This window comes from Felis catus, chromosome A3 (genome assembly GCF_018350175.1).
Source record: "Felis catus isolate Fca126 chromosome A3, F.catus_Fca126_mat1.0, whole genome shotgun sequence".
Classification (NCBI taxonomy): domain Eukaryota; kingdom Metazoa; phylum Chordata; class Mammalia; order Carnivora; family Felidae; genus Felis; species Felis catus.
In genome coordinates this window covers 109,368,248-109,512,426 of record NC_058370.1, presented here as the reverse complement: position 1 = coordinate 109,512,426, position 144,179 = coordinate 109,368,248, and the positions used below count along the sequence as shown (strand labels likewise).

The 144,179-nt window shown below is 41.8% G+C and overlaps 1 protein-coding gene, 2 long non-coding RNA genes and 2 pseudogenes across 10 annotated transcripts; 4 read left to right on the top strand and 1 right to left on the bottom strand.

The window, feature by feature from the left end:
• The first annotated feature begins 43,600 nt into the window (after window positions 1-43,600).
• Window positions 43,601-127,066, top strand: RMDN2 (regulator of microtubule dynamics 2). Of its 8 annotated transcripts, none has more exons than XM_023251952.2 (11): window positions 43,601-43,750; window positions 52,498-52,965; window positions 77,594-77,768; window positions 78,898-79,000; window positions 82,947-83,007; window positions 94,750-94,825; window positions 96,239-96,316; window positions 107,434-107,532; window positions 115,864-115,917; window positions 116,006-116,086; window positions 126,697-127,066. In XM_023251952.2, the coding sequence occupies exons 2-11, from the start codon at window positions 52,514-52,516 to the stop codon at window positions 126,748-126,750; spliced, it is 1,233 nt and encodes a 410-aa protein (XP_023107720.1). In that variant the 5' UTR covers window positions 43,601-43,750; window positions 52,498-52,513; the 3' UTR covers window positions 126,751-127,066. The 8 variants fall into 8 exon arrangements, 7 of the variants coding, with proteins under 7 accessions (XP_023107720.1, XP_044910620.1, XP_023107719.1 ...); XM_045054685.1 differs by lacking the exon at window positions 43,601-43,750 and adding an exon at window positions 44,869-45,012; XM_023251951.2 differs by lacking the exon at window positions 43,601-43,750 and adding an exon at window positions 45,746-45,879.
• On the bottom strand, window positions 58,757-60,076 carry LOC109498298. Its single transcript, XR_002155053.3, has 2 exons — window positions 59,941-60,076; window positions 58,757-59,415 (listed from the first exon to the last, which is right to left on the bottom strand). It is a non-coding gene; the product is annotated as an uncharacterized LOC109498298 (long non-coding RNA).
• Window positions 68,115-72,041, top strand: LOC123384549. The gene is made up of 2 exons (XR_006595812.1): window positions 68,115-71,312; window positions 71,547-72,041. It is a non-coding gene; the product is annotated as an uncharacterized LOC123384549 (long non-coding RNA).
• On the top strand, window positions 97,370-99,371 carry LOC102899384 (annotated as a pseudogene).
• Window positions 127,067-135,355: 8,289 nt separating the features above from the next.
• Window positions 135,356-140,034, top strand: LOC101099464 (annotated as a pseudogene).
• The last annotated feature ends 4,145 nt before the right edge of the window (window positions 140,035-144,179 follow it).

Sequence of the window (144,179 nt, the reverse complement as noted above, 5' to 3'; positions counted from 1 at the left end):
GTGTGGGGCTCGAACCCACAAAACCGTGAGATCATGACCTGAGCCGAAACCGAGAGTCGGACGCTGGACCGACTGAGCCACATTGGTGCCCCTCAAAGCTTCACTTTAAATTCTACCACAGATGATAATCGTTGGCCAGTATTGCCTGAGCCTGAATCCCCGACACCAGACGAAAGTTTTAATTTGCTCATTGGCACTGATAAGTTAAAAGAAACTCATCTTCTAGCACAGACTATGAGATGGAATTAGAATTCATGAAGCCACACGTGTTCTTGCCTGATGCTTTCGATAAAGACAAATACACTCCTTGTCGGAAGTTAAACAAAACGAGTTTTAGGGACTACAGGTTCCCTCTGCCTTTGAGGAGGGGGTGATCAGAGTGCTGCCAGAGAGAGAGAGCCTGTGGCCCTTCCTTTGCAGGCTATGGGGCAAGATTAGCTCAGCCCCTCTTTGGGACATGCCTCTTTCTCCTCCTGCATTCCCGGATTTCCAGGCTAGTTGGGCTTCCTAATTTGGAAGTCACCACAGAGCAAAGGCTGACAGCACTTGAGTGTCCTGCTGTGAACTCCCTGAGAGGCAGTGGCCCTGGTTACATAACACGCACCTCGGTTAACCCCTCCAAATGCCTCTCAAGGTTCCCAAGCGGAGTGGAGATGAGGCTCCAGACCCCCACGCACTGAAGCTGTGACATCCGCACGCAGCCTTTCAGTTGCATAGACGTTCCTCCCAGTCCTGCTCTCTTCCTGCTCTTTCCACTTTCCCCACCCCCTCACCCAGAGGTGGGCCTAGAATCTCACTCCGGGCCAGCCCTCGAAGGCAAGGACCTCATGGTCTTTGCATCCACGCTAATACTCAACACGCTGTTGGGCTCATCAAGGTCGACACGCAGGCGCTGAGTGAAGACAGAGGGTGAGCAAAAGAGAGACAGGGAGGTGGAGGAGAGCTGAAGAAAGGAACTGTGTCACTCATCCCGTGTTCATTTTGAACCTTTCTGGGGGTTCTTGCAGGTGAGCCCAGGTGGATAAGTGTCCACGGAGGGGTGACGAGTAATGTCCCCAGCGCCTGCGTGGGGGTCTGACCCCATCAATCAAATGCCTCCCCCAGACACGGCAGGTGAGTGGTGGGGTTGCTGGTCACAGCAGACATTATCCAAAATTTACTTTTTTATTTACTTATAAATACAGTCTTAACATTAATGTGAATTTTAAATAAGAATATAAATCATTCCTGATCCCCCAAACACAACAGATTTTACTCTAGCCTATTCCTTCTGGTTGGCTTTAAGTGTTTTATTTTGGGATTGGACCGAGGGCAGCAAATTCCTATGTGGCCAGTATATGCTTGTGCGTTATAATTTTCTACCCCTTCCAGCTGGAGAGCTCCTTGGGGGCGGGGACGTGACTTTCACTTTGGTGTCTTAGCATTTAGTCCAGTGCTCCATACTTAGTAGGTGCTCACTAAACACTTGTTAGATGAATGAACGCACTGCCTCGACACCAGGACCTTGCCAGAAGTGTACATTTAAACCGGGAGGGGAGCAACTTATCATTATTTTCATCGTGAATAAATTCAATATTCTCTGAAAACAGGAAGCACGGCCAGCGTGGAGAGTCAGAATGTCACTCAGAGGCACCAAGGTCAAAGTTACAAGGGAACACGGTGTCTCGAATCTTCTGGGAGGAAGGACAGGAATGGGAAAATGAAGCTGATGACCTGAACACTCAAAAGCAGGACAGAGACAGGGGGAAAGAATGGGCTGGGGCAGGGGGTTGAGAACTGGGTCTGTGAGCTGACCGGGTCTGCCAGGCACTTTGTAGCATTGGTACCCCGCATCCATTGTGGGGGATGAGTGTGCAGGTTTCTAGGAAGCACACCAGGCTGAAGAGTACCTGATGCTCACACATCTTAAGCTGCTTAGGTAGAAATTCTGCTTTTGAGGGTCTAGTCAGAGTGACTGGTAGGGAAGTTATTCTCGAGGTAAGAGTGGCAGTGACCGTGTGATCATCGCATTATTACTTCCGTATTACGCAGAAGAAAATTTTTCGACCAAGGTAATGGAATTTCTGTCCCTTTCCATAGATTGGATCAACTATGGTTCTCTCCTATTATCACTTATATTGTCTGTTTTCAAGTACATCCTTACGTTTATACACACCGTATGGTGTGTTTAATTCACACTTGAAATCTAAATGTCTTGGCTGAACTTTCGGAAAATGCTAAGAAGGGCTCTATTTAACACCCAGTATTATGCACAGAATAACCGTTTCTTTAGTGATAGGATGGTCTTCTTTTCTGGTAGATGTGACCCTCCTCCACAAGGCCAGGGCCACTTGCATGGCATGGGAGTGGTTCCTGGATAAGGCACCTGGGCTTTGAGCTGTCACGTGGCCTGAGCTGGCCTGTAGAGCGGTGCTATCTGTCCCACAGTTGGGTAAACAGAGTTAATGCTTAGCTTCCAGTTCTGAGTTTCTCTAGTAATCCTTGACCAAGTCTGGATTTGGGAGTTCTGGGATTCTGTTAAGTCTTGTTTTTTTTTTTTTTTTTTTTTAAATAACTACCTGTTATCATGCTATAAAAACTTCTTTACAGGGTCAGGTAATCTATCTGCGAAGACATACAGAGTAGGAGTCAGTCCCACATGATGGATAAAGTGGATGTGAATTTCCAGATTGTAAATGAGTTAGGTAATGACACTCAAGAAGCCATAAATATCTGTGGGTTCATAACAAAGTGCACATTTTGGAAGTGCTTCCAACAAACCAACCTCGCTCGAATCTCATCCATCTCCTAGAACCCTCCTATCCCATCAGCCTAATCCTATGGAATACTTGTTCCTAATATTTCTCATGTCCTTCACTTGCTTGGCCTCCTGCCGTTATTCCAGCTCAAGTCCTTACCACAACACCCCTGGATTATTGCAATGGCTTCCTCATCGCTCTACCTGTCCCCAGTTTCTGATCCATTCTCCACACAGCCACCGGGCTCAGGGCTTGACTCTCCTCCACGTAACCACTTTCGACACGCTCCAGCTCGACTCAGAAATTTCTGACTATTTCCTATTGCCTTCTGAGTGAAGGCGAGATCCATAGTTTGGTAGTCAAGGTCCTATAGGTTCCAGCAGACCTATCTAAACTTCTCTCTTTCTTGAGGTGCCTGGGTGGCTCAGTCGGTTAGGCAACTGACTTCAGCCCAGGTCATGATCTCCCAGATCGGGAGTTCAAGCCCCGCGTTGGGCTCTGTGCTGACAGCTCGGAGCCTGGAGCCTGCTTCAGATTCTGTGCCTCCCCCTTCTCTCTACCCCTCCCCTGCTCATGCTCTGTGTCTGTCTCTCAATAATAAATAAATGTTTAAAAAAATTTTTTTAACTTTTCTCTTTCTCTATGGCTGAAAGCACCAGCCAGGAGGAGGTGCTCACTGTCTCCCCCTAGTAAACCTGTGCCTTTCTGCACTTTGTTCCCCGGGCCACCCTCCACCCAGATTGTCCCTAGAAGGCCTTCTCCCTTCCCCTCTGCCTGTACAAACCCAAACTTCCTACAAGGGCTCCATCTCCTAAAGTTTTCTGCCATCTCTCTAGTCCATCTTGGTCTAACTGAGTGGCTTTCTTGTATTATCCTATTTAAATATAAGCTTCCTGGAGACGCAGAGTAACTTGAGTCAAAGGGGGAAAAAAAGAGGAATTTCAGCTACCAAGACCTATGGTGGCAGAACTACTTTGGGTCAGAGGGCCTTACAGATGACCACACACACTCACCCCTGACTCTGTGTCTCCACGGCCCCATCTCAGAAAGGTGGCAAGGAAGCTTGTGTTGGTTCTTGCAATCAACCCAGGGCCGGGATGGCCACCTAGGCCCTACGCAGTGAAGACTGTGTGCACACTTGCACTCTCCTTGGCCACACTCCACTCGACAATTTAAAAACTACATGTTGTTCCTCGCTTGTTTTGAGGCAAAAGAGGAAGAAGGGGATGGGAGCAGATCAAAAAGGAGGTGTCGGTTTTGACTCCTTTCTATCTGTGAAAGTCACTTAGGAAGACAGAACCCACTCTACATATTTCAACCAGGGAATTGGTTCACGGGTCACAGAGATATTCACGGTTGCAATAACCCATGACCGGCGCTGGGACTGGAGAATCAGCAGGAGAGGGGGCATAACGAGGCCAGAAACCAGGGCCCCTTCCCCCTGGGCAGGGGCTGCTTGCTGGGAGCTGGGACCATGGAGGGAGGGGCTTCCCTGTAGGGCCTGGAGCCCAAGAGGAAACACACCTGACGCCAGTGATGCCACAGGGAGGGGAAGAAGGTGAGAAATAGCCTCGAGTCGCCCTTCCTTCCACCCCCAGTACTCTGCCAGTGCCTCCACCAGCTGGCGGGCTGGGAAGCCTGGGAAGAATCCGGATGGATCTGACAGGACGCTGGCCCCTCCCAGATCTCACCCCTCCTTGCACCTGTCAGACCCGCCTCCCTTCCCCGCATTGGGGCCAGATGATCACCAGACATCTCTTTGATGCCCTCATGCCCTGTCCTCTGCCGCCCCAGCCCTGACCATGCCACCCTGGTCCCGTCTGCACTCCCTCGGGAGCTGCTGAGCCCTGATGGAAGACACCACAGAGCAGAGCTCCCCGAAGCCACCAGACACGGATCAGATCGTTGAAACTCTATGTGAACCTCAAGGCTGTGGGAAGATCCTTTGCACCGCTTTGGCTGATTTCTGGCTTCTCTGGTCTTGGCTCTAAAGCCCCTGAGCGAACCTGACTCCTGCAGGCTTTCTTCACACTTTCCTGAGACACCCGATGCCTTTAGGTGGGACCTTTCTCAATGTCTGTCCCATGGACTTAACCTTCATCCGGCTTTCCCTTGTACCCATGCCGGTCTCTGAGAAAGGAGCACTGGTCTTTCTTGGCCCGTGCTCTTGACCCTGTTTCCTCCCGTCTCCTCTGTCACTTGACTGAAGTCCTCGTCCCTTCTATTTTTCTGCTTTACAGCTTCCCTCTCCCTTGGCTTCCTTCTCTCTGCCTGTAAGTGAGCATAGGTAACAGCCATGAAAAGTCCTTTTACCCCTTTTATCCCTTTAGGCCAGTTTTCCAACTTTCTCTTTACCTTCAAATTTATTGAAAGAGCAAGGTTAACCCATGATCTGTTTTCCACGACTTGCTGAATGTCCGTTCCCGTGGCTTGTAACCGTCTTTCTCCTCTGACTGTCCCAGCAGCACTGGACTCCACCGACAATCCCCCGGAGCCCCACCCCTTTCCAGAATCCCTTCCCCCTGATTTCTCTGAAGCTGCTCCCCCTTTGCAGTCTTCTCACAAGTTTCCCTCACTCCTCCTGTACAAATGTGTGGGTGCTTCCCTGGTCTCTGCCCTCAGTTCCCATCACACTCCTCCAGCGGCCAGGGTTAGGGTTAGGGTCAGTCTGTAGGTGGTCTCCAAATCGGTCTCTTGGGTCCAGATCTCTGGAATGTAAGCTTGTACCAATTATTCAACTGTCTCTGGCAATCTGAATATCTTCTGCTGCCATAAACTCACTACGTCGCAAACTACATTTGTTTCTTCCTATAATCCCTCAATCAGCTCCTACCACCGACTTTATGCTTTTCTCAACATCCTGCCTCAACACTCTAATGAAGCCTTGACTTTCCCCTCCCCACATCCAATCCATCACCAAGCCAAGGGAATCCCATGTCTCCATCCACCTCAGCTTTGAACAAGCCCTTATATATTAAATATTAATATTTTATATCAATCTATATAATTAATCTATATCTATATCTAGGGACATTTCATACCCATGAGCATATCTGAAGATAGATTGTGTGCTGAGCCATCCAGAAGACCACAGTGAAATCATAGGAGCACCACTGGGTATTTTAAACGTCCAAGAGACAGCACATAATCTACTACTTTGAAGTTATGTGGACCCAACCACTGAAAAACAAAACTATTAGGTATTTGGTTTTGTCTCAGGACACTGAAAACTTCACTGAGACGCTGAGAGCGCTCTGAGCTGGGAGAACTTCTAAAACTCCAGCACACAGGGTTTCAAAGGAGAACGTATTGACCACCCATGTGCCTGCAAAACAGCACAAGGCAGGGAGAATGTAACTAACCACTGTTGGAATGAGGCAAGGAGAGGAATCAAGATGGCGACACAGGAGACTTTACAACCTCTGTCTGAGGTTCCGGTTTCTAATCTGCGGGCATCTAGGGGCTAGCTACGATCCTCAGTGGAACCCAGGGATGCCAGGGGGCATTTCTACCACCTTCTCCCTCTGTTCATCCCAGCTATAACAACCAGATCATCACCATCTCTCTGGGAAGAGCTTGTACACACGCCTGGTGCCCCAGCTTCTGTGGCTGCTATTCGGGGATACTATACTGTATAAGTATAATTTGCTGAGAGTGTTGAACTTAAGGGTTCTCACCAAAAAAGAAAAAAAAAAAAAAAAGGAGAGGCGCATGGGTGGCTCAGTCGGTTAAGCGTCCGACTTCGGCTCAGGTCATGATCTCGCGGTTTGTGAGTTCAAGCCCCGCATCGGGCTCTATGCTGCCAGCTCAGAGCCTGGAGCCTGCTTCGTATTCTGTGTCTCACTCTCTCTTTCTGCCACTCCCCTGCTCGTGCTCTGTCTCTGTCTCAAAAATAAATAAAACATTTTAAAAAATTAAAAACAAAGAAAAAGGAAATACATGAGGTGACTGGTCTGTTAATTAACCTGATGGTGGGAAACCTTTTGTGATGTGTATGTATATCAAATATCAGATTGTGTATTTTTTTAAGTTTATTTATTTTTGAGAGAGAGAGTGAGTGCAGGTGCATGTGTGATGGGGGGGGGGGGCGGGGAGCAGGTAGAGAGAGAGGGAGACAGAGAAGCCCAAGCAGGCTCCATGCTGTCAATGTAGAGTTCTACCCGAGGCTCAAACTCACACACAGCAAGATCATGACCAGAGCAGAAATCAAGAGTCAGACGCTTAACCGACTGAGCCACCCAGGTGCCCTGCAGATTGTATATTTTAAAAGATTACAGCTTTACTTATTAATTATACCTCAATAAAGTTGAAAAATAAAATAAAATAAATAAAACAAAAATAAATGCAGTTTAAGCCCACTGAAACTTCGACCCTCATTATATCCTCCCTCCTTTTTCTGTTCCCCCTTCCCAGAAGTAACTATTAGCCTGAATTTTTGCATTTGCAATTTCCTGGCTTTTCTTTGTAGTTTTTATTGCAGATGATCGTGTTTTTATTTTTTTTCATTTATTTTTATTTTTTTTTTTTAATTTTTTTTTTTAATGTTTATTTATTTTTGAGACAGAGAAAGACAGAGCATGAATGGGGGAGGGGCAGAGAGAGAGGGAGACACAGAATCCGAAGCAGGCTCCAGGCTCTGAGCCATCAACCCAGAGCCTGATGCGGGGCTCGAACTCATGAACCGTGAGATCATGACCTGAGCTGAGTCGGACGCTCAACCGACTGAGCCACCCAGGCGCCCCTGATCGTGTTTTTAAAGCAGATGTGTGTGTTGTTTAGATTTGTATGTCAATCTTTAGCACATTTTCCACCAAATGCTAACTGACCCCTGGCTAATTTCCCACCTCTTGATTTCTCCTATTGCCATTCTACACACTTCTTTTCTTTAGTCTCTGATCAGGTCATGTCCCTGCCCAACCACCTTCAAGGACTCCCCCATCCGCCACTGAATCAATTCCCTTCCCAGCCTTGATATTTTGAGCTTTGCCAAGTCATGTAATTTCTCTGAGCCTCAGTTTCTTAATCTGTGAAACGGGAATGAAGATCCTCACCTTGCAGGGCTGTTCCAAAGATTGCATGAGACAATTAAGGGCAAACATGGGGACTGACACACAGTAGGTGTGTGATACCCTGGAGCTAATCTTTTTACTATTTATTTATTTTTATTTTTTAACGTTTATTTATTTATTTATTTTGAGAAAGACAGAGCCAGCATGAGTGGGGGAGGGGCAGAAAGAGAGAGGGAAAGAGAGAATCCCAAGCAGCCTCCCCACTGCCATTGCAGAGTCTAATGTGAGATTCAAACGCATGAAGCCGCAAGATCATGACCCGAATCAAAACCAAGAGCCAGAAGCTTCACCAACTGAGCCATCCAGGCCACCCTCTGATCTTTTTATTTCTATTACACCGCCCTGAGCAGTTCTTTTTTTTAATGAGTATTATTACTCCTCTCTGAACTTTCCCCCAAGCCGTGGCGCAGAGCCCTACACGTAGGGAGAGCTCAGGAAACGCTTGCTGAACGTGAAATAAACCAGTCTCCGGCAACTCACACACAAGCTGATAACGCCCAGGGTGGGGACTCCTATTACTTGGTCGAACTCCAAAGGGAGGTTGATACTGCCCTACTCTGCAAGGAGGGAGGAGAACACGGACAGCTGCTCTTGCTAAGTGGAGTACGTAAGATGTTATGAATCTTTAAAACATTTTCAGTAGCAGCGTGCGGGTATGGGCTTGGGCTGGGCTGCTCCCCGAGCTGGCTCTTGTCAAGCATCCGATGGCCACCCTTAGAGCACAGCTGCCGTCCTGGGGAGACCGCAGGATTAGCGCCTGCCCCAGCCGAAGGGAGGGAACCCATTCCTCTGATGTGCACAGTTGCCCCTCTGCCTGGAACCCATCCTTTGCTCCGTTGCCAAAGGACTATTTTAGATCCTGTCGAGTTGGCAGGAGTCCCTCATGTGCCCGTGTCTCTGTGTGAGAGCTGCTGTCACTTGCCTCTTCCCCTCGGGATTTTCAAAGAGGATAGAAGAGATTAATGGCTGTAAAGGACCGAGGCCCTCTAGTTACGATTTACTTCTGCGTAATTTTGACAGGTTGTCTACTTATTGAGAAATGGCATGTTTCCTATCTTTTAGAAAAGGTGTTCTCATGGATCTGAGAAGGGGTACATTCTATGTTGCTGGAGTAGAGCAACATGTGATCAGTCTTAGCAAAAATACTCCCCAAGAGGTCCGTGATTGGGCCTCTTCGTCTTTAATTGGGTTTGTTTCCCCAGTAGGTCCTCAGCCGGGCCTCTCCGTTACTTCTGCCCGATCTCCAGGCTTGCAGAGGAAATTCAGAATTAGGCACACACTGGAAAACAGAAAAATTTGCACCCAGGTGCAACTATTCGAACTTAACTGTATAGAAATGTATTTCTACACAGCATAGCGACAAAACAGAATAGGGTTCTGTGATAGGAAATGTATATTAACTACTCAAAAAAAAAATGATAAAAGTTTATCTGTCTCCTATCCTGAGTAGCACAGAATAACTTACCAAATGTCAACAGTTATGCTAACATTTACTTTAGCAAAGAGATAATTACAAAGGTTGAAAAAAGCCTATTGAACCCATCAGATTGTCCACACATCAGCTGGGTTTCATCCAAACCAGTTTATAATCTAAAACAGAGAAGTCTTTACTTTAGAGGCAACCAAGGTCATGACCTTTTGGGTTTTTTTGTTCTTACAAAGGTTCCATGGCCTGAGTGACCCCAACCATGTTTCTCTTGTCTCTGAATTTCTGAATGCAACTCTGTTCCTAATGTCAGCAGGCCGAGGGTAAGAGCGGACCAGTGGTTCTAAGTGTAATTCCCACTTGACAGAAAAGGTTTCTGTGGAGGCAGACGGGGCCTCTCGTGGGTCACAGCCCAATTGAGTTGTAAACTACATTTGTTTCACCAATTCATAGGGCCCTGAAGGAGTAATCGCCGTTTTTTGTGTGTGTGATCTCCATTTTCGTGTATTTTGTTTGAAAGTCCGAGTAACTTACAAAATAACCCTTTGCCCTTACAAAATAACCCTTTGCCCAGTAGTTGCAATTTGTGATTTCACATTGAAAATAAAGATACATTGGAGGGTTTGAAACTTCTTGCTGACTTCTGGGAAAAAAAAAAACAGTCAAATATCACTCAGATGCACTTGACTTTGCACAAACGTGTAAATAGTTGCACGCCCAGCAATGTCTTTTTCTCACTGGCACTCAGCTCTGAGGTGCTTTGTCTTAATTTCAGATAGAACCTCACTTGGCAGTGGCCTCTACCACTGGGGCTTTTTACCCTGCCTGCATTTGGAATTGTTAAGCAGATAATTGCTTATAGCAATGGGACGACTTCCTCTCTAGAGAAAACAATTCTTTTGTGCACCTAAAAATCCTCTGTAAAATAATTGCTCATATGCACCCATTATGTAATTTACACTTTCTTTTGTTAAAAAAATGTTTATTTATTTTGAGAGAGAATGCAAGCATAAGCAGGGGAGGGGCAGGGAGAGAGAGGGAGAGAGAGAATCCTAAGCAGGCTCCATGCTGTCAGCACAGAGCCCGATGTGGGGCTCAAACTCACGACCGTGAGATCATGACCTGAGCTGAAATCAAGCTGGACACTTAACCAACCGAGCCACCTGTAATCCTCAACTTTCTCAAAGTTGTTTTCCTTTAAACCCACCTAGAACACCTCCATAGGTTTGCTATGCAATCATGTGAAGTTTCAGGTTTGAACTTTTCACGCTCCCAGCCAAACCTTACTTTCCGGAAAGGGCAGGTGGCAGTTCCAACCTTCCCCTCTCCATCATTGCGTCATTCTGGGAATGTTCACCTGACATTTTTCGAGAGGCTCCTGTTTGCTGGAGAGGTCACGCTGGGCTTTATCTACCTCAAAAGGAAAAAGACTCTCAATGGCAGAAGTGCCTTTGTAAGCAAGCCATGGCAACAGAATCAGATGAGGCATTCAGGGTGGGGACTTGCTTGAAGGAGTCAAAGAGAAGGTTCCACAAGGAGATAATATTTGAGCTCGATCTTGGAATAGTTTTGCCAGGCAAAAGAAAAGGCCGGAAGGACTCTGAAGTTACAAGAAATGTCAGCATGAAAATGCAGGGGTGATAGGGGAGTACTGGCGGAACAGGTGGGGAGTGACACATGTATAATCACATGCCTATTACGCCAAGCACTGAGCCAAGTGCATCTTTATACATTGTCTCATTTCATTCATTACATGGCAATGCTATGAGCTAGGAGTTCTTAAAGCACCATTTTACCCAGGAAGAAGGTGTTGTGGTTGTTACTTTACAGAGGAGGCCCCACACAGTGAAGGACTTACCAAGTCAGGTGTCACTAACACCAGAGCTTTTGCTCTTAGGGACCATGCACATGGGTTCAGGCAAGGGGATAAGTCCCCTTCGCTCCCTCAGCTTTCCTCATTACATCACCTTCTCGGACTCTGACCCTCCTGCCTCCCTCTTATGAGGACTCTACAGAGTACATCAGGTCCACCCAGATAATCCAGGATAGCTCCCCATCTCGAGATCCTAAGCTTGGTCACATCAGCCACATGAGTCCCAGATGCACATTCAGGTTCTAAAGATTCGGCCACGGGCATCCTTGGAAGGCCATTATTCTGCCTGCCACAGTAACTCATCTTCTAAATTCGGGGCTAAAGCCTCTACTAAAGGATCTCACAAGCCTTGTCTGTGAAATTTTGAATGTCACCATGTCTACCCTTACCAGAATGGCTTCAGTGCAATCCTTCTTCATAGCCATAGCTCCCAAATCACCATCTCTGTGGTCGTATGTGATCAGAGGTGTCTGGATCACATACCCAAACCTTAGCTGCAGAGGAAGCTTGGAAAGCAAGTTCTGGGGCACCTGAGTGGCTCAGTTGGTTAAGTGACTTCGGCTCAGGTTATGATCTTAAGGTTTGTGAGTTCGAGCCCGGCATTGGGCTGTGTGTTGACAGCTCAGAGCCTGGAGCCTGCATTGGATTCTGTGTTTCCCTCTCTCTCTGCCCCTGCCCTGCTGGTGCTCTCTCTCTCTCTCTCTCTCTCTCAAAATAATAAATAAACATTAAAAAAATTTTAAAAACTAAAAAAAAAAAAAAAAAGCAAGTTCTGACTTCTTTCTTAAGGATAACCAGGCTCCTAAGAGGGGGTATTTAAAAGTTTCTGGGTGGTCAAAAATATGGCAGTTATCTACCAAACCTGGTCAGACCTCAGGCTGTGGGGTGGATTTGGTGGTCAGCGTCACACTGAAGAGGAGCGTTTGCAAACTGGAACCAAGACAGTCAGCATTGGAGCCTGGCACCATGGCTCAGGAGTATTTGTAGACTTGGGGCCATAAGGATCATCTTGAGCGGTGCCTGGGTGGTTCGGTCAGTTAAGCGTCTGACTTCAGCTCAGGTCATGATCTCAGAGTTCAGTTTGTGGTTTCGAGCCCCGCGTCGGGCTCTGTGCTGACAGCTCAGAGCCTGGAGCCCGCTTCAGATTCTGTGTCCCTCCCTCTCTCTCTCTCTCTGCCCCTCCCCCACTCACACTCGGTTTCTCTCTGCCTCTCAAAAATAAATAAATGTTATATATTTATTATATAAAGAAATATAAATAATATATATTATATAAATAAATAAAATATTTTATTATAATATAATATTAAATAATATAATACATAATAAATATTTATTATAAATTATAAATAAAATATTATATAGATAGATAGATAGTCTGGAAAGGCATATAACTGAAGTTTCCTAATGGCAAAGGAAGGGCTTGCGCAAGGAAGAGAGATTGGACTTGAGTGTCTCCAAAAGGCATCTCCAGCACTATGGGGAGATAGGGTAGCAGAGAGTTCTGCCTCTCAACCAGCAAGTTCCAGAGACAGATAGTTGCCCCAGGAGGCAACGGGCTTGCTGCCACTGAAAGTTTTGAGCCAGAAGCAAGATGGCAAGATGTTGGGGGCACAAAGAGGGATCCAAATATCAGGTGAGAATTGCTCTCGGTGACTTTTAACTTTTCGTCATTTGGTTCGTCCCCAATAACCCAGTTATTGGGGGGTAACCAAGGGTCAAGTAGCAATTTTACATAGAAGTAGTATTTGTAAGAAGGAAATGCTTAAGTTTTTAAATCTTGCCCTTATATTTAATTTTCTGACTCCTGATTACTTTTTTTTTTTTTTTTTTTTTTTTTTTTTTTTTAGCAGTAACATTTTAAAACAGTATAGCTTGTTCCCACTCTGACTCCAAAGTCTGGTTTTTATCTCAGGCCCACTGCCATGTTGGAGGACTTGACGTGCCTTTTGCGTTCTGTAATGTCTTCATCTGAACAACAGGCCTGGAAAGGTCGATCCCCAGGCGCTGATGCCAAATGTTGACTGGATAGAAGTTGATGAATGTACAGAGGAACTAAGTGATTCCAATCTGTTTTCTTTTTCTATGTATGCAATTCCCCGTCTGCATTCCAACCTTGGTAGAGAAGTCCTGGTCGGCTGCCCCAGTTTATCTGCTGGGTGCAGAGATCAGGCGGCGGGCACTGAGCTGAGAGTGGGGGCCGTGTTGACTTGCTTCTTTCCAAACTGCTCTAAGGGCTACACAGGTACACACGCCCACAAAATGTGTTTTGGAAAGTTACTTTGCAAAACTGAATCTAACGGAAGGAACTGCACACGTCTAAGCTAAAAGTCAAGATGCTTTTGCTTGCATTCAACTTAACCTTCTTTTGTCCGAATCCAAACCCTACATTGCTCCATATGTCACAGGTTTCCTGAGTGACCCAGGCACCATTAGTAGCCGGCACTTTTTTTTTTAATGGGAAAAGCAACTTCTGTCCATCTGCAAAACACCATAATGGATAGGTCTGCAGATTACATGCTTCAGTTTCTGAATCTGTCGTCGACTTAGTGTGCAAAGAGTTGTGTGTGTGTGTGTGTGTGTGTGTGTGTGTGTGCGTGTGCATGATATGGTGAGAATAGAGAATGGGGGACGTAAGAAGCTGCAAAAATAAAAAAAAATCTCAGTGCTTTGTTGACCTTCTTCTAGCAACCGCCACCCCAAATAACAAAAATTACGTGGCATATTTATAGGCATTTTTTTCTTCCTTTATTCTTGGAAAGCATTCCTTCTGGGTTGCTTTGTTTCAGCCCTGAACAGCTATGCTGCCCCAGAACAGAGGGAATCTTCATGAGCAGGTGTTGCAATCAAATAAAATTTACAACAAAAGACACTCTGGCAGATATTCACCATATAGATAATGCTTGCCTGCACAGTGATTAGCTAGAAATGCTAAGCAGCGATTCTCATAAATGACTGTAATTAGTAATCTTTTAACACAGCTAAACCGACTCACGCTGTCTCTTCTTACAAGGTCTCTAGAATCTATAAATAGAATATACGAAGCGTTCTTTCGATATTATGGGCAGCCTGATTCTCCCTTATAGAGCGCCCTTCCTTTTTTCTTTTTCTCCCTCTCCCCACTCCCTTTCTCTCTCCTTCCTCCGCCCATCCTTGTCCTGCAGGCAATCCATCCCCGACACTACTTTCACTATCATTTTCACTATCATTTTCTCTCTTTCTCATTAAAAGAGGAAAATTCTGCATCTCACTCTCCCCCCCTCCCCCCCTTCCACCATCATGGACATTCTGTATGTCTGTGTCCTTGTAAGGGAAAAAAAAACCCGTTTTCTCCTTCCGTGTAGGGAAAAACCCAGTTCTTCCCTTCTAGTGTTTCCTCCCTTTGTGTCTCCTTGACTTAAACACATGAGAGCACTTCATTTCTGGTCACCAAGCGTGTGAAGGTTTCTCCCCACACCAAGCAATTTGTGACATCAGCTGGATGTCTTACAATGCAACTCGATTCTGACAGTCTCTACCTAGAAATGTATTTCTAACCACGTCAGGCTAGACTGGCACGCTTTTGCTTTAGGAGTGAGGGGAGGGGGAGCGGGCCAGAAGAGGGGCCAGGAGCATCCATCACCAAAAGCAAGAGTGGTAACAACTGGACTATTTAATCTTTACGATTGCCAACACTTTCAATATAGTACGTGATACTCAACCAACACATATTAGTGGAAGGCCACCTCTGCGGAGTCACTGTGCTGGACTCCTGGGGCACGGGGGGAACGGGCAAAGTCCCCGACCTAGTGAAGCTTCTATTCTAGTAGAGGAGATAGGCAATAGACAAATAAACATACGGTAGCAAGCCAGCTAATGCAGTAGACATTTATCACCCTTTTGTTGGTGCCTAGAATCTGAAACTCCATTTCATACCTGGGGAGTCTGTACCTATGGGGATGCAGAGCCCATGGCCCACTACATAGAAATAGAAACCACGAGACAGTTTGATGAGCCTCTCTTGCAGAACGGGCCAAGACCTGTGGTCAAGTCTTGGCCGATCAGACATACGAGCACATACTTTGGGACAGGAACCGGTGATTCAAGGACACAGGACCTGCAGAAGATCCTCCCTGGTGGTGGTGGCATGTGCAGGGGGGATGAAGATTGCAGTGGGTACAGCAGGGCCAGCATCCGGGACAGTAGCACCGGTGACGCACCCTCTGGCAGAAGGACAGCAGAATTCTTACCCACTGGCATGATTTATGCATTGCTCTTGGCTAGGAACCGTTGAGCCTCCCCAACCATTCCTCCAGCTTCTGTCTCTTCTCAAATCCCTCTTCTACTTAAACTAGCCAGGGTTTCTCACGCTTTCGCCTAAGGATAGGTTACTCCTAGCACAGGTAGTCAGAAGTACAATGACAAAAAGACAGATGAGGGAATGGAGAGTGATGGGAAGCTATTTTACTTAAGTGGCCCAATGAGGCCGTCTCTGCACTTCTGAGAACACAACCATGCAAAGAACTGGGGACAGAGAACTCCAGAGAGAGAACACCGGTGCAAATGTGAGGCAGGAACAAGCTTGTGAGTCTGGGGAGTGCCAAGAAGTTCCGCGTGGCTGGAGCAGAGATACAGGCTGAAGTCAGAGGATACGCGGGGACCAGAGCCAGCGAAGCGGGCTAGACATTTGCACGGAGTTTGAATTTTATTCCGTGTGTGAGAGAAGCCCTGATAGTTTCGAGCAGGCACTTAAAAAAAAATCAGTCTGCGTGCCGTATAGAGAATTGCCTATAGCAGGGCAAGAGTGGGAAACAGAGAGACAGAGACTGCAGAGGTGGTCCGGGGGGGAGGTACTGTGGCTTGTTCTCCATCAAGCCTAGCGTGTCTCAGGGTGGTGGGAAGAGGTCAAACAAGGGATGCATTTTGAAGGTAGAGACTCCAGGCCCATGGATTAGATGCAGACTGGGAAGGAAAGAGAGAAGTCAAGGATGACTGCAAGGTTTTGGGACTGAGCCACTTACTGAGGTGGGGAAGGTTAAGACCAAGGGCAGCGGGAGCACCGGAAGGGTGGGAACAAGAGTTCAGCTTTATGGTCTCTTTAATTTTGAGGGACCCAGTTTATTTCACCAGTCCCCTATTGTTCATCATTTGGATTGTTGCCAGAATTTTCCCCTTAATCAAAATTCTGTTGTAGCAAAGGTTTTTATGATGAGTATGATTATATTCCTAGAAGTGAAATTTCTGGTCAAAGCATGCCTTAATGCTTTTGATACATATTACCGTGTTGCCCTCAGGAAAATCACAGCCAGTTATATGCCACCAGCAACATAGAAGTATGCCAGTTTCTTCACATCTTATCAAAGCTAACAATATTGTAGAAAAAGGTTATAATCTGACAAGGCTTGAATACCATTTCACGGTTTTAATTTGTACTTCTTTGGCTGCTAATGAGGCCAAACACTTTTAAAAGACTTACTATTTCCTCTTTTTGTCAATCACTTTCCCTTTGCAATTTTTAATTGGGATTCTATCTTTTTGTTCTTTATTTATAAGAACTATTTATATATTAGAGATAGGAAAATTTTGATTTGTCATTTACTGGGAAGTTGTTTTCCTGATTTGTCACTTGCTTTTAAATGTAGTTTATGTTTGGGGCACCTGGGTGGCTTAGTCAATTAAGCGTCTGACTTTGGCTCAGGTCATGCATGATCTTGCCGTTTGCGGGTTCAAGCCCCACTTCTGGCTCTGTGCTGACGGTTCAGAGCCTGGAGACTGCTTTGGATTCTGTGTCTTCTCTCTCTTCCCTCCCCCCCTCAAGCGCTCTCTCTCTCTCTCTCTCTCTCTCTTAAAACTAAATAAACATTAGGGGCACCTGGGTGGCTCAGTCGGTTAAGCCTCCAACTTTGGCTCAGGTCATGATCTCGTGGTTCATGAGTTCGAGTCCCACTTTGGGCTCTGTGCTGACAGCTCAGAGCCTGGATCCTGCTTTGGATTCTGTGTCTCCCTCTTTCTCTGACCCTCCCAGTTCACACTCTGTCTCTGTCTCTCTCAAAAATAAATAAGCATTAAAAAATTTAAAAAAAAACATGAAAAAAATTACATGTAGTTTACATTAAATTTTCCAAAATGGACATGTTACGCCTCTTTGAGAAGTTGGTTTTGAGATATTTTATATATTTTTTAAAAACTTCTGCCATATACAGCACCTTTTTCATTATATTTTGAATTTGTTAGAGCTAGTATAAAAGGTATTAATATATGCACATTTATTTTCTAACTGACTGCTACCTGATTGATCTCTCTTTTATATTATTTTCTTTTAGATTCTCTTTGGTTTGCAGTATTAACAATCATGTCATCTGCAAATAATAATTTTCATCCTCCTTTCTTCTATCCTCTCCCCTCATTTTATTTAATTGACTAGAAGCTCCTGATCATTGTTTAATTTTTTTAATTTTTTTTTTTTAACGTTCATTTATTTTTGAGACAGAGAGAGACAGAGCATGAACGAGGGAGGGTCAGAGAGAGGGAGACACAGAATCTGAAACAGGCTCCGGGCTCCGAGCTGTCTGCACAGAGCCCGATGTGGGGCTCGAACCCACGGACCGCTTGATCGTGACCTGAGCCGAAGTCAGCCACCTAACCGACTGAGCCACCCAGGCGCCCCTCCTGCTCATTGTTTAAATAGCATCAAGATGGCTACCTCTTTCCATTCTTCCTGACCTTTAACATGAAGGCCCCTATTTTTTCATTATTGCACCCGAGGCCAACTATTGGCTCTACATGGATGTCCTGTCGCTCGTTAAAAAGAATCTTCTAAAAAAGAGAGAGAGAGCGTTCAGCTTTAGATCTGGTTAGTGTGAAACACCCATTAGACCCCCCAGTGGGGGGGGGGGTGTAGAGTTCGCAGCTAGCTATAAAAGTCTGGAGTCAGGGACAAAGCAAGAGCTAGAACTAAGCATGACAGATTCCTCAGGGCACAGAGGGAATTTATGGCCATGAAACTCGGTGTGTTCATCCCAAAGTGAACGTGGCTAGGGGAGAGAGGCCTCAGGACAGAGGTCTGGGGCACCCACAGTGCAGAGGTTACAAAGCGGAAGCAGATCCGGCAAGGGGACTTCGAGAAAACAGGAGGAAAACCCAGATTGCTGTTATCCTGGAAGTCAAGGAAAGAAAAAGATTCACAAGGACCCTAGGGGATTCCGGGGGATGCTTGTAACCAACAGGTAAAGGGAGCTCAGAGAGCCTGGGCCACTGAGTGTTGGGGTTCGTTTCAGAGGCCCTGACTCCAGAATGTGCTTCAATCTGCACAGGGCAGACGGCAGTGTGGCCCACACACCATGCCCGCCCCCTTTCTCTCTGAAAAGAGCCCTTTGTAACTTCTTTAAGAAGGAAACACCTCCATCAGGGGAGGAACATTATTTGCTTCCTGTTAGAACAGACTCTTACTTAGGATCAGGTTCCATGCCAGCCCCATGCCCGCAGGGAGCAATGATGGAAAGAGGAGGAAGGGGCCCTCTGGGGGGTGAGTGGTTTAGCAGGAAAGGTTCTGGAGAGCTTAGAGCATGGGGGGCTGGATGTCTACAAATCCAGCCTTTTTCAACCAAAAACTCTCCCCTGTCTTCCACCAGTCTGTCCTCTTGAAATGCCTGAGAAGTGGCATAAAGGTGGTCAGTCTGGGCGCTTAGTGGTTGGGTCAGTTTGACCCTTAGATGCCTGCCAGCCTTTCCCAGGGTAGGTTAAAGTCAATCACTCTTTCACTCATTCAGTGGTCCTTCACCAAGCACCTACTTTCTGCTGGGCCCTGTGCCAGGCACGAGGACACAGCAAGACAAGAGACAGACTTGTGTCACATCCCCCGGAACGTAGAGTCTAGGGGGGAGGAGATAAACAACCATGGAAACAGCTCTCTAATCACAAATGTGGGAAGGCTGTAAGGGAATATTTCCTCCGGGGTGGGGAATACGATGGAGGCCAGGCAAGGAGTCCTGCCTGAGGAAGTGACCGAATCTGTTAAAGCAAGAAAAAGGGCAGGGTACAGGAATCTGACCCCCCCTCCTCACCCCCCGGATTTTAGAATCCAGCCAGACGCTGTTTGGCCTTGGCCTGGATGCTTTATGTCCCCAAAGCCCTGATTAAATAGCGGCGCATGGAGACGGGTCACTTATTTCTGGCAGGAATTGAGAAGCTGGAACTAGCAGCCTAAGGTCCCTGGTGTAGAAGGTACTCCCCTCTAGGGGACAGCAGCTTGAGGCCCAGGAACCAGTGCCATGAGACTCCCAGGATTCCTAAAGCAGAAATGACAATATATCTACCCTCACCCACAAATATTTGTGAATCTTTTGTTCAAAGAAGAACAGAGGGTACTATGGTAATTTTATTTTTAATGTTTTGAGGAACCTCCATGCTGTCTTCCATAACGGCTGCGCTAATTTACCTTCCTGCCAGCTGTGCACAAGGGTTCCCTTTTCTCCACATCCTTGACAACACTTGTTATCTTTTCTCTTTTTGATAATAGCTACCTTGACAGGTGTGAGAGGATATCTCCTTGTGGTTTTTATTTGCATGTCTCTGATGATTAAAGATGCTGAGAAGCTGTTAGCTATTTGAATTTCTTCTTTTGAGACATGTCTATTTTTTTTTTACATGTCAAAAATATTTCAATAAGCTATTAAAAAAGAAAAAAAAAAGGATGTCTATGCCTCTTGTAAAAATCAAGGGAGAAATTCCACGTAGGCTCCTGCAGACCTATGACTGTCGCTGCAGTGGAAATACGCTTAGGTAGCCCGCTTCACCTGCACCCCACAAACGCGTGCCCCATAGACACACACACAGCATCTCCACACGCGAGTACACACGCTCCTACAGAAGAAAAGACAGTTGAAAGTGAGAAGGAGAGCGCAGGCTACCTCAACAAGCTGATATCCTTTGGAGTCAAGGGTTCTTTTATTTAATTCTCTGGATAGCTGAATATTAACCTAAACGTTCCTTTTATGCTTGAAAACACCTTGGTCCCGGGTCTTCCATGAATCTAGTACACCAAAGGCCATTACACTGTTCATGTACAGATGAGCAAATTGAACACTCGAGTCTTTTATTCTGAATTTCAGTGTGCGTTAGAGGAGGTTGGGTTGAATGTGTGGAAAGGATAAAAGAAGGCTCATCTGGATGTAGGACATGATCGCTCTCAAGGCATTTATACTACGTTACTGCCTTTGATCTATGCAACCATCCTGTGAATTAGGCAAGAAACATTTCAGCTTTAAAGAGGAGGAAACTTATGTTCCAAGATGTTAACTTACCCAAAAGTCATATAATTAAGTTGTTTTGTTTTGTTTTTCATCTTGACCACTGTATTCTTCTGTACTGTCTTCAACACTCTGGAAGATATATATATGTAACTTAGACTATATATTTATAAATAAAACATATAATATATATTATATTCTCTATATTTTATATATTAGTATATATGTATATTATATATATTTTTAATTGCATTCTTAGTTGTCTTAATATTCATCTCTTCCTAAAATCATGGTGCAGAAAATAAAATCTGGCAAGTAACTCCAAATTTGTTGTTTGTCGGGATCATTACATTTTACTATATTTTGTTTTAATCCTGTTAATGAAATTTTGCAAGGAGCCCAGATCTTCCCTAGAGTCCTAAATTAAACACACATGGATCACATATGCATCCAGCTCAATTACACGGCAGTTCCAAATTCTTAATTTCAACCTTTCATTTGAATGAAAATCTTTACTTTCTTTTCACTGTTTTTTTTGTTTGTTTGTTTTTTATTTTGTTGTAATGGCCAAGGAAAGGAGTAGGAGGTGGGGTGTTTGGCCGCATCTTGTCTCTTTCGACAATCGTCAGCGCCATCTACTGTCAAGAAATAAAATCGCGAAGCATTGTAATAACTTGTCAATGAAATTAGGGGTTATGTAGTGCAGGAAAGAAATTTTGCATCCCCAGGGACTTAACTAATAAATTCGTGCACACATATTTTTTATCTTAGATCATGAATTCCTTAAGCAACTTGCAGAAAGAACCAGGTGAAATAAAAATAGAATTATCTTTGTTGAGGACTAACTTTGGAAGAGGAAAATACAGGCTCCCAGCTAAACCACTTAGTAGATATACGGCTACCTTTACCCTCAGATTTTCACCTGTAAAATATGAATAATTATAAGATCCTTCTGCTGATTAAATGATAGATGTAAATTTTACCCCAAAGCTAGCAGAACAAGGTATGACATTTACTGAGCACCTGTTAAGTATCAGATTGTGCTAGGAATTTTCTTCATAGCAATTCTGTGAGATGGTGAGCTTCTGAGATAGGAGAGACCACACCCAAGATTATACACAGCTAAGTGAGAACCAGGTTTAAACCCAATTTTTCTTTTCTTTTTTTTTTTTAATATTTCTCTCATTTTTTTTTTTTAACGTTTATTTATTTTTGAGACAGAGAGAGACAGAGCATGAACGGGGGAGGGTCAGAGAGAGGGAGACACAGAATCCGAAACAGGCTCCAGGCTCCGAGCTGTCAGCACAGAGCCCGATGCGGGGCTCAAACTCAGAGACTGCGAGATCGTGACCTGAGCCGAAGTCGGCCGCTCAACCAACTGAGCCACCCAGGCACCCCTAAACCCAATTTTTCAACTGATTCCAAAGTTGTTCTCATTCCTGACAACTCACAAAACATGGCTTTGCGTTCCCTTCTGATATCTTTCTGTGGATGTTCATTTTGGGGGCAATCTGGTATTGATACAGACCCCATCCTTTGTGGTCTGGTGCATATATCTCTTTGCATAGAAGAGCCAAGTTTGCCTAACCATGCTATGCATATGTATATTTAAGAAAGTAATTTCAGGAAGAAGTTTAGAGAGTTTGGCACGTAACCTTGACCGTAACCAAGAATGAAAAGGATGATAAGCGTTTAGGCCCACGTGTCCTCATAGCATTTTACACAGACCTCTCTTTTACTATTATCTCACTGTGTTATCAAAGTTTTTTACAAATGGATGAGTGAAAAATGGTTACATACTATAGAGATGGTATCTCTATAAGGTTTTTGAGGACAAAGACCTTAAATTCTACCCTGCCAGCAATGGTGGTCATCATTCATTTAAGATTTATTGGCTTGATTGCCAAGTAGTATTCCATTGTATACATAAACCACATATTCTTTGTCCATTCATCACTCGATGGACATTTGGGCTCCAAATTGTCCTTAGACACAAACCACTGTAAAATGCCATCCTTCCCCCTTTTGGATAACTAAATTTAGAGAGAATTTCTTTTAATTCGAATGTCTTCTATAGGGAATATGAAAGGATTTTACTAAGATCCAACCTCCCCCCCCCAACAATTGGAAACTGATAAAATGCTTATATGAATCACAAAATTGTATTGCTAAAGTTGCTATAACCTAAGGGTGTTCGGCCACCCAGCTGTCAAAGAAGAAACTTGTCATCTGGAAGGGCTCTGAGTACTGAGTGAAATAACGTATACAGAGCATCTGGTCCAGTGCTTACCAGCTTCATTCTTTCACCTACAAGCACATTTCCCAACACTTGAGCAAAGAGCTGATGAAGTGAGAGACTGCTCCATGACGATATCTGGGGTAAAGCATTTCAGACGGAGAGGACAGGAAAGATAAAAGGACGGGAGAGATAAGGGCTTCCTAAGATGCAAATATGCCTGGCTCAGCAAATGCCAGAAGGTGTTCCTTCACGCCTTTGCTCCCACAGCTCAGCAGAGGTTTTCCTGATGCGGCTCCCAAGATCACATTGATTTAAGGTGTGTAAGTACTGGCCGTGACTGTGTAGAGACACCATTGACAAAGTCCTGGCCCTTGCAGTGTGCCTCAAAGGTTATAAAGAAAAGGAGCCAAGGTGAAGTTCTCTGTGGCAAGACCATTCCCGCTTTATGACTATTTCATTTACCATGTTGTAAAGGATGACTGGGTTTCCAGGCTAGACCACAGGACCTTACTTAACATCTAAAGTAGGTGGAATGTGGGGCATTTATAATAGAACACACTGTAAAACAACTCTGTCGGCAATGTATAACACAATGGTCTAAGTTCCATTTCAGCCCTGACATTCTGTAATTCTATGATATATATAAAAGGAACAAAGGGAAAACTCATTACCTGTACTAGGGGTGGAATGAGTCTTTGTGGGTTGACCTGGAGACCCAACAAACACTTAAAACATCCTCTCTACAGAAAAATGAGTTCTGGGTTTCAAATGCTAGGCTTATAGACATGCCAAACAGACCATCCGTGAACCGGAGACTTCCCAGGGTGGGTGAGAGCGTCCCCAGTGGCAATGAGCAAGAAGAGATGAAAGAACAAAGCCCAGAGCTACTGAAGCTGGAATCTTACGGGGGAAACACTTATGACAGAGAACCCAAATATAGAGCCCTCGGAGAGCCTCAAGCTTCAGCATTACACGGCTGGTAGTGTCACAACACAAGGCCAGCAAACCACGATCTGTAGAGAAGACTGCAAAATGTCTGTGGCCAACTGATGGGGCTCTGTAAAGAACTCCAGAAATGTCAACATGCTTTTCTCTCTACGTTTTTTGGAGTACATGTCTTTTTCCCTTGGCAGCCTGAAATATCACCTGTCTCTAGGATTAAGATTGTTACAGCAGGAGCACAAACTGGATAAAAAAAAAAAAAAAAGTTCGATATTTTGGATCATAGCTTTAGTTATTCAAAACAGGATTTTGTAGTAAAACACCACGAGTAAAACTCAAGCTTAATTCAGAGAGAGAGAAAGTTCTTCCAACATTCTGTTATTTCCTTCTTTGACATGTGAAAACCCCTATTGACCATAAAAGTCCATATAGGAAATAAAAAAGAGGGGAGAGGATGGGGCGCCTGGGTGACTCAGTCGGTTGAGCGTCCGACTTCGGCTCAGGTCATGATCTCACAGCTCGCGAGTTCGAGCCCCGCAGCTGGCTCTGTGCTGACAGCTCAGAGCCTGGAGCCTGCTTCCCATTCTGTGTCTCCCTCTCTCTCTCTCTCTGCCCCTAACCCACATGCATTCTGTCTCTCTCAAAAATAAATAAAGGTTTAAAAAAAAATTTTTTTTTAAATTTTTTTTTTCAACATTTATTTATTTTGGGGACAGAGAGAGACAGAGCATGAACGGGGGAGGGGCAGAGAGAGAGGGAGACACAGAATCGGAAACAGGCTCCAGGCTCCGAGCCATCAGCCCAGAGCCCGACGTGGGGCTCGAACTCACGGACCGCGAGATCGTGACCTGGCTGAAGTCGGACGCTTAACCGACTGCGCCACCCAGGCGCCCCCCAAAAAAATTTTTTTTAAAAGAGGGGAGAGGAAAGTGTTGGTCTCTAGACCCAGGCACCGGTTAGGAAGGAGAAAGAAGCTGACTGCTTAGGTTAGACAAGCTTCCGCATACTGATTTGGTACCAAGAAGCTCACACCAGTGAATGTGAATCAACTCACTGCTTTATTCGGCAAGAAAATCTTATTAACCATCCTTTAAAAGTTGGCTGAACTATGCAATGTACTTACTGATACAGGAAAAAAAGTGGAATGACATCCTGGCTGATAAGTCCAACTCAAATCATTCTCTTTATTATGTGTTAATATGGATGCTGATCCATAAAAAAACAATAGTTTCTTGATGAGGCACGATGGCTATGGAGGGGCAAAGCTCGAGCGACTCAGGGATGTTTGAACTGTGAGATGAGCTCAAAGTGTTTCTGCAAGGTAAGAAACCACTTTAGTCCCAGCTTCTGTAGATGTGAACGAGACGGCCAGACTTGCGTATGCGTTTGACGTCTTTGGTGTTTTTACCAATCATGACGCTGCCATGCAAGGAAGGAAGGCACCATGGTCTTCAATGTGAGATAAGATCAATGGGCAAACACACAAGTTAGGAGCTTGGAGTCACGGTTTCTACATACGGTGGCAACAATAACTACATGTGAGGCAGATGATGATCTTGTTATGGAACACTGGAGAAAAGTTAACACACTTTATGTGTTTGGTAGAACGTCTTGAGTCTTTCCACCAAAGAAGATCCACACATAGGAAAACCATGGATATAGAATCCACTTCCATCATCAAAGATCATGTAAATATTCCACTGTTATGAAGAAAGAACGTTTGTAATTAAGTTTTGCTAATGTTTAATATTTAAAACATATCTGCTAATGTTTAATATTTAGTGTTTAATATTTGCTTAATGTTTAATATTTAAAATGTTGGTACAAGGTATATGTAATTCGTAAATAAATATACATACACCAGAGGCTCTTTGGTCCTCTGAAGGTCCTGTAAAATCTAGTCCATTCTACACAGTAGCTGCTTAATAAAGTTATGGTGATGTAAATTACTGATGAAGGAACCAGAGGAAGTGTTAGGAAATCAAATCAAAGGTGCCAGTAACAACAGTTTAATAGATTAAATAAAGGGTTGTGCCAGCAATGCGGCTGGTTTCTGGTTGCCATGGAAACCAGGCACCCTTCAGTCCTCCTATTTTGAAGCCCGGGTTACTGAGGACAATTGGCCGGAGAGAATGGGGCAAAGAGGCCATTGCTGGAAAAGTGACCTGGCCCAATTACTCAACTTCCTCATCGGTGAAGCCAGAGGGACAGACCGGATGACGTCTCAATCCTTGGGCTGGTATTTGGCCTGTGTGTTCCTACAAGAACATTCCAGGTCTTAATGTGTTGAAACACTTTCCTACTGGTGGCTACGAGGCTGCTGGCACATTTCCCTTAAGGGCTCCCCTACGACCTCCCTACCCTCACTATGCAAGCCCTTCTGTCCTTTCTCATTCCCCCTGGATCTCCCCCCGATCTGGCAACAAAGGGCTAAAGCCTCGGCTCAACAGCGGACTTCCAGACCCAACCCAGCGTTGTCACCTTGGTAAGTCACTGTCACGCCCTCCCTGGTCAGGCCCCTGCCATATGTCACAATCCAGCCTCCTCGAGTGTGCGATGGAATATGGGGGTGGCCCTCCTCGGAGGGTTTGGCTGGATGAGGAGGTGAAGATGTGCCCAGGATTGAGTTACCCTGCTCGGCTGCCCAGACTGTGTCTCAGTCTCTGCACTGGTGTCCTGCTCAGACAAGGCCCAGGAAAGCAGGAAACGCACAATCCACAGGGATGGACTTGGCGTCTCCAGCCATGGAGAGGTGAGCAAATCAGTGCCGGACCGTCCATGGCTCAGTGGCACGCTTCTTCGTGAGGGCTAAGTTTAAGTTGCTTGTTTAGACGTTTTCAGTCGCCAAGCTGTGGCCGATGCATCATGCACTCAAGGCTACTACTGAAGGTAAAGAAAAAGTTTGTACAAACACTTGAGCTGCGGGAAGGGATTTGAAGCTCAGGTCCTCAGAAACGTACCTGAAGACTCCGAGAATTAACTGATTCCTTCCTCCGACATCCTATTTGGTGCTTATGTTGGTGGCTAAACTCCGGCTTGATTTCTCAATATTGTAAAACGTTTTGTGGGCTGCACAGGACTCTAACATGCACGATTGTATCTGCTTCTCACAACAACCCCATGCTGGGCAGTAATTATTATTACTCATTTTACAAACAAGCAAACCAAAGAATCTCAGAGAGGTTCGATAACCTGCCTGCGCTGTTTCTGAAGTCAGGCCCTCAGGCTTTAAATCCAATGTTTCCCATTACGTCATGTTGTTTCTTAAAGTCCTGTGAATAAAAACAGGGCCCTCTTTTGTTTGACTTAGCAGGAAGCAGCCCAGTGAAGCTTAGTGATGTATGTTCATTTCTGAAGCAAGTAGGTGGCAGCTAGATTAGGTGGAGTTTGAAAAGAAGTACAAGACAGGGTCCCAGGAACTTGCTGCCCTGTCAGTAAAACAATACACGTACCCCTGGGACTCATCATGAAAAATATAAGAACCCACTCTTTTTCGGTCGTAAGAACTTAACTGATTTCTCTACCGCTAAGTACAGTTCATTGCCACGTTGCCTTTTCAGCAAGTGAAATAAACAGAAAACTTAGCAGTAGGAAGTTGACTTCTTGGATGCGTACCCATAACCAAGGAGGTAGAATAGGATGACAGATTCAATGAATGGGGAAGATTTCCCCAGGATTTGGAAAGAATGCAGAAGAAAGAAGAACAGCCTGCTCTGATTGTAGCATTGGGAGAGGGGGAAAACTTCAGGCAATGCATGTTTTCTGAACCTGCTAATGGAAGGAGTTCTAGAGAGAAGCCTGTAGACATTCTGTCACTTGTCCTCACCTGTCTGAGTTTTTTGTGTGGATTTTCTTCTGGGGAGGAAGAGACTGAATAACTCTTCATGTCGTTTCATGGTTTTATGATTGTTTTGCCTGCCATATATGTAAGGAGATGAAGACATTTTTGTTCCTCCAGCAGCTGGTAGGTGAATTCCTCTTCACAGGAGTCCCATTCTTGTTGGGGAAATACTCAATAGGCCCACTCAGAGGAGATTCATCTGGGGAGTGGGAGGAGGGTGGGGACTGGTGACAAGGCCATGTGGGAAGGGCAGACAGTGCAAGGAGATGGAATTGTCTGCTTTCTATGGAGGGAGGGAGGTGGTGTTAGGAAGAGGAAGAGGAAGAAGAGAAGAAGGGAAGACATGGGAGATGTCAGAATGTGGGGTGTGGCATCAGACGACCCCTCTGACTCCTCTCTTACACCATCAACTTCTAGAGATGATTGAGTAGAATGACCAGGTACATAAGTTTCCAAGGCTCTGAGTTTCCAGGTTGAGGGAGAGACAAAACAGAAAAACATTTGTGAATGTAGGAGCTCAGCCCAAGTTCCATTAGAAAGTTTCCTAAATTCCCAATGGGCAAGGTGGTCTTAGATGAATTCTAGGTTCCGTACTTAATCCCTTTAAGACATTTTGTACAATATGGAAACCAGGGCAAGTTGCGTGCTTTGCCAGTTTTCAAATTTGGGGTGAGCTTGCTTGTACCAGGTACCTTTTTGGTCCTCCTCAACTCAAGGCACCATGATTCTTTTTTTGTTCTAAATTGTAGTTTCTGGAAATCTGGTCTTTGAAGGCCCTCCAGGTGGTCTGCGGTTGCCCAAATGCAATGAGTAGGTTTTGTTCGAAGAGTGTTTTTTGCTAGAGATTTGAATTCTCCATAAAAAGGGTACAAAAATAGATATTTGACAATTGTAACCACAAAGATGGTCACACACTAGGCAGACACTTCAAATGGTGTGGTTGTGGTGGGGTGTGTGTGTGTGTCTCTGTGTGTTCCATGGTTGCAAGCAGAAGCTTTGAGGTAGGTGGTCCAAGGGATTCTTTCAATGTGGTTCATAGTCTAAAATCTCACTTGGGATGAAGTGAAGCCAAGCACTTACAGGACACTAGGAAATCAAACCGCTTTGTTTGAGAATCTTGAAAATAGGTATTTGAAACTGATACTTCAACTGAGAAAATATCCTGACCCCAAACCTTCGCAATTCCATTTCTGACCATAATGGGAGGATATCTTAGCCACATAACTCTCTATCTAATTTTATTTCTAGTAGTGTAAGTAGCTACCCAGCTTTGAAGTTTAGTGCTGAGTCATATTTTAGGGGATGGTTTGGGAAGAGATTGGCTAGGAAATCCATTCTCAGAAAAGGTCTTTTGAAAACCTTCATTAATCTTTATCATGATACCTATTTTCTAACTTCACTTAAAAAAATAATACCTGTCCGTGACTTCAAAACCATGGCAAGAGTGCAGACCATTCAGATAGCAAGGACTTGTGGCAACAGAGTTTTATTTAAACTCCCCAAATCCTAAAAAACAGACATAGCTACAAGGGTGATTAAAAGGAAAACACTAAGGACACCTTCTACACAACTAGGTGAAAAAGAATTCTCATAGCTTCAGAGTATGGGAGGGTGTGGCAAAACGTGAGACAGAAGCAAAGCCTGAGAGAGAGAAGAAAGTCTAAAAAGAACTCAACAAGCCGGAGGATCCATAGATCATCAGCCAAACTCACCCCTGAAAAAAACGAGCCATACCCTGTGTGAGAACCTAGGTGAGCAAGTTGAAAGTCATCTAATAAAAAAGGCTCCAGTTGGTGGGAAGATGGCTGGGCTGTGTCACTGTGGTGGTCCGAATCACAAACCCCCAAACATGGTCACGTTCTAATCCCTGGAACCTGTGAATGTGTCTCCTTACATGGCAAGAGGGATTGGGGCACCTGGGTGGCTCGGTCGGTTAAGCGTCCGATGTCAGCTCAGGTCATGATCTCAGGGCTCATGAGTTCAAGCCCCATGTTGGACTGTGCTGAGCTCAGAGCCTGGAGCCTGCTTCAGATTCTGTGTCTCCCTCTCTCTCTGCCCCTCCCCCACTTATGCTCTGTCTCTCTCTCTAAAATAAATAAACATTGACAAAAAATTTTTGATAAAAAAAAAAAGAGGGATTTAGCAGATGTAATTAAGTTAAGGATATTGAGATGGGGAGCTTATCCTAGACTATCCAGGTGGGCACAATATAATCACAAGGGTCCTTATAGGAGGAAGTCAGGGGGATCACAATCAGAAAGGAGATGTGGCAACAGAAGCAGAGGCTGGAGTGACACGTTTTGAAGATGGAGGAAGGGGCCACAAGCCAAGAGTGCAGGTAGCTTCTGGAGGCTGGAGAAGGCAAGGAAGTGGACTCCCCCACAGAGTCTCCAGAGGGAGTGGGGCACCACCAATGCCTTGATTTTAAGTAAGTGGAACATGTTTTGGATTTCTGACCTCAAGAATTGCAAGCTAAGTTTGCATCGTGTTAGCCACTGAGGTTCTGGTGATTTGTTACAGCGGTAATAGGAAACAAATACCCTGGAAACCATGTCTCCCAGAATCCCCTTTCCTGTATGTCCTGGTTAGAGTTGGCCAAAAGACAAACTTGGACAAGATTTGGGAAGTGAGAATGAGTGAAGCAGGAGCTGTTTTTCTCAGACAGTCTTCGTGATTAGGTGCCCTGCAGAGGCCATCCAGGTTGGCCTCATTCTCCTTGGCTACATGTCTAGCTCTTCCAGACTATAGGCCCTGCTGAGCCATGGCAGCCCTGGGCCTCCCATCAGATGCTTGGCCATGAACCCACAGAGGCCACAGCTACACCAAGGCGAGAGCTTCCTATAGACCCTCTTATGAGTTCCCCTTCATAGCCCCACATCAGAGCTAGACACGTGGATTTTCAGATTCCATACATTCTCCAACTTATCCTAGAAGACCAGAGCTTTGAGAGGACTAGTTAGATAATGTTGGTGTTTCTCAAAGTGATTATACCATTTACTCTGCAGTGAGTGGATTTTTCTATTGTCCTGTAACCTCGACAACACTTAATATTGGCTGATTCATCTTGACCAATCCACAAGCTATGTGCTGATTTCTCTTTGTGGCTTCACTTCACAGTTCTCTGATAACTAATGATATTGGACATAATATTTTTTTAAAATTTTTTAATGTTTATTTATTTTTGAGAGAGACAGAGACAGAATGCGAGTGGGTTAGGGGCAGAGAGAGGGGGAGACACAGAATCCAAAGCAGGCTCCAGGCTCCGAGCTGTCAGCACAGAGCCCGACACGGGGCTTGAACTCACGAGCTGCGAGATCGTGACCTGAGCTGAAGTCAGATGCTCAACTGACTGAGCCACCTAGGGCCCCATGGACATAATATTTTTAATGGCCTTCTACATCTCCTTGTTTCTGAAGCATGTGTGACTTTTGCCCATTTTTCTTCTAGGTTGTCTCCCTTTTCCTTATGGATTCATGATTGTTCGTATACTCTGAATATTAGTCTTTTACCAATATTCTATTGCAAACATCTTATCCCAGGACATGGCTTGCCTTTCACTACCTTTAAATATTGATGTGATCAAATGTATCAGTCTCTTTTATGGATAGTGCTTATTATGCATACACTAAAACTCAGCAATTCTTCTTCTAGATGTATGCCTCAGAAAAACTCTTGAGAAATTCTCCAGCACAGGAATATTCACAGAAATGTGGAGGGAGAAACCCAGAAGCTCTGTAAATGTCCATTGAGAAAGGAGATGAGGGGTGCCTGGCTGACTCAGTCAGTAGAGTATATGACCCTTGATCTTGGGGTGATAAGTTCAAGCCCCACATTATGGGTAAAATTTACTTTAAAAGAGAGAGAGAGAGAGGGAGAGAGAGAGAGGAGATAAATCCATGTAGGCATGTACATGGTAGTGAACCACAAACACATGTGTCCATATGGATTTTTCTCAAAAGCCTACTGTTCATTGAAAAAAATAATTCCTTTTGTTAAAAATTCAAAATCAGCCCAAGTTAAATAATCTATTATTTAGGGACAAACAAACAAACAAAACAAAACAAAACAGAACAAAACCCAGAGGTGGTAAGCTCTAAAGACAAGGAAGGAGGTGATTTGTACAAACCTCAGGATTATGGTCACCTCCTGAGTGAGGGAAAAGTTGTGAGGTGAGAGACACACGGGGGCTTCGAAGGTGCAGACGACATTCTACTTTTCCACCTACCAGGTGTCGGCACAGTTCTTCCCCTTATTACTATACTTTGAAATGAGCATATGTTTTAGATATTCATTGTTGCATGATTTCTTTTCTCAATAAAACATTTTAACACATTACTCTCCTAACAATCGTTTTCGTCGTCCTGGGTTAAGGGAGCTCAAGATAATAGAAGATTCAGAGTACTTTAGGATACTGTGGATCTGTTGCCCAGTTAAGACTACAGACCTCCGGCCCCCACCCAGGCTACTGAGTCAGAATGTCCAGGGTGAGGCCACGGAATCAAATCAGTTTGCCCAGGTTTGGGGGCACCTAGTCCCCGACAGTACGCCACCTAAGGGTGTCAGTGGCTCCCTACCGCCCTCTCGTGGCCAGATCTTCCCATCCAAACTGAGCAGAGTAGCCAGCCAAGATGAGCGAGTGCAGACGGACTGTCTTGGGATCCGTGGTCTTGTCCAGGTTTGGTGGCAGCTCTGAAAACTTCTGCCATTGAACTTCTACCAGGACGCTAGGCTTGTCTAGCATTTCTGTTTGAAGTCTTAGGCGCTCTAGCCTGGCTTATTCGCCTGAAACTTTATCTGTGCTCCTCCTGACAGAGATGATCTCATGGAGCCGAAGACCTCTCTCACCTGCTCCAGACCCTCCTGCTGCTTGGTCCTCCCTCCCACAGAGATGCCCTGACTCTGTATCCTGCCCCCACCACCCCCCGGACTGGCCATCTGCACACAAGTGCCCTATATTACCTGGTCTCCTTTTCTGCCTGAACAAACAGCTGTCTGACTAGACCCCTGGTCCTGGCCTCTCTACAAGAGCCTATCCTGTCCTTTGGCTTCCAGAAGATGAGAGCTATTAAGAGGCCAAGAATCGGGGCACCCGGGTGGCTCAGTTGGTCCGGCGTCTGACTTTGGCTCAGGTCATGATCTCACGGTTTGTGAATTTGAGCCCGTGGGTCGGGCTCTGTGCTGACAGCTCGGAGCCAGGAACCTGCTTCAGATTCTGTGTCTCCCTCTCTCTGCTCCTCTCTCTCTCTCTCTTTCTCTCTCTCAAAAAATAAGTAAAGCTTAAAAAAAATTTTTTTAAGAGACTAAGAATCAAAAGCCACAGAGAAATGCAGGCCGGATGCACGCTCTGAGGCTCCATGAACACACTGCTTCTCCACCCCAATCCACCACTCTCCTCCTTTCTCTCTCTCTCTCTTTTTAAATGTTTATTTATTTTTGAGAGAGAGAGAGAGAGACAGACAGACAGACTGTGAGTGGGGGAGAGGCAGAGAGAGAAGGAGACACAGAATCTGAAGCAGGCTCCAGGCTCCGAGCTCCGAGCTGTCAGCACAGAGCCCGACGTGGGGCTCGAACCCAGGAGCTGTGAGATCAGGACCTGAGCCGAAGCTGGACGTTTAACCAACTGAGCCACCCAGGCGCCCCTCCTTTTTCTCTTTCTCTTCCTTAATCAGTCAGAGTTTCTGATTCCTGACGTGGAGCTTGGAATGGGCAGGTTAGGTCAGAAAAAAACAGAATTGGTATATCTCAAAGGAAGAGTCTGGACCAGACCCCAGGGGCAGAACCCAAGTGTGGAGAGTCTTCACTCACTTTGCCCCATCTCTGTCCCCCTATTGGACCCTGCTAGAGTCCTGAAGTTACTGTACATGCTCATTGATCCCTCTCGAGTGAATAAGCTCTTACTTCATCCCCAGGAGCCAATAACCTGCCCAGTGGAAGGTGGTGTGATGTAACGATTAAAAATGAATTTGGAGGGGCGCCTAGGTGGCTCAGTTGGACTTTGGCTCGGACTTTGGCTCAGGTCATGAACTCGCAGTTGATGAGTTTGAGCCCTGCGTCGGGCTCTGTGCTGACAGCTTGGAGCCTGGAGCCTGCTTCTGATTCTGTGTCTCCCTCTCTCTCTGCCCCTCCAGTGCTCATGTTCTCTCTGTCTCAAAAATAAAGACAAACATAAAAAAAAAATTTTTTTTTGTAAATAAAAAAAATGAATTTGAAGTAAGAGCTGGATTGGAATCTCTGCCCGCTTATATGCCGAGTAGTCTTGGGACGTTACTTTACATCTCACCTCAATTTCCTCCCCTGCAAAGTGAGGATAACAATGTTTAACTCGAAGTTTGTTGTGATTATTGAATGAGACAGAGCATGGAGAAATGCTTATCACATCTCATACAGGTGGAAGTACATAATGATGGGGTTTTTGGAGATGAGAGTGGGGTTCGCAGAGTCCAGAGCTGACAAGCAAGAAAGAATTCTTGGAGAAGCCTTTGGTGCAAAAAGGTGATTTTAGTGAAGCACGGGGACAGAGGACCCATGGGCAGGAAGAGCTGCCCGGGACCATGAGGAGAGACTGGTTGGTACTATGGGGTTGGGGGAGGTGAAGCCCAGGGGAAGTTTCCAGTGAGATTTTCATATGCTGAAGTCTTCTTTAGAGAGTGGAGGGCCAGCTATTGTCAAGCTAAGGAGGTGTTTCCCTCTAGCAAAGCATTAGCATTCAGACAGTAGAGAGTTCCTGGACAAACGTTTTACTCTGCCAGCCTCAAGTGTCCGTCAATGGGCTGCAGGTTGTAAGGAAAGTCAGTTCTCTCTGCCATTTCCTTCTGCCTTTGTTTCCCGTATCACTATGGAGGGGTGGTGGAGACTATGATCTCTATCACGCCATTTAAGTTAGGAAGAAGTTTTGCATGGATGTAAATCTACCAAGAATCTTTTCTGGTTACTCTGTCAGTTAACCATTTGTTTTTCCCCTTTCCTTTGTTCTTGGGCCGCCAGGAGTGTCCGAGGAATATCACACATATCCCACCTGGTTTTGGGGTGGGGGTGGGGGTGGGGGAGGGAGTGTTTGTGGCCTGTCAGCTTGCCTCATGCTCCCTCATGATTTAATACATATTGCTTATTATTTATTATCAAGTCCAGACCTTTTAGGGTTCCAAGGGCTGTATCTTAGAGGCGGAGTCGTTTGGAGCCCGATGGAAGCATCCATTGCCCAAAGGCTCCATTTGGAACAGCCAGCTACTCAGAGACTCTCTAGAAACTGCTCCAGTGTGACTCCATCCTGCCTGTTTCCTCCAAACCCTAGCAGGGCGCTGGCCCAGAAGCTGGCCTTGCACCCTCCAGCCCAGGGATCACCTACCCTTCCCGTCTGTCAGGTAGGCGACAGCCCTGCTCCATCAGAAGAGGGAGGACCCTTTCTGTCTGCTCTCTCCTCGGCTTGCTTCTCCCCTTTTTTCCCTCCCTTCCCTTCCCCTCCCCTCCCCTTCCCCCTGGCCAACATTTTCACCAGATACTGTTTTCCCTATATCTCTCGGCTGTCACTCGGAGTCTGGGCACCGAAGCTCCCAGTTCCAGAGAACACGGCTTCCTAATCAGGTATCACATCGTTACTCCCCGCTTCAGATCTAACGGTTGAATCCCTCAAAGCAACTCTTCAGAGCACCCCCAGGAAAACAAAACAAACACAAACACAAACAAAAAAGCAACACACACGGGATGCCTGGATAACCTCAGCTGTGAGGTGTTCTGTGCCCAAGGGCAGCCTACCTCTGCTCCTACCCTGCAGCCTGCCTTGCTTACTCAGTGCTTTCTTCCTCCTGCCTTCCCTAGTCAAATCTCTGGTGTGAGGAACACAAAGAAGTCCTTGGGCTGCTCCTCCTTGAAGGCAAAGCCTGAAAGATGGCCCATTGCTAGGGAGGCCAGCATGGACCAGAACGCATGCCCGAAGCACTGCCTGGCTCACTGGGGGTGTTTCCTCAAGGCATGTTCTCTAGGACACCGAGCCTGGCGTGTCCTTGAGAGCACCGTGAGCACACTCGCCCTGCTTCGAACCGTAAAATAAACTCTTTATTCCTGATAAGCATGGAAGACGCTGGGACCCCGACGGCAACCATGAAACCCGAGTTATGGATCGAGTCCCGCGTTCGTTGGCTACGTGACCCTGCTAAGTTATTTTCCCCTCTCTGGCTTCCTCATCTGTCAGTTGAGGGGGCTGGGCTGGGTGGCCTCAGAAGCCTCTTCCAGCTCTGATGGGTCCCCATCAGGTTCACCAGGGCACGAGAAAGTCACACCTCTTCATTCGGCGGCACTGCCCCTCCGAGAAGTTCCAGTCATTCAGACGGACAGGTCTGTCTGCTTTGGTCCTCAGTACAACTTCCAGTCTAGGTCCTTGACTCATCCGTGACAGAGATCCTTTCAGGTGGCTTGCCTGAAGTCACAAGGCAAATGGACTTCAGAGGTCAACACAGCATCCCAGCTCTCCCTCCCAGGTTTATTCCGCCAAAACAGCCCAAGACGAAACAACCCTGGTGACCACCGCCCCCAGAACGATTCTTGATAGATTTATATCCATGCAAAACTTCTTCCTAACTTAAATGTTAACCTTTTTTTTTTTTTTACGTTTATTTATTTTTGAGACAGAGAGAGACACAGCATGAATGGGGCAGGGGCAGAGAGAGAGGGAGACACAGAATCGGAAACAGGCTCCAGGCTCTGAGCCATCAGCCCAGAGCCCGACGTGGGGCTCGAACTCGCGGACCGCGAGATCGTGACCTGAGCCGAAGTCAGACGCTTCACCGACTGAGCCACCCAGGCGCCCCTTAAATGTTAACCTTTAACATGTATGTACTTAAACACACAGACCGTCATCATTCAAAACTCTTCCTGTAACTCGTATGAAAGAATATTTAGAAATTATGAAACTATATCCATCAGCTTTTTCTTTCCATGTTTTGTTTTTAATTTTTTTTCCTTAAGTCTATCCATTTATTTTGAGAGAGAGAGAGAGAGAGAGAGAGAGAGAGAGAGCACAAGCGGGGTAGGAGCAGAGAGAGAGGGAGAGAGAGAATTGCATCCCATGAACTGTGAGATCATGACCTGAGCTGAAATCAAGAGTCAGAAGCCCAACCGACAGAGTCACACAGGAGCCCCCTCTGTGTTTTATTGTTTAAAACACAAGAACTTTAGTTCCAGTACACAGGTCCCAGGGCACCCAGAGCCTGGTGGTGCTGATTCAATGTGGGGGTACTTAGTATTCGGCAGCTCTTCATTTCAGAATGCTGAGTGCTTTTTTTAAATTTATTTTGGGGGTGCCTGGGTGGCTCAGTCGGTTAAGCGGCCGGCTTCGGCTCAGGTCATGATCTCTCGGTCTGTGAGTTCGAGCCCCGCGTCAGGCTCTGTGCTGACAGCTCAGAGCCTGGAGCCTGTTTCCGATTCTGTGTCTCCCTCTCTCTCTGACCCTCCCCTGTTCATCCTCTGTCTCTCTCTGTCTCAAAAATAAATAAACGTTAACAAAAAAATTTAAATTTATTTTGAGAGAGAGAGAGAGCAAGGGGGGGAGGGGCAGAGAGTAAGGGAAACAGACAGAATCCCAAGCAGACTCCACATGGTCATTGCAAAGCCCAACGTGGGGCTTGAACCCACGAACAGTGAGATCATGACCTGAGCCAAACCAAGGCTCTGACGGTTAACCAACTGAGCCACCCAGGCGCCCCGAAACTGAATGCTTTAGGTGCACAGCTCACCGGCACAGAAACCCACACTGACTCAGCTCTGAGTATTGAATCCCCACAGACTAATCGGGCTCCCAGGAGGAAAACCACTGAAAGGAAACATTTTTTTCCCAAGGCAACATTATCTTATCTCTGACTTTGTTCCCTTATCTAAGAAGAGAGGATCAAATTTTCCTGCTTTTCCCAGACCCGTGCTTGTGGTGTCGGAAGCAAGGCTGATTTCTAATTTTCCTCTATGATAAATCTCCACGTGCACACAACTGTATAAAAGGAAAGTGAGGATTTGGAAAATCTCAAGGTCGGGAGTCTTTCATTAGATAGCTGTGCTTAATTGTGTCACCATTTTTTTTTTTAAAGAATGGGCCAGTTTGCCTCAGAAAGTTCTGTTACCCCACCCAGGTAAGAAAGCCGGGCAAGAGTTTCTAAGACCCCTAAGGATGGAGGGGGCAGGAGGCTGCGGAGTGCTGGGAGGGCCAGAGAGCAGAAAAAGCTTGCAGTTGTGATGCAAAAGAAAACAAAACGCTAGACCTTGAAACCAAAGGCTGCCATGGACTCCAGCTCCTGAAGCCAGAGCATGAGCCCAAGGACAGAGTGGAGGGAGGGCTTGGGGGGTGGGGGCAGAAACAAGTTCCCTGGCATGAGAAGTGAATGGGAACAGAGCATGGCCACACTAGTGAGGTGCCAGGTTGAATACATGAGCCTCCCTAGCTTAGCTCACCCTCAGGGAGAAGGAGAGAAGGTGAATTGGAGTGGAAGACTCCCAGATTTAAAATCTAGAAGCAACCGAGTTCCCCTGAATCGGTGATATTAATCTCTGCTGTTGTGTGGCTAGCCAGGATTAAAAGATCCAGCGTGGCGTTCAGGTACAGATTAATAAAGAAAGTGACATTTCTGCATATTTGAATCTTCTGACTGAAAGGCTTATCTACTCTACTAGCGATATTTTGTTTTACTGAAGATACTGTGGTAGATCTCTGTAAGGATCCACTAACTCCCTGACTCCCACACGGTGAAGGTAAAAGCCAGAATCCTTTTTTTTTTTTTTAAGCATCATTAGACATGGGGCGCCTCCACAAATCTTTCATGGCCAACTGGAAATTTGTTTGTATGTGTACAAAGGAAAAGCAGTGAAAGCTGTATTTGCATGAATACAAATGTGATCTCTACAAAACAAAACTCTTTCTTGACCTCCCATATTTTTGGACCTCTGTTCACTGTGTTTCTGGCAACCATAACATGTTGGAACACAGTCTCCTTTTTCACACAGACATTGCTCCTTCAAGTGCAAAAAAACGTGTTAGTGGGAGAGCGAGCTCATAACCAACACCCTGTTCTCTAAAGTGAGTTAATGGGCTAGAATTACTCTCAGGAGATAGGAAATATCTGGGCCTGAGCTATTCTAATATGAAGCCAGGTTTAGAAATCTGACTCCCTTGTATTGAAACACCTAAGCAGAAACACTATACCTGTTCATGAAACAATTTTGTTTGCTCACCCACAAGTTGCTCTGCCCAATATCCAGTCTCCTTCCTATTCTTCCTGTTTGACAAAGTCTGCCTCCTGCAACAGAGGTGCAAAGGACAGTTGTTTGTTGTTCTGAAACAGCTCCCTTGCGGTGATGGCGTGGGTATGATCAGTTACAACCACTGAGACATAAGGAACACCCGGGGAAATTGTCCTTAGTCATAAAAAAAAAAAAAAAAAAAAAAAAAAAGAGATGGCCTCCTTCTTCCCTCCTGCCCTTTGAAGCAATGGTGAAAGGGCCTGATTCTTGGAGCTGGGGCAGCCATTTTCCAACCATGAGGACGCGGGCCTAAGGCAAAAGTCAACACGCAGTGGGTTGCAGCTTGGAAATATGGTCAGTGTCTGGCTCCTAAAGATACTGTTGAGATGCTGAATCAATCTGATCTCCAGACTTTTTGAGATATGAGATGATAAAAACCTTAAGTGTTTAAGACATGTCAAGTTGGTTTTCTGTTACTTGCAGGCAAGCAATACATTAAAAGTCATAGGAAAGAGAACTAATTTCCATACGCTGTGAAAATGGAATAGAAATATTTTAGGTTGTGTTCTAACTGTCCTGGATTTAAAGGGAAGGAGTCCCCTTCCCTTTCACCTCCATTTTATTCTCCAGAGCTAAAGGCTTCATTCTCCCTGGAGGTCCACCCTACTCCCAGCCCCTCTGTCCTCTCAGGACCACCCCTCTCAGAGCTTTTCCTCCTAGTCTGGATCTGTTCCCCATAGGGGTTTCTCTGGCACCCCATGGTGCTTTTCAATGGCTCTTGCATAGTACCATGACAGACCAAATAGATGATTTCCTTATCATCCCGGGTATTCAGATATTGCAAACACACATGAGCACAGAGTGGAGAGCTTCTGTACTATTTTTTGTGACTGTGCATCTAGATTTTCATTCTTTACAGTTTTCTTCTTCCCACCACAACTCTTAAAGAAATCCCCTGTGCATTCCCTTCAACGATCTAATTGATGATCTCAGGAAGTGAGTCTAATAAGTGCCTAAGCCGTAGTGTACAAGATAAATGAAAAGTACCAAGAGTTGGAATCTTGAGAATGGATCCTCGTGGGCCTTTCTTACCCTTCCTTATCTTTGCACTTGTTCACCTGTTCGTCCCTGTGCACAGGAAAAATTGCAAGAAGGACCCCTGAAGAGGTACGCAGATTCCCAAACCTGAATTTCATTTGGTTTCTTTTTTCAACACGGTCTTTGAACCTCTGTTTTTGCACAAAACACCAAAAATGAATAAAGAACAGATTTAACAGTGGTTCCTCCAGTATAACACTGCCTTATCTCACTTTTACTTTAGAAATACTGTTACAGTGCAAAGTTTCTTCAAAGGGTGGCCCATGCGACATCAAGTCAGAATAATATTTTGCTTAATTGTTTTTTAATGTCTTATTTATTCTTTTTTTTTTCAACGTTTATTTATTTTTGGGACAGAGAGAGACAGAGCGTGAACGGGGGAGGGGCAGAGAGAGAGGGAGACACAGAATCGGAAACAGGCTCCAGGCTCCGAGCCATCAGCCCAGAGCCTGACGCGGGGCTCAAACTCACAGACCGCGAGATCGTGACCTGGCTGAAGTCGGACGCTTAACCGACTGCGCCACCCAGGCGCCCCAATGTCTTATTTATTCTTAAGAGAGACAGAGAGCAGGAGCAGATGAGCGGCAGAGCAAGAGAGGGACACAGAATCTGAAGCAGGCTCCAGGCTCTGAGCCATCAGCACAGAGCCCGACACGGGTCTTGAACTCATAGAGTGCGAGACCATGACCTGAGCCGAAGTTGGACGCTCAACCGACTGAGCCACTCAGGGGCCCCCAGAATAATATTTTGAAATGCAAGTTCCTGGGCCCCATCTCAAAGTTAAGAATCTGAGGGGCGCCTGGGTGGCTCAGTCAGTTAAGCGTCCGACTTCAGCTCAGGTCACGATCTCGCGGTCCCTGAGTTTGAGCCCCAGGTCGGGCTCTGGGCTGATGGCTCAGAGCCTGGAGCCTGCTTCCGATTCTGTGTCTGCCCCTCCCCTGTTCATGCTCCGTCTCTCTCTGTCTCAAAAATAAATTAAAAAAAAAAAACGTTAAAATAATTAAAAAAAAAGTATTTTAAAACAAAACAAACAAACAAAAAAGCTAAGAATCTGAAGTCTTGGTGGTCAGAGTCTACAAAATAAGCAAGCAGTCTAGTTGATGAATATGCACATAAATGTCCTAATCATTCACTTTGCTATTTTAGTTACAAATGCTACCTACAAGATTTAATGGGCCTTGCAAAGCAGAAACCAGTGACACTAAACCTTTCTGAAGTATACATATTTAGAAAGAATTCCAAACACAGGATAGTATAATCCTGATGAGAAAAAGTGGTTTGATAACCAGAGCTAGCTTCAGGCAAAATTTAGGTCTTTGAGGTGAAGTCAAAAATTCCATTTAATTTTGGATATTTGAGTTGTCCTTTCTCCGTTTCCCCACAAATTCCATATTCCATGACCAATGGTCCTTTCTCCTCCATAACGTACCTTACCTGGCATTAGCCGTTTACGAAAAAGCATTTTTTAAAGCAATCACGTAGGCTGGCTACGTATGTGCAAACTTGCCAAACTTCAGGTTGAGAATTCAGGTTAAAGAATATAGATGCTGAGGTATTTGAATTTATCCATCAGTCTATTTATTCATTCAAGATGTATATTAGTGAATGCCAAGTATTGAAGGTAGAAAAATGAATCAGACCTGGGCCCATGCTTTAAGAAAAATGATCTAACCTTAGAAATTCAGAACTCACATCACATTCTTTCAATGTTGCAGCATTGCTTAACAAGCTTGCCCAGGGGGTATTTAATTCTTTAGAAGATTGCACGGGTGTTTGGGCTATTCACTGTTAAGTAAGGGCTGAGATTCCATGAAGTTACATGTCAATTTATAGGTCTACCGGTTAACTAGAGGGTGGAGGCCACGGATGCTGTTAACCATCCCACAACAGGGAATTCTCCCTACAACGAACAATTCTCTAGTCCCCAAAGTCGGTAGGACTGCGGTTGAAAAACCCTGTTCCCAAGAGATCAAAAGCCACTAATTTGGGAAATCAGGAGACTGTCGCCTTAGTGAGAGTAGTGTTAGTGGTTTCCTGCACTGGGCTGATAAATGGTTGGGGGATCAAGAAGCGAAGTCTGTGAATGGAAAGTTTTCTCTCACAGATTTTGGTAGTTCCCCGTGTGAGATAAGGTATAAACACCAAAGGCAAAGCAGGGTTAAGAAGCTCTTTGTGGAACGATAATTGGTGGTAGCAAAGTATTTAAAAATATTTGGATCAACTAAAATTTTCATTTTTCCTTTAGATATTTGATGCTGTTGAAGCTCTAACCTGAGCCAGAGTGGCAATTGCATCATCTTTTTTTTTTTAATGTTTACTTATTTTTGAGAGAGACAGACACAGAATACGAGTGGGTTGGGGCAGAGAGAGAGGGAGGCACAGAATGCGAAGCAGGCCCCAGGCTCTGAGCTGTCAGCACAGAGCCTGACGCGGGGCTCGAACTCACGGACCACGAGATCGTGACCTGAACCGAAGTTGGACGCTCAACCCACTGAGCCACCCAGGCACCCTGGCAATTATATCATCTTGTTGAAAGATCTTTACAGCTTTTACCCCTTAAAAGGAGGAGAAAATACTACTACTTACTTTTGGTCGTGCCGTCACAGTCACAAGTATTTAGCAAACCATAGTGATAGAAGTGCCTTTATGTCGAAAGTTGGGTTCTCACAATTAAATATACTTTTTTAAACTACTGTCACTCTGGAAAGTTGCATTGCATTTTTCTATGTGAATATCTCAATGATTAAAATTAGTTTAAGAGTCTTTCATTTATTAAATACAGACACCCCTTGAGTTATACTTCTTGTACCATGAGTGACTACCCAGTGGCTGAATGGATAGTTCTTTTCTTGCTAGAAAACTCAGCAGATCCTGTGGTTGGAGGTAGGAAGAATTTTTTTTTTTTTTTTTTTTTAACTAGCAGGTAAGCAGATGCAATAGTTACAATATGGGGTCTCTCTTTTCATCGGACAGTTATTAGCTGCTGCAGCTGGCCGGGACAAGTCCCTTTTTTCTTTTTTTTTCCTAAGTGGAAACAGCGAAGGCCATAGCTACAGATTGGTGATAGCCTGACATCAGCAGTTCTGAGTGAGAATTCAACTGAAACCATATAGTATGTTATTGTGTAGATTACAAAGGATTTTATGGGGTTCCTTAGGAAACAAAGCACAATTATGGCATGATTTTTGTAAGATATGTTCTAAGTTCCAAACAAACCACAATTATTTTGGATCATAATGCCTATGGGTTAGTCACCTGCTTTATGAAGCAAGTTTTCTTCTAAAATCATTACGGGAATGAATTCCAATCTTCATCTGTTTTTAGATTCACTTTTCTGAATGAGAGTCTACACGTCTTAATTATAATGATGGGACTACAATCTTTATAAAATGGAAAAAGTTTTAACAATGGTTGGTTAATTAATGTGTCTCTCTTGCGGCATAGGATGAATTCTTCCTACAGATTTATTTGCATACCAAGAGGCTGTGTCTACTGAATAATTTTTTGAAAGAGATCTGCGTCTAAGGAGAAAATGACTTCTGTTTGTATAGTCTGAGGAGAGTGGGTCTGGGAAACTGCTAACCTAATTTTCCCCAGCAGAACCTCCTACAAAATTTGCCTATCACCCAGGTTCAAAATGAAATCTTTTGTTCTCCTGATGTATAATTAAAACTATCCAGTTATCTTAACTACTTTGTACATGCACGTATTGCAACAGTGTTTTGCCTAACTGATGAACATTTGACTTTGTTTTGAATCTGCCACAAAGAAACTGACCTTGCCCTGTGAAGTTGACATATAAATCAGCAAGAATGTCCCTGAACATTTTCTCTCAAGATGAAGAAAAAAGGCAGAGGGGAGGGGCAAAGTTACTCTATACTCTGAATATGTTGAGTTCCATTTTCAAGTGGATCCAAGGCTGTGCTTTGAACTTTGAACAGGCCGACCAAAAAAAAAAAAAAAAAAAAAAAAAAAAATTCAGTGTAAGAATGTGACTTAAAAAGCCTTCTGCAATTTCTGAAGAAATTTCATTCCTCTCTTCAAGTGTGTCGGAAAAACTGATCATCGTCGAACAAGGTTAGTATCAATCAGGCAAAGTATATGCCTTTCTGCAGATGACTTTCTTCACTGAACAAAAACTTAATTTTTCTAGCCAGACAGAAAGTTTTTAAAATGAACTCCATATTTCAATGAGGTAACCATATTTAATAAATTGTTTCAACATTGAATTGCTAACTAGTATTACATAAATATTGTTGCTAATTTTTCTTTCATACATACTTTTCTAAAATACCTGTTAAGATTTATTCAGCACAGGAATATTGGGTCAACTATTTTATTGTATTTAAGTGATGAATACGTAGTTTATTACACTAATTACTTAGGCTTGTGGAAACAGTTAATAAAATTATTCTTATGCCTTTTTCAAAAAAAAAGCATTTTTCCCTTGGAAGGTCCAATTTAGTCATAGGAATCTCATCACTTGGGGGGAATAACTTTCTTGTGTTTCTTGTGTCAGGGGTCCCCCAAAAGGAAAAATGCCCCCGAAACACCCTGCTTGCATTAGACACAGCATTATTTTTCCTCTTTTCCCCAAGTCTATTCCTAGCCTAACCTGAACACGATAGACCCACCATAATTCTGTATGCATCCTGTGGCTTAGAGATAATGGTAAACCCCTACCTAGAGAGAAGCTCTCCATAGGATAAAGTCCTCTGATCTGGAGATTCAGTCCCTCTTGTAAGAGGCAGGAGGGTTGAATCCCAAATAACTGGGGTGGGAGAGTCTGACAGGACAGTATCACCTAAGAACTGCTGTAATGTGCTTAGGAAAGCTGTTTTGTTGAGCCTCCTTGGTCAAGTGGTCCATCAGGCATGGAGGCCTGCAGCCCAGGTTGGGCTCACAGGGTGTGGTCAAGAGGAAAGGCTCTCAGACAAAGCTAGGTTTGATTTTTGCTGCTAAAGTTTATTTATTTATTTGGAGACAAAGAGAGAGAGAGAGAGAGAGAGAGAGAGAGAGAGAGAGAGAGAGAGAGACACGGCAAGGGGCAGAGAGAGGGAAAGAGACAGAATCCAAGCAGGCTCCAGGCTGACAGCACAGAGCCTGATGCAGGGCCCCAACTCAGGAACCATGAGACCACGACCCGAGCTGAGGTCGGGCACTTAACGGACTGAGCCACCCAAGGGCCCCTGATTATTGCCTCTAAAAGTGACTGTGTGGCCGGGGCCAAGTGTCTTCACCTCTCCCAAGCCTTGGTTACCTCACCTGCAATGTTGTTTATCTCACTGCATTGCTGGGAAGATGGAATAAGATAATTCGTATGATGAAGGAAGCAGGAAGTAAGTGTAACACGTATTTTTGCTGTGGCTGTTGGCTCTCCCTCGTTTCCAGGTCTGACTTGGGAAACTTGGAGCTTCAGTTATCCTCCACCGCGGCTCTTTGAACGTGTAGTTTTTATTTGGCAGTTTGTTTTCATTATACAAACCACAGAACGTGAAACTGGGTAAAATCTCGAAACTGGGTAAAATCTGAGAAGACAGTGGTTTTCACATAAAGGCAACTCAGGATGGGGAGGGGTACGAAGAGGATGGGGATTTTCTCCATTAAAATGGAACGTGAGCTAAAGTCAGGAAAACGTGGTTGCGGACACTATTATTAAGTAGTGTAAGACGTCTGAGCTACCCTGTATTGCAGATCAAAGTTCAAGGTTGTGCCCCGAAGGGGGAACTAAGAAGGGTATGGGGAAGGGGGCGGCGCCGGAAGGGGGCCAGCGGGGGCCAGCGGGTTCGGGGAGCTGCAGAGATGGGATGGAACGCGCTGAGCCAGGCGCGGGCGGCCCGGAGCCAGGGCAGGTGGCCCCGGGGGAGACGGGCCTGGAGGGGAGGCGACATCCCGGCAACCATGTGCGGTGCGGGCCGAGGCGCCCGGGAGCGCACTCTCCTTCTGGGAAAGGTGCGCTGGGCGCCCGCCCGGCTAAGTCAAACCCCCCGCGGGAAGAGGCGGGAGCCGTAGGGCTAGCGGCCGCGGGCTCCTCCCCCGGCGCCTCCGCTATCTGGGTCAGGACGCGGCGGCCGCGGGGCCGGACTCGGGGACCCGCGGGCTCTGGACTGCTGTTCGCCCGCCGCTCCTCTCCGCTCCCGTCCGCTCGGCCGCAGGTCCCCGGCCCCGGTTCTCCGACGGCGGAGAGGCCCGTCCGGCGAACTCAGGTGCGTGCCGAGGTGGGCAGCGGGCGGCTCGGCGGGCGGGGGCCGGACGCGGCCGGAGTGCCGAGGGCTGAGGCGGCACTTCCGGCGTCGGCCGCGGCACTTCCGGGTACTGCGGGAGTGCTCCGCGCCACCGGTTCTCTGCGAGGCGTCCTCCCGCTGGCCGGCGCCGCGGTGCGTCAGATTAGGCTTGGGGCGGCTTCCTCCCCGGCGCGGCCCCGCCGAGCCGGCGTTTGGAAGCTTCAGCCCTGGAACTCGCCGGTGTTTCCACGCAGGCCGCCCGTCGTGGGTGCGCGGAAAGCTGGCGGTGTGCTGCCGCGGCCCCGGCGGGTCCCTGTAGACCCGGGGAGTTTCAGCCTGAGACTCTGGGTCGCCTTTAGCCTTCGCCCCTGGGTCTGACCTTTCAGCCTCTGGCAAACATTTGTGTTGTGTTTTGCTGAGACTCCGATTCTTTGTTTTACACGAAAAGAAGGCCAGATTTTCAGTGCCACAAACATTTGCAAATAAGCCAACCGTCAGCGACCCCTAAATTTAAAAGAAATTACAGGAAAAACAGTGAAAACCTAGATAAAATAGGAGTATTAGAATTCATTTAGAAAGTATCAGGTTATCCAGGTCGCTGTGGGGAATCTGATTGCCAAGTCAAGGTCTCGGAGACAATCCCTTGGGAAATAAACCTCAGGCCTGCGTGTACATGATGTTCCTGTATCCTTGCAAAATTTTTCATACATCTCATGTACCAGAATTACATATTTTATGTATTTCCCCCTGAGATTCCGCTGATGAGTTAAACGAAGATATGTGTTGGATATTGCTGAAAACATTCTAAGTAACTGGGTAAAGCATGATTTACATATCTAAAAATTTTACATGTCTAAAATTTTTTTAGTGTTAACATTTTGATGATTTATTACTTCAGTAAGACTCTTGGTTCTCATCTGCAGATAATTATGTATTGCCCATTAATTTTAGATGCCAATAATTTTTATTAAAATAATGCCTATCATTTTCCACCATTATTACTAGCACCTTACAAATCGAAATTCGTAACAGGAATAATGATAAGCATTTGATTATCTAGTCAATAGATTTTTTTTAATTAATGTGTTTTTATACTAAAGTGTGAGTGTGTGCTAATTTGATAATTAAACATAAAAGTTGCGTAAATAACATAACCTTTGAAATCATACTGCAGGCAAGCAAGTATTCTGATTTATTACTTTGCTAGTTACTGTTTTTAACGTGTGGCATTTTTCAAGTTGGTGGCTTAGAAGCACATTTATTTTATGCTGATAAAAAACTCCAACATAACGTGCACTGTTAGGCTCTAATTGTGGTTATTTAAAAGCAATACCTGCTCCATTGATTCTAGTTTCCCCTCCCCCCCCCCCCCCCCAGTTGATTTTAATAGTTCTGAAGTCATATTTCCGCTCTGGACATCTCTGCCCAGCCAGCATTCTCCTTCATGTCCTTACTGATGCTTTTGGAATCTTCCTCATGCCCCAGTACATCCAGGAATTACCCGGGTGACAGTTTTCCTGTCCTAGTTGGATGGGCCCTGGGTAAATGACTTGACAGCTGTATGCCTCAGTTTGCTTGTCTGCAAAATAGAGGTGATAGTAGGACCTGCCTCAAAGAGGTAATTTGGAATTGGTGTAATCCCTAAAGAAAAGCTCAAACAAAATTGATACTCTTTGCCATCTCCTTAAACTGGTACAATCTCAGGGAAAAGATCGCCTTCCTGGGTAGATTTTGACTTCCGTTTATTTACTTATTAAATGAAAAAAATTTTCAAAGTAGGCTACGTTTTTTCACGTAAAAGTCAAGGAAGGCCGGACAGGAATGAGCCAAGAAACAATCGGAATAGGAAGATTTCTTTTAATAGACTTCAAGATCAGCATATGAACATTCTGCATTAATCTTTTTATTGACAAAAAGCCAAGATGTCCAAGCTCTACGCATGGTCATTAGATAACGATGCAAATGGAAGCCATGAGCATGTAGGGCCTTTTCTTGTATCTGTTGCCTTTTTGCAATAGTCTTTCAAAATAATTTAGTTTGGTGGTACATTATTTTGTGGAAATAAAAGAGTACGGCTAATAATAATTACCTACAACTTCAGCTGAAGTTACAATTGATCCCAATCTATTGCTGGCATGTCTCCTGGATGGGGTGGGTGTGGGCAAATGGTTAGACTTACAGTTCAGTTTCTACCAACTAGGTAAAAATGCTTTTTGCTTAAAAAAATCAATTCTAGGCAAACTACGCCGAGGTCAGGCAGGCCAGATTAAGCATACGGGCTTTCTACTGGAATCCTTGGCTTTAAGAGAAGGGATTCTTAATTCCCTTGGGTATAATATTCACCAACATCTGAGGTAATTTCTGGAAAATTATTATTTAAAGTTTTTGTAACGTTTTATTTTTTTAAGAGACACAGAGGGACGGAGTGTGAGCAGGGGAGGGGCAGAGAGAGAGGGAGACACAGAATCCAAAGCAGGCTCCAGGCTCTGAGCTGTCAGCACAGAGCCCGATGCGGGGCTTGAACCTACAAAAGCAAGATCATGACCTGAGCCGAAGTCGGATGCTCAACCAACTGAGCCTTCCAGGTGCCCCATAGAAAATTATTTTAAAATCATTACTCCTTCTCTTTTGCACTTAGACCTGTAATGAAATAGAACATCCAGATAGGATACTCCGTGTGTTCCATGTGTATCATCTAATGTATTATTTAGGAATCTAAAGAGACATTCTTTTAGGCAGACTTCTTGGAAATATTCTTATTCTCTCTCCCATAGGGCATCATTTGAAACACCACATTTAGTTGGTCATTTAGAATGTAGGAAACAATGCCTTGGGCCGCCCCGGTGGCTCAGTCCATTGAGGGTCCAACTTCGGCTCAGGTCACCATCTCACAGCTTGTGAGTTTGAGCCTCAGGTCGGGCTCTGTGCTGACAGCTCGGAGCCTGGAGCCTGCTTCAGATTGTGTCTCCCTCTCTCTCTGCCCCTACCCCTCTCATGCTCTGTCTCTCTCTCTCTCTCAAAGATAAATAAACGTTAAAAAAATAAAAAAAGAAATTAAAAAAAACCCCAAACAATACATTGCTTAAGTATGTGAGATCATGGGATATAGACCATAGGAATTCATATGTTTCCAGTGTGCCTTCCCCTATTTTCACTCTCGGCTGTTTATTTTGTTTCCTATTTCACTTAGAACAATGAAGCAACCACAAAGGACTTTCATAAGCTCCCACTGTCACATCCACCCACCTTCAATCTGTTCACATAATCTGCCTTTTCTTTCATTACTATGAATGAATGGTTTGTGTTTCCATCAAAGGTCAATGTTTGTACTTGGGCACTGCAGTCCCTCCAACCCTCTGCCTTCTCAAGTTCACTGCTGCTGTGATTCTCTGATCTTTCTTCTACTTCATCATTTTATCTTCCTTTTAGAAAAAAATTGGATTTCGTCCATTCCCAAACAGAAATACTGTTATTTCTCCATCTTTTTTTGGCACCATTTTTCCTGTAGAGTCATGACATGATTTCTTCTCTCTTTCCTGGCTTTCTTTTTGCCCATTTGTTTTTTTCCCCCTTCCCTGGCTTCTTTTGGACTAATTGACTATCTTTAGTATTGCATTTTTATCTCCACTCTTGACTTACTATATATACCTTTGTAGAGGTGTTTTTTTTTTTTTTACTGTTATTATTGTTTGTTTGTTTAGTGTTTGCCCTTGGATTTACAAATGTATATCTTTTATTATTATGACACTGAATTATAATCCAACACCCTTGCAACAGTATATCCTACTTGTCCCTTCCCATACTTTGGGCTACAGTTGTCCTAATTTTTTACTTCTATGTAATAGTTTACTATTATTTTTGCTGTAATAAGCCAATATTTTATAAAGAAATCTTTTTTTTTTTTTTTTTTTTTACTTTCTAGTGTTTTTATTTATTTTTGAGAGAGAGAGAGAAAGAGAGAGCATGCGCACACACGGGGGAGGGTCAGAGAGGAGGGAAGCAGAGGATTCAGGCGGGCTGTGCACTGACAACAGAGAACCTGATGCGTCACTTGATCCCACGAATGCTTAACCGACTGAGCCACCCAGGCGCCCTTATAAAGAAATCTTAAAGTGAGAAAAATGACTTTTGTATTTACCCACGTATTTGCCACTGCTGGTGTAATTCACTGCTGGTGAATTCCATCTCTTGTGTAGATCAGGTTTCTGTCTGTTACCATTTTCCTTCTGCCTGAAGAACCTTTGTTAGGATTTCTTACAGTGCTTGTCTCATGGCATGGATTCTCTCAACTTTTGCCCCAAACAGTCTTTGTTTTACCCTCATTTTTGGAAAATATGTCACTGGATATGAAAATGTAAGTTGACCATTTCTTTCAGTACTTTAAAGATGTCACTTCATTGGTTTTTTTGCTTGAATAGTTTCTAAGGCTATGTCTCTGAGACAAGGTCTGCTGTAATCTTATTCCTTTTTCCCTGTACACAATATGTCATTTTTTTCCCCACTGAGTACTTTTGTAAAAAATTTTTAAATGTTTATTTATTTTTGAGAGAGAAACAGAGTGCAAGTGAGGGAGGGACAGAGAGAGAGGGAGGCCCAAAATCTGAAGCAGACTCCAGGTTCTGAGCTGTCAGCACAGAGCCCCATGCGGGGCTTGAACTCTTGAGTTGTGAGATCATGACCTAAGCAGAAGTCAGACGCTTAACCGACTGAGCCACCCAGGCACCCCTCCCACTGACTACTTCTAAGATTTCTTCTTTATCACTGGTCTCAGTGTTTTAATAACATTGTGCCTGGGTTTACTTTTGCTTACTTAATTCTGCTTGGATTATGTTGACCTTTGTGGATCTCTGGGTTTATAGATTTTAATTTAGAAAATTTTTGGCTATTTTTCCTTCAAATATTTTTTATGCCCCTTTTTCCTCCCTGTAACTTTATTTATGTGTTAGACTACTTGATATTGCCCATAGGCTGTGCTTGTTTTTGTTTTTGTTTGTTTCTTATTTTAGGCATATATATACATACATATATATATATATATATATATATATATAATATACGCTTTCTGGAAATTGTTCTTTTGACTAGTCTGATGGGGTTTCACTCCGTGCATATGCAGACTGGTATTCATTTAAAGATTTAAGAGACCCCTATGCATATTTCTAGAGCTCTTTGTCTACATACTCCCCTTCATCTTCAGTATCATGTGACACAAATTCTAGGTGCTTCGGTTTCTCTGAACTCTGATCTCTGTTCAACTCAGTAAACTACCAGGCTTTGTTTGGATTTCTCCTTCTGTGCCATAGTCCAGAAGTTGCCTCCAATTAATAATAACCTGGGAGATCATAGGACTTAACTTCATTTGTTTCCTCTTTCTTGGGAATCAAAGTGATTAATCTCCTGGAGAAAGTGTCAAGAAAAACAAACCAAAAATTTTGTGAATTTAAATACCTGTAATGGACAGTTTACCATTATTTGTAACATTTTCCCCAAGTTGCTAACAACATTTAATATAGATGTTTACCTGTTTACACAATAGTGGAAATTGATGGGAAAATAATTGTGAGAACTTCAAAGTCTATAAAAAGCCTCAGTTTATTTTGCTGTAATCACAGAAGTTTATCACAGTACTAATATATTTACTGCCATTTTAAAGTCTGGGAAGAAAAGGGAGCTTTATATTTTTTTTTGCCTTTAAAGGTCTTCTGATTTTAAAACCAGAGATGAGCAATAAAACTAGTGAAGACGGGGTACACCAAAGAAAGATTATGATGCATTTAGTCAAAGTAGCTGAGTTTATGTGGAATTAGGCAGGCTAAGGCTTGAGCCTTACATGCAAACACTGAAAGTTCAGATGGAGAAAAGACTCTAAGAAATGACATTCTTGTTACTTTAAAAAATAGGAAAATTTAAAGAAAATAACAACATTAAGACTTCAGACAGAAATAGACACGTAAGGAGCAGAGGAATTCCGGGTAAAAAGAAGACCAGAGATAACGCCTGTACATGTTAGCAGTTTTGCTCTCCATGTTGAATAAAACAGAGATGAGGTGCGTTACAAACTTGCCAGAGCTTTCTATGTTTTATATTCTCAATCCTAGGGCTTTTAAAATGTTGTTTATTGTTCTAAGTATACATGTGAACTGGGTGCTAAGAAAAAGCTCCTTGGACTTCCTTAAAGATAAGACCCAGAAATCAGCACACTCATTTTATAAGGGGTTCAAACACAGTTAAGCACAGTTTGAATTCTTAAGCCGTTTTTTTTTTCCAGAAATGTATAATGATGCTTTTCTTTTACCATTATCATACTCTTTAAAAATACATGATACAGTACGTTTCAAATCAGTCATGTAGAATACAGATTCCGAATTAGAGTTGCTACTTTTCACCGCACTTCAGTGATATCCTTAAAGCAAATATTTCTATCGGGCCACTACATTTTTAGAGGTAAACATATTCCCATTTATGATTTATTGTGTGTGTGTATGCGTGTGTGTTGTTTATCCTGTAGACTTGGCTTTTGTTGATTGAGAAAGCCTTCATATTTTTGTCTTGGGCAAAGACGGAAACAACGTTCATTTACATTTATGCTTTCAATTTTAGAAACAAAACCCAAGAAATGCCTCATTCCACAAATAAAGAACTGATATTTGGCATCATGGTGGGAACTACTGGAATCAGCTTGCTTCTCTTATGGTACCACAAGGCTCGTAAATCAAGGACAGCACTGAATTTACCTAAATTTCTTTCTCTGGGTAGTAAGTTTGATGCGATGACTTTGCAAGATGAAATGTATAATGGCCGTGGGACAGTAGCAATCTTTCAAGGAAGGCAACTTCAGATACTGGAGAAGTTAAATGAATTACTGACAAATATGGAAGAACTCAAAGAGGAAATCAGAGTCCTTAAAGAAATCGTTCCAAAGCTGGAGGAATATATACAAGGTGAACTTGGAGGGAAAATAACTGTTCATAGGATAAGTCCTCAACACAGAGCTAGAAAAAGAAGGCTTGCCACCGTTCAAAGTCCCACAACAGGTAATAGTTCAGAGGAAGCAGAAAGTGAAGGAGGGTAAGTTTCTTGACGATGTTTCCCATGTTGAATTGATGATTTCATTATTGCTATTATTTAGGTACTTTCATTATGCACGTCCAGTTATATATCCTGCTATTAATAAGATATAAAAAGGAATGATTATTTTGGCCTACATCATACTTAAAACTACACTCAATCGTGGTCTGTATTTAAGATAGTTTAGACTCCTTTGACGAGAGGAATGTAAGTAACTTACTAGCACGAGGTGACATCATGTGAGTAATGAAAAAGCCAGTAATTATTTGTAAAATGTGTAACCTGTTTTTATATGTGGCCATGGTATGACCCCTTATATAAGAACTTTCTGTGATGATGGAAATTGTCTAAATCGATGCTGCCGATATGGTAGCCACTAGCCACATATATCTGTTAAGCACCTGATATGTAGCTCGTGCAACTGAGAAACTGAATTTTTAATCCTGTTTCATTGTAATTAATTTAAATGTAAATAGCCACAGGACTAGTGGCTTACCGAATTGGGCAGTGCAGACCTAGAAAGATTTGAAAGTGTTAGCGTGATTCATTGTCATCTTCGCTGTCCTCAGTGGTCATCCTTTGAGTTCTAAAGCCAAGAACATAAATAATATTCCTTTAGAAGAAAAACAAATGATTTATGAGTAAAGAAATCGTGCCTAACTAGCGTTTGTGAGGGAGTAAAATAGGCAGATAAATACATAATCGCTAGAAATTCTTTAGGGCAGGGACACCCTGTTTCCTTTGCCATGTTCTTAACACCTTATTCTTGTACATAGCAGAGTAGATGCCAATAAATATTTCTTGAACGAGTGAGTATTCTGCTAAATCACCATGGAATTGAGAGAAGGGATCTGGCGAGAAGGGACAACCAGGAGAGATAAAAGTGTGATTTCATAGATAAAGAAATGTAAATGGTTGATCAGGTCTTTGACATCATGCTAGGACTGGAATTACTTAGCATTTTTATACATAAACCGGACACATAACTACATGAAAATATCTTTCAGATACTGGAAGATACATGATAGATCCAGATAACAAGAAGGCCTTAGACATTTGTGTTCCTGAGCAACAACAAATTGTGGACTGATTTTGAAAATTGGCAATGGAGTGTTTAAAAGGAACCGAAAATAGTTCTAAATCATCCAGAACTGTAACTTCCAAAAAACATCAGTTAATCATTAAGGGTATAGAGAATAGCAGCTCAGTAGTCTAATGAAGACAGAAATCCCACAACATTAGACATCGATGAGAGTTTTTGAAGAGCAGCAGCAGGTATCCAACCTTTATCTACATACTCTGTAGCATTTCCTCCTGAGGAGTCCCTTTGGCAATCACATCTCAGGAAGGATATAATGGAACTAAGGACCAGCCAGAGAAGATCCGCTAGACTGGGAGGGGGGATGGCAGTCCTGGTGAAGGAGTGGAGATCAAGAGGCCGAGTGGCCCTTAATCTAAAAAGACCGTGGTTGAGCGCAGTCTTGTTCAAGAAATTCTAAAATTCTAGAAAGAGAGACAACCTTTGATAAAGTTTGAGATAAGTTTGGAACAAATGAAAAGAAGGTCACTGTGGGACTTAAGTAACTTCAAGTAGCAGCGTAGGCATAAATTGTTTATGTGAGTTCAAAAGGATTTGTGAAATTTCTGAATAACAGTCACAGACCGCTGATAAGAAAAACTTTAAGACTGATGTCAAGATTGAGCTTGGGTGCCTTTGTTAGCAACAGAACAATAGAATAGAGATAAGGACCAGGACTAGATTACAGTGAATGGCTCTTGATAGAGTAGAGGAAAACTTATTCCTATTAAGCAGTGCTTCAATAAAATACAGAAAACAACCAAACAAATACTTAATTTGGATATTTTTTTTTGAGAGAGGAATAAGATAAAGATTTTTAACACATCTTTCTAAATGAAAACCTAGAGTCAAACGTTTTAAGTGAATAAAATACTTTTTAAAAACGCCTGGGTGACTCAGTCGGTTGAGCGTCCGACTTCGGCTCAGGTCATGATCTCACAGTTTGTGAGTTCGAGCCCCGCATCGGGCTCTGTGCTGACAGCTCAGAGCCTGGAGCTTGCTTCATGTTCTGTGTCTACCTCTCTCTGTGCCCTTTCCCCACTCATGTTGTCTGTCTGTCTCTCAAAAATAAATAAACGTTAAACATTTTTTAAAATAAGATAAAATAAAAACAAAGTCCTTATAAAGTATACTTGTGTAAAGTTTAGATTGCCTGTCCTTATAAACCTCGCATGGGACAGAAATGACTGGTCATGGTCAGATTCTGCCCTAGTCCCATCACCACATTTAAGTTGGGGTATGTCCTTGACAACAAAATTAAAACATCAAATGACAATTGCATGTTCCATATGTAAAGTTTATCTTTTACTAAAGGTTCCCAGAGATTTTGACTTCTTTTAGTGAAAGAGATGCCAGTCACAATTTGCTGACACTGTTTTACACAAGGAAAGGAAAAAAACCTAATTGTATCCTTCGGGGGCGTCAACAACTTGAGTGGGTAGGTCAGTAGAACGTGTTTTCTGCAAATATTATTAGCGTTTTCTGCATGATGTCTTAGTTCACAGCATCATCACAGACTTAGGGATTTATGCCTTTTTTGGATTTAGCTGATTTCATCTACTTTGTTGTAGATCCGATCATGCCTGAGGCTCAAATTCTCATAACGGGGCCGTCGGAGGGCCCGTCAGGGTTCTTCTTTTTCCTTCTTAGCATCAGCACGAACATCTTAGAAAGCATCTGTGCTTCTCGGTAATATTATGTCTCGCTGATTTTGTTTCTGTCCCTGCTCCAAGGCTTGGAGTCAGTCACTGCCTTGGCAGCATCGGTTCCTTTCAGTGACAAGTAGCACTAGAAAGCAGCATCTGGGTGTAAAGACACGCACTGTTTGTAGGCAGGATGATACCGGAGCTTGTTTGGGCCCATTTAGGGTCAGGGTGAAGAAAAGTCATTGTCAGTATTTTTCAGGTCACAAGTTCATGTTGGTGTTTTTCAGCGTAAACTGAAGTCCTGCCTTATTTCTGAAAACTTTTTAGCTCATCTTCTTTTTCAGGCTGCTCACTGTTCTGTTCTCTGTCAACCATTATCTACGTTGCCCTGTTGAACCATGAGTTTAAAAAGCTCTTGATTTATTTGTAATGGTTATTTATTTTTGAGAGGCAGAGCACGAGCAGGGGAAGGGCAGAGAGAGAGGGAGACACAGAACCCGAAGCAGGCTCCAGGCTCCGAGCTGTCAGCACAGAGCCCGACGTGGAGCTTGAACTCACGGACCGCGAGATCATGACCTGAGCCGAAACAGGACACCCGGGCGCTCCTAAAAGGTTATTTAAACCACAGTGTTATGTAAAGCTTTAGAAACCTCTCTTACAACAGTTCCATCTTTTAACAGTTTGGATTAAAGTAATATCCCATAATAAACTCATAATTCTTCATTTCAACTGGGCTTTACAAAGAATACATGTGTTTCAAAATGAGACAATTCTGTTAGGTAAATCAGGGTTGTATAGTGACCCTATGGGACTTCTTTCTTTTTTTCTTGTCTTAGGCATTTTCCATCATGTGATAGCTTCAACAGACACAATTCTGATTATTTGAAAAGAAAAACTCCACAAATCTACTCCCAAAAGAACACCAGGCCATAATACAAGCTGTAATACCTAGTACTTCTGCAAATACAGGGGATGGTGATGCACCCCAGAAACAGACTTTTGAGATTTTATTGAAAACTCCTTGCATTTTCATTTCATGAGTCAAAATACAATGTTTGCTTTTAGTTCATTTATATTTTTTATTCTTACTACTTTTTACTTTTGCTAAGTCTGTTTTAAGGTTGGACTTCCGTTTCTCAAGGTCTTGAGAGAAAGACAAATTCAGATATTCATGATGGGGTGCTTCTGTATTTTTTTTTTTAATTTTTTGTTAACATTTATTCATTTTTGAGAGACAGAGAGAGAGTATGAGCAGGGGAGGGGCAGAGAGAGAGGGAGACACAGAATCCGAAGCAGGATCCAGGCTCTGAGCTGTCAGCACAGGGCCCAACGCAGGGCTCGAACTCATGGACTGTGAGATTATGACCTAAGCCAAAGTCGGAAGCTCAACCGACTGAGCCACCCAGGTGCCTCGGGTGCTTCTGTATTCTTTCATGTTGTAGAAGTACACATTTGCACACAAAAATTGGTTTTTGTATTGGATTTTTGAAAATAAAAAACTACATGTAATTGAAATCCTTTTTGCAGTCCTTTCTCTCAGAGGTAACTATTGTCTTATAGTTACTGCAGATTCTTCCTTTGAAAGTCTGAATGTTTCCCCTAGGTGTGCGTGTTTGCGTTAACAATGAATAAATGGTGTTTGGGTCTTAAGATTTACATAAATGGCATTATATGGTATAGAGCATTTTGTTACTCACTTTTGCATCAAATGTTTTTATTTGAGATTTTTTCCATGCTGATGTATGTAAATTTATCTCATTCTTTTCAGTTGCTATATTGCATTTCATCGTAGGTATATGCCTTAATTTCTCTCCCCCTGGATAGATGTTTATTTAGGTCACCATTTTTTTGTTCTTTTAACCAATGCTTTATTGAACACCTTCATATTCCCTTAGGTACGTGTGGAATGATTTGAAAGTATATACTTAGAATTGGATGCTGGATTGTAAACCAAATATATTGTTATTCTGTATAACTAAACTATTCTTTAGAGTGTGCCAGTTTGTGAGAACTCTTTATTTTCCCATACAAATTCTTAATAGTTAGACTTTTTAATTTTAGGCAACCTGATGGTTGTAGTAACTAATCATTATTTCAGTTTGCATTTCCCTGAACACTAATAAGATTGAGCATCTTTTCATAGTTTATTTGTATTTTGGTCTTCTCATCTGTGAATTTCTTTCATTTTTTTTAATTAAAAAAAAATTTTTTTTATTATTTTTATTTATTTATTTATTTATTTTTTTAAATTTTTTTTTTTCTTCAACGTTTTATTTATTTTGGGGACAGAGAGAGACAGAGCATGAACGGGCGAGGGGCAGAGAGAGAGGGAGACACAGAACCGGAAACAGGCTCCAGGCTCCGAGCCATCAGCCCAGAGCCCGATGCGGGGCTCGAACTCCCGGACCGCGAGATCATGACCTGGCTGAAGTCGGACGCTTAACCGACTGCGCCACCCAGGCGCCCCCAAAAATTTTTTTTTTATGTTTATTTTTGAGAGAGAGAGAGACAGAGCATGAGCGGGGGAGGGGCAGAGAGAGAGGGAGACACAGAATCCGAAGCAGGCTCCAGGCTCTGAGCTGTTAGCACAGAGCCCAACGTGGGGCTCGAACCCACAAGCTGTGAGATCATGACCTGAGCTGAAGTCGGACGCTTAACCTTCTCAGCCACCCAGGCGCCCCTGTGCATTTCTTTTAAAAATGAGGGGCGCCTGGGCGGCTCAGTCCATTAAGTGTCCGACTCTTGATTTCGGTTCAGGTAGTGATCTCACTGTTTGTGAGTTTGAGCCCTGCCTTCAGCTCTGTGCTGACAGTGCAGAGCCTGCTTGGGATTCTCTCTCTCCCTCTCTTTCTGCCCCTCTCCCACTTGTATTTTCTCTCTCTCTCTCTGTTCCCCTCTCTCAAAATAAATAAACTTTATAACAAATAAAAATGAAAATGAAACAACAAAGGAAGGTAAAACTTGGCGTTCCTTCTATTCATTCAATGAGAGCGTCTACTCTGTGCTAGGCACTGGGTTCACACTCAAGATCCATTAGGAAATAAAACAAAGCCTCACAAGTCAAACAGAATTAACAAAAAAAATTGTAAGACAATGTTAAAGAGAGACACTGTATTCCAGTTTTAGCCGGAGCCCCAAAGGCCAACAACAGCAACAAGGGCCAAGTCTTCCCTTGCATTGTAGAGCCAGTTGTTAGACCCTCTGGGCAGGACTTGGCAATAGATGGAAGTCACTGCCAGCTTGGGCATTCACCCGCCTGAGGCCTGTGAAAGGAAGCAGCCGAGGGGCTGCGAGAAGCATGTTTTCGGGGAAAGTTGCTCCTGTTCCAGGCATCCCTCCAGAATGTGTACGATGCTGATGCTCTAGGAACGGCTGACATTGCTCGGGCAGAATGTGTCACATGGGAAGAGCGAAGAGGTGGAGTACAGAGCCTTTTGGAACCAGTACCGGCCGGAACGGGCAGAAGTGGGTGAGCCTGCCAAAGAAGGACTGAAGACTGATCCAGGAAGTGGGAGCAGACCTTTGGTGTTCCATCTAAAAAGTCATTGCCACACCCAAATTTATCTAGGTTTTTTTTTTTCCTCCCGTGGTATCTTCTGGGAGTTTCACAGTTTTGCATTTTATACTGAGGTCTGTGTTCCGTCTTGAGCTAATTTTTGTGAAGGGTGTAAGGTCTGCCTGACCACTGTTTATCGAGGTCAAATCTCAGGATTGTGGTGAGAAACCCTGAAACAGAAACAAGAGGTAGTAACGGTATTTAGGATATTGAGGAGTAGAAATGTTTTTGAGGCAGTTTTTTATGTCATCCGTGACTTCACACACACACTTGTTATACAGCTAATGCTCCAGGTTGGTTTGGAAAAGGAGAGGACAGTATTTCTTTTCTGAAAACTCTGTTAACCTTGTCTTGAAATGAGTATAAGCTGTTTCCCGGGGTCAGAAACAGTCGCACACAGATCTCCGTAATCTGCGTATGTGGCCCACACTTTCAGATGGCAGCCTTTGCTGCCAGTGTAGATAAGGTTTGTTGCATTTTGGGGGGAATGATGTTTGCTATTTATGTTTCTGTTTTCCCTCTCGATACATCTTTTGACCAAAGTCTGTAATGGTCACTTTTCCATATCACCGGAGGGTGTAAAAGCCTTTAGGAGTGTTCGTGTGAAAGTAGAATGAATTAGTAGGCCAAGGGGTGCGTAGGGCAGCTAGTGAGAGAGACAGTCCTGGGCAAAGGATTGTGCAGATATTATATACATTACTGCCTTTATCCTACTGTTTTCTTGTCCTTGATTTGTTGGCTGACTCCTCGAACACGATGGAATTAGAGAATACATTCCCCAGTCACGTGAATTGCAGCTTTTCAGAAAGGCGAGCCACAGAACAATTTTATCCTGCCCTGATGTCATTAGATTCTAGAGTCTGCTGTCATCACATTCTGTGTTATTGCCATGTTAATTCCACGTGGAGCTTAAACATTCAGTCTTCTGACCTGTTCCACCTACACAGGGCATTTTATGGCTTAAGGATGATGGCTTAGAAAGGAAGGGAGAGATTTACTTTGGATTAAATTCAACATGGGAAAATGCTTAAGGTAAGCCTTTATAAAGAAAAAGAAAACCCACTGTTACATATGTTTCATGTGCTAAAGAACACTGAAGCATTCATAAACCAAGCTTTATCGCTTCCTTTGGTTTCCCATAGTAACTGAATCTCTGGAATATGTGGATATTTATCTACAGTATTCTCTCTAGAGAGGTCCCACTTCATCCATCGTGGTTAATATTTTAAAATATAGTAGTCAACGGGGCATAAATTTATTCTACTTAACTCCTTTAAATATAGTAGTTCAAGAGTCTCAAACAGATACTATTATTTGAAACAGGAAGACCTACCCTTTTCTTCAGGGGAGACTTGTTCTCCAGCCCTCTCGTATATTTCCCCTGATCTTTCTTTCTGCCTGTTTCCCTGAGTCTTTCAACTTATCTTCCCCCAATTTAGTAGATTGGGCATGTATTGTGTTGGTAGAGATAATCTTTTAGACTAGGGCATTCTGTGGGGGTACGTCTGGGTGACCATGAATTCAGACGCCATTATTTTCTCATTCCCCATTGTTTCCATATTGATAAAGTGGATATTATTCTTCAGGAGCCTTGGCAGGTTTCCACCTCTGCTCCCTATTTTTTTTGCCTCATTTGACACTTTTCTCACTCTAGCCACTGCAAAGACGACCAGAGCTTGCTACCAAATTATCCTGCAGATCAAGTTACTTCAGACCACCGGCACCTTGGGTTCTCTTCCATTACTCATCGAACTGTATCTCTTGATCCTAAAAGAACCCGTCTGTCTGCAGTATGTAAAGTCAGTTCACGCAGAGGAAGTAAAAATTTATCTTCTTCATCAAGTGCATCTACTCACTCATCTTTCTCTGGGAGAAAACATTCTTTATTGGTGAAATTTCAGAAAAGCGGTATTTTCCCCGACTGTCAACAAAGTAGAGCCAATTTTGATTCTCAAGAAAAAAGCAGCTTCAGTGATGTAAAATTCTCCTCAAACCATTTTGGCCTTAGATCCCAAAGACTTTTCTCTGCCCCGAGACTTAGTATAATTTCCTGTTACGAGAGCACTAGTTTTTTTGATCTTCAATCAAGATGTCATAAAATCTTTAATCCAGATGAAGTTGAAACAGTTTCTAAAAGCTCAAATATGACTAGTGCTGAAAAATATATAAGCCCTTGTTGTCCCAAATATAACATTAGATGTTCTGTGAATTTTGAAGCAAAAGCTAACTCTTCAACCCATCGGAACACTGTTGATGGAAGCATCTACCCACACAGCATGGCCACCTTACTTTCTCTTCCCACTATTTTCTATTCCTGTCAACAAGGCAAGATTGCGACTGATACCGAAGGAAGAGGCCAATCAAGGAAAGTTTCCTTTCATCCTGGTTCTCAAAGTCACTGTATCTTTCATTTTCCACCTAGGATTCAATAGCATCCCTCTCAAAGAGTAACTTCCCCTGTTTCTCTGTAATGTTGGATTTTCTTCAGTTTGTAAAAATGCTACCAGCTTTATCCCACCTCAGAATAACATTGCCTCAGATTCCTTGGAAGATGAAAACATTGCTATTTCATCTCAAGATGAAGACACATCTTTATCTATTAGAGTTCCTAAAATAAGGTCGCCTCAGAGTTTGCCTTTTCTTCGAAGGGTAGCTCAAAGCAGAAATTTTTCCACCAGGCACGCTCCATAGTCCATGGTATTCGTTGCTCAAGTTCTCACAGAAATCTTCTGTCTTCCTAAGTTTCACTGCATTTTTGGGGAAAAAAAGACCTTCATGTTGCATTCTAAATTTAACTGTAACTGCTGTAATTTTTTTGAAAGATAGTGTATTGACATTATTGGAGTTTGGAAGTTAAAGGTTATTAATCTGTTTCTGGCTTTTAACAAATTGCTTACAAATTGACTAGTCTCAAATTGCTGGGTGATGATCGTAATATTTCTGTGATCTGAAAATAACATCAAACATTGATATATAGGTCTTCTAAATATATGACATTCTTTGAGAGTTTTAACATTTTCTTTTATCCTACTCTAATCATGAGGGACAGTATTCCTACCTATGTCATCTCTAGAGCTATATTCAGTAATTCGCAAATTTTCATTTATATTAGCCTTGTTAGCTGCATTTCTCATGCCAGACATCCTCCTGACAGATGATATTTTTACTAATATAAGGATCAAATTATAAATACAAACATATTATAATGGAAATATGTAGAATATTTCAATATTGAAACCAGTTATTTTGACTAAATAATTTTCATATACATTTGTGTGTGCATGTCTGGGACTTCAGAGAACTCGGTATCAGACGTAATAGATTCATAGATTAGTCGTTATTTTTAAAAGTGAATATTTTTCAGACTTTTTCCAAAATTTTTATTGAAACAATTTTTTAAATAAAATTTTTATTTTAAAAAATGTCTCCCGAAATTTTATTTTTGAGTAAATATTTTTCAATTTTTTCACACTATATTAAAGTTTATAAATGTTTATCAGAATAAGTAATGAATGGAAAACGCATATAGGCCATTAAAAATACTTAAGTTAGAATATAGCTAGTCTTTGTAGAGGAAAAGAATTGGCATTGTTTTCAATCGTATGTCATGATAAAATGCCCCCTAAACCTATATCATTGGGTTAAGATGTTACTTTTACTTTTGCGTTTTTCTCCTCCTTTTAGCGTGTATCTTTTTTTTTTTATTTATTTTTTTAACGTTTATTTATTTTTGAGACAGAGAGAGACAGAGCATGAACGGGGGAGGGGCAGAGAGAGAGGGAGTCACAGAATCGGTAGCAGGCTCCAGGCTCTGAGCCATCAGCCCAGAGCCCGACGTGGGGCTCAAACTCACGGACCGCAAGATCGTGACCCGGGCCGAAGTTGGACGCTTAACTGACTGAGCCACCCAGGCGCCCCTTAGCATGTATCTTAAAAAAGTTTTTTTTCTACTTCAGTTTTTCATTTGTGGCTAAATACACATCACATAAAATTTACTGTCTTAACCATTTTTAAGTTTAGTGGCATTAAATACATTCATATGGTTATGCAACCATTATCACCATTTATCTCCGGAATTTTTTTCATCTTCCTAACTGAAATTCTGGACCCAATAAACAATCATTTCCCACTCTTCCATCCGACAACCACCCTTCTACTTTCTGTCTCTGTGAATTTGTTTCCTCTAGAAGTGGCATTATATGGTATTTGTCTCTTTGTAACTCGCTATTTCACTTAGCATAATGTCCTCAGCGTTCCTCCATGTTGCAACATGTGACAGTTTCCTTATTTTTTAAGGTTGAGTAGTATTACTTTGAGTGTATGTACCACATTTTACTTATCTCTTGATCTGTTAATGGACACGTTTGTTGTTGCTTCTACCTTTTGGCTGTGATGAATAATGCCGCTATGAGCATGGGTGTACAAAGATCTCTTCAAGGCTCTGCTTTCAGTTCTTTTGATTATATATCCAGAAATGGAATCACTGGGATTGTATGGTAATTCTGTTTTTAATTTTTGGACGTACTACCGTATTTTTTCCATAGCACAGAGGCACCATTTTATGGTCCTCCAAGAGCTCACAAGGATTTCAGTTTCTCACATCCACACCAACACTTATTCTTTTCTATTTTTTGACAGTAACCATCCTAACAAGGTGGCATCCTATTGTGGTTTGCATTTCCCTAATGCATAGTGACATTGAGCATTCTTTCATGTGCCTTTCATGGCCTTTTGTGTATCTTCTTTGGAAAAATATTCCTTCAAACCCTTTGCCCATTTTTTAATTGGGTTGTTTGCTTTTTGTTGTTGAGTTGTAGGAGTTCTTTATATATCCTGGATATTAATCCTTTATCAGATATATGATTTACAAATACTTTCTCCCATTACGTGGGTTGCCTTTCACTCTGTTGATTATGTCCTTTGATGGACAGAATTTAATTTTAATTTTGATGTCTAATTTATTTTAATTTTGATGTCCAGTTTATCTATTTTGCTTCTGTTGCCTGTGCTTTTGTTGCCATATGCAAGAAATCATTACCAAATACAATGTCATGAAGTTTTCCCCCTATGTTTTCTTCTAAGAGTTTCATAGTTTGGATTTTACATTTACTAAATGATCCATTTTGAGTTAATTTTTAATTTTTGCATATAGAGGGTTTAATGTCATTCTTTCACATGTGAATATCCAGCTTTCCCAGCACCATTTGCTGAAGAGACTTCCCTTTCTCCATTGAATAGTCTTGGCACCCCTGTCAAAAATCGTTTGACCATATATGTAAGAGTTTATTTCTGGGCTTTCTGTTCTATTGATGTATATGTCTAACTTTATGTCAGCCCACATTATTTTGATTACTGTAGCTTTGTAATAAGTTTTAAAATCAGGAAGTATGATATCTCCACCTTTATTCTTTTTCAAGGTTGTTTTGGCTATTCGCAGTCCCTTGAGATTCCATGTGACTTGTAGGATGGATTTTTCAACCTTTACAAAAAACATTGTTGGAATTTTGGGAGGGATTGCACTGAATCTATAAATTGTTTGGGTAGTATTGACATCTTAACAATATTAAGTCTCCAAATCCATGGCATGAGATTTCCAATTGAGTCTTCTTTAACTTTTTTCCGCAATGTTTTATAGTTTTAAGTGTACAAATCTCTCATCTCCTTTGTTAAGTTCACTCCTAGGTATTTTATTCTTTTTGATGTTATTACAGAGTCATTTTCTTTTTTCTTTTTTTTTTTTTTTAATTTTTTTTTTCAACGTTTATTTATTTTTGGGACAGAGAGAGACAGAGCATGAACGGGGGAGGGGCAGAGAGAGAGGGAGACACAGAATCGGAAACAGGCTCCAGGCTCCGAGCCATCAGCCCAGAGCCGGACGCGGGGCTCGAACTCACGGACCGCGAGATGGTGACCTGGCTGAAGTCGGACGCTTAACCGACTGCGCCACCCAGGCGCCCCCAGAGTCATTTTCTTTATTTCCTCTTCAGATTGCTTCTTGTTAATGTATAGAAACAACTGGTGTTTGCAAATTGATTTACATTCTGAAACTTGGCTGAGTTTGTTTATTAATTCTTTGTGTGTGTGTGTGTGTGTGTGTGTGTGTGTGTGTGTGCATGTGTGAAATCTTTAGGATTTTCTACATATAAGATCATGTCATCTGCTAAGAGATGATTTTGTTTCTTCCTTTCTGATGTAGGTATCTTATTTCTTTTTCTTGCCTAATTGATCTGGCTAGGACTCCTAGTACTGTACTGAATAGAAGTGGCAAAAGCAGTCACTCTTGTCTTGTTTCTGTGGTTAGAGGAAAAGCTTTCAGTCTTTCACCATTGAGTATGATATTAGCTATGGGCGTTTCATAAATGGCCTATAATATGTTGAGGTAGTTTCCTTCTGTTGCTGGTTTGCTACACATTTTTATCATGACTGGGTGTTGAATATTGTCTGGTGCTTTTTTCTGCACCAATTGAAATGCTCACATGTTCCCCCCTGCCCCTTAATTCTGTTAATGTGGTATATCACATTGGTTTTCATATGGTGAACTGTCCTTGCATTCCTACTTGGTCATGGTGTATAACCATTTTAATGTGCTTTCAAATTCTGTTTGCTGTTATTTCTTTGAGGATTTTTTTTTTTAATTTTTTTTTCAACATTTTTTTATTTATTTTTGGGACAGAGAGAGACAGAGCATGAACGGGGGAGGGGCAGAGAGAGAGGGAGACACAGAATCGGAAACAGGCTCCAGGCTCCGAGCCATCAGCCCAGAGCCCGACGCGGGGCTCGAACTCACGGACCGCAAGATCGTGACCTGGCTGAAGTCGGACGCTTAACCGACTGCGCCACCCAGGCGCCCCTCTTTGAGGATTTTTGCATCAGTATTCATCAAAGCTGTTGGTCTGGTTTTCTTATAGCATATTTGTATGGCTTTGGGATCATGATAATAATGACCTCCTCATCGAATGAGCTAGGAAATATTCCTTTCTCTTCAACTTTTTGGGGAGTTTGAGGAACTAGTTAATTCTTTAGGAACTAGTTAATGTTTTGGGGAGTTTTAGGAACTAGTTAATGTTTGGTGGAATTCACCAGTGAAGCCATGTGATCCTGGGCTTTCATTTGTTAGGAAGTTTTTGATTACTAATTCAATCTCCTTATTAGTTATAGATCTGTTCGGATTTTCTGTTTCTTCCTGATTCAGTCTTAGTAGGTGGTATGTTTCTAGGGATTTGTCAGTTTCATCTAGGTTATCCAGTTTGTTGGCATGCTATCCTTGATGGTACTCTCTTATAACCCTTTTTATTTCTGTAAAATTGATAGTGATATTCCTCTTTCATTTCTGATTTCAGTGATGTGATTTTCTATCCTTTTTTTCTTAGTTCAGCTAAAGGTTTGTCAATTTTGTTGATCTTTCTGAAGAACCAATTCTTGGTTCCGTTGATTTTTCTCTTTAAAAGAAATTCTCTATTACGTTAATTTCTACTCAAATCTTTTTATTTCCTTTCTTTTGCTAACTTGGGGTTTAGTTTACCCTTCTTTTTCTAGTTTCTTGAGCTGTAAATTTAGATTGTTGATTTTATATCTTTCTTTTTTTTAAAAAAAAATTTTTTTTCAACGTTTATTTATTTTTGGGACAGAGAGAGACAGAGCATGAACGGGGGAGGGGCAGAGAGAGGGAGACACAGAATTGGAAACAGGCTCCAGGCTCTGAGCCATCAGCCCAGAGCCTGACGCGGGGCTCGAACTCACAGACCGCGAGATCGTGACCTGGTTGAAGTCGGACGCTTAACCGACTGCGCCACCCAGGCGCCCCTATATCTTTCTTTTTAATGAAAGCATTTATAACTATAGATTCTCCCCTTACCGCTGCTTTCACTGCATCCTGCACATTTTGGTATGTTGTGTTTTTCCTTTCTTTTGACTCCAGATATTCTCTAATTTCCCTTGTGATTTCTTCTTTGACTCATTTGTCGTTTAAGAGTGTGTTGTGTAATTTCCACTTATTTGTGGATTTTCTAGTTTTCCTTCTGCTGTTGACTTACACTTTCATTTTATTGCAATCAATAAATATGCTTTGTATGATTTTAAATCTTTTAAAATTCATTAAGACTTGTTTTGTGTAATATATGATGTATGCTGGGGAATGTTCCATGTTCACTTGAGAACAATGTATTCTTCTGTTGTGGAGTAGACTATTCTGTATTTGTCTGTTAGGTCAAATTGTTCTATAATGACATTCAAATCCTCTGTTTCCTTATTGATCTTCTATCTGGTTGTTCTATCCGTTATTGAAAGTGACATATCAAAGTCTTCTATTGTTATTATGTTGCTGTATATTTCTCCTCTCAATTCTGTCAATGTTTGCTTCATATATTTAGGACCTCTAATGTAAATATATGAAGAATATTACATATTCCTCGTGAGTTGAGTCTTTTATTGAGATATAATGTCCTTCTTTGTCTCTTGTAAAGTTTTGACATAAAGTCATTTTTGTTTGATATAGCCAATCCTGTTCTCTTTTGGTTATTATTTACATGAAGCATCTATTTCATCTTTTTACTTTCAACCCATATGTGTCTTTAGTTCTAAAGTGAGTCTTTTATAGACAGCATATACTTGATCCTGGTTTTTAAAATCTTTTCTACCAGGGCACCTGGGTGGCTCAGTCGATTGAGCATCTGACTTCAGCTCAGGTCGTGATTTCACAGTTCATGAGTTCAAGCCCCACGTCAGGCTCTGTCCTGACAGCTCAGAGCCTGGAGTCTGCTTTGGATTCTGTGTCTCCCTCTCTCTCTCTCTCTCTCTCTCTCTCTCTGCCCCTCCTTAGCTGGTGCTCTTTCTCTCTCAAAAAAAAAAAAAAAACTTAAAAAAAAAAGAAAAAATCTTTTCTACCAACCTGTGTTTTTTGATTGGAGATTTAATCCATTTACATTTAAGTTAATTACTAATTAATTGGTAATTTAAATTAATGACCAAATAATTACTAATTTAAATTGATTAATAGAGATTAACTTACTATTGCCATTTTATTATTTGTTTTCTATATGTCTTATAGCTTTTTTAATCCTTCATTTCCTCTGTTACTACTGCCTTACTTTGCATTTACTTGAGTTTTTGCAATGACACATTTTGATTCCCTTCCCATTTCCTTTCATGTGTATTCTGTAGATATTTTCTTTGTGTTTACCATGGGCACTGCATATAATATCCTAAAGTTATAACAATCTATTTTAAACTGATACCAACAGAACTTCAATTGCATTCAAAAGCTCTTCTCCTTGGGGTGCCTGGATGGCTCAGTCGGTTAAGCCTCTAACTGCGGCTCAGGTCATCTCATGGCTCCTGAGTTTGAGCCCTGCATTGGGCTCTGTGCTGACAGCCCAGACCCTGGAGTCTGTTTCAGATTCTGTGTCTCCCTCTCTCTCTCTCTCTCCCCCCATTCCCACTCGTGCTCTGTCTCTCTCTCAAAAATAAATAAAAACATTAAAAAAAAAACCTCTTCTCCTTTGATAGCTCCACCCCTCATTTAGTTATTGATATCACAGATTATATCTTTATATATAATGTAGCCATACAGATTTATCATTATTTTATGCTTTTTTCTTTTAAATAATGTAAAAGAATAAAAAAGGAGTTATGAACCAAAATTATAATAAAACCAAAATTATAATAAAAAAACAAAATTATAATAAATGTATCCATGTATTTACCTTCATCAAAAACTTCATGTTTTCATATGGCTTCAAGTTGCTGCTAATGTCCTTTCATTTCAACTCGAAGGGCTCACTTTAGCATTTCTTGTAGTACAGTTCTAGAGGTAAAGAACTCACTCAGCTTTTGTTTATCTGGGAATGTCTTAATTTCTCTCTTATTTTTTGAAGGTCAGTTCTGCTGGATATAGAAGTTTTGGGTGACAGTTTGTTTTTCCTTTCAGCACTTTAAATATATTATCCCACTGCCTTCAGGCCAGAAGGTTTCTGCTGAGAAATCCATTCATAATCTTATTGGAGATCCTTTATATGTGATAAGTATTTCTTTTGCTGCTTTCAAGATTTTTAAAATTTGTCTTTAATCTTCCACAGTTTGAGGGTTTGTCTTTGTGTGGATTTCTTTGGATTCATCCTACTTGGAATTCACTGAGCTTCTTATATTTGTATATCTATATCTTTCTTTAAATTTGGGGAGTTTTTGGCCATTATTCCACAAAATAAGCTCTGTGTCCCTTTCTCTCTTCTTCTGGTATTCTAATAATATGTATATTGGTCTGGTTTATGTTATTCTGCAGAGTTTCTTAGGCTCTGTTCACTTTTCTTTTTTGACTTTTCAGATTCATCAATTTAAAATAATCTGTCTTCAAGTTTGCTGATACTTTATTCTGCTTGTTTGAGTATGTTGTTGATCCTCTCTAGTGAATTTTTTAAGTTACTTATTTTATTTTTTCAGCTCCAAAATTTGTTTGATTAAAAAAAAATAATTTCTAGCTCTTTGTTGATATTCTCATTTTGTTCATATATTGTTTTCCTGATTTTCTTGTGTTCTCTCTCCATGTTTTCCTTTGGCTCTTAGAGCATACTTATCACCATTGTTTTTAAAATTGTTGTCTTGTAAGTCTAAAGCCTGTATTTCTTTAGAGTCAGGTTCTGGAAATTTATTTTGTTCATTGTTTTGTTCATTTATTTTGTCCATCTTTCCCTATTTCTTTCTATGGTTCATGATCTTTTGTTGAAAATTACAAATTTGAAAAACAGCCACATAGCCTGGCCTTTGTAGATTGACTCCATGCAGGGGAAGACCCTCGCTAATTAGCCCAGTGCAAGGGCTTAAGGACTGTCAGGTCTTTTCTAGTCATTAGTTTTCCCTGGGCCTGTTTGTGTGTATTTTCCTCCTAATTATCCTATATACATGACTTTTTACATATCTATTTAATTTAATTAATTTTAATTTTATTCAATTTTGTTTAATTTTATTTTTTTGAGTGGGGGCAGAAAGAGAGAGAGAGAGAATCCCAAGAAGGCTCCATACCCAGTGCGGAGCCCAACACGTGGCTTAATCTCACAACCATGAGATCATGACCTGAGCTGAAATCAAGAGTTGGACACTTAACCGACTGAGTCACCCAGGCATCCCTAAATATCTTAATTTCAGTGAGCCTTACCCCTGTTTTTAGATCTCATTGTGTTCCTCTCCCCATAATCTCTCACAAGCGCACCCATGAGTTTGCAGACTCCTATAGTTCTCACATGCCACTGCTTTTAGCAATCTCCAGTCTGATATCCAATGATGCCTTTGTTTCTGTCTAAGGTCTAAGGCAAGCAAAACAGAAACCAGTCTCTCAGGAAGCCATCAGACATGCCAGGACATTGCAAACAAGATTCACTCTTTTCCTCCTGTCCCAAGGGAGGAGCTGGGAATTGGACAACTTCTTCCCGTCTCTGCTGTGTGATGCCAGGGAGGGGTGAGGCAAGGGTGAACAAAAATGCCAGGAAGTTTCCTACCACTGCGAGTATGGCTTTTTCTTGATTTGACATTCACTCTGTTGTTCCAAATCTTTGACTAGCTTCTAAATCTCCCACAAAGCCGTTTCATTCTGCCTGTTGTTCATCTAGTGTTTCCATGTCAGAATGAGAGCCTAGAGCTTCCTATCCACCATCTTGCTGACATCAGTCTCTCTTGGTGTGTATCTTTTGGAAAAAAAAATGTTGGAGGGAATGAGGTGTTAGGTGAGGCTGAACAAAAGGAACTGATCGGGGTGCCTGATGTGGGGGATGACACAGTGCTATAGCCAGGCATGTTTTTGCCTATTCTGATGCCGCTCACTCTGTTTTGCCTATTCTGATGGCCGATATACTTTTGTAAACACACTACTTTCTTTTCCTAGAAAATAATGTCATTTTCTCTTTAAATAGTGCAGTGATACCTTTAGAGATGCTATAGTTGCTATCGAAGCAAGTAATTGTGCAGAAGAAATGAAGGCGTGGGGGAAAAGGCATAGTTCTTATTCAAATTGGGAGCAATAAATAGGGCCAGAAAAGTACATGAAATGACAAATGTTTGTAAGTAAATTTGACAGTTTAAGGTGGGACTCTCGGGGCGCCTGGGTGGCGCAGTCGGTTAAGCGTCCGACTTCAGCCAGGTCACGATCTCGCGGTCTGTGAGTTCGAGCCCCGCATCAGGCTCTGGGCTGGTGGCTCAGAGCCTGGAGCCTGCTTCCGATTCTGTGTCTCCCTCTCTCTCTGCCCCTCCCCCATTCATGCTCTGTCTCTCTCTGTCTCAAAAATAAATAAATGTTAAAAAAAAAAAAAATTTTAAGGTGGGACTCTCCAGACCTGCTAAAAGAAAATTCTGACATCCGATAATCTATGAACTGCTTTTCCCCGGCCTAGGCCAGATCTGAGCTCTAACCCAAAATTAACACATGTTCGAATTTTCCCAGACCTGTTTAGATATGCCCCGTTTTTAAAATTTGCTTTTAAAACTTTTTGATAATTTTTGATAAATGCCCAGTTAGAAGTAGAAGATTAGTGTCCAAAGTAGGAAAACAGTTTCCCCACACTTGAGTGTTTCTAAATGTGGGGAAGAGACTAGCCTAGATGTTCTCTTTTGTTTTATTGGCCAGTTTGTCTATTGCTATGCTATTACCACGTTGATTTCTTATAGTTTTATCCTTTATACTACAGCACTGATGGCTGTTATTTAAAAGTGTCTTTGCTCTTCTTGTACTTGCCCTTCCATATTGATTTTAGAGTCAGGCAAGTTCCATAGGGGAAAAAAAAAAAAAAACATTGTGGTTTTGACTGGAATTGCATTAAAGTGTAGTTAAATTTGGGGCTATGTGAAATTGGTTCAATGTTAAGTTTTCCTATCCATGGTATCTTTTTCTAATTATTTAGATATTCTTAAGGTCACCAAGTAGTATTTTTTATAATTTTCTATCGAAAAGTAAAAACAAAAACCAATGTGGAATTTTACCCTAGGTACCATGTATTTTTCCTGCTATTGTAAATATTATAATTTGTGAAGTTACATTCTCTAACTTGTTTTATAGATATAAGAACATGATTGAGTTTCAGAAATTGATCATAAATGTTGATTAGCTTTGTGTAATTTTTCTTCTAGAGTTTTTTCTATTGAATAAACTCCAAACTTCTGTTTCTTCTTTCCCAATTCTTATAATTTTTATTTGTTTTCTTTTAATGTGCTAACGGGACCTGCAGTACATTGATGATTAGAAGAAACAATATTGAACGTCCTTTTCTATTTCTTATTTTAAGGAGAATGCTTCTAATGTTTCATCATTAAGTGTGAAATGTATTATAGTTATCGGCATATAACCTTTACTGTGTTCAGAAGACCCCTTCTATTCCTTATTTATGGGTTTGGTATTCCTTTGTCCTAACATGGTATTATTGCATTTATTGAAAAAAAAGTTTCTGTAACCACTGAAATGATCATGCAGTTTTTCTAATTCTACTCGTTGTGCTAGAGAAATGTTCTAATACTAAGCTACGCTTGTAATTCCTGGGAGAAATCCAGTTTGGTTATGATGCATTCTTTCACGTTTGTTGCAGTTTTTGGTTGATATTTGTGATGTCTCTGATACCTTTGGTTGATATTTTTACATCTGTATTTATGTGTGGAATTGGTCTATAATTTTCATTTCTTACACTATCTTTGTTTGATTTTGGTGTCAGTTTTATCAGCTTCAAAAAAGGAGCTAAGAGGTTTTCCCTCTTTTTGAATTCCTTGCAAGAATTTGAATAAATCTAATTCTTTGGATATTTGATAGAATTCCCCTTAAGGGAAATTGATTCTCTCTCTCCCTATCTCTCTTTCTCTCTCAATCTGTGGTGTGTGTGTGTTGAAATAGATTTTGGTTTAATTTATTTCATGGCTATAGGACTATTCATGTTTTTGTTTTTTCTTATAAAAATAAAGTCCTTATTGAGTATATTACTCATATACTATAAAATTCACCCTTTTAAAGTGTATAATTTGGTGGGAGTTAGTTTATTCACAGAGTTATATAGCCATCACCACTCTCTAATTTCCAAACAGTTTCATTATTCAAAAGAAAACCCTGTACTGTGTATCCATTCATTCTCTCCTCATCCTCAGGCCTTGTCAACCATTATTCTACCTTCTGTTTCCATGGTTTTGCTTATCTTGTACATTTCATAAAATGGAATCATAATAATACGTGGCCTTTCACTAAGTAATGTGTTCAAGGGCTGTTATGTCATATCACACAATAGCACTTCATTCCTTTGTATTACCAAATAATATTTCATCGTTTATTCATTTTGTTTACCCTTTCATCTGATGATGGGTATTTGGGTTGTTTTCATTTTTTGGCCATTACGAATTAAGTTTCTATGTACATTCCTATACAGGTTTTTGTGTGGACATATGTTTTCAGCTCTCTTGGATGTGTACTTAGGAGTGTAATTGCTGAGTCATATGATAACTCCATGTTAAACATTTTGAGGAACTACAGAATTGTTTTTCCAAACTTGATGCGTGTGCATTTTACAGCCCCATTGGCAGTGTAGGAGAGTTCCAGTTTTTCCATATTCTTATCAACAGTTGTGATTGTCTTTTTTATTTTAGCCATCCTAGAAGCTATGAAGTGATATTTCACTGTGGTTTCGATTTTCGTTTGCCTAGTGACTAAAGATATTGAGCATCTCTGTGTGTTCATTGGCCATTTGTTATCATCTTTTGATGAAATATCTATTAAATCCTTTTTCCATTTTTAAGTTCAGTTATTTTTTTTATACAACTCTTTTTATTATTGAGTTGTAAGGTTTCTTTATATATTCTCTATGTAGGTCCCTTATCAGATATATGATTTGTAAGTATTTTCTTCCATTTTGTGAATTATCTTTTCATTTTCTTGATGAAAAAAATTTGCTTTGAAGCACAAATTTTAAGTTTTGATAAAATCTATTTTGTTTATTTGTTCTTTTGCCACCTGTGCTTATAATGTCATATCTATGAAATCATTGCCTAGTCTATGGTCACAACTATTTGCTCCTGTGTTCTCTTCTAAGTGTTTTATAGTTTTAGCTCTTACATTTAGACTTTTGATCCATTTTCAGTTAAGTTTATATATGGTGCGAGGTATAGGTTCAACTTCATTCTTCTGCATATGGATATCTATTTGTCCCAGTACCATTTGTTGAAAATAAAATTGCTTCCTCCACTGAGTTGTCTTGGTACTCTTGTCAAAACAAATTGCTCATAATAACCATAAGGGTTTATTTCTGGACCCTTAATTCTTAATAGGCCCTTAATCTCTATTCCATGTCTATCAGCCTTCTGACAGTACTATCTTGATTACTATGACTTGATAGTAAATTTTGAAAATTGCAAGTGTGAATTCTCTGACTTTCCTCTTGTTTTACAAAATTCTTTTGGCCTTATTAGGTCCCTTGCATTTCCATATGAAATTTAGGATCAGCTTACTCATTTCTGGGGGAAAATGTTACCAGCTGAGATTTAGTAGAAACTGCTTTGAATCTGTAGGTAAATTTGGGGAGTGCTGGCATCATAATAATACTAAATCTTCTGATTCATGAGCATGAGATTTCTTTTCATGCATTTAGATCATATTCTTTAATTTCAACAATGTTTTATAGTTTACAGTGTACAAGTCTTGCACATTTTTTGTTAAATGCAATCCTAAGAATTTTATCCTTTTTAATACTATTGTAAGTGAAATTGTTTTCATTTTTGGATTGTTCATTGCTAGATTTACAGAAATACAATTGACTTTTATAAGTTGATCTTCTATCTTGTAACCTTACTGAACTCGTTTATTAGTTCTAATAACTTTTTGTGGATTCATTAGGATTTTATATGAATGAGATGATGATTGGAGCTGTGAACTGTTTTAATTTAAAAAAAATTTTTTTAATGTTTATTTTTGAGAGAGAGAGAGAGAGAGAGAGAGACAGAGACAGAGCACGAGTGGGGGAGGGGCAGAGAGGGGGAGACACAGAATCTGAAGCAGGCTCCAAGCTCCGAGTTGTCAGCACAGAGCCTGACGCGGGGCTCGAACCCACAAGCTCATGTAAACCAAAGTCTGATGCTTAACTGACTGAGCCACATCAATTATTTTTAAATACTGGGGTTTTCTCTCCTACCTTTTAGTGGTGATTTCTAACTTAGTTGCATTGTGAACAGGGAATGTGGTCTACACAATAGATTATTATCATTTGTCCCTTGCTTCATGGCCCTCTGTACGTGGCTGTTTTCATAAATATTCCATATATACTGGAAGAGACATTGTTTTCCAGGGGTTCTGTGTCTAGTTCTAGTATCTTGATTGCATTTAAGCTAGTTCATACAGTGTTTAAATTGTATCCTTACTTTCTCTCACACTTTATCAATTACTTAGAATCTTATGTTACAAATCTCCCATTCTGATAGTAGATTCAGTTTCTCCTTGTATGTGTTATTTTGTGTTTTCTATATATCTGAGACTCGTGTTTGTAGATGCATAGAAGTCTAAAACTGCTCGCTCTTTATCATAAATTGAACCATTTTTAGTGTTTTGTGTCCCTCTTTAGATTTAAAGCTTTTTGCTCTAAAGAGTATTATGCCCGATATTCAACTAATTACACCTTTTGGTTATTATTTTCTTCTTATACCTCAGGTGCGTAGAATTGGGCTAAAACTACTTTTAGCTCTTACAAACTCTCATGACTGGTCCATGCATGTGCCACTTTTATTCATTTAGTTAGTTATTATAAATAATGTGAAAGCATCCATGAAACCACGTCCTAAAACAAAAGATAGGATGTAGACAGTAGTCCTCATCAAACATTTGGCTCCCCTGCCTCCCCTCACCTGAAGATAACTATTATCGTGAATCTATAATGTATATTGTTCATTCCTTCTTTTTAATACATCATTTTATTGCATCCATGTGTATATTCCTTAAAACACATTTAATTTCGATTGCTTTTATGGAACGGGGATTGTGTTGTATATAATTTTAAGAGCTTTTTTTCCCACTTAATATAAATTTGTTAAGATTCCTTCATATTGGGCACCTGATGGCTCAGTTAGTGAAGTGTTTGACTCTTGATTTTGGCTCAGGTCATGATCTCACGGTTTGCGAGATCAAGCCCTGCGTTGGGCTCTGAGTTGATAGCACAGAGCCTGCTTGGGCTTCTGTGTCTCCTTCTCTCTCTGCTCCTCACTGCGTGTGCATGCACACACTCTCTCTCTCTCTCTTTCCAAATAAATAAATAAACATTAAAAAAAAGATTCCTTCATAATTTTGCGCATCACTGTGTTTCTTTCATTTTGACCGTTGTGTAATATTCATCCACTCTTTGATGGGCATTTAGTTTGTTTCCTGGTGTTTGCTATTTGAAAGTACTGCTCTTTTTATTATACATCTCTTTCTGCACGTAGGCAAGAGACCGGGGTTACTGGGTCCTAGCGTGAGTGAAAGTTCAGTATTAAAAGAGAATTCCAAAGTGTTTTCCTGAGGGTTTCACCAATTTACACTTCATCAGATCCTGTGGATTGACTTCCTCCCCAGCATTTGGTATTGTCAGATTTTTTACCTTTTATCAACAAAATGAACTTAAAGCAATATCTCTTTGTGGTCTTTGCTAGTATTTCTCTAATTGGCTGAACATTGAACATCTTTTCTTATGTTTATTGACTATATGTATTTTCTCATTTGGGAAAGCCTACTTATATCTCTCAAGCATATTTCTGTTGAGTTCACTGAGTTTTTATTATTGAATTTTAGGAAAGTATTTATGTGTTCTTGATATCCGTGTTCTCCAGTTGTGTTGCAAAACTATCCATTCCTGGTTTTTATTTTGCATTTTTATATTTTTTAAAGTGTCTTTTGATTAGCAACAGTTTTTCATTTTAATATAGTCAAACTGATTAATCATGTGTAATTAATAATCATTTATAATTAATGCTTTCATATTCTGGTGAAGAAAAATTTTTGCTCCAAAGACTAAAGGGTATTCACCTATACTCTCTACTAAGAGTTTAAAAAATTATTTTTAACATTTAATTCCTTATATCATCCAGACTTGTTTTTATATTATATGATAGAAATTCAATTTCATTGGTTTTGTATAGGAGTAGCCATTCCCCCCCCCCCCCGTCAATCCCTTAATTTCCCACTGATCTCACCTGCCAACTCTATCATGTACCACATTTCCATATTTGTATGGATCCACTTCTGGCCTTTGTTTTATTCCATCAGTCACTCATCTGTTCCTGTACTAATAGCATATTGTCTTGCATTTTAAAAGGATCACTCTGGCTATTATAACTTTCAAGAGAGTTGATCATTATTTATTATTTCTGCAATTTTAGGTATATTACAGCTAATACTGACACAGAAGAACAGAGTTTTCCTGTCCCTAAGGCATTTAACACACACATAGAGGAATTAAATTTAGATGTCCTTCTTCAGAAGGTTGATAATTTACGTATGAATGAATCTAGCAAGATGGAGAGTTTTGAACTACTTTGTGACCACAAAGAAAAGGTAAGAGATGTGAGATAATAGCATCTGTATGATTTTAATTTTTATTTAATCTGCTATCCCATTTATGTTATGACCGTAACAATTGGGTTAGTTTACCCAAGCCAAATTGGTTGATGCAAAATTTTTCTATAATCTAAACTAAACTTTAAAAAAGTAAATCTGAGAGTTTATTATGCTCTAAGATCATGAATATAAGAACCAGAGATATGATTATACAGTTTTATTTTTATTTGATACTTATTAATTTGTTGTATTTAATACATACTCTGTAAGATAAAGAATAAGACATACTCCTCTTGGGGCAGGAAAAACTACATTTTAAGTTTTCTGTCTTGTAGTTATTAATGTAACAGCTATCAGCACAGTATTTCAGTCCATTTCTACTAATGGTCGTTTTTCAATGTTTAACATTGGGCTGAATTGGGAAAGCCCATCCTTCCCACTACAACCACCAAAAAAAAGAAAAAGAAAAAGAGAAAAAGAAAAAAGGAGAAAGAGAAAGGAAGGAAGGAAGGAAGGAAGGAAGGAAGGAAGGAAGGAAGGAAGGAAAAAAAGAACGACAGATGTAAGAAGAGGTTCTCAATAGCCCAGTGAGCAATGAATCTTTCTTTCCCATGAGCAATTTAAATCCTTTGTCTGAGGCTTCAGCAACTCTAAACAGATTGTTTAAAAGTTTTTAAATCTCCAGCATTATGATTATACTTTTAGGTAATATAGGTTAAAAATGTGACTGCTCTTTTGAGTATATGTGATCTCTAATGCTCACTGAGACATCATATTGAAGGTAGGTAACTTAGAAATAAGAAGAAGATACTACCACCAGGGAAAACTTACAAATTCTGGTACCTATCAATTCTCTCTTCCATGTTGGTGTAGAGGTAGAGTCTGGATAACATTCAGTATTTTTGAGATCCAAATGTAACCCTATGAAATCACTTTTTGTAGCCTGAATATTTGAATTTAAAATTCAAATTTTACGCACAAATTCATTGTATGCACGTGACTAGATTCAGTCATCTATAAATACCAGTTCATCTGCCTAATTTTTTAAAAGTTACAGTGGAAAACATTTATAGTTTCATCAAGTGACTGAGTTAATCTAATGTATAGTGCTATTTTTTCTTTTCAGTTTAGAGATGAAATAGAGTTTATTTGGAGGTTTGCTCGCGCTTATGGAGACATGTATGAGCTATCTACTAATGCACAAGAAAAGAAACATTATGCTAATATTGGTAAGTATTTTATAAAGACTGATTATTCTCAAGTGACAATTGTTATCTATAATAACCCATCGATGAATTTTAATTAAAGCCAAATTATCTTAGCTAAAACCAATATATTTAATCTATTTTATATATCCTAGTACTGGAAAATACATGTAGTCTAAGGCCAGAAATTTTTTTCAGGACTAAGGTATATATTCTTTAAAAATATTTGAGTATACTAGAATAGACAGCTGAAAAACTCAAATTTCAGATACTAAGTTTATGACAGAAAGACAATTAGGTAATATTTGAGGAACAGTAAGAGGCAGAGGATAGGTATCTCCAGCACAATTAAAATAACCTTCCTTGACTCCTATAAGGGAGAACTTCAGGTGCCACAAAGAAATAACTACTTAAACTTCAATGCCTTTTTTTTCTTTTTTTTTTTTTTTTAATGTTTTATTTATTTTTGAGACAGAGAGAGACAGAGCATGAGCAGGGGAGGGGCAGAGAGAGAGGGAGACACAGAATCTAAAGCAGGCTCCAGGCTCCGAGCTGTCAGCACAGAGCCCTGCGTGGGGCTCAAACTCACAACCGCGAGATTATGACCTGAGCTGAGGTTGGTCGCTCAACCGACTGAGCCACCCAGGAGCCCCGTGTTTTGTTTTTTTTTTTCAAAATTTATCTCAATAAAACAAGATTAGTCTTGAGTTGATCATTGTTTAAGCTGACTGATCCAGTACATGATGGTTCATGATACTGTCCTCTACCATTTTATGCATATTTTTTGAAATTTTCCCTAATAACAACAGCGTATAACAACATAGTAATAGCCAGAATGTCAAAGCTTTTATACATACCTATTTCTGTCACTTAATATCAAAATTCTTTCTTGCAAAAAGCCTGTTAGCTGCCGATTCTCTGAGCTTCGGGGCAATAATCTGACATCAGACTTCTTTAATTTCTTCTTTCATTCTAAACTTTTCTCTAAGCGTTCTTTCTTTAAGTTAGCATGAGGAAGAAACAGCACAAAAATAATGATACTACACATCTCATTCCACGGTAGTTCCCTGTCTTTTTTATTTCCAAGAAGGAAATATTTCCAAGCTCCTTGTAATTATATTCCTTCCACTTGTAGATTTCCTTGCCACATTATTCATCATCAGCTTTGTGGGGCAGTTTTTCTGTAGTGATCCATCTTGCAGGCCATACACAAAATCGAATTCTAGAGAAGAGGTTTGTTAACTCTAGGGTAAATAAAAATTTAACCAAAGAGAAAAAACTGATTTATTTTCCTATCTCCTGAGAAAATCACAGTCTAGCTATGTAAACTGCTAAAGTAGGAAAGACTTTTTATTGCCTGTAAGCTCCTGCCCTACCCTGGGCATCAGGGGTCGTCCTGTGTGTGATAGGAGGTAGAAATGAGAACAAAATCACATCTTCTCAGACTGCAGACAAGCTTATGGCTTTGGGGTGGGGGAGCAGTATCATTGAAATAACCATATATTATAAAGAAACAAACAGAAATACGTTGTGAGTAGAGGAGAATGCAAGGTGTTAAAAGAGTAATCACAGAAAGGATATGATGGCAGCGGCTGGGGGTCGATGCAGGGAAGTCTTTACTGTGAAAGTAAGAGTTTCACTTAGGTGAAATCACTTGGAATCTCTATTTTTTTTTTTTTAACGTTTATTTATTTTTGGGACAGAGAGAGACAGAGCATGAACGGGGGAGGGGCAGAGAGAGAGGGAGACACAGAATCAGAAACAGGCTCCAGGCTCCGAGCCATCAGCCCAGAGCCTGACGCGGGGCTCGAACTCACGGACTGCGAGATCGTGACCTGGCTGAAGTCCGACGCTTAACCGACTGCGCTACCCAGGCGCCTCGGAATCTCTATTTTTAAACGGAGTAGAAGTTTAATTGAGTTCATGGAAGAGGTGGTAAAAATGGAAAAAGAAATAGGCGGGAAGAAATCTGGGGACAAAAATGGAGATTGGAATAGGATGTATCTTAAAAAATGAGAAACCTTTATAGTGTCAAGACAAATGAGTAAAAGCCTGCGATGTATTTTACTCATTCACGTATTGAAATATATTAAAAATAATTCTTTTTTTTTTCTATCCATTTAGGAAATATTTATTTGAAATTACTGTGTCCGGGAGTGATGTTAAAATGAGGGGTAGAGGGAGGGAGAGAAGGAAGAGAGGAGGGAGGTAAATGTGATTAAGTTGGTGCCATGCTAAGGAACTTGCTAGATAGATCAACATGGAGACAGCCCAGTATACTTCAGTGTTCGGGTAGTGAGTGCTTAGGAAAGGTGATGACAGTGTGCTAGAGCTGAGACCAGCGTTGGGGGACACTGGAACTCAGTGTGCGGGAGGAGGAAGTGGTGACTCGTTTTCCCCATAATAGCATATTTAAAATTGTTACCCCAAGGCATGATTTGATCACTGGAGAGCACAGAATTCCTTCATAAAACTCAGGATGGGGTATAGCATTACGCAGTGTGTCTTATAAGTACTCTGATCATAATTTGTATTCCAAGTAGACTATGAATCTTGTATCTAAAGGAACATTATTATAATTTCCAGAATTAAGTGATCGATACATGTGCCTCAAATAGATCACAAAGTACCATTTTGTAAGTGACACAGCTTTCCTTGCAGACTTCAGCTACATAAACGAGGCTGCAAAACCAGCCTGCATATGACCGACCCAGCTTCCTTCCTTTTGTATTCTCAGGGTTATGGACTCTCCTCTATTTTAGGCTGGTGGTTGTACATTAAGAGCTATTTTTGTTCATTTGGCCAAGTAGCTACATGCTGATTTCATTTTTAACGTTTGTACATTTAAAGCTATGTTTTTCAATTGTTTATTTAAAAATCACTCTTCGAATGTAGGTCTACAATGTAATGTCAGTATTAAAACACTTCACTTTTTAATTTTTTCCACTTTAGGTAGATTTATACATGAGATATTTCCCTTAATGAATAGAGCTATAAAATATAGAAGTGTCCCACCTTAACAAATTAACAGAATGGTTTTAGAATTAAGGATCCTTATTATAAAGATTACATCATCCACTTACTTAGAAGAGCATTTTGCAGATCCCTGGATATACTCTTCAAGGCAACAGCAACAACAAAATGGAGCAGGGTAAAGGGAGATGGTATAAAACAAAGCAGCCCCATAAACAAAAACAAAACCAAAACCAAAACAAAACAAAGCAGCCCCTTTTGGAGAAGGATTTTCAGAATGTTGTCCAGTTTCATTGCAAGCATTTTGGTTTTTCAGGCCGCTAGACAAACCTCTATCCAAAGTAATTATGACATTACGAAAAGTTACTTCTAAACCTAAGTGGAATGATTTGGCAGGGTGATTTATGTGTCGAGCCTGTTCGTTTTTGTGCACGATTAGGTAAGCACTTCTCTGGGAAGCCTTCCCTTTGGATGGAGTTCTCTCTACATCTCAACACTCTGTTCTCTAACATGCTCTCTCTGTTTTTCATCTCACTTTTGGTTTTTACACGCAATTTGTTTGCTTATATACCTGCTTTCTACTGAAATGTGAACCCTTGGAAGTCAAAAACTGTGTCTTAATTTGACTTTTTATTCCCAGAGATTATGATACGACACTCAGAAGGCATACAGTAAATGTCGGTCAATTATAGAACGATTTTTATTAATGCTTTTAAATAATGATTGGATGACTTTTCTTGCACTTGGTTACATCGCTTAGTCCAGTGAGCCTAAAACCTGAGCATTCATCAGAATCTCTACAGGCTAGTTAAAACAGATTGCTGAGCCCCAGACTTTGTTATAGGGTAAGTCTCTCTTTTAGCCAAAAATCTGCTTTTCTGTAAGTGATGCTTCTGGTCTTAGGAGCATATTTTAGGAACCACTGACTTAATTCAGTAATCTACCCCCCCCCCCGACTCATGTGAAGGTACTAAATGCAAGTACATTTTTCTTTCAGGGAAGACACTGGGGGAAAAAGCTATTACTAGAGCGCCCATGAATGGGCATTGTCATCTGTGGTAAGTACATAGAACTTACGCAGTCTTTTAGAATTCTCATATGCCTCTATATAAGTTACGATCGATTTTTAAGATATTATTGACCCTTTGACCTGTCAGTCACATTCACTGAAAAATATATTTAATAGATAGCAGAGTAACTATTCTTAGTCTCATGTATTTTACAATATGTGTATTTTAAATATATTCAAGGCAAACTTTCATCGAAGATTTCATAAGTGAATCTACCAAGTGCAGCCCCTTCGAACATGATAAATTCTAATTAAGTGTGATTTAACATTTTATTTGAAAACAAATATTAAAGTGATATCATGCTTCTAAATGAAATGTGGAAAGAATGCTTCACAGGATAAAAGCATATCGCTCATTTTTTATACCTTAATGAGCTTGTGTATACTAATACTACAGGTCAAAGAGAAGTCGTGTATAATATCAGAAAGCTCAAACAAAGGGAATTTAATTCGTTGGATGGGTGTAGCTGACTACCCTTGGGGAAACAAATATATTCTTGAATATGTTTTATTTTGGATCCTTTGTTTGTTTAGAATTATAAAACACAAATAAGAAGACATATATTGTTTTTAATTAACACTTTGTAGTTGCATTTTTACAACATTTTTTAGTTCCTTGCGGCAATACAGGTAGTTCAGGTGCTAGAAAGATAACAGTAATAAATTAATTTATGACCCTTCTCTCAGACCTCGGTTTCCAGAAATCCACCCCTCTTCGGAATTATTTTATTCTCCTGGAGCACTTTGAGGCAGAAATGGCTCCCTTTCTGCAGGTCTGCATTTGCCCCACAGGGAATTGGTTTCACTCCACCAACTCTCAAGTGCAAACCTGTTTATTTACTCTGCCACCAGCAGGGGGAGCTCCACTCACACTGTCCTCTTCAAGCCTCTCTGGTTAGGAGTCAAGGACATTTTCTATGTCCCTGGAGGGACACAGGCCAAAATAAAAATAGATCTTTTGACCTGCTCTCACTTTGCCTAAGACGAGGTGCAAGCTTGCCCCGGCCCCCTCCACGAGGGGAAAGCCACAGGACTGTGGAAGCCACAGTCCCCAGAACAGTTCTATCCACAGGAGCCCTCACTCCTCCACCTCCCGCCAGGAGAAAGGTACTTTTGCAGTTAGCGTCTTGGTACATATCTTTAGGGTCATTTTCCCAATGTATGAGGGTATTATTTCTATAACCAAATTTACCTTCTCATCTAATTTGCACATTAATATTAATAAATTAACATATGTATGCCTTAAAGTACTTCCTTTCTTCCACTTTTAGTGGTAACTATAATGAATTTGTACTGATCAAGCCACACTCTCTTCATGTCCTCTGATATTGGGAGTGTTTGGAAGCTAATTGGCCAGATTTAGAGGCAGAAAAAGGACCCAAGCCCTCCTCTTAACTCTGATCTGCTCCTCCCCCCATAAGTTTGTCATAAATGACAAACTTTGGCCAGGCCAACTGCCTATTTTTATAAATAGTTTTACTGGCTCACAGCCCCGTCTGTGCATTTGTGCACAGCTGTGAAGTTCAGTAGTTGCAACCTTGACTCTCTGACCCGAAGCCTAAAATGTTTACTACCTGGCCCTGCAGCACAACTTGGCACATCCAGGACTGAAAGGACTATGTGATGGCTTATAAGCTTCAGTTTGAAATACAAGATGCAATCTTCAGGAATAATTATCAGAAAGGATTCACATTGAGGGGATGGTTGAAAAACAAATAGCATCTTAAGACTTGTTTTCCATCTTCATTTCTTCCAGAAAGCTTCAAAACTTTAAGTCTTCATAAAGCTGTCCACAAAAATGTTATTTTTGTTGAACCAGCCCAAAATACTTCTAGGATCAAGAGAGTAAAGTCGCTGTGGCTTTGTAGTTTGTCAGCCCCATAGGCTTGACCATAATTACAAATAATATCTTACATATTTGTTGTGCTCTACTGTTCACAAATTGTATCCACATGACTTAACAGCACGTGATTTACAGAACAACCTGTTTCCGTTTTAGGGGTTAGGGTGAGCAAGGTAGTGTATGGGGGAGGTGGCGGGGGGGATAGGTTGTTAGTGAGCAAGGGTCACACAGTAAGTAGAAAAGCAAACACCAGATCTTTTATTCATATATACTCGGTATTCTATTACATTATTCTTCCTCTGCTTTCTCACGGCATAAATAGCATTTGTGCTGAATCAGAAGTACCGCAGGGAGGTAATGGAGTTATTTTAGTAGTTGTTGACACAGGAATGTTTGTCACTTATTAAAGATATATTCCATATCAATGCCAAGAAAATACAGAATTTTTGTCAAAGCATGTATGGTGAGAATGACCTCTAGATGGAGGTAAAAGACCATATTGCGAATTAACATTCTTCAGCGTTCCCATCAACATGAGATGGTTTGTGAAATAAGATTTTAAATTTCATTTTTAAAGATGAACAATATACAAGAACAACAACAACAACACACACGCGCGCGCACACACACACACACAGGTGGAACTGATTGCCAGAAAAGAAATGATGATCCTTTGGGAAAAAAGTGGTCAGGTGAACTTTGAATTTATGATATCCAGAAAGATAAATAATATTTTAGACTGTAAAGAAAAAAACTTCAAAACAGATTGTGAAATGCATAAGACTGTAGGACAGATTATTATAAGGGAAATGTGCGTGTTTCATGCAATGGTATTCATAAGTCATAGTTTTTGTTTTTCCTTTTTCTCCTCGCTCAGAGTCAGTTGGAGAGAATGTGCTGAGACAGCACTATTAATGCCTCGAGGTGTGCATTACATCAACCTGATGCTGATGTTCAGAAAATAGATGATTGATCCTAGATCAGTGAACACAGATTCTTTTCTTTTGCTTCCAGTACAAATGTTTCGTTCTATAAATCTCTGGTTGAGAAAGTTCATACAGATCCAACAGATTCTTCTAAAAATGTGACATGATTTGTTTTTTTAATTTTTCTGCCCGTGTAGAGAGTAGGGAAATTGAGCTAGTATATGTGAATTTAAGCAAGGCAGTGAGGTCAGTTTACTTACCACATTCTTGTGGACAAGATATAGAAATGTGGGCAGGCCTCTGGGTTACCCATATTGAGAGAAGGGTTTAAGCCAGTTATTCAACAGAGTAACTGTTGGCAACATCACTATCAACCTGGAAACGATTCCAGGATTCCACGTCTGTGTTCCATAATTTTGTCAGTGGATGAAGATAGAATAAGTATGTAATAAAAGTTGCAAGTCACACAAAATTATGAGGAACAGAGTGTATGATGGGTGACAAGAGTAATTCAAACGACTTTCACATTAGAAACAAAAGATTTTCATATATGTGAATGAATAGAGATAAACGTGGAAGGAGGGATGGAAAGAAAAGTGTCAAAATTTAATTTAGGGGAAAACATGAAAATTTGGATAACGTGGGGAGTTTAGTTAATAACATATTAATTTTGGTACATTGCAAAAATTACATATCAATCTTGTCTGACAGTGTTAGTACAGTTGTGATAAATGTACTGTAGTAACGTAAGATGTATACAGTAGAGAAAACTGAGTATGGGTAGATGGGAACTCTCTCTACCATCTTTGCAACTTTTCTATACATTTCAAGCTATTTTAAAATAAAAGCTTATTGGGGCACCTGGGTGGTTCAGTAAATTAAGTGTCAGACTTTTGGTTTAGGGTGTGATCTCATAGTTCGTGAGTTCGAGTCCCACATCAGGCTCTGTGCTGACAGCTCAGAACCTGGAGCCTGCTTTGGATTCCGTGTCTCCCTCTCTCTCTACCCCTTGCCCCCTCTCTCTCACACACTTTCTCTCTCTCTCTCTCTCTCTCTCTCTCTCTCTCTCTCAAAATTAAAGAAACATTAAAAAAATTTTTTTAATAAATAAAAGCTTATTTTTTTAAATAAAGTGACCTAAGGTTTTAAATACAAATAATGCCCACAACAGAAATGGGGGAATTTGGGGATGTAGCTGTGTGGAATTTTGCTCCACTTTCTGGAACTCCCTGGGAGGAATGATAAAGCAGAACAACAGAGAGAATTTCAGAAGAACATGGTCAGACCGGAGGTGACAGTAACAGTTTTCCAGGGGAACTCACGAGTCCAGTAATCTATTCCTACAAACTCAATCTCTGGTGGGTGGTGAGAGGTATGTGTCAGGCAATGTGATGGTAGAATTTGTGAATAGTAACATCTCCTAATCTGGTTAAGTTCTCAGGTCACTTTTGATAGGTTGATTTAGTCATCATTCTTGTTTCTACTGTTGCAGATTTGGTTGATTGTATAGAAACTGCAAATTAAGAGGTCAAAAAAGTCATAACTGAAAAGTGACCATTTTATTGTTTGTCATAAGTTGTGCGAATTGTGGGATCTTTTGTGCTCAGGAATGGTCTCACTGTTCCAAATTAAGAAAATTGTTCACTTCATTTTTGTACTTGAAAGTTATGCTTATCCACAGAAATGATCAAGATAAATACCCAAAGTTACATCTTTCATTTCAGTTATGATAATGCAAGTAACAATTAATACCTACTCTTGAAGGATTTAGGTAAATGAATATTTTGCACAGACAGAAACCCTCTGAATATGAAAAGTAATATATTCCCAGGTTTTGGAGTGAGCAAATTGCTAAACAAATATGGCACCCAACTTATTTCAAATAATTATTGATGCAACTTGTGTATTCCCAGTGGGAAAAAAAAGTAAACAATTCATGGGATGCCATATTCTAGTATGCAGTGTTTCCAAGGAAGGATTGAGGTCGTGGGGAATTTTTTGGAAAAGCGTATTCATGGGGCATCTAGGTGGCTCAGATGGTTGAGCATCCAACTCTTGATTTTGGCTCAGGTCACGATCTCATGGTTTTTGTCATTGAGCCCCACGTCAGCCTCTGTGCTGATAGTCCAGAGCCTGCTTAGGATTCTGTCTTTCCTCTCTCTCTGCCCCTCCCCCTACTTTCACTCTCTTTCTCTCTCTCTTTCTCAAAATAAATAAACAAATTTTTTTAAAACTTTCAAGAAAAAGAAAAGTGGAGATGCCCGGGTGGCTCAGTGGGTTGAGCATCTGACCCTTGATGTCAGCTCACGTCATGATCTCATGGTCTGTGAGTTCGAGCCCTGTGTTGGGGTCTGTGCTGACAGTGCAGAGCCTGCTTGGGATTCTCTTTCTCCCTGTCTCTCTGCCCCTACACCCCCCGCCCCTCAAAAATACATAAATAAACTTTAAAAAAAAAGTGTATTTTGAAATTACCTTTGACTTTGTTTGTTTTAGTCATGATACTTATTTTTGTTTTCAAATGATATCAAGGGAGGCCGTGACATTTTTATTTTTATTTATTTATTTTTTATTTTTTTTATTTTTATTTTTATTTTTTTATTTTTTTTATATGAAATTTATTGACAAATTGGTTTCCATACAACACCCAGTGCTCATCCCAAAAGGTGCCCTCCTCAATACCCATCACCCACCCTCTCCTCCCTCCCACGCCCCATCCACCCTCAGTTTGTTCTCAGTTTTTAAGAGTCTCTTATGCTTTGGCTCTCTCCCACTCTAACCTGTTTTTTTTTTTTTTCCTTCCCCTCCCCCATGGGTTCCTGTTAAGTTTCTCAGGATCCACCTAAGAGTGAAACCATATGGTATCTGTCTTTCTCTGTATGGCTTATTTCACTTAGCATCACACTCTCCAGTTCCATCCACGTTGCTACAAAAGGCCATATTTCATTTTTTCTCATTGCCACGTAATATTCCATTGTGTATATAAACCACAATTTCTTTATCCATTCATCAGTTGATGGACATTTAGGCTCTTTCCATAATTTGGCTATTGTTGAGAGTGCTGCTATGAACATTGGGGTACAAGTGGCCCTATGCATCAGTACTCCTGTATCCCTTGGATAAATTCCTAGCAGTGCTATTGCTGGGTCATAGGGTAGGTCTATTTTTAATTTTCTGAGGAACCTCCACACTGCTTTCCAGAGCGGCTGCCCCAATTTGCATTCCCACCAACAGTGCAAGAGGGTTCCCGTTTCTCCACATCCTCTCCAGCATCTATAGTCTCCTGATTTGTTCATTTTGGCCACTCTGACTGGCGTGAGGTGATACCTGAGTGTGGTTTTGATTTGTATTTCCCTGGTAAGGAGCGACGCTGAACATCTTTTCATGTGCCTGTTGGCCATCCGGATGTCTTCTTTAGAGAAGTGTCTATTCATGTTTTCTGCCCATTTCTTCACTGGGTTATTTGTTTTTTGGGTGTGGAGTTTGGTGAGCTGTTTATAGATTTTGGATACTAGCCCTTTGTCCGATGTGTCATTTGCGAATATCTTTTCCCATTCCGTTGGTTGGTTTTGTTTTGTTGGTTTTTAGTTTTGTTGGTTGTTTCCTTTGCTGTGCAGAAGCTTTTTATCTTCATAAGGTCCCAGTAATTCACTTTTGCTTTTAATTCCCTTGCCTTTGGGCATGTGTCGAGTAAGAGATTGCTACGGCTGAGGTCAGAGAGGTCTTTTCCTGCTTTCTCCTCTAAGGTTTTGATGGTTTCCTGTCTCACATTTAGGTCCTTTATCCATTTGGAGTTTATTTTTGTGAATGGTGTGAGAAAGTGGTCTAGTTTCAACCTTCTGCATGTTGCTGTCCAGTTCTCCCAGCACCATTTGTTAAAGAGGCTGTCTTTTTTCCATTGGATGTTCTTTCCTGCTTTGTCAAAGATGAGTTGGCCATACGTTTGTGGGTCTAGTTCTGGGGTTTCTATTCTATTCCATTGGTCTATGTGTCTGTTTTTGTGCCAATACCATGCTGTCTTGATGATGACAGCTTTGTAGTAGAGGCTAAAGTCTGGGATTGTGATGCCTCCTGCTTTGGTCTTCTTCTTCAAAATTCCTTTGGCTATTCGGGGCCTTTTGTGGTTCCATATGAATTTTAGGATTGCTTGTTCTAGTTTCGAGAAGAATGCTGGTGCAATTTTGATTGGGATTGCATTGAATGTGTAGATAGCTTTGGGTAGTATTGACATTTTGACAATATTTATTTTTCCAATCCATGAGCAGGGAATGTCTTTCCATTTCTTTAAATCTTCTTCAATTTCCTTCATAAGCTTTCTATAGTTTTCAGCATACAGATCCTTTACATCTTTGGTTAGATTTATTCCTAGGTATTTTATGCTTCTTGGTGCAATTGTGAATGGGATCAGTTTCTTTATTTGTCTTTCTGTTGCTTCATTGTTAGTGTATAAGAATGCAACTGATTTCTGTACATTGATTTTGTATCCTGCAACTTTGCTGAATTCCTGTATCAGTTCTAGCAGACTTTTGGTGGAGTCTATCGGATTTTCCATGTATAATATCATGTCATCTGCAAAAAGCGAAAGCTTGACTTCATCTTTGCCAATTTTGATGCCTTTGATTTCCTTTTGTTGTCTGATTGCTGATGCTAGAACTTCCAGCACTATGTTAAATAGCAGCGGTGAGAGTGGGCATCCTTGTCGTGTTCCTGATCTCAGGGAAAAAGCTCTCAGTTTTTCCCCGTTGAGGATGATGTTAGCTGTGGGCTTTTCATAAATGGCTTTTATGATCTTTAAGTATGTTCCTTGTATCCCGACTTTCTCAAGGGTTTTTATTAAGAAAGGGTGCTGGATTTTGTCAAAGGCCTTTTCTGCATCGATTGACAGGATCATATGGTTCTTCTCTTTTTTTTTGTTAATGTGATGTATCACGTTGATTGATTTGTGAATGTTGAACCAGCCCTGCATCCCAGGAATGAATCCCACTTGATCATGGTGAATAATTCTTTTTATATGCCGTTGAATTCGATTTGCTAGTATCTTATTGAGAATTTTTGCATCCATATTCATCAGAGATATTGGCCTGTAGTTCTCTTTTTTTACTGGGTCTCTGTCTGGTTTAGGAATCAAAGTAATACTGGCTTCATAGAATGAGTCTGGAAGTTTTCCTTCCCTTTCTATTTCTTGGAATAGCTTGAGAAGGATAGGTATTATCTCTGCTTTAAACATCTGGTAGAACTCCCCTGGGAAGCCATCTGGTCCTGGACTCTTATTTGTTGGGAGATTTTTGATAACCGATTCAATTTCTTCGCTGGTTATGGGTCTGTTCAAGCTTTCTATGTCCTCCTGATTGAGTTTTGGAAGAGTGTGGGTGTTCAGGAATTTGTCCATTTCTTCCAGGTTGTCCAATTTGTTGGCATATAATTTTTCATAGTATTCCCTGATAATTGTTTGTATCTCTGAGGGATTGGTTGTAATAATTCCATTTTCATTCATGATTTTATCTATTTGGGTCATCTCCCTTTTCTTTTTGAGAAGCCTGGCTAGAGGTTTGTCAATTTTGTTTATTTTTTCAAAAACCAACTCTTGGTTTCGTTGATCTGCTCTACAGTGTTTTTAGATTCTATATTGTTTATTTCTGCTCTGATCTTTATTATTTCTCTTCTTCTGCTGGGTTTAGGCTGTCTTTGCTGTTCTGCTTCTATTTCCTTTAGGTGTGCTGTTAGATTTTGTATTTGGGATTTTTCTTGTTTCTTGAGATAGGCCTGGATTGCAATGTATTTTCCTCTCAGGACTGCCTTCGCTGCGTCCCAAAGCGTTTGTATTTTCATTTTCGTTTGTTTCCATATATTTTTTAATTTCTTCTCTAATTGCCTGGTTGACCCACTCATTCGTTAGTAGGGTGTTCTTTAGCCTCCATGCTTTTGGAGGTTTTCCAGACTTTTTTCTGTGGTTGATTTCAAGCTTCATAGCATTATGGTCTGAAAGTATTCATGGTATAATTTCAATTCTTGTAAACTTATGAAGGGCTGTTTTGTGACCCAGTATATGATCTATCTTGGAGAATGTTCCATGTGCACTCGAGAAGAAAGTATATTCTGTTGCTTTGGGATGCAGAGTTCTAAATATATCTGTCAAGTCCATCTGATCCAATGTCTCATTCAGGGCCCTTGTTTCTTTATTGACCGTGTGTCTAGATGATCTATCCATTTCTGTAAGTGGGGTGTTAAAGTCCCCTGCAATTACCACATTCTTATCAATAAGGTTGCTTATGTTTATGAGTAATTGTTTTATATATTTGGGGGCTCCGGTATTCGGCGCATAGACATTTATAATTGTTAGCTCTTCCTGATGGATAGACCCTGTAACTATTATATAATGTCCTTCTTCATCTCTTGTTACAGCCTTTAATTTAAAGTCTAGTTTGTCTGATATAAGTATGGCTACTCCAGCTTTCTTTTGGCTTCCAGTCGCATGATAAATAGTTCTCCATCCCCTCACTCTCAATCTAAAGGTGTCCTCAGGTCTAAAATGAGTCTCTTGTAGACAGCAAATAGATGGGTCTTGTTTTTTTATCCATTCTGATACCCTATGTCTTTTGGTTGGCGCATTTAATCCATTTACATTCAGTGTTATTATAGAAAGATACGGGTTTAGAGTCATTGTGATGTCTGTATGTTTTATGCTTGTAGTGATGTCTCTGGGACTTTGTCTCACAGGGTCCCCCCTAGGATCTCTTGTAGGGCTGGTTTAGTGGTGACAAATTCCTTCAGTTTTTGTTTGTTTGGGAAGACCTTTATCTCTCCTTCTATTCTAAATGACAGACTTGCTGGATAAAGGATTCTCGGCTGCATATTTCTTCTGTCTAGCACCCTGAAAATCTCGTGCCAGTTCTTTCTGGCCTGCCAAGTTTCAAAAGAGAGATCAGTCACAAGTCTTATAGGTCTCCCTTTATATGTGAGGGCACGTTTACCCCTTGCTGCTTTCAGAATTTTCTCTTTATCCTTGTATTTTGCCAGTTTGACTATGATATGTCGTGCAGAAGATCGATTCAAGTTACGTCTGAGGGGAGTTCTCTGTGCCTCTTGGATTTCAATGCCTTTTTCCTTCCCCAGTTCAGGGAAGTTCTCAGCTATTATTTCTTCAAGTACCCCTTCAGCACCTTTCCCTCTCTCTTCCTCCTCTGGGATACCAATTATGCGTATATTATTTCTTTTTAGTGTATCACTTAGTTCTCTAATTTTCCCCTCATACTCCTGGATTTTTTTATCTCTCTTTTTCTCAGCTTCCTCTTTTTCCATAACTTTATCTTCTAGTTCACCTATTCTCTCCTCTGCCTCTTCAAGCTGAGCTGTGGTGGTTTCCATTTTGTTATGCATTTCGTTTAAAGCGCTTTTCAGCTCCTCGTGACTGTTCCTTAGTCTCTTGATCTCTGTAGCAAGAGATTCTCTGCTGTCCTGTATACTGTTTTCAAGCCCAGCGATTAATTTTATGACTATTATTCTAAATTCACTTTCTGTTATATTATTTAAATCCTTTTTGATCAGCTCATTAGCTGTTGTTATTTCCTGGAGATTCTTCTGAGGGGAATTCTTCCGCTTGGTCATTTTGGATAGTCCCTGGTGTGGTGAGGACCTGCAGGGCACTTCCCCTGTGCTGTGGTGTATAACTGGAGTTGGTGGGTGGGGCCGCAGTCTACCTGATGTCTGCCCCCAGCCCACTGCTGGGGCCACAGTCAGACTGGTGTGTGCCTTCTCTTCCCCTCTCCTAGGGGTGGGATTCACTGTGGGGTGGTGTGGCCCGTCTGGGCTACTTGCACACTGCCAGGCTTGTGATGCTGGGGATCTGGCGTATTAGCTGGGGTGGGTAGGCAAGGTGCACGGGGGCAGGAGGGGCAGGCTTAGATCGCTTCTCCTTAGGTGATCCACTTCAGGAGGGGCCCTGTGGCAGCGGGAGGGAGTCAGATCCGCTGCCGGAGGTTTGGCTCCGCAGAAGCACAGAGTTGGGTGTTTGCGTAGAGCGAGCAAGTTCCCTGGCAGGAACTGGTTCTCTTTGGGATTTTGGCTGGGGGATGGGCGGGGGAGATGGCGCTGGCGAGAGCCTTTGTTCCCCACCAAACTGAGCTCTGTCGTCAGGGGGCCCAGCGGCTCTCCCTCCCTTTGTCCTCCAGCCTTCCCGCTTTCCGAGCAGAGCTGTTAACTTATGACCTCCCAGACGCTAAGTCGCGCTTGTTGTGGGAACACAGTCCGTCAGGCCCCTCCGCTTTTGCAAGCCAGACCCGGGGGCTCTGCTTGGCCGGTGAGCCGCCCCTCCGCCCTGGCTCCCTCCCGCCAGTCCGTGGAGCGCGCACCGCCTCGCCGCCCTTCCTACCCTCTCCGTGGGCCTCTCGTCTGCGTTTGGCTCTGGCGACTCCGTTCTGCTAATCCTCTGGCGGTTTTCTGGGTTATTTAGGCAGGTGTAGGTGGAATCTAAGTGATCAGCAGGATGTGCGGTGAGCCCAGCGTCCTCCTAAGCCGCCATCTTGCAAACCTCTCGACATTTTTATTTTTAATTCTATTAAGGAAGAACAGGGATATGATGACACAATATATTTTTTCAATTTATCACTGTTATGACTAGACTTTTTCTGAGAGCCTCTTTGTGACTTTGATGCTGATGATGGTGATAGAAGCAGCTAATATTTCTTGAAACTCACTGTGTGCCACGTAGTATTCTAAGCAATTACACGTTTTAGGTACTTTGCCCTTGTGGCACACATATGAGGTAGACGGTGTTGAGTATCCTCAGTAATAGCTGAGGAAACCAGCCTCATGTTAATGTCAAGTATTTATTATTTTTAGGGCCCTTGTATCTATCTGAATACTTTCATCAAATATTAATGAATGCTTTAGAGATATTCTAAAAATGTTTATTTGGTATATTTGATTAAAAAGTTCACGCACTGTCCACTGTTTTTATCCTTTTCAGGTATGCAGTCTTGTGTGGCTATGTGTCCGAGTTTGAGGGCTTACAAAATAAAATCAACTATGGACATCGCTTCAAGGTATTTCTTGATATTAAAGATATTTTAATGTAGCTATGTGTTCCATTAAAAGGCATAAATCAAATTATTTAATAAATGGATCTCTCACGGTGTGTGGGTGGCTCAGTCACTTAAGCGTCCGACTCTTGATTTTGGCTCAGGTCGTGATCTATTGGTCATGGAATTGAGCCCATGACAGGCTCCATGCTGGGTGTGGGGCCTGCTTCAGATTCTTTCTCTCCCTCTACCCCTCCCCTGCTCATGCTCTCTCTCTCTCTCTCCCTCTCTCTCTCACTGTCTCTCAAAAAAAAAGTTATAAAACCCAAATTAATCTCAATCTCGAGAAGTTTATCTTTTTAATTTTTATTTTATTTTTTCAGTGTTTATATATTTATTTTGAGAGAGAGAGCATGTGCGAGAAGGGGAGAGGGGCAGAGCGAGAGGGAGAGAGAGGATCCCAAGCAGGCTCCACGCTGTCAGCAAAGAGTCCAAGGTGGGGTTCCAGCACACGAACTGTGAGATCATGACCTGAGTCAAAATCAAGAGTCAGATGCTTAACTGCGTGAGCCACTCAGGTGTCCCTATCTTTTTTATTTAAATGAAGTGACAGTCTTTAAATAGTACTGTGCCAAAAAAATGAAACCTATTTGAGTGATTGAAGATTATTATTCTAGATCTTGAAAGAACTTACATAGTAGATGAGTATTATTTTTTCAGACACAGGATTAGTCTTTTGGTGATGAGTTCACCAACATCAGAAACATGATTGGGACTAATTAGTTAACATTACTTGCATATTGACTTGGTGGAAGGAATAGAATCCAATCTGGGACTTAAACTTACCATGATAAATGAATAAAATACTTGCATATTGATTTGGTGGGGGGAATAGAATCCAATCTAGGACTTCAACATACCGTGATAAATGAATAAAATAAGTAATATACGTGTAAATCATTTGTAACGTGTCCGTAGCTTTGATAGCTCAATAAATGAGCTAAGAAGTTTCTTTGTTTTCCAGCTCCCTATACCCATTTTAATAATGTCAGGGGAATAGCTTCCTCCACAACCCAGTTCTGCTATTCTGTCTTCCATTATATCCTAATCATTTGAAACTTGCAAGCATGCTGCTGAATCAGTATTAGCTAGGCAAGTCATGGGCAGACAAAAGCGTCACTTGGAGGTTTTCTACTTTTTATAGTGACGTTGGCTTTAAATTATCCATAGCTTAATGAAATTCATCATCACAGTCAGGTTCTAGTTGTGAGCAATCATTTCTGATAATTGAATTATTGGTATGACTTCTTATGTTAACGGTAGGGATTAAGGAGGGGGACTAAACAACACCGTAAAGCCCCTTTGAATTTCGGCACAGCTGCATTCAACACCACCTGAACCCTGAGAGATGGTATTTGTTTTGGACTTTTCTTTTAGGAGCATCTGGATAAAGCAATCCAGTTTTTACCCGAAGAACCTTTTTTGTATTACCTCAAAGGAAGATACTGTTATACTGTAAGCCGAATGTTTTTATCCATAATTCTTATCTCAGTATACTTTGATTACGTGATATATTTTTAGTGACTTATTCTTTCTTTAGTTGTCTCACCAGGTGCCTGCTGTAGGGAAAATGATAAAATCAGTACGTGTTTTATGAGTTTATGATTGATTGGTTTATATACCATGTTACATGTGGCATGTGGTTTTATATGTATACATAGATGTCTGTACTTTTCCACTTAGCACCTCTCCATCTCCCCTCACAACAATCACACCGTCTCCTTTGTGCTCTCTCAATTGGTGATCAGCCACCGACCTGCGTGTGCCCTGTGTTGGTGTCCTACTCTTTGTTTCGTGAGAGGACTTTGTCACTTAACAGAGTGTCTTGAGCATTTATGTGCCTACTGTTCTGGCCTTGAAAGACCTGAACTTAGAAAAGGACATGAAATATATAGGAATAAATAAAGGCAGCTGGCGAGTCTAAGCCCCGGTGTGTTAAGTGACATTAGTTTATAGAAAATTAACATAATGTGAAAATACGTCTTCAGGGATGCATGAAAAAACTATGCTTAAGAGAAATGCTATTTCTGAATGAGAAGATTAGCATAAGCAAAAGAGGAAGCTTGTTAGTTGAGGTTTGAAGATTAGGAATGGAAAAGGAGGCTTTTTTGTTGAACACCTGCTATGTATCAAATGTGCAGTTTATACTTTATATTTCTTATCTCCTTTGATCCTTAAAACGGCCCTGTAAGCAGTTCTTATTACGCCAGTTTTTGGTATTAAGAATCTGAGTCTTCATGAAGGTACAAGATTCCAAAGGCTTAAAACCCACCAACCCGACCTCACACGAGTCTGGGGCTTGAATGTACATTATTTGTTTAGGCTTAAAAAACCCAAGAAGGAGGGGTGCCCGGGTGGCTCAGGTCATGATCTCACGGTCTGTGGGTTTGAGCCCCACGTCGAACGGCTGACGGCTCAGAGCCTGGAGCCTGCTTTGGATTCTGTGTCTCCTTCTTTCTCTGCCCCTCCTCTGCTCATGCTCTGTCTCTCCCTGTCTCTCAAAAATAAATGACTGTTAAAAACAAACACCAGCCTGCAGCCTACCAGTGCGGAGCCCCCGCCACCCTCAGGGCCCTGGAGGTGCTGGTTGCATGGTCGCCCTCTGGGAGACCCAACCCGCGCTGTGCCCCGGGATGGCTCTGTGGCCGCCAGGTGAGGCCGGATCCAAAGGCAACATGTGCTACCTGCCTAGGGCGGCCCAGGACGCCCCCAACACCTGGACGCCTCCTGCACACCTTTCCCGGCCTGTGGCCGCTATGGGAACACACTAACCGCTGCGGGGGAAGATGTCCAACTTTTCCTGCAGCTGGAGGCCGCCGTGCCTGCATCCCACGCTATGCCCCCCCTTTGCCTTCCGGTGCGGTCCGCGCCTCCCTTGCTGAGCTCCAACCTGGCCCTGTGGAGGGAGCGGCTCTACGATCCGCCCTGGTACAGCCAGCCGCCAGCGCGGTACCCAGTTCCCCAGCTCCCCAGAGAGGTGCTCCACTTCCTCAACAGCAGCCACGAGTATACAGGTGCCACCAGTGAAGGCTTGGGCCATACTGGTGGCCGACGTGACAGTGGCCAATGCCGTGGACCTGAAATTTTCATGCCCCGCTGGCTGCGAACGCTTCCCGGTGACCTGAGGGGGTGGAGGCCTCCCAGTTATTATCTTGCTCCCCCAGCAAGCAGTCTGAGGAGGGCTCCAAACTCCTGAACCAGCAAGGGAAGTCGTCTCTCCGGGTTCCTGGTCCCCACAGACAGCTCTGGATCTGCTTCTCTTTGTCGAACTCTGGGTAAAGACTCCTTCAACTACCAGAAGGTCTCTGCCTCAAGCAGACGATGTTTGGTGAAGTGTGGCATTTTTGGTGCATTCTGCAGTAGCCTTGTTGCCAAAGGAGTCAGGTTTGGACCTTTTCAAGGTAAAGTGGTCAATGCCAGTGAAGTCAAGACCTATGGAGACAATTTCTCTGATGTGCGAGACTGTCAAAGATGGTCATTTGAGCCACTTTATAGATGGAAAAGGAGGTGCAGGGAACTGGATGTCCTCTGTCAACTGTGCCTGTTTCCCCAAGGAGCAGAGCCTAGTTGCAATGTCAAAGGCAGATATCTTACGAGAGCCGCAAGGATATCTGCCAGAACCAAAAGCTCCTTGTGTGGTATGGAGACTGCTATGGAAAGTTTTTGGACATTCCCGTGAGCCTTTAGCTCACAGAACAGAGGAAGCAGGTGCCTGGGCCCTCTGAAGAGTCTGCAGAAGGCTACAGGTGTGAAAGATGTGGAAAAGTATTTACCTACAAATATTACAGAGATAAGCACCTCAAGCACACCCCTTGTGTGGACGAGGGTGATAGGAAATTTCCCTGCTCTGTCTGCAAACGATCCTTTGAGAAGTGGGACCAGCTCCGGATCCCCGTCCTGCACATTCACGAGAAGCACCAGCCTCACAAGTGTTCTACGTGTGGGAAATGCTTCTCTCAGTCTTCCAGCCTAAACAAACACACGAGAATCCACTCTGGAGACAGACCATCCCAGTGTGTGTATTGCACAAAGAGGTTCACTGCCTCTAACATCCTCTGCACATATATCAGGCAACACTCGGGAAAAACCCTTCAAATGCAAGCACTCTGGTAAATCTTTCGCATCCCACACTGCCCATGACAGCCACGTCCGTCACTCACGCAAGGAGGATGATGGCTGCTTGGGCAGCATCTGTGGAAAATCCTTCCCGGATCAAGAAGCCTTCTACTCCCACACGAAGCTTCATGAAGGCTACTAGACCTCAGAGAGTATGGGGACAATGTAAAAACTAAAAGCTAGGATTCTGTCTTTGTTTTCCTTGCTTATGGGTGTGTCGTACGGACAGATGATAGTTATACTAAGATGAGAAACAGAAAAATGGAACCGGCCAAAAAGCTGAGTTTAACTGATTTCACGAGCTTTCACAGAAATATTATTCACAATTAAAAAAAAATGTAATGTTTGTTTATTTTTGACAGAGAGAGAGAGACAGAGCATGAGCAGGAGAGGGGCAGAGAGAGAGGGAGACACAGAATCCAAAGCAGGCTCCAGGCTCTGAGCTGTCAGCACAGAGCCCGATGCGGGGCTCAAACTCACAGACCGCGAGATCATGACCTGAGCCAAAGTCGGATGCTCAACCGACTGAGACACCCAGGCGCCCCATTATTATTCACAATTTTTAACAAGAACAGAATTTTGGTGAATTTACCTAAAAGTAGTGAAAGCTGGCTCTTAATAGAGCTTAAGGGTCTGGAAACTCAACACAAACCCTGAGAGAAGGACACTAGGAGTAGAGTTTGATTTTGGTGATGAAAAAGACCTTTTCTCTGTTTTGGACCCCAATTGTTATGCCTGTGGCCATCACCTGGTCTCTTTTTCATAGAATAAATTCTTTAAAAGTTCCAAAAAATAAAAATAAAAATAAAAACAAACAAGCAAACAAAAACCCAAGAAGGAAATTCTGATTTAAAGTGGATCCTGATCTTCATGGCATAAACAAACGGCAGAAGCTAATGTTGATCTGCCCTGGAAGAATATACATGCACATAGGTCTTATAAAACTGCAGAGTAGCCCAAGGATGATGAGGTCACAGTCAAAAATAATAGAATATACAAAGAAATAAGGCATCAAGTATGACAGTCAACAGAAACCAAAATCAGGAATAGATCTAAAAGGACTTCAGATTTGGAACTGTGGAATATACAATGTTAAATAGCTACTTATACAGTGTGTGGTTTTTTTTTTTTTTTCAAATAAAAGGAATCGGGGAGAGGGGAATGGATGAGGAGCATGAGACTACAAAACTGACCAGGTAGATTAGAAAAAAGATAAGATAAATTTTGGTATAAAAGTCTATTATTTCACATTAAAAGAAAACTCAGTGGAAAGATTTAGCAGTTGATAGGCACCACTAAAGAGAAAATTAGTGAACTTTAAGGTAAATCTGAAAAAGTTGCCTGGAGTGCAGCACAGAGGAACAAAGAGATAGAAAATATGAAGGAAAGATACAAAGACATAGAAGGGAAGAAAGGATATTGCACAGTGCTAAATATTCATGTGCTCTTGGTAATTAATAAAACAAGAAGTCAAAAACACATATTAAGTATGTAAAACATTGGAGCTTCCCATTTAATAACCTTGATCTAATACACATATAAAAATAATGTACCATTGGAGGGTACACATTTTTCCAGCATATGTAGAGTGTTGACAACATTGATCAATGAGGTCATGAAGCAAGTCTTAATAAATTTCAAAGAATTGATATCAAACAGGTTTCCTGATCATAATGCAATTAAATTCAAATTTTGAAATAAAACAACTTAAGAAACGTAAGTCTTGAAATAAGAAATTATAATTAAAAAACAACAAGGAGATGCCATTTATTCTTATTTGATAAAATTTATAAATATCAGTGTAAGATGTTGCAAAGATATGGAGCAACAGGAACTTTTGCATTGTTGTAGGAGCATGCTGCTTTGGAAATAATCGGATACTATCTTTTAAATCTGATTACTTGCCTACCATATGACCCACAGTGGTGCCTACCCTAGAGAAAGTCTTGCAAATGTACTCTGGAAGGCATGTACAAGAATGCCTGCCGCAGCCTTGTTCCTAAGAGCAAGAAAATGAAAAAGATCCAAATGTCCATTTACAAAAGAGTGGATGAAAAATCACTGACCTATGTTTAAATGATGGAATGTTTCACAGCTATTTAAATGACAGAACTTCAGTCACACTCAGCCACCTGGATAAAATCTTAAAACTATAATAAGCGAACAAAATAAGTCATAGGAAGAAATAAACAACATGGGATCATTTTTTTTAAGTAAAAAAAAAAGCAAAAATAAACAGAGCAATAAGTAACACTATGTAGGAAAGCAAGGGAATAATTTTGTTGAATAGAGGTTAATGGCTACTAGAAACCTAGAAGATGATACTGGGAAGGAAGGCACTTGATGGGGTCGAGAGAGTATCAGTACCCTCTTAAGTATTCATTTCTGAATCCTTTTAACCTTTTATGGTAAACCTCTAATATTCATATTTGGGAAAAAAGAAAAGGTTTTAAAAGGAAGCAAAAAATACTGTGCATCCCCTGTAGAAGAGGACTGACGCACACAACTTGCAAGCACCGTGCCCCTGCCCACATGTGCTTTGCAGAGTGGCCCAGCTGGCCCCTGTCTTGGCAGCAGCTGCACATCTCCTGTGGAAAAGGACCAGCACCACCTTGTTAAGGGTACACACCCTGCCCACTATGTTCAAGGGCAGGAGATATATCTGACTTTCCTAACACAGAGAAACAGGCACAGAGAGTTAGGCAAAATGAGGAGACAGAGGAATATATCCCAGATGAAACAATAGGACAAAATGACAGCAAGAGACCTAAGGGAAACATAGATAAGTAATAGGCCTGATAGAGAATTTAGAGTAATGATCACAAAGCTACTCACTGGACTTGAGAAGAGAGTGGAGGACATCAGCAAGACCCTTAACGCAGAAATAGCAAAGAACCAATCAGAGTTGGAGAACTCAATAATTGAAATTAAAAGTGCACTGGATGGAATAAATAGCAGGCTAGAAGAAACAGAAGGACGAATCAGTGATCTGGAGGACAGAGTAATAGAAAGGAATCAAGCTGAGCAAGTGAGAGAAAAGAAATTATGCAAGATGAGAATAGACTTAGGGAACTCAGTGACTCCATCAAATGTAATTAACAATTGCATTATAGGGATCCCAGAAGAAGAATAAGAGGAAAAAGAGGGCAGAATATTTGAAGAAACAATGACTGAAAACTTCTTGATTTGGGAGAAGGAAACAGAAATTTAGATCCAGGAGGTACAGAGATCCCCCAACAAAATCAACCCAAGGAGGTCCACGCCAAGACATATAGTAATTAAAATGGCAAAAAGCAGTGGTAAAGAATTTTAAAAGCAGCAAGAGAAAATAAAACAGTTACATATGAGGGAAACCCCATAAGGCTAGAGACAGGTTCTTCAACAGAAACTTTGCAGGCCAGAAGGGAGTGGCATGATATATTCAAAGTGCTGAAAAGAAAAAATCTATAGCCAAGAATACCCTATCCAGCAAGGCTATCATTCGGAATAGAAGGAAAGATAAAGAGTTTCCCAGACAAACAAAAATTAAAAGAATTCAGGACTACTAAACCAGCCCTATAAGAAATGTTAAAGGGGACTCTGTGAGTGGAAAGGAAAAACCATCAATAAGAGTAAGAAAGGTAGAAAGCACAAAAGCAATAAAAATAAGTATATCTTTTCAAATGCCCATGGAACATTCTCCAGAATAGATCACATGTTAGGCCATGAAACAAGTCTCAACAAATTCAAAAAGTCATACCATGCATCTTTTTCTGACCACAACGCTGTAAAACTAGAAATCAACTGCAAGAAAAAAATCTGGAAAGAACACAAATACATGGAGGTTAAATAATATGCTACTTATCAATGGATGAGTCAACCAAAAAATTAAAGAGGAAATAAAAAAATACATGGAGGCAAATGAAAATGAAAACACAATAATCCAAATCTTTGGGGTCCAGCAAAAGTGGTTCTAAGAGAGAAGTTTATAGCAATACAGGTCTACCTCAAGAAGCAAGAAAAATCTCAAATAACCTAACATGACACCTAAAAGAGCTAGAAAAAGAAGAACAAACAAAACCCAAATCCAGCAGAAGGAAGGAAATAATAAAGATTAGAGCAGAAATAAATGATACAGAAAAAGAAGGGAAGGAAGGAAGGGAAGGCAGGAAGGCAGGAAGGAAGGAAGGACAGATCAGTGAAACTAGGAGCTGGTTCCTTAAAAAGAGCAACAAAATTGATAAACCTCTAGCCAGACTCATCAAAAAAAACAAAACAAAAACAAAAACAAAAAGAGGACTCAAATAGAAACAAAAGAGGAGAAATAACTGACCCCACAGAAATACAAAGGATTATAAGAGAATATTATGCAAATTTATCCCAACGAACTGGACAACCTAGAAAAGATAGATAAATTCCTAGAAATTATATAACCTACCAAAACTGAAACAGGAAGAAATGCAAGATTTGAGCAGATTGATTACCAGCAGTGAAATTAAATAGTAATTAAAAAACTCCCAACAAATAAAAGTCCAGATGGTTTCACAGGTGAATTCTACCATATATTTAAAGAAGAGTTAATACTTAGTCTTGTCAAACTTTTCTTAAAAATAGAAGAGGAAGGAAAACTTCTAAATGCATTCTAATAGGCCAGCATTACCCTGATTCCAAAACCAGATAAAGACACACTACAAAAAAATAACTACAAGCCAATATCTCTGATGAACATACATGCAAAAATCCTCAACAAAATAATAGCAAACCAAATCTAACAATAGATTCAAAAAATCATTTACCATGATCAAGTGGGATTTATTTCTGGCATGCAAGAGTGGTTCATTGTTTGCAAATCAGTCAGTGTGATACATCACATTATTAAGAGAAAGGATAAAAACCATATGAACATTTCAATAGATGCAGAAAAAGCATTTGACAGAGTAAATATCCATTCATGATAAACATGCTCAACAAAGTTGGTTTAGAGGAAACATACCTCAACATAATAAAGGCCTTATGTGGAAAAACAGCTAACTGAGAGCTTTTCCCCTAAGGTCAGGAACAATGCAATGATGTCCACTCTCACCACTTTTATTTAACATAGTACTGGAAGTCCTAGCCACAGCAATCAGACAAAAAGAAGGAGAAGGGAAGGGGAAGAAGAAGGGGAAGAAGAAGAAATAAAAGGCATTCAAATTGGTAGGGAAGAAGTAAAACTTTCACTATTTGCAGTTGGGAGAATCTATATATAGAAAAAATAAAGACTTCCTTGAAAAACTGCTAGAACTAATAAATGAATTCATTCAGGTCACAGGACAAGAAATCCCCATGTACAGAAATCTGTTGAGTTTCTAAAAGCAGCAGAAAGAAAAATTAAGAAAATGATCCCGGGGCACCTGGGTGACTCAATTGGCTGAACGTCTGACTTTGGTTTAGGGCATGATCTCGCAGTCCGTGAGTTCGTGCCCCATGTCGGGCTCTGTGCTGTCAGCTCAGAGCCTGGAGCCTGCTTCAGATTCTGTGTCTCCTTCTCTCTCTGCCCCTCCCCCACTCACACTCTGTCTCTCTCTGTCTCTCAAAAATGAATAAAATGTTGGGGCGCCTGGGTGGCGCAGTCGGTTAAGCGTCCGACTTCAGCCAGGTCACGATCTCGCGGTCCGTGAGTTCGAGCCCCGCGTCGGGCTCTGGGCTGATGGCTCAGAGCCTGGAGCCTGTTTCGGATTCTGTGTCTCCCTTTCTCTCTGCCCCTCCCCCGTTCATGCTCTGTCTCTCTCTGTCCCAAAAATAAATAAACGTTGAAAAAAAAATTTAAAAATGAATAAAATGTTTAAAAATTTAAAAAAGAATCCCATTTACTATTGTAGCAAAAATAATAAAATACCTATGAATAAACTTAAAGAGGTGAAAGACCTGTACTCAGAAAACTATAAAACATTAATGAAAGGAACTGAAGATAACACAAAGAAATGGGAAGACATCCATACTCATGTATTGGAACAACAAATATTGTCAAAATGTCTATACTCTCCAAAGCAATCTATAGATTTGATGCAATCCCTCTCAAAATACCAACAGCATTTTTCACAGCACTAGAACAAGCAATCCTAAAATTTGTATGGAACCACAGAAGACCCTGAATAGCCAAAGCATTCTTGAAAAGCAAAACTGGCAGTATCAGAATTCCAGACTTCAAGTTATATTACAAAGCTGTAGCAATCAAAACAGTTTGTACTAGCACAAAAATAGACATGTAATCAATAGAACAGAATAGGAAACCCAGAAGTAAATCCACAATTACATGGTCAATTGATCTTTGACAAAGGAGGCAAGAATATGCTATGGGAAAAAGACAGTCTCTTCAACAAATGGTGTTGGGAAAACTGGACAGCACCATGAAACCAGATCACTTTCTTTCACCATACACAAAGTCAAAATGGAATAAAGATCTAAATGTGAGCCCTGAAACCATAAAAATCCTAGAAGAGAGCACAGGCAGTAATTTCTCTGATATTGGCCATAACATCTTTCTAGATGATTCTCCTGAGGCAAGGGAAACAGAAGCAAAAATAAACTATTGGGACTGCCTCAAAATAAAAATTTTCTACACAGCAAAGGAAACAACCAAAAAAACTAAAAGACAACCTACTGAATGGGAGAATATATTTGCCAATAACATATCTGATAAAGGGTTAAGTATCCAAAATATATAAAGAACGTATACAACTCAATACCCAAAAAACAAATAATCCAACTAAAACATGAGAAGACATAAACAGACATTTCTCCAAAGAAGATATACAGATGGACAACAGACACATGAATAAGTGTTCAACATCACTCATCATCAGGGAAATGGAAATCTAAACCACAATGAGATATCACCTCACATCTATTGGAATGACTAAAATCAAAAACACAAGAAATAACAAGTGTTGGTGAGGATGTAGAGAAATAGGAACCCTTATGCACTGTTGGTGGGAATGCAAACTGGTGCAGACACTGTGGAGGGTAGTACGGAGGTTCCTTGAAAAATTATAAATAGAACTACTCTATGATCCAGTAATCACACTACTGGGTATTTACCAAAGGATACAAAAACATTAATTGCAAGGAATACATGCACCCCTATGTTTATTGCAACATTATTTATAATAGCCAAATTATAGAAGCAACCTAAGTATCCATTGATACATGAATAGATAAAGAAGAAATGGTATTTATACACAGTAGAATATTATTCAGCCATAAAAAGAATGGAATCTTGCCATTTGCAACAACATGACAGATCTAGTGGGTTTAACACTAAGTGAAATAAGTTAGAGAAAGACAAATATTTTATGATTTCACTCATATGTGGAATTCAAGAAACAAATAAGGGAAATAAGAAAAGAGACAAACCAAAAAACAAACACTTGACTAAGAGCGAACAGATGGTTATCAGAGGGGCAGTGGCAGGTGGATGGGGGAAATAGGTAAAGGGGATTAAGAGTACACTTATCTCGTAGAGTACTGAGTGATATATGAAAGTGTTGAATCACTATATTGTACACCTGAAGCTAACATAACACTGTATGTTAACTCAACTGGAATTAAAATAAAATGATGGGGGAAGGAAACAAAAAATAAATGATAATAGGAAATTGAATTTTGGTGGTTATTGGTTAAAAAATTTTTCTCCTGGATTGTAAATATGTATACTGAGACCTCGCTCTACACTCCCCCTGGGTTGAGGATCCTTGTTCTATTTACATTTCTGTGATGCTGTATTCTGGATCAGGTTGGCAGCAGGAAGTAGGCAGTAAGAAAGAAAAGGTGGGGTCTGGTAGCTCCTATACTCCATGCAAAGAAATACTGTATGGCCATCTCAGACTCTTGAATCACATGAACAAACAGGATCAGCATTATTCCCCATCCCCACACCTGACTCTGATTGAACACACATCTCATCATGAGTATTTTATTTTATTTTTTATTTTATTTTTTATTTTTTTAATTTTTTAACGTTTATTTATTTTTGAGACAGAGAGAGACAGAGCATGAATGGGGGAGGGGCAGAGAGAGAGGGAGACACAGAATCCGAAGCAGGCTCCAGGCTCTGAGCCATCAGCCCAGAGCCCGATGCGGGGCTCGAACTCACAGACCGTGAGATCGTGACCTGAGCTGAAGTCGGATGCTTAACCGACTGAGCCACCCAGGTACCCCTCATCATGAGTATTTTAAATTGGTTTGGTAACCAGTGCTTTTTAGAGCTCATAGTTTGTTAGAATTATAAAAAAGGGAAGGTACAATATTAATATTATTAAGTTGATCTCTGTCGTGTATGTTATTTAGGAATATGTTCATATTTATGTGTTATACGCATACACACACATATACACCTACACACACACACACACGCACACACACACATCTAACTGAGGAGAGATTCTTCATTCAAAAAGTGAAAACTCTCTAAGAATGATGTTGCTTCATATTTGCAGGTCTCGAAACTGAGCTGGATTGAGAAAAAAATGGCTGCTACTCTGTTTGGAAAAATACCATCCTCAACTGTAGAAGAAGCTTTGCAAAATTTCCTTAAGGTATATTTTGTGTATCCATTATTTTAGTATCGAACTGGCTATGATCTGCGTTAGTCCCCCCTACGCTTCTTCATGTAGATCTCCAATGGAAGCCTGGGGTGGAGTCCTAGTTTTAGCATGTCCAAACTGCTTCCCAGAGCAGCTAGTTATTCCCTAGGTCCTAGGTACAGCCCTTACTACCAAATCCAAGAGCAGCTCTCCAGGTTGTGTGAGCATGTGCAAAAGCATTCATGCCCTGATTGTTAGACTTGGTTCCAAATTCTCGTAATGAGCCTAATATCGAACCAGTTTGATCTTAAAGAACTAAAAGATGCCAAAAGGGAGAGTTATTTCAAAAGCCATTCTACAGGTTGCAGACAGTTCTCTAGAACATTCTTAGGGTATCAGACCAAACCAGTATTTTCATTCCTGTCTTAAAATGTATAATAAAACTCTAAACAGTAATATATTTGTGTGCATATAATCAACTTTCTGGTAGGCTAATCCCTTTATCTTTCTCTCGAACCAGTTATAGAATCTTATAGAGACTAAGATGTTTCATCTTTTTCGTCTACCTATTTCAGATTTGTAACAATATAGACAAAATCAGACTCTAAATTGTATTGTCCAACATTTTGTACCTTCTCATATTTTTTTGTTGTATCTTAGGGATCAATTTTGTAGAACTGAAAGGGATTTAGAGAACACATATTCTAAGATCACAAGTACATTTCATTGTACTTTCCATTTATGAATGAATGCTTAGTGCCTACCTACTGTGCTCTGTGGAAAAAAATAAATGTTCTGAGCTTAAGCATGAGTCCAGTGGGAAAAAGTACAGGGAATAAAAGTACAAGGGCCAGATGTTTCTTATTTTTTATTTAATGTGATCTTTTTTGTTTTATAAAAAGGAAATCAAGGAGCACCTGGGTGGCTCAGTCAGTTGAGCATCCAACTCTTGATTTTGGCTCAGGTCATGATCCCAGGGTCATGGGATCGAGCCCCACATCGGGCTCTGCACTGAGCATGGAACCTGCTTAAGATTCTGTCTCTCTCTGCCCCTCTCCCTTACCTGTGCTCTCTCTCTCTAAATTAAATTAAAATTAAATTAAATTAAAACTTAAAAAAAGGAAATCAAGACCTCAGGAACTTAATTTTTTCTAGTGTCACACAATGGCAGACCAAAGACATGAATGTAGTTTAAAACTGTATCATCCTTATTTCTTCACCTTTTATCCACCACTGGTAATTTGTTATTTCATTTTAAATTTATAAGAATACAGATCATAGTAGGGGCACCTGGGTGGCTTAGTCGGTCACGTGACCAACTCTTGATTTCTGCTCAGGTCATGATCTCACAGTCGTAGGATCAAGCCCCGAGTTGGACTTCATGCTGTGTGTGGAGTCTGTTGGGGATTCTCTCTTCTCTTTCTTGCTCTCTGCCCCTCCCCCATTCTCACACACACACGCACACACACACACACTCTCTCTCTCTCTCTTTCTCTCTCTCTCTGTCTCTCAAAATAAATAAATAAACATTTAAAAAAAAGAATATAGACCATGGGTATATTTAAGCTAAATGGTTCATAGAAGGTGCTAAGCTAATTAGGAAAAATGTCGTTGGGGCTTGAAACTCATTTCTCCATAGTAGCAGTTATAAATGGGGGATCAGATCTTTAGGACTCTGCCCCCAAATTCTTAAGGTGCTAATGTACCTGAATATTACACAGATAAAATCAAAAGTGATCAGAGGCCCAGCGATGTAGAGGTAAGGATTGCAACCTCTAGAACTAGACCACCTGGTTAAATCTCAGTTCTGCCACTTACCGGATGATTAACATTAGACGAGTTTCTTAACCTTTCTCTCAAGTTCATCAATAACATGGAGAGAATAGTACCTGACTCAGAGTATTGTTGTGAACATTAAATAAGTTAATACAAGTAAATTACTTAGCGATTTCCTAGCTCCTAGGAAGTGCTCCATATCAGCTCAGAAAATGTTAATGTTATTAAAATGTAAACACCTTGGCAAACCATCTTGGGGACCTCCCCATTCAGTCTTGACTTAGATTCTGTCTGAAAATGCATTTGATGGTGTTTGTTCAGAGAGTCAGAAGGCATCAGGAAAGCTCCCCTCTACATTGACTGCAACATCTGGGGGTACCGAGGAGCCCAGAGTGCTAAGGGCAAAGGCTGGTGAGGAAGTGAGAAATCTGGGAGGTGTGGGGAGGAGAAGGAACGTGGTCCCATGCCCTAGGAGAGTCTGCAACCCCTAGTCCCAGTAGGAAGTCGTGTTTTTGGACCCTAGACTGTAGGACTCCTGTCCCCAGCTCTGTCTCTCCAAAGAGGATTCATAGGGGCCAGGAATGTGTCCCTAGACCATCCATCTCAGTTCTGGAGAGATGTAGAGCATTAGCTTTAGAATCAGTTTGAGATCTGGGCCTCTCCCTGTCCCTGTGACCTGGCCGTGTTTCTTTATTTCTCCTAATCTTAAATTCTTCATCTGTGAAGCAGATGAATACCTACTTTATATGATTTGTGGTACAATTCATCAAATAATGCTTGTAATTTTCTTGGCCCAGAACCTCGCACATTAAATACTCTAACTACAAATAAACATTCACTGCTATTATTTTGCTCTTATAACTGGTGAAATCTTATCCCCCACAGCATCACAGCAATTCAGGGAGGTGATTTTAGATCAGGAGTCATCTGTGAATCCTCTGTGGGAATTCTTTCAAACTATAGGATACTTCCCACCTCATCCAAAATTCTGGCATAAGTCCCTCGGGCAGTGGTCCTCACCCTTGGCTATACATTAGAATCATCTGGAGAGCTGAGACTGAGCCTTGCGTGGAGTCCACACTGTCAGCACAGAGCCTGTTTGGGATTCTCTCTCCCTCTCTCTCCGCCCCTCCCCAACTTGCTCGCTCTCTTTCTCTCTCTCAAATAATAAGTGGGTGAACTTTGAAAAAAAAATGCCAGCCCAGACCATGACCCAGACTAATTATTTCAGAATCTTTGAATATATTAAGATATAGTTTATATTCAGTAAAATGCACCCATTTTAAGTGTGCAGTTCATTGAAGCTTGGCAAATTAATACACTCAGGTAACCACCACCATTTTAAGATTTAGAACATTTCCATCACTTTCAAGAGTTCTCTTTGTCCCTCTGCTGTCAATTTCTCTCAGCCCCTGCCCCAGGCAACCACTGATCTGCTTTTCTATTTTTTTGACCTATTCTAGAAGTTTATATAAATGGAATCATTGAGCTTTTACTTTGTGTATCTGGCTTCCTTTGCTCAGCATAATGTTTTGAGATTCATTCATTTCATCGGTGTATCCATAGTTCCTTTTTACTGCCTTGTAATATTCCATTTTGTGGATATACCACAGTCTGCTTATGCATTTGCCCATTGGTGGACATTTGCGTTGTGTCCAATTTGGGGCTATTATTAATAAAGCTTCAATGAACATTCATATGCAAGCTTTTGTGTAGACATGTTTTTAATTTTCTTTGGTAAGTACCTAGGAATGGAATTATTGGGTCACAACAAAGTGTGTTTAAAACCTGATCAGTGTTTTTAAAGCTCTCAGAGCTATTCCTGTGCAGCCCATGGCGTGGTTGAGAGCCTGGAATCAGTGCCTGGGTGTGTGTAGTAGATAACAGGCGTGGCAGTGTTGGAGGATAGACGGACGGCCCTGATCTCACTCACTCTTTGCAACATAAGACCTCTGGATCTCCCTGAGTGGTTTTACCACCTGCAGAGCCTTCTTCTATGCCCTGATATGGTGGAGGGCTATGGCTTGAGTTTATGAGATGTTTTTAAAACAATGCTAGCTTATTCAGTAATGTTTATTAAGCACATACCTAGTACCAGCATGGCCAATGTAGGGAATGCAGAAATGACCAATGCAGCTCCTGTCTCCAGGGAACTTGTACAGCCAAGACCAAGTAAACAGCTACAATATTCTCTGCCAGGTATTATTATAGGGTGTTCTAAGAGCCTAGCTAGGAACTGCTTCTTAACTAGAACATTCTACTGAGCATTAGGTACTTACCTAAATAACTACCTTCCTTGTTATTTAGGCAAGCCGTTTGGTAAAAAGTTAGAATCTGCTCCATTTTAGGAAGTTGGTGTTGTCAGTAGCCTATGTACCTTTGGCGGCTTCTTTTTTTTTAACCATGAGCACAAAAAGAAAGAGATGTTCTGATTTATAATCAGGATGGCTAATTAAACATAAGTGCTAAGGTATATATGCAGGATTAAAATGCCAATATTAAAGAAATAAGCAGTCCCTATCAAAACAACACCAGCATTCTTCACAGAGCTAGAACAAACAATCCTAAAGTTTGTATGGAACCACAAAAGACCTCAAATAGCCAAAGCAATCTTGAAAAAGAAAACCGAAGCTGGAGGCATCACACCCCCGGACTTCAAGCTTTATTACGAAGCTGTAATCATCAAGACAGTATGGTACTGGCATAAAAACAAACACTGAGATCAATGGAACAGAATAGAAAACCCAGAAATGGGCCCACAAATATATGGCCAACTACTCTTTGACAAAGTAGGAAAGACTATCCAATGGAATAAGGACAGTCTCTTCAACAAATCATGTTGGGAAAACTGGACAGCGACATGCAGAAGATTGAACCTGGACCACTTTCTTACACCATATACAAAAATAAACTCAAAATAGATGAAAGACCTAAATGTAAGAGAGGAAGCCATCAAAATCCTAGAGGAGAGAGCAGGCAAAAACCTCTTTGACCTCGGCAGCAGCAATTTCTTACTCAGCACGTCTCCAGAGGCAAGGGAAACAAAAGCAAAATTGAACTATTGGGACCTCATCAAAATAAAAAGCTTCTGCATGGCGAAGGAAACAATCAGCAAAACTAAAAGGCAACCAATGGAATGGAAGAAGGTATTTGCAAATGACATAGTAGATAAAGGGTTAGTATACAAAATCTATAAAGAACTTATCAAACTCAACACTGCCCCCCCCAAAAAAAATCCAGTGAAGAAATGGGCAAAAGACATGAATAGACACTTCTCCAAAGAAGACATCCAAATGGCAGACAGACACATAAAAAAAAATGTTCAACATCACTCATCATCCTGGAAATACAAATCAAAACCATAATGAGATACCACCTCACACCTGTCAGAATGGCTAACATGAACAACTCGGGCAACAACAGATGCGGAGAAAGAGGATCTCTTTTGCACTGCTGGTAGGAATGCAAACTGGTACAACCACTCGGGAAAACAGTATGGAGGTTCCTCAAAAAGTTAAAAATAGAATTACTCTATGATCTACCAATTGCACTACTAGGTATCCATCCAAGGGATACAGGTGTGCTGTTTCGAAGGGGCACATGCACCCCTATATATGTAGCAGCACTATCAACAATAGCCAAAGTATGGAAAGAGCCCAAATGTCCATTGACGGATGAATGGATAAAGAAGATGTGGTATATATATACAATGGAGTATTACTCGGCAATCAAAAAGAATGATCTTTCCATTTGCAACTATGTGGATGGAACTAGAGAGTATTATGCTAAGCAAAATTAGTCAGAGAAAGACAAATATCATATGACTTCACTCATATGAGGACTTTAAGACACAGAACAGATGAACATAAGGGAAGGGAAGCAAAAATAATATAAAAACAGGGAGGGGACAAAACATAAGAGACTCTTAAATATAGATAACAAGCAGAGGGTTGTGGGAGGGGGAAATGGGCTAAATGGGAAAGGGGCATTAAGGAATCTACTCCTGAAATCATTGTTGCGCTATAGCCTAACTTTTATGTAAATTTAAAAAATAATTAATTAACTAAAAAAAAGAAATAAGCTGCTTATTCTCATATGTTGAAGCAAGTTTTATGAACAGGTTTTGGACAGAGCTGGGCAACTACTGGACGTAGAAGAAGGTGCAACTGAACAAAGTTTAATCAAAGTCTTCCTTTTAGAGAGACTTAAAAAATGCACTTAGTAGACTTGAAGAGTAGAGATGGAAATGATTGGACAAGAGAGAACCAGCAGAACCAGAACTCATCAATACCATGGGTGGCTCTCTAGGCTTTTCCAGGCTGTGGCTAGGATTGAACTTGACAGTGTCCTCCCATCTGTTGGCAGCCTTGCTGTTTCACTAGCAAGTTCTTGGCCAGATCCACACACTGTTCATCTACTCGGTCCTAAAGAATAAACACCCAGTTTGACTCTCCAGCCCAAGACACTTTATCCTAGGATCCTTCCCTTTTGGGTTTTGTAGAGTATATGCCCTTTACCAAAGATGTGAACTCCTCAGCCCCCTAAGTCTTAGATCCACTCAATAGTATCCATCTTTAAAATGCATGTATCCTTTGACTCAGCAATTCAACTTCCAGGAATCTCTTCTACAGACAAAATCACACTTGTACACAAGTATACAGGAGAAAGTATTTCACCGATCATTATTGGTAACAGTAAAAAAATGTCTAAATGTGTAATAAAGAATGCTTAATTTAATTACGGCATATGCGTAATATGAAATACACCTCTTAGGAACAAGGTAGATCTGTGTATGCAAACACAGAAATGTGTCTGTGATATGTTGTGGGAAAAAAAGTTTTGGACCGATATACAGAAATGGTCCCATATTCATTTTTTTCCAAAGTGATTTTTTTTTTTAACTTGTGTATGCTTGATAAAGGGTCTGGTAAGATTCATGTCAAACTGTTGATAGTGGTTACCCCTGGGAGATGAGATTGAAATTGAAAATAAAGTCAGAACAAAGAAGCACTCACTTTTTAGTTTTGGAAATGTTCGTATCACTTGTGTCTTGTAAAACATGCATATCTTTGTAAATTTTTTAAAGTAACCTTCTTGGGGCTCCTGGAGGAAGTTAAGCATCCAACTCTTGGTTTCGGCTCAGGTTGTGAGCTCACAGTTCATGGGTTCAAGCCTTACATTGGGCTTTGCACTGACAGCACGGAGTCTGCTTGGGATTCTCTCTCTCCCTCTCTCTCTCTTTCTCTCTGTCCCTCCCCCTTCTCTCTCTCTCTCTCTCTCTCTCTCTCTCTCTCTCAAAATAAATAATAAGCATTAAAAAAAAAAGTAACCTTCTTCGCTTGGGTTCTACGTCTCTCTGGGTTGGGTTCTAAGGTCAGATTGGGAGCTTATTTGCATTGGCCCTTAATACAGCAGCAGCTGACCGAAGATTGACTTAGGTTCTAAGAAGTGCTCTCTAGTAACAATGCCAGGCGCCTGCAAGAATTCTTATTCACCAGAGATATAGAAAGGGAACTGATGCATAAAAGTTTAGTAGATGTGTGGGGTGCCTGGGTGGCTCAGTCAGTTAAGCATACGACTTCAGCTCAGGTCATGATCTTGCAGTTTGTGAGTTCGAACCCCCGCACTGGGCTCTGTGCTGACAGCTCAGAGCCTGGAGCCTGCTTTGGATTCTGTGTCTCCCTCTCTCTCGCTCCTCCCCTGCTCACACTCTCTCTCTCTGTCTCTCTCTCTCTCCCTCTCAAAAACAAATAAACATTAAAAAAAAGTTTAGTAGATGTGCATAAGAGTTTAGTAAAGTGCCTTCATAATACCCACTTATTGAAATTTGTAAGTAGGTCTGCTACTTGGACTAGTTGTTTCCCGGGTCTGTCTTTTCTTCAAAAATACTTGACGCGATGGACTTTAGATATTATTCAGCCCGTGGGATGTGTTGAAATCATAAGAAATCAAATACTAACGTGGTGGAGGATGTTTGTCATGGGATACCTATCATCCTCTAATCGTCTCCTAAATAGACTAAATTGTATAGGACTTGTCTTGGGAGAATGTATCGCCAATTGTTTCTGTCCTCGAAAAGAAAAAAAGAGAAAGGATAGGTTATACAAAGGAATCCTGAAACCTTAAAGGATCGCGTTGTTTCATAAGCTCTATGAGCATAATAATAATAATCTCATTTTTTTAATGTTTATTTCTGAGACAGAGAGAGACAGAACATGAGTGTGGGAGGGGCAGAGAAAGAGGGAGACCCAGAATCCGAAGCAGGCTCCAGGCTCCGAGCTGTCAGCACAGAGCCCGACGTGGGGCTCGAACCCACGAACTGTGAGATCATGCCCCGAGCCGAAGTCGGACGCTTAACCGACTGAGTCACCCAGGCGCCCCAATAATAATCTCATTTTAATGGATAATCTCAAAAGCTGTATTTCCACCATACTTGAATTGATCAAACGAGTCAGATGTAATACAACCAATCTAAATTTTTCAGACAACTTGGTTAATATCTGATTCTTTACTGGTTGTTATAATATTGCCCCATTTATTCTTTTTTCTGTTCTCTCTTAAAATCAGGTTGAAGAACTACACCCTGGTTTTTCTAAGTCCAATTACTTGTTCTTGGCCAAGGTAAGGAAGACCACTTGTTTTAAGATCACTTTGAATGCATTACATAAAAATGGGATTCCCTTTCACATTGTCGACTTTTCATTTCTAGTGTTACATCGATCTTGAACAAACAGATGACGCTGTGAAGTTTTGTAATTTGGCAGTATTGCTCCCTTGTGTTACCAAAGAGGTAAGTCCCAACAGGGACAGCGAAGGCTGTTATTGTCACCAGTACTTTTCTAGCTCCAGGTAGGAACAGCTGGCTTAGATGCATCTGGATTTTTCTTCCATACTAAAACATTTGGGATTTCACTGGGATTGAACATGTGCTGTGAAGTTTTTAGAATTGCTGTGGGTAACCCTTCACCAGCAGACTCCCTGCCTCTTTAAGGGACACACAAATCATGGGCTAGCAGTTAAAATATACTGATGCTTGTTAAGCATTAGACCGCAAGAAGACCGTCCAGGGGTCTGCCGTCTTCAGTCTCCTGCTCACAGTAGGGTGTGGTTATCCTCTACCGTGAAGAAGCTTAAAAATGATGCATTGACAGTTTCTTGGTCTTTGAATGCCTACCGCTAACGAAGAAGAAACTATCCCGTTGCTTCTTGCCCTTTTATTCACTAATTCAGGATTCTGGATGTGCTCTGTTTTAGGGATTTCAGAGTTAATGGCCCAGTCTGTGTTGCTGTGAGCCGTATATTGGTATTGTAGGAATACAAGGAAATAGATCAGTGTTTTCCTGCTCCCTTCTCGTACCGCCGCACATTACCGTCCTCTGAATCACAGCGGAAAGAAATGCCTCAGAAAGGAGCATCCCTTGTCTTCTCTGCGGAAGCAAAACCGGCTCCGATGGTTGTTGTGAACCTCAAATATAGACACGCCCACAGCTCTCTAGCAGCTCACAGCCTGGGGGAGAATATAAGCCATATACCCAAGTAACTGTAGCCCAGGGTGGAAAGCCTGAAGTGCTCAGAGAGGTGCAAATAACTGGTGATGGAAATAGTGGAAAGGGAGAAATTCTTTTCACCTGGAAGAGATCCGGTAGCATCAGAGGTGGGCTTTGAGAGTGTACGTAAGGTGGAGGTGAGAGTGAAGTGCCTCGCAGGCGGTGAACAAAGGCACAGAGGTGGAAAAGCGGAGATTTGTTTGCCTGGAGGGGGAGGGGCAGGGGTGTTCAGCGCAGTCCTGGGAAACAAGGAAGAAAGGGGGGAGCGTAATAAGACCTGCCGGGAACTTCAGGGTTCAGGGATGCCTCCGTCTTTAAACAGGGCTGCTCAGGCCTCACTGGGCCTTGCTGGCAACCACCCGCGCAAGGTCTCGGACGGCTTACGTTTGGGCTTTCCTACAGGGTTGATTGGCCTTCTCACTCCGATCCCTCACTTGGTCGAGGCGCACAACAGCCTAGGCTCAGGAGCGGCACTTCTCCGGAAGACACTTTGTGCAATTGTTTGGGCAGAAAACAGATTTTGTCCCTCTGGGTGCTTGCTCCATAGAGGTGGTGGGGACCCTACCATCTTGTCCACCTCTCCTGAATGATGTTTCAGGTTATATGCAGTCATTTAAAACTGAGGGTCTGTGCGTTCTTTTTAGAATTTGAGATTAGCATACAGTATGATAGTGAGGCATAACACCTGGTTTCACGTGCAAATAGTTGTGCACGATATCCAGAGCTGTCACACAAGGGCTAAATATCAATGACCCCCCCCCCCAGGGTTTGGTCCTTGGTCCCTAAGTCTCCCCTCTCCTCGCCTCCCCTCCGCTCTCCTCCCCTCCTCTCCTTTCCTCTCTTCTCTCCTCCTTCCTGCCCCACAAACCTATGGTCCATGGCTTTGGATGCTATCTACCTGCCAGGAGTCCTCAAATTTGTATCTCTAGACCTCCCTTCTGAGCCCTAAGATCTGAGTATCCAACTTCCTACTTGACATCTGTACCGAGATGTTTCGCAGACATCTCAAACTCAACTCGTCATTGGGCCTTTGGATCTCGTCTTTTCCAACTTCCTCTCTAGTAAATGGCACATCCGTCCATCAGTTGGGAATCATCTCCCTCAGCCCCCGACACAGACATCCACCCACTCACCAAATCTCAGTCTTCCTCTTCTAAAGCATGCCTTGAGCTAGCCAACTGCCCTCTCACTCGACTGCTACCGCTCCAAGCAGGAAACCACCCGAGTTCACCGGAACTACGACGTGCGAGCCTCCCACTGGCCTTTGGCTTTCTTCCTTCCACCAGGCCATTCTTGGCTCTCAGTAGCAGCAAAGGAACAGATTGAGTAAACCTCAATATGTCACTTCTTACTTGAAACCCTTTGCTTTGGGGATAAAGTCCTAAATGTTTAGCATGTCCTTCAAGGCTCTGATCTCTGTTGCCCACTCCCCCCACCTCTGCACTATGCCTTTCCTTGCTTCACACCCTCGGGACCTGTTCTTGCCTCTTCCTGAAACACTCCCACCCAAGCCCTCCACTCCCTTCCCCTGCTTTATTCCTACTCACCCTTCAGACCTCACCATAAATGTCATTTCTTTAAGAAAGACTTCCTTGCCACTCCCAGGCAAGAAAGTACCTCGTACTTTTCCTTCACATCATCTAGCACGGTTTGTGGTTGTATAATTGTTTGTGTGATTCTTCCAGGAAAGTCACAGCTAAGTGTGTTTCATTCACCCCTCTATTCCCAGTGCCAACTACCATGCCTGGCATGTAATAAGCACCCATAAGTACTGATAGGAAAAATCAGAAGACTCATAGCACAAAAATGAAAAGTTGGGCACTGTGGAAATATTTAGGTAATAAGCAAAAGAGCATTAATAAGTATTTCCTACGTTACTTATTTTTCCAATGATGTTTCCATTTATATTTTCTAGGAGGTTTTGTTTTGTTTTGTTGTTTTGTTTTGTTTCGAGTAGTAAATGTAATGTCAGGAATATCAATTTTTTTTCAATTAGAAAATAGACTGAGGAGAGTTATCTGCAGTCCCCCTATCTCTGTAAGTTTTTCCAGATTGAAGTATACCCACCCCATTAGTGATTTTGCTGACAAGTCTGTTCATTTCCAAAATGTCCAGCAGAGCCACTAATAACAGTGAAGGCAACCCAGCCATCAGTTTTCCCTCTGTCATGTGAACCTGCCTGACATACCTGCTTCTTTCTTGTGGCACTTGTAACCTCTTCCTGACATTGGAGTCTTTTGTGATGTCTTCTGCCCCTTCCAGGGAGCTGTGAGCTCACCACACTGCACTTGACATTGGGAGTGTCAGCCCTTGGGCTCTAGGGCCCAGATTCCTGCATGTGAGCAACTTTACATCCCCAGAACTTGAAACTACAGTATTTTATTATTCACGTGGCCTTTTCTTGACTCTAGGAAGGTCATCTCGGGTCCTGAGAAACGTTCCACTTTAACAATTTTTTTTAAGTTTATTTACTTATTTTGAGAGAGACAGAGACAGCACAAATGGGGGAGGGGCAGACAGAGAGAGGGAGAGAGAGAAACCCAAGCTGTCAGCTTAGAGCCCGATGTGGGGCTCGAACCCACGAAACATGAGATCATGACCTGAGCCGAAAATGGGAGTCAGACGTTCAACCGACTGAGCCACCCAGGAGCCCCAGAAACGTTCCACTTTTAAACTGAAAAAGGATTCCTGTGTCGAAGGCAGTGTGAGAATGCTTGATGAAGGAAATCATGACCACTCTGGCAGCCTGGGAGTTGTTTGCCTGGACAAAGTATCCAAGTTACTGACCTGGGGCAGGCTGCCAAAGTTCGGTGCAGGAAGCATTATGTAATCTTTTGTTTTACGGCGAGGGATGTGCTAATTTGGCAAAGAAAAAAACTGTTTTGAAATTGTTGTCACATTTTGAAGTGACATTAATTGCTCTTCTAAGACAAACTCTTGTAGGATAGGAAATAAACTATACCGGGAACAGTGTCAGGAAGAGAAGGACTCCGGGAGTGTTCAATGTAAAGAACACGTCTTCCTGGCTAACAAGTTGTGTAGTTGGCTTTAAAGTTAACCTGTTGTTTAAAATCTTGGGCTGTTATTTCCATCCTGTTATATAAATGGAGAATCATCCCTCTCATTAGTAACCACTCTTAGTAATAAAATCCTAATCGTGCTTTTAATCTTCTGTCTTAATTAAGACCTCATATTTGATTTTTTTTTTAACATTTGTTGTTGAGAGACAAAGACAGAGCATGAGCATGAGAGAGAGGGAGACACAGAATCCGAAGCAGGCTCTAGGATCCGAGCCGTCAGCACAGAGCCCGACACGGGGATCGAACCCATGGACCACAGATCATGACCTGAGCCAAAGTCAGAGGCTCAACCGACTGAGCCACCCAGGCGTCCCTCATATTTGATTTTTTTTTTTAATTAAGAAATTGGTTTCTCAGATAAGTTTATACGCTGTAATTAGTCCACAGATGTTCAGCCTGCCTTCCAGCTAAGGGAATGCTACAGCTCAGAGTATGAGTAGGGTCAGTTACTGAAACCCAGCAATATTGCCCACGGTCTCATTTGTTAGAAATTCTTATTTGCCTGTTTATTTCTGGTTTGAACTTATTTTCTGGGCCTGGAGAATTCATTCTTCCTGGTGCATTTTAAAAGAAATTAGGGGTGCCTGGATGGCTCAGTTGGTTAAGGGTCCAACTTTGGCTTAGGTCATGATCTCACAGTTCATGGGTTCAAGCCCCACATCGGGCTCTCTGCTATCAGTGTGGAGCCCGCTTTGGATCCTGTCTCCCTCTCTCTCTGTCCCTCCCCTGCTTGAGCTCTCTCTCTCTCTCTCTCTCAAAAATAAATATTTTGGAGATCTCTTGGGTGATTCAGTCGGTTAAGCGTCCAACTTCGGCTCAGGTCATGATCTCATGGTTCTTGAGTTTGAGCCCTGCGTCAGGCTCTGTGCTGACAGCTCAGAGCCTGGAGCCTGCTTTAGATTCTGCCTCTGTCTCTCTGCCCCTCCCCTACTTGCTCTCTGTCTCTCTGTCTCTCTCTCAAATATAAAAAATAAAACATAAAAAAATAAATATTTTTTAAAAAGGAAATGAATAAGGCCACTAAAGAAGGGACACACTTTTCCTACTCTCTGAAGAGACATTTTCATGAGTTGCACGCAGGGACTATTACTCTGTTTAAACCCCCTATTTCCACTCTTTGGGTTCTAACCTTTTATTGGCAGTCCAAAATATATTACTTGTTAAGCTTTCTTGATATATAATGGCCTTGCTTATATTTCTTAGGTTGATCTTAAAAACACCTTAAAGAAGTTTCTTAGACCTCTTTTTTTTGATGTTTATTTTATTTATTTGAGAGAGAGAGAAAGAGAGAATCCCAAGCAAGCTCCATGTTCTTGCAGAGCCCTACATGGGGCTCAATCTCACAACTGTGAGATCATGACCTGAGCCCAAATCAGGAGTTGGATGCTTAACCAACTGAGCTACCCAGGCGTCGCTCTTAGACCTCCTTTAATAATATTCTTAAAATAACTGGTGACACGGCATCAGTCTGGGATCAGTCATTCTTACCCAGCACTCAGTCTAGTCAGGTTGATGTTTGATAATCATCACGCACATGCCAGGAGTGTAACCATTTAATATAAGTAAGTCTCTCTCTTACTTATCCAAAGCCTTTGGCGGAGAGTATTGATATATTTTCCCTCATGTGCCTCTTTCTTGTGGCACTTGTAACCTCTTCCTGGCATGATAGTTACTTGTGACACGTCTTATGTCCCAGGGAGCCCTAAGCTCGTCACACTGCACTTGGTATTGAGAGTGTCAGCCCTTGGGCTCCAAGGCCTAGATTCATGCATGTGAGCAGCCTTGTATCCCCGGAATTTGAAACTGCAGTGTTTTCAATGGAGAGAAAGTGTGCTGCTTCAGCAGAAAGGTTTGGATAGTGTGAATCTGGAGAAGGAAGGAATACCCTGAATTCAAAACCATAACCTGAGTCCTTAGAAGATGACATTTGAGCAAATGTGGACAATATATCGAGTGCTTGAAACATAGTGAAGCCCTCAGAATTGATCAGATGCCTGTGCAGTTGACAAGCTATGAAGAAAAACGCTTACACGGAGGAGAGTATCACACCATGTGAGTGTAACCAATGCGGCAGAGACTTTATTTGGAGACCATCGTTGAAGGATCAGCATAGAATTCGTATGTAGAAAAATGAATAGACGAGTGGATGCAGGCAGGCCTTTCACATCCTCTCCTGTCCCCGTTAGTAGCTGAGATTTCACACTGGAGAGGAGCTCTTTGAGAATGGGGAAATACCCACAGCTCAAGTGATCCAGCATGGGTTAACTGGAAAGAAACCCTACCAATGTAACGAACGTGGCACACGCTTCAGCCCGAGAGCTAACTTCTGTTCACAGCAGAGAATTCACACAGGAGGAAAACCCTTTGCCTATAATCAGAGCAGAAATGCCTCCAGTAACGACTCGTCCTTGAAACAGCCTGAGTGAATTCACACGGCAGAGAAACTACACCAATGTCATCTATGTGGTAAAGCCCTTAGCTGATGTTCTAACCTTAGCCATCATGAGAATACACGCCGGAGCGAAACCCTATAAATGTAATGAATGGAGAAGAATCTTCAGCCTCAGCTTTAACCTTTATAGACACAAGAGTTCCCACAGGGGAGAAACTCTGTCACCTTCAGCCAAAGCTCAAGGCTTCAAATGCACAGAACACTGAGCAAACCAAGCAGGAAGGGAGCAAGTCTCTGCCAGGAGGAGGAAGCCATTTGGGAAATACTAGATGATTCATGTTAGAGAAGCAATTCAATGAAATGAACATGAGAACCCCTTTCCTCGTAGAGCAACGTTGCAGGACATGTGAGGATTGTCACCGTATAGGACACTCTCAGTATCATGATGGAAGGAAAGACTTCCGTGATCACATATACCTTAGTCAGCCTTAAAATGCTCACACTGGGAAGTCTCCCAGGCTTCAAGTCAAAGTAGAAATGCCTTTATCTACAATTTATATAAGAAAACTCATACTGGAAAACGAAACTATCAAGAACCCTATAGAACACAATTCAGTCTATAATTTAGACTTTTGGCAAATGACATATCACTGAAAATAAACGTAGTAGAAAGATGTACCGTGATGCATTCTTGGAAATGTTGAATGCAGAATTTGTAAGCTGTAATAGGCAATAAGATAACCTCTCCTCAGTAGATTAATAAAAGTTGTTGGTAAAAAATCTAACGCATTGGTATTTGTCTTTAAAAAAAATAATGAAACGTTATGCTGAGTATTGGGGCCATTTTTCCTTTATTACATCACTGTCGAAAGCTGATCAGCTTCTATTCTTTTTGCAGCTCTCAACATATTTCCAAAAACTTTGTTCAATCAGAAAACAACTTTTAATGTAACTGAAAAAAAATGTAGAACACAAAATAGTGTGTTCTAATGATGATATTAGTGTTGAAATATGTTATCTACATGGCAAGGGCGAATGGAGACCTGGACAATTAAACATACACTTTGTAAGTAATTCACATTATCTCAGATGATAACTGATGCAGGTGGCAGACATGCCCTATTTTATGAAACACTAAAAACAGACAAAGGCTTGGAATGGAAAAATAGGCCTAAAAGCGTCGAATCAAATAACAATATGGCTGAAATGTTGGGCACGAGAGGGAAAGAAGAGATGAGAGCCTTGTGTCTTTTCTTAAAGGCAGGGAAAAACCATTACAGGGTCTTAAGCAACAAGTGACAAATGAGATTTTGGGGTGGGCACACTGGCTACCCTGTGGCTACCCTGTGGGGGCTTGGAGGGAAGCAAAACTAGAAGAAGCAGTAGCATTTGAGTAACTAGCACAAGTAGCACAGACCTGAGCCGGTGATGCCGACTAAGATGATGGCAGTGAGCAGTGAACGGAGATACACAGACTTAATGGATTCGTGGCTGGTGTTCTCGACAAGACTTAGAAATTGAATATCTAGAAGTTGGAGGACTCAAGAATGAGATCGGGGTTCCTGGCTTTAGAAACAGACCAGGGTAGATGGAGGTACCCTTTAAGGACCCGGGGAGCATTGGAGAGCCAGATTTGGTAGAGAAGGTGAGCTCAGGTATAGACATTTTGAGTTTGTGAGATTTTCAAATCCATAAACTGATTTTATATTTGCCACATAAATGATGTCTGAAGCCACAAGGTAGCAGAGGTCACCCAGTGAAGTTATATAGTGTTTGAAAGGCAGCAGGCGGAGGATCAGCTTTGAGAAACAGCAGCATAATGGAAGGGGAGGAGGAAAAGGAAGCTACGAGGGAGACCAGCAGAAGTGACCCCGCGAGACAGGGCCTCAGAAGCCAAAGGATGGTGGAAGTGGTCACCTCTGTCAGAAACCCTGGACAAGTCAGGACTGGAATGAGCTGAGTTCAGTGATGTCTGTGTCACTGGTGATCTTAACCCAGACTGTTGTCAGTGGAACGATAGCCGCAGAGACCGTGCAGAGCACTGAGACAACGCGGTCGGTGCTGGTAGATGCACTTCCAACAATTTGATGGGGAAGAGAGGAGAAGTGGTGCCAGAGGTGAGAAATCCTTGTGTTTTTTTAGATGGGAAATAGGGGAGCATATTTAAATGACGAGAAGGTCCGCAAAGAAGGAAGGATTTAAGAACGACCAAGGAGCGAGGAGATCATTGGTAGAATAAGGGAGGCCCTGAGGAGGTCAGAAAGGCATCCAGAGCGCATCAGGGTTCTCTTTTTTTGTTGCCAACTCAATAGAAAAGTTGATGGGTTTGTGGACTTGGGGGTTTGTAGAGACCCAGGCAGGTGCCACAGAGGGGGAAGGGGCTTTTGTCTTTTAGTTCAAAGGTCGCTGGATATAGAGTCTAAAGTGGGTAGAAAACAAGTCAAGGCAAAAGAAACAAAAAAATAAGTCAAAGCAGGAGAAAGCTGGCAGAGAACAAGAAGGAAAGAAAATCTCTTAATAAATCTGTGGAAGTTGAAAAATTATTGTTATTGAGAGTAATTGGATAAATGACACGAAAAGATGGGCAGTTGTGTTCAGAGGGCGGGACGCCTATTTCAGAGGTAGGGCAGTTGTAGGTCATGACACAGCCCAGGGTCCGCTCACTGGGGCGATGGGGGAGGGCATCGGAGGTGAGGAGGCTAACTCCAGGAAGGTGGGATCCACGGTCCATGGGGACTGGGATGTCTCCAACAGCGATGGCAGACCTTGGCATGGAGAGTGACCCAGGTGCCAAAGTCACAAAAAACAAATGTAAAAGGAGAGTGACCAGGAGATTAACAGCTATAAGAAATGGCAGAGGACAATTATCCTCTACCCCCAAAATATATTCTCAGCAAATGCATTGCTGGTTATACAAAAATGACTTCAAAACAAGTCCCCTAACAGGAGTGCCAGGGAGCTCTGTAGACATGTGTGAGAAAAAGAGGAAAAGTGGGAGGTTGGCTCAAGGAGGGTGGTATTGGGGGGAGCACCCAATGAGGGTTGATGGTGGGAAGGGCAGACATTTGGGGCAATTAACAGAGGAAAGCGTGTTTGGGGGTAGCGGCGTTAGCTGGCGTTTTGGGCTAAAAAACCTGCACATAACAAATAAATAAATAAAATGCTTGGATGGAAGCCCCGGGAACAAGGTGCAACGGGAGGGGTGTTGTGTGTGCGGGTGTGGCTGTGGGTGCGCGGTGAGCGCGTTCACTGCCAGTTGAATTGGGGTGGGGGGGTGGGGGTGCGCGAGGACACATATTGCCAAGCTGTGATCTTAATTTTAAATCTTTCCTTCTGGTTTGTGCGCGTTCATTCCTTTAGGCATCTAGTTGAAACGATTCTCTCGCTTATGTCATTATTCTGCAAGAAATTGATCCCTAAACATCGATTAATGGGAATGTTACTGCTAATAGGTATCCTATTGAGGGACTTATCGGTGCCAGGCACTGAACTATCCCCAGGGTTACCAAGATAAACATGAATTACCAAGATAAACGTATTTTTTATACGTTATTTTAAATAATGCATTAATCCCCTAAATTCATTAATCATAGTTTCTCACAACCTTGAAAAAATACTGATTTGCTAGTAGGTAGACATCTGATCGACCAGACACTACGTTATGATTAAAACTATTGAAGAACTTCCAGGTTTGTTTGTTTGTTTGTTTAATCTAACAGCCACTTCCGAATATTGTGTTGTTCATTTGTTCTCATCTATTTGTTTTAATTTGTTACATCCCTTAAATTCTTTCTAATTAGGTACTCAATAAATGTTAAATGCAAAAGTGCATAGGAGTACCCTGCCATCTAAATTTATTGCCACTGTTTCTAACCTCCACTCTTGTTTTAAAGAAATAACAAGTGGAATATATTAGACCATGTAGAAAACATATTATATGGTTTTTCACCTTTAATATAAACTACTTGATGACGTCAGTGATGAAATGTATAGCTAGCCTGGATCTTGCAGTGGAATCTCCAATTTCTTCCAATCCTGCTGCTGAGGCTAGGACTTCTTCCACATCATACAGCTGAAGAAAAAAAAAATCAATGTTACCATTAACACAGTGGTGAGGGCCAATATGTCAGCTTACAGCGAAGGACCTCTTCTTCCGGTATCCCACCCCTCCAGACCTGGCGGGGGAACAGCCTGGGAGTAGCGCTCTGCATTACACATGGTCTCGGAGATCTGAATCCTGCCTGGATCTCAGAAATCTGTAGTTTCCTTGTAATGGTCCCTCACAAAGTATCCCCTCGCTCAACCAAAGATTGTTTCAAAGTAGCTAGAGTAGCAGGATAAATGTGTGAAATTTCATTGTGTATTTGTATTTTCTTTATAGGATAAAGATGCACAGAAAGAAGTGAAAAAAATAAGCACTTCCTTGAAGAGGTAAATAAAAGAACTCACTCTTCAACAAATCAGATGTGGTCTACTAAACTTTGAACTAATCCAAGTGGCGTTTTTTATTATCCCTTTTTCTTTTCTGATGTAAGGGTAACGTGCTCAGATTTGAAGGTAAAACCATGTTTCTGCAGCATGCATTCCACTAGTATCACTGCGAAACTAATAATGTTACTTGGAGAAGTCGATTTCGCATAATGTCAGTACAAAATGATCTTTAAACACGTATGATTTCTATTTTTCCTACCAATAAACTATAGTCTTCAGAATATTTCTTTAAATAAAATATTTAAATCAATTCAATAAAATGACCTCTAGTGAGTGTCTGATTAATGCTTCAGTGAGACTTGGCAAAACAAAATTTCATTAATGCGAATGAAAAACGGAAAAAAAATAGGCAGAGGTCATGAACACATTGTTGACAGAAGAGGAAAAACAAAGGAGTAAATGTATTGTAACCAGTAATCAGAAATGTGAATGGAATTACGGTAAGGTAATGTTTTAATATTAAATTAGCAAGGATTTTTTTTCTTTCAAGAAATATCCGGGGTGCCTGGGTGGCTCAGTCAGTTAAGCATCTGACTCTTGATTTCGCCTCAGGTCATGATCTCAGCGGTTTGTGGGTTCAAGCCCTGCATCGGGCTCTGTGCTGACAGTGCAGAGCCTGCTTGGGATTCTCTCTCTCCCTCTGTCTGCCCCTTCCCAGCTTGTGCTTTGGCTCGCTCTCTCTCTCTCTCTCTCTCTCAAAACAAATAAAACGTGAAAAATACTTTAAAAATATTCAATGCTGATAATGATGGCACGAGTTGGAACATTCCCATACACAGCCGGTAGAAGGGTATTTTGACACAAACACTTTACCAAATGTTTGTGTCAAAATACCCTTAAAAATGTCCTGAGCCTTCAAAATGTATTGATTCTTGAATCTTGTAATGTCATTTCCGGGAAATAGTCCTAAGGAGAAAAGGTATAATGATTTATGCACAAATGTTTATGACAGCATTATTTATTACAGTAGAACACTATGGCCAACAATAAGGAAGTGGTTAACCATATTGGAATATCACTACAGTAGGATATTATTTTGGCGCTGAAAAAAATTACAAAAATAGTGAATGCATAGAGCATCTTAAGTGCAAGTAAGAGGCAAAATAGTGTATACATCTGATCTCAACTATATGAAAATGTGCACAGAAAAGCATCTATTGGAAATACACTAAACTGGTAGTTCATATTTCTGTGGAGTTGTGTTTTATTTCTTATATTTCCCAAGTCTTAATAAACTAAAAGGATTTTTTTCCCATGGTACTTAGCAGTGATCTATAAAGATTCCTCACTACGCTTTAACCAGCCTCATCTTGGACATCAGGTCAAAATCTGAGTTTCCCGTTTGCTATCCCAAATATATGGGCACACACATACATTTATACACTCCAAATTTCAAGCCCTGACCTAGATGCTGTTTAATCAAACTAAGCCAGTTCCTGCTTCTGGTCTTTTACAATGACCCATCGAGATACCTGAATCAGTTCAACTGCTCTTGCCCAATCTCTGAAACTACTAGCTAGAAGGGACAGGAGTCTGGCAGGTACCCCAACAGATTACACAGTGTCCATAAGGCTACCGATACCTCCGGCTTTCTCGAAACAGCTACAACAATGTGCCAGTTGAGACGGGTGAATGTCACTAGCAGCAAATGACAGAATGAACCACGTTGTGGGAGCAGAGATCAGTGCAGACTTCTGCTAGGAATTAGAAGGAACATCAAAAATCCTCTCCGTGGGACTGGGGACTCATCATAAGGGCTAATCAATCTCCATTTGTTTCAATAAAATTCCTGTTTGGTCCCTGTAGTCAGTATGTCTTCAGTGGACAGATTGAGTGATTCCGTTTCTGGATAAGGACCTGACCCGATGGGAGTATAACACTCCTAAAAGTTACTTGAATCTTTAAAGTGTGAGGAATTGCTCACACCCTTGACCACTACTGCAGGAGGATGTTAACAGAGGAAATTTCCCTCCTCATCATGGCTATACTGTATCCCCTTCAAAGTAACATTACAACCCTGCTGTCTGGCTCACCACTGAAGACCGTCTCCACATGAAATCTGCCCCCTTTTAAAAGCCGAGAGCTTGTCTTGGATGGCAGCGTCATAGGTAGGTTGTTTCACTTACTGTTACACTTAGTCCGGTGAATTTCCCGTGAAGGAAGCCATGTGAACTGACTAGCTTTCCTTTCTATGGTTACTTCACTCACCGCTCCTCCTGGGAGAAGACAGAATAGCTCCAGGGCACTTCTGAAATGATTTCTCCTGGGGGCGTGGGGGTCACTAAGGCCAAGCCAGTGGTGCCCCGTCCACCACAGGCAAAGTACACAAACTCTTAAACTTCCAAGAGATTCATGCATAGCTTTGAGAAGGGGGAGTTCCCATCCAGAACTTCACATGGGTCCCATTTCAGAAGACGATAAACTGCGTGTTAAAATTTCTCATGAAACATTGAAGAAGTCACTTGGTGTTCTGCTGAAGTTTTATCAGTTGTTCTGTCCATATAATTGGCAAGGTTACTTGTCTTTCTTACTAAATAATGAATGACCTACGTTGTAACATGAAAATCTCCATTGTGCCTAACAGTTGTCAAAAAGCTTTTCATTTGATAATATTTATGTAACTTTGAATGATAAAAAGCAGTGCTAACACCTGGACGGGACCATGGAGACCGTCCTCATTTCCCCAGTAAACAGTTTAAGCTCTGATGCATCAGTAGCACAGATGGGGGCAGGGAGCTGGGGACTGGCCAAGCCAGGACTGGGTTCCAGCTCCTGGAATCTCATGCCCTCTGCCGTCTTCTCCGAGCCCAGGGCTTTTTACATTTAACTGATTGGAGTCCAACATATCTGTCGTAGATTAGGCACCACGAGAACGGTAACACTTGCGTGCTGTTAACCGTGGTTCTGCCTGTTTTAAGCGCTTTACCTATATCAAATCATTTAATCTTCAGCAGTCCAGAGAGAAGGAACTTTTGGTATTACCCTATTTACAGACGGGGGGGGCTAAAGCATGAGATATTAAATACCATACTGAGTACAGGAGTACAGCATGAGGTTTGAACTTGGACAGTCTGTTCCAGTTCGTGCTATAGTCTGAACTTCTGGGCAACTCTGCCAGCAAAGGTGGGGTGGGATGTGGGGGTAAGAGGCAGGAGGTGGAAGGAAAGAAAGGGAAAAAGGACAGGAAAGGAAGAAAGGGTATACAAAAAAAAAATGGTAAAGGTGAAGAAACATCTTTCCTTGTATTTATTTTTTGGATACTGATACCCATTTTCTGGTTTCAAATAACTTTCCAACAACCTGTTGTATATCTTGCCTTATATTAAATCTGTTTTCATATCCCCACCTTCTCCTTTCCCAAGTTAAGGAAAGAGAAAAAAAGGAGGTGGTGAAACCCATTTGAAATGACTTGTTACCGATCAAGTGATCGGTGTGTGTCCTGAGGGCCTCAGTATAGACTTTATGACCCATTTTGGGGTGTTTAACAAGAATGTGTTATTTCACAGTTAAAGACAATGTCACGTTTTAGAACCAAGCATAGTTAATATCTTGATTGTTCCATGACTTTTGCAGCTCTCAAACCAGTATCTTGCTCTAAGTGCCTGAAGCCAAATCATAAGTTTTAAAAATAGCTTTATTGAGGTACAACTGACATACCAGAATATGCATAGTTAAAGTGTATAGTTTGATGTCTTTTGACATATGTATCCCTGAAACCATCGCAAGATAGCAGACATTTCCATCACCCCAAAAGTTTCTTCCCACCTTTCTGCAGCCCCTCTCTCCTGACTGTCCCTGCACCTCCCATCCCCAAACAACCACTGTCCTGCTTTCTGTCACGATAGATTGTGTTTTCTAGACTTTTATAAAACTGGACTTGTACATTATGTTCTCTCTTTTGCTGCCTGATTTCTTTCACTCAACTAAATTATTTTGAGATCCGTCCATGTTGCAGTGTGTTCTGATAGTTCATTCCTTTTTTGCTGAGTGGCATTTTACTGCATGGACAGACCACAGTTCTTTCTCTCCACTCAACTGTTGATGAGCCTTTGGGGAGCGCCCAGTATTTGATTATCACAAACAAGTCTCTGAATATTCATATGAATTCTTTAAATGGACCTCTGCTTTCATTTCTCTTGGATAAATAGGACTAGAATGGCTGAATTATGTGGTGGATCTGTGTTTAGCATTAAAAAAACTGTCAAGCTGTTTTCCAAACTGGTTAGCCCATTTTACATTCCCACCAGCAATGAATGAGCTTTCTACCTCCTCCACCTTCTCAGCAGCACTTGGGATGGTCACTCTTCATAATCTGAGCTACTGCTCTAGATGTGTAGTGCTATCTAATTGGGGTTTTTATTACCCTAGTGACAAATTACATTGAGCATGTTTTCACATGCGTATTTGCCATTCGTGTATCTTTTTTGGTGAAATGGGCCTTCCAATTGTTGGCCCATTGTTTTACTTGAGATCCTTGTTTTCTTCTTTATTGGCTTTTAAGAGGTCTTCACATATTCTGTAAGATACAAGTCCTTTATTAGATACGTAATTTGCCAGTGTTTTCTCTCTCTCTGTGGCAGAGAGAATTCCCTTCATGTTAATTCCCTTAACGTGTCTTTGACAGGACAAAAGTTGTTCCTCTTGGTGAATCAATTTCTACTTTCATGTATGTTGTTTTTGGTCTAGTATCTAAACATCTGTGCTAGTCCAAGGTTATAAAATTTTCCCCCTATATTTTCTTCTAAAAATTGTATATTTGGGGTTTTGCACTGAAATCTGTGATCCATTCTGGGTTAATTTTTGTATATGGCGTGAGGTATGGATTGAGGTTCACTTGTTGTGTATATGGACAGACAATTGTTCTAGCACCATCTGCTGAAAAGACTATTGTTTCCCTACTGAATTGCCTTTGCACCTTTGTCAAAAATCAGTCTTCCATATATGTGTAGATCTACGTATGTACTTTCTAGTTTGTTCCATTGAACTATTTATCAGTATTAATGATTAGAATCAGCTTTTTAATTTCTAAAAAAAAAAAATCTAGGATTTTGGGATTTTGTTGATCAATTTGTCTCCTCAACTCAAGGAGACTGTGGGACTCCTTCAGGGCTCCCTCTCTGTGTGTTGTCTGGAAACTCTCGCAAGGCAGTAATCTGGGGCAATCGTAGGGCTTTCCTCGTTTGTTACAATCTCTCAGGGATTATTGTCCTTTCTTTCCTGCTGTCCAATAGCTTGAAAGACATTGATTTCTATATTTTGTCCACGTTTTGGATTTTGAAAAACAGACATTATAACTTCAGGGACTTGTCATTCTAGAGCACTTTCCAGGCCTCTAAACCATTATTTCTTATATGGCAAACTCAAACATATTAAATTGCTTTTTAAAACAAGTTTCTATCATGTTCAAATGTATGCATTCTATAATGTAAAACAAATTGAGCAATGGTACTATGAAAATCATTATTTCCTGAGACTTGGGTTAGAAGCCAGATAATTTTTTTGTTTGTTTTTAAATAGCATTCTTAAGCTTTGGCAAATTAAGTTAACAGATGAAGAATTACATTATACCTTTCCTCCTTCTTGAATACTTCATATTTACACAACCTGACTAATTTTAAATTGGGAAACCTGACTGGAAAAAGAAGCTGATGAAAGTTACGAGTAGAAAGAACATTCGAAATTATTGTGTCATAACTATGTTGCTGGCAGAGTCCTAAGTGGTCAGCCACTTCGAGTCAGGTAGGCATGGTGTGTGTGGAGTTCATCTGGAGCCCAACATTGGCTGTCCCAATAGTTTCCCTTTTTGAGAGAGAGAGAGCACATGCAAGCAAGCAGGGGAGGGGCAGAGGGAGAAGAAGAAGAGAATCTCAAGCTGGCTCCACGCTTAGCGTGAAGTCCGACACAGGGCTCTGTCCCACAACCATAGATCAGGACCTGAGCTGAAATTAAGAGACAGACGCCACCCAGGCTCCCTGGCTGTCTTAACTTTTAGAAGGTTTCAGTCATGAAGACAGTGACTTTCCAGCCAAGCTACCATTTCAGTTATTTATTTAGTCTTTTCATTTGAAATGTACTTTACTTCCCTAGGGTTCTTCAGTCCTAGGAGCTCCATGTACATAGCAGTAGTAATTACTCAAATATTTATTGAGCTAATATTATGGAATCATCCAAGGGCTGACCCAAGCTTGTGAGGCCTCAAGGTTATTCAATTTGGAGAATCGTTAAGAAAAAGAATAGAAAATTTCCAATACAAAATTAGGTGTGAAAGCAACTTTATTTAGAATAAAAAAGGGGTGCCTGGGTGGCTCAGTCAGTTAAGCTTCCGACTTCAGCTCAGGTCAGGTCATGATCTCACAGTTCTTGAGTTCGAGCCCCGCATCAGGCTCTGAGCTGTCAGCTGGAGCCTACTTCGGATTCTGTGTCTCCCTCTCTCTCTGCCCCTCCCCTGCTCACACACACACACTCTCTCTCTCTCTCTCAAAAATAAATAAACATAAAAAAAAACTAAAAAAGACATTACAATAAGTTACAAAATTTTAAAAGCTGACAAATGTCACAAATACTACAAAATCCAGAAAAACAATGTATCATTATGTACTAAGGGTGCGGCACACCTCGAAGCCACTTTTTTCCCCTTCATTTTGCCATGTCCTGTTTGTTCATCACATAATATTAATTTAACATCATTTTCTATAGAAAGTATAGAGTATAGAAAAATTGGTCTTTCCTCTAGCATGATTGATGTTTATTCTTTATTGCTGATGGTTTAGAAAAGCTTCTCTCAGCCTCAATTCTTGTTGGTAGTGCCCGTGGTGACTTCCTCCGCAGCACTGCTTGCCCAGGGTGAGCGGGCCCCGGAGGACTCCAGCCCTTCCAGCACACTGGGCTGGGCCCCAATGGTCTGTTCAATGGGTCCAGTTCTGCTCCGCCTTGGCACCTCTGATGCCCAGCCCCGTCTCACCCCCAGCCATGAGGAGGTCCCGGTGAGCCTCGAAGCCTGGGTCATAGGGGGCCCTGAGTAGGGAGCCAAGCAGTACCTTGTTCATATCCTTCTCCTTGGAGTCAAAGTCAAGGTCAGAAGCTTGATCCAGGCCCCAGAAACGAGCTGTCACTAGGGCCGGCTGATGTGGAGGTTGGAAGCCACCCACTGACCATCCCTGCTACCAAATCCTCCATAGGGTATGTAGTGGACCCTCTCACCAACGCTCCCCAACCCTTCCTCCTGGGGCTGGGGATGCTCCTGTGTGGGGAGGGGACAAGGATCAGGAGGGGGTGGGCACAACCCATGCAGGTGAGGTCCCCCGATTAGGAGCAGACTTGAACCAATATTTCTCCATCTTCTTCCGACTGCCGTCAGCGTAAAGGCCAACGTCTTCAGCAGGGCTTTGAAGACAGCCCCCATTCCCGTCCTCCTACCCAGTCTGTTTTCCAAGGGGGCGCCCTATACGCCCCCGCACTGCGCATGCGCCTGCGCCCACACACGCCCTGTCTGCATTTCCAGACCGAACTGGTTGTCGTGATTCTCTTCTGCCCCCTGGCTTGGGTGTTGCCATCCTGCAGGGCCACCTTCCCTCCCCCGTGCCCACTGTCTCCCCACTCCAGGCCTGGCTCGAGTGACAGAAGCGCTACCACAAAGCCCTCCTGATGCGCATGAGCAGAGGTGCTCTCTCCTTAAAATAGCAAGACACGGGTGTATGTCCTTTTTCAGCCTGACTGGCCCTCAGCTCTCCGGCAGGGTGAGGGCAGGGACCATGTATTATTCACCTTCGTATCATTCACCTGTGTAGCACGACGTACTCAATGAACATGTGTTCAGCTAGATAACTCAAGAAACACGAAAGCACTTCAAAAGTTTCCTAGGGTTCCTAAAAGAAAATTAAGGGTCATTCTACCCTCGGGTGCGATGCGACAGGGAAGAGAGCAGACGGAAGGAGGGGAGAGCAGGGCTGGAAATGGAGAAGCCCTACAGCTCAGGGCCTAGGCCGGAGGCAGTAAGCTTGAGTCAATGCCAAGACCAGCCCTTGGCTTCAGATCCATAGTGCTCTTTTACTCCCCTAAGAACAACCCAGACATGTGTACGTTCTACTTTATTTTTTGGTGCTACAGCCCGCACTGAAAGGACTATGGACCATTACACTAAGCTTAATCATTGTGGCATTTCTAGGATCCAATTCTTGTTTCTTTTTGAAATTTTAATTCATATTCTATTTCCAGGCCTCGGTTTGCAGTCTGTTGGCTTAGTAATAAAGTAACGGCAATGTGGAACGTAAAACGATTTAGAGCGGTCCGTTCCTGGCAACCTCGTGAGACTGAGCGTTGGTTTTGGAGGACACTTAGCCCTTCTGCTTGTTGCTAACAGATTGGGAAAATTTTTTTTTAATTTTTTTTTCAACGTTTTTATTTATTTTTGGGACAGAGACAGAGCATGAACAGGGGAGGGGCAGAGAGAGAGGGAGACGCAGAATCGGAAACAGGCTCCAGGCTCCGAGCCATCAGCCCAGAGCCCGACGCGGGGCTCGAACTCACGGACCGCGAGATCGTGACCTGGCTGAAGTCGGACGCTTAACCGACTGCGCCACCCAGGCGCCCCCAGATTGGGAAATTTTTTAACGAGATTATTTTTATTGCTTTAGGGACGGATCCCACAGCACGTACATGTAGTGATAGCACATGTATTATGTTTAGAACATTTTAAAAGTTTTCTTTTAAATGCAAAAGAAACGCTGCTTTATAGTCATGTCCAACTTTTTAACTTTTCGAAGTGTTAGCACTGGATGTAAAACTTCAGTGAAAGCTCTTTGCTGGCTGACGTTGCTGACATCGGTAAGGACACGGCGCCCATCCTGATTTGACCGTGAGGAAACCGAAACAAGATCAGGCTGGCTGGAGGTCACGGACAGACTTGCTGGAGACTGGACCCAGATGCCCTGACCCCCAGCCCCGGCCTGTGCCGTGAGGGCAGAAAGCAAATTCAGGGCCATATAATCAGCTTTAAACCATTTCAGATTTAGCGCACTTAGGAACTCTTAGTTTCTTTTTCCTTTGTTTTTATTTACCTAAAAAGCGCTTATGGCAGCTACAAAAGAGTCTTCTAAAAACAAAGATAGACTTCTTGAAATTCGTGTAACTGTTAACTTAGCCAACAGCACACAAGTATCTCCCACGGTGGGGGAAATGGTTCATTGGAAGGGAAAACAGTAATTAAGATGGGCTTTAGATAGGGATGTCAGTGTCCATATAGTATACATTCATGGGAATGTCCTGGAAGGTTGCCTTATTCTACTTAGGGAACAATTTGCATACAACTGGTTGTGGTAATTTCTCTACAAGATGTTGTTCACACTCATACTTTCCCTTTTAATTTTGATATAATAATGTGATTCTTCACGGTTCCATAGCTATAATTTACATTTCCGGCCATACTTGGTTGAGATTATGATCTCTCTCAGGGTCGCAAATCTTCCCTGCCCAAATCTAGACTGTTTCAATTTGGCCCACTGAGTTGGCCGAGAAATCTGGGGGGGAAGGGGAAGTTTCTTCGGATTTTCCCCAACTCAGCCCTGCATTATTAACACCCAGTTTCTCTACAAAGAGGGTAGCTTGCTGGGGGTGCAGAGGCTATAGCTGCATTCTGATTCCCCACCTTATCCCGCACTGGAAATGCTCTCAGGGCAGGGACCCTCTTCAGCATGCACAGAGCCCATGAGAAATGCTCTTTCGAACCACAGTTAGCTAGACCCCAACTCAAGTCTCTCGCTCAACAGAGGAGCTAATGAACTGAGTTGGGTCTCAAAAGAAGCATCCACACAAGCAGACTGTGCAGATCGCAGATGCCAGCCTATGGCTCAGCCTCCACCCTTGTGCAGCACGGTAGCCGATTTGGAGCTCACTGCTCCATCATCCCCCCAGGCATTTCTCAGAAGTGATGCTGTCTCTCCCTGGCTCAGCGTCCTGAGACCCATTCATGAGAAGAGCGGCCTCCTCCTTCTCTTCCTACATCAGCTTTAGTGAAGCATACATTATAAACAACCAAATGCGTTCATGTTAAGTGACCAGTTTGATGAGTTTGGATGAATTTATACACCAGTTTAACCTCCACCGCAATATCAAGGTATAAAATTTGTGCATCACCCCAGAAAGTTCCCTTGTGTCCCTTCCCACTCAATCTCCAACCTGCACTTCAGCCTCAGGCAACCAGAAATCTGCTTTTTGGCATTGCAGGTTGATTGTCTTTTAGAATATCACATAAATGAGATCATTCTTTCTCTGAGCACATTTTTTGAGATGTGCCCGTGTTATTGGGTATATCGATAGTTCATTCCATTTTGTTGCTGTATAATATTGTATCACGTTGGTATGTCATAAATAGTTCCTCAATTCACCTATTTGGGGTTGTTTACAGTTTGGGGTTACTATGAATGAAGCTGATAGGAACATTCATATGCTAGTCTTTCAAAGACATGTTTTTATTTGGAAGGTGGAGGCAAAAACCTAGGCGTGGAGTTGTCACATGGTATTTGTTAGCTTTACAAGAAACTTTTTACGAGAAACAAGAAGCTTCACAAGAAAACATACTGCTTTTCCGATGACTGTACCATTCTGCATTCCCATCAGAATGGATGGAATGAGAGTTCCAGTTGTTACACATCCTCACCAACACTTGGCATGGTCAGCCTGTCTTTAATTTCAGCCACTCTAACCTAGGTGTGGCGGCATTGCGTTGTGGTTTTAATTTGCTCTTCCCTAATGACTTGAGCATCTTTTTCATGTGCCCATTGGGTATCTTCTTCCTTGACTCAATCGCTCTGACTAACCTGATGGCACTAAATTCGATAATCCTACAGCCAAAAACATCCTTGCCGGTTTCTAGTAGGTTGTTACCCTTTCTTCCTTGCCTTAACCCTGGCAGGACATAAGAAAACTGACAGAAGCTCTGATTTGCCTCCTGTCCCAGGGTGAGGTCATCAAAACAGACCTTCAGAAACTCCATATATAGAAAGTTGAGCAGGTAGATTGAACCTGTGGCATTGGAACACTGCTGGGAGAAAGAAGATATAAATCATATGTGTCTCTCCCTTGCTCTGCTATACTTACAGGGACCCCCCCCACACACACACAGAGAGAGAGAGAGAGAGAGAGAGAGAGAGAGAAATAGAAGAAAGGGAGAGAGGAGGGGAGGGAGGGGAAGGACACAGAGGGAAGTAAAGAGGCTGAGATTGAACTTACTCTAGATTGTAGAGTAGTCATTCCATGTGGACCCAAACTTTTCATTTCCAGGATTTTACAAGATTCCTCCTCTGACTCCCTACTCTTGTTGACAATGTAAAACAAACCCACAGTTAGCCTGGGAATTATCTTTATGGAATAAATCAGCATATTGTTTTGAGTTTTTGCACTGCATGTATGAATTTAAAAAGAACACATGTCTTGGTTCAGTAAAAATTTGCAAAAAGCCAGACATCCCATAAAAAGAATTTGTTGGTTGAGATGTTTATCCCTCTAGCCATCTTTTCCCTTTTATGACTACAAAGAATACTTGTGTTTCTTTACTTGTCAGAATCATCTACTCGGGAAGACTTCTGGCAGTGGGCCCAACAGGAAGTCCCACTGCGCTGAAGCAGGGTCTTTATGAGGTCTGCTTCCTTCCCATCCTTTGACTGGTCTGCACATAGGTGTGTTACCACCTTGCCTTTGCCAGAGAGAGCATCTTTCAGCCAGGACGCTCTCCTTGTCCAAGGCACGACTCAGAGAGGCCGGGCCCAGGCTATGCAGGCTCACAGTCCACGCCTCCTCTGTCTTGTTGTGGTGCCTCCGCAGTTGTGGGTGTGCCTGGGGAAACCTGACATATTACTGCTTCACCAGAACACTGTCTGATGTGGACGAAGACACTTAGAGGGCCACAGAAATCAGAAGTTTCCAGAGGTAAACTAAGACCTTCCAGTGATCAATGCTTCGTTAACCAATCTCCCATCAACTGTGAAGATAATCAGTATCCATAATGATGAGCCTAAAGCATTCAAGATCCCCAAGTGCTTTCTGCATTAAAAAAAAAAAAAAAAAAAAAGCTAAATTGCATGTGGTTAACGTTAAAACTTTAAGTAATTTTGCTATAATCTTGTAAACCCATTGGTCTCCAAGCTTTTGTGATTTCATTGATTTTATCAGCTTTTAAAACATCTTCTGAACATCCTGCTCACTGGTACACCAGGGCTTGGAAAAACCGTGTTAGGCAAAGAACTTGCATCAAGCTCGGGACTGAAATACATTAATGTGGGTGATTGAGCTCAAGAAGTCTGATCAACGGACATCATGGAGTCTGGCGAGAGGGCTTGTCCCAAGAGCATGCCTGGAGATCCACGGATGATGGCACAAATCCTGAAGGATAAGAGCATTACAGAATATGAGCCAAGAGTTATAAGTCAGATGTTGGAGTCTGCCTTCTGATACGTGACCACAATTCTAGATGATGCAAACATTTACTCAAGCCATGCTAAGAAAGCTACTGTTGATGCAGATGGTGTGCGATTGGCGACCCAGTGCCATGCTGATCAGTCTTTTGCCTCTCCCCCCGCAAGAGATTTTTTATTAGACACGGCAAGGCAAAGAAATCAAAAAGTCCTTTGCCATTAATCAAGCCATATTCAGGCCCCAGGTTGCCACCTGATATTGCTTGACTGTTCCAAACTATAGACTTAAGTCTTTACAAAGAAAGGCATCTACTTCTGCGGGAAGAATAACAGTTCTGTGGTTATTACTAGCGGACCAAGTACTCCCACGCTTGGCACACCAACGCCACACACTATGTCTGTGTCAACGAAAGTAGGGACTCCAATGTCCCTCACAGGGCAAAGGTTTACAGTACAGAGACCCACTTCACAGCCCCCAGCTGCAAAAGCATCAATTCCTGCAACATCCGCGGTTCAGAATGTTCTGATTAATCCATCATTAATCGGGTCCAAGAACATTCTTATTAGCACTAACATGGTGTCGTGGCAAAATACTGCCAATGAATCAGCACATGCACTGAAAAGAAAACAAGAAGATGATGACGATGATGATTGTGATAAACTGTGATAATTTGTAATCTGGCCTTGATGCTTGTAGCATGTATACTTGGTCTTGAATCCATTGCACTGAGATTAAACATACATGCTGGGTGTTTCCAAGTTGTGTTGTAGGAAATGTAAATGGCATTTAATGAGTAAATACAGTTATCCTTTCTGATTGAGATGTGGGATTTTCTTTAGCAGGATTAGTGATGGTTTTTCATCAGCCTTTCAGTATAAAAAATAAAGTCGTTCACCAAATAAATAAATAAATAAATAAATAAAAGTTGGTATCCCCTCCACATATTTATGTTCATGTATTTATAAGCAACAAATGCTAATTACTAAAATATTCATGATAAAACATACACACAGATAGAACATTTCACAGTATAGAATTGCCTCCTTTCTTGATTAAGAAACTCTTGGGGAGCCTGGGTGGCTCAGTGGGTTAAGCGTCCGACTTCAGCTCAGGTCATGATCTCACACTCCATGAGTTCGAGCCCCGCGTCGGGCTCTGTGCTGACAGCTCGGAGCCTGGAGCCTGCTTCGGATTCTGTGTCTCCCTCTCTCTCTTCCCCTCCCCTGCTCATGCTCTGTCTTTCTCTGTCTCAAAAATAAATAAAAACATTTAAATTTTTTTTTTCAACGTTTATTTATTTTGGGGACAGAGAGAGACAGAGCATGAACGGGGGAGGGGCAGAGAGAGAGGGAGACACAGAATCAGAAACAGGCTCCAGGCTCCGAGCCATCAGCCCAGAGCCTGATGCGGGGCTCGAACCCACGGACCGCGAGATCGTGACCTGGCTGAAGTCGGACGCTTAACCGACTGTGCCACTCAGGCGCCCCAATAAAAACATTTAAAAAATACAATACAATACAATACAATACAATACAATACATAAAAAAGAAACTCTTAACAAAATAGAAATAAAAAGATACTTTCTTCAAATGATAAAAGATATTTATCTGAGTCCATCATGCTATTAACACAGAATTTAGAAATATTTGTACTGAAGTCAGGAGCAAGACAAGGATGACATTAATCACTACTATTATTTAATATTGTTCTGGAAGTAGCAGCTCTAATTTAAAAAGGCAAATAAAGGACAGTATCTATTTAGAAGTAATATATTAACAGCGTATAATAAATACCGTTATTTATGTAGGTAAATTAATCTGTACACATGAAAACAACTGAGAGAAGTAACTGAAGAACTATTTTCAAAAATAAGAGAGTTTGCTAAGACAGTGTCATAATACATCAGTGTGTAGCAAGCAATAGCTGAATAGATGTAATGGAAGGTAATGCCTTATTTACCACAACCACAATATAGAATCAAATTTCTAGGAATAAATCTAAGAACTGCTTGATAGACAAGCAGAAATCTCAGGGCCCCAACAAGTAGAAAGACATACTCAGACATACTCAGAAGAAGACAGCATCCTAAAGTTATCAAAGTTTCCTCAGTTAATCTAGAAATGTAGTGTAATTCTCATTAAAACACCAACAAGATTCTTTTTGTGTCCTAAAATTCAAATGGAAAAACAACAGCAAGAATAGTTATGGAGATTCTGAAGAAGTCAAGTAATGAAGGGCAACCATACCTACCAGACAGGAAAAAAAAAAGAAAGTATTATTAAGCTCTAAGAAGTCAACCAGTACTGTGAATGAACAGATGAACTGATCAGTGAAACAGAATGGAATGGCCCGAAGTACACCCAAATACACATGTAAATTTGGTATACGATAAAGAGGGCACGTAAAATGGATTATACAGTACGTGGGCCCTTAGAAGAAAAGGAGAGTGGGGGAAAAAATGGACTAGCCTATAAAATTATTAGCCAGCAGGAGGCAGCAGCCTCCTGAGATCGATCCTCCCGAGGCACCATTGTCCACAGCCCCGCGTCCAGGCATCACCCGCGATCCCCGGATCATTCCATTCCAAGTGTGCCCCACTGTGTCTGCAGCCATACACAGTAACTGCTCACTGGGAGCCCTTGCGCTTTAGCCCGGAATAGCACAGCAGGGAAAGGCATGCCAACCAGGAAGGAATTCAAGGCTTAGAGGAAAAGAAGACAAGGAGAAAGAGGAAGAAGGAGAAAGTGAGGAGCCTAACGGAAGAGACTTGTTGACGGGCCCAACTTGGGGATAAAGAAAGAGGTGCCTATGATAGAGAATCCTGGAGATCTCATCACAGAGAGATCTGAGGTGTCATCCAGGAACACCCATCACCTGCAGGACAGTCTCACCAGGAGCCCAGAGGCACGGCTCGGCGTGATCTCAGCAAGCCGAGTACGTGTTGTTGGGAATACTTCTTCCAGCTGTGCCAGCTCACAGGCTCCCGGTGGGAAGGGCGCGAGATGACAAACGTGGGTACACTTTGCAGACTCCTATCCGAGGCGATTGTTTGCTTTGAGTTGAGCACGCACTCACCTCACCGTTGTTAACCTTTTGTTTCCAGAGGAGCCACGGACTATGCAGACCCAGCAAGAATCCAGATACCCTCCCCCGAAGGAAGTTAAGGTTGGGAGCCACAGAGTAATCGACACCCTGTCCAAAGGCAGGTCCCGGGGAGGGGCGTTGACCCTGTGAGTGTCCTGCTTTGTTTGCCTTCATCCTGGCAGGCGGCGAGGCGTCTTGCGGGACTTGATGAAAGACACAGAGCTCCAGCCAGAGCAGGGCAGCAGCGAGGCTTTCCTAGATGCGGGGCCAACATCAAAGCTCTCTTGTTCCGCGCTGACATGTGCAACTCTTGAGCAGGTCTGATAACACATGCAGAGACAGACTCTTGGGTTCCTGAGGGGAGGGATCAGACCCAGAGATGTTCCATACCGAGCTGGCAGAGACGCAAAAGCCTGATTGGGAAAGCCATGAGGCCCCCAAATCCACTGTGCGGATGGATGGCCACGGCTGCCTTGGGGGGTCCTGGTGGCTTCGTTATCTATTTCCAGAGAAAGATTAGGAAGGCGTGCAGAGCACAGGGGAAAATGTGCTGCTTTCTCCCTGGGGTTCATTTGTTTTCCATAAATTGAGGCTTCCAGGGAAAGGTGGCAGGATATAAAATAAGTACTGTGCCCAGAATCGGATTCAGATCCAGACCCGGCACTTGCTCCGTAGACAAAGTTGCACGAGGGACTTAAACTCTGTGGGCCTTAGTTCCCTCATTCATAAAATGGCGCTAAAAGTTCCCGCCATACAAGATTCTGTTAGATTAAATAAATGTATGTAGGGGCGCCCGGGGGGCTCAGTGGGGTTAAGCACCCGACTCTTGACTTCGGCTCAGGTCATGATCTCACAGTACGTTGAGTTCGAGCCCCACATCAGGCTCTGCACTGACAGTGCAGTCTGCTTGGGATTCTCTGTCTCTCTCTCTCTCTCTCTCTCTGTCCCTCCCCTGCTTGCTCTCACTCTCTGAAACTAAACTAAACTAACTAAATAAATAAATAACCACAAGATAATTGGCCTGTAGAAATGGGACTTTTTAGCCGCTTCCCTTCTGAGGGGATAGAGATTCTTCTGGCTATTTACATCTTCCCTAGATGTTTCCACATTGCTTTTTATCCCCATAACCCTGTAGTGACACAGAAGTCGCCCGCACAAGTGCCTGTTGACTATTCCTCTCGATTCTGGTGGTTGAAGAAGTATCCACAGAGACAGGCACAGCAATGAGCCCACCGGCCGGAAGCCCAGGGGAAGGGCGCGGTGGCATCCAAGGACTCTGCACAAGTCCTTGCACAGAGGACATCGTCTTGCCCCATATCCCGTGCGGCACACACACTAGTTGGGGAATCCGTGTCTGTTTTTTGGACCCAATTGGGTCTCGAAAATAGTTCAGAATCCTGGTGAGTCTTTCCTGAATTCACATAGTTTGTTCGACAACGTTTTCCATTTCCCGTTGGCTCCTGAGAGCCCGAAAGCAAGTCAAGGCAGGAAACCCACAAACTGCTCGTGCAAGATACCGTGTGAAACACTTTCACACTTTGGCTCTTTGACTTCTCCCCACAAGGTCATTATGGCCATTTTACAGGTGATAAAACACAAGCTCCCTGAGGCAAAATCGCTCGGGCAGTGATAGCCTGAGCTGGGGGTCGCATCTGGCGCTTCCAGAAAGAGAAGAGGAGGGAATGAGAATTTTACGGAAAGATTAAATGCCATACTTTGGAGCGTTTTGTAAGCCTGTAGAAGCCTCTGGAGCCTGGCAGTTTTGGCTTCGCTCGCAAGTCTGGCGTCCAGGGCGCTGGCTACTTTCCTTCATTTGCCTCTTCTCTGTTCTCCCTCATCCTCTTCTTTGTTTTCCATTTCTTCCCGCAGTTAGACCTTAGA

What these genes read in the sequence shown, in the direction of transcription:
- RMDN2 (XM_023251949.2), top strand. An exon ending in GAAGGAAGAGGCCAATCAAG is followed by an intron (nt 61,611 to 77,593) that starts GAAAGTTTCCTT and finishes CTGCAATTTTAG; the next exon opens with GTATATTACAGCTAATACTG. An exon ending in ATTACTTGTTCTTGGCCAAG is followed by an intron (nt 115,918 to 116,005) that starts GTAAGGAAGACC and finishes TTTCATTTCTAG; the next exon opens with TGTTACATCGATCTTGAACA.